This window comes from Xyrauchen texanus, chromosome 29 (genome assembly GCF_025860055.1).
Source record: "Xyrauchen texanus isolate HMW12.3.18 chromosome 29, RBS_HiC_50CHRs, whole genome shotgun sequence".
Lineage (NCBI taxonomy): Eukaryota > Metazoa > Chordata > Actinopteri > Cypriniformes > Catostomidae > Xyrauchen > Xyrauchen texanus.
Window position 1 is genome coordinate 20,615,314 of NC_068304.1, and position 144,179 is coordinate 20,759,492.

Sequence of the window (144,179 nt, forward strand, 5' to 3'; positions counted from 1 at the left end):
ACGGATGAGGTGCCTGAGCACCTGGTCCCTGTAAGCGCATAGTAACTCACGAGAGTGAGCCAGGATGAGCCAGTCATCAAAGTAATTGAGTATGCGGATGCCCACTTCCCGTAGCGGGGCAAGGGCTGCCTCTGCGACCTTGGTAAATATGCGAGGGGACAGGGACAGGCCGAAGGGTAGGACCTTGTACTGGTATGCCTGGCCATCGAACATGAACCGTAGGAAGGGTCGGTGTCAAGGCAAGATGGAGACATGGAAGTACTCGTCCTTCAGGTCTACCGCCGCAAACCAATCTAGCTGTCGAACGCAGGTTAGAATCTGTTTCTGTGTGAGCATTTTGAACGGGAGTTTGTGTAAGGCCCAGTTGAGAACTCGCAAGTCCAAGATTAGTCGCAACCTGCCACCTTTTTTGGGTATGATAATGCAATGTCTGTAGAAACCCTTCTTCATCTTGGCTGGAGGGATGGGCTCTATCGCGTCCTTGAGAAACAGAGATGTGATCTCTGCCCGTAAAACGCTGGCTTTCTCGCCGCGTACAGAGGTGGAGCGAATACCACTGAAAAGAGGCGGGAGCCGGGAGAACTGAATCGCGTAGCAGAGTCGGATGGTCCTGGCCAACCAGCACGACAGGTTGGAGAGCGATAGCCACGCGTTCAAACTCCGTGCGAGGGGCACTAGAGGGACGGTCACTTTTGATGTACCAGACGGGGCTTCACGGCGAGGGGGAACAGGTAATAGCGCATCGGGAGGCAGAAGAGCATCTTGAGGCTTGGGTGCTGAGCAAAGACTCAGTGCACTTACCTTTCTCCTTGTACCCACCAGGGGGCGGTTAAGAGACTGAGGGAGAGGTCCTGGAAAGGCGTCTTTGGAACTCGTCAGCGCTGGCCTGCCGGGGCTGAGCAGTCGCGGGTCCGGAGGTGGGTTAATTGTGTTCGGGGAGCCGGGACTGTAGAGTTTTGGACCTGGGGTGCCATGAGAACGGAGCGCACCAGCTAGATGACCCAGGGAGTGAGGAAATCGCTATTTTATTGAGAATGTGGGTACCGCAGCCCGAAGGCGGTGTGGCAAATGAAAATAATGTAAACAAGGATTCTCCTCTCGGCCCGCCACCGGAGGACGGAGTGGTCTTGGTACTGGAGCGAACGTCTGACTGCCTGGGTTGCCCGTCTCAGGAGCTTCGGAGCTTTCCTGGTCCTGGAAGGGGTCCTAGAGACGCGGGGCGTACGCCGCCTGTGAGGTGCTCGATGCTGGGGCTGAGAGCTGGTCCCGGGTTGAGACGGAGCTACCTGTTGTTTAGCTGCAGGGGGACACCCTCGGCGGGCAGGCGGGGTGCGCTGGTTTGGCAATGCCGTGACACGATGTGGGAGATTGCCACCGTCTGCTTCTTCACAGCCAAAAACTGCTGGGCGATGTCATCGACGGTGTCGCCAAAGAGGCCAAGCTGGGAGACAGGGGCATTGAGAAAGCGTGCCTTGTCAACATCATGCATCTCGACCATGTTCAGCCAAAGGTGGCACTCCTGGTCCACAAGGGTGGCCATCGCCCGCCCGAGTGCCTGCGCTGTGACCTTCGTGGTGGTCGGTGGCAGAGCGCAGTTCCTGCAGCACATCGGGTGCACCTACCCAGGTGCAAATCTTTGAGTGCCTTGGCTTGGTGGACCTGCAGGAGAGCCAAGGCATGCAGGGCAGAGGCGGCCTGTCCGGTGGCGCTGAAGGCTTTCGAAGTCAGTTATGACGTCATCCTACAGGCTCTGGAGGGGTGTACCGGGCGGTCCCGCCAGGTAGTGGCGTTCTGGGGACACAGGTGGATGTACCCGTGGGCCGCCCCGCCATCCAGGGTAGTGAGAGCGGACGAGCGGAGGGGTCGGTTCCGGGCAGTAAAAGGTGCACTCCACGACCGCATCAGCTCGCCATGCACTTCGGGGAAGAATGGTACCGGGGGGAGCATGGCTGTGACTGGGAGTGGGAGTGTTGCCCGGAGCCGAGGTACCAGTCGTCGAGCCTCGAAGGCTGTGGGGAGAACGGAGGGTTCCAGTCCAAGCCCACACTCACGGCAGCCCGGGCAAGTATATTGGCCATCCGTCGTCATCCCAAAATCGCCTTCATCGCCAGCCGGGTCGTCCTCAATCCCATGGGAAGAAGGAGCGACGGGAGGTGCGGCTGAAGTGGCATTCACCTTGAGGAAGGAGAGCTGCAACCGCAACGCTGTCATGGTCATGTTCTCGCAGTGAGTGCATGAACCATCCACAAACGCCACCTCAGTGTGATTGCTGTCCAGGCTCACGAGGCAGCGTCTGTGGCCGTCAGTCTTGGAGAGATATCAACCGCATCCAGGAACTACACAGAGGCAGAAGGGCATCTTGAAAAAGACACGTCCTTAAAAGGACGTTTAATGCTTGTCTGTGTATTGCTCTTTTATGAGTGAAAACTCAAACTCTTTTAGAGAAAAAAAACTAATTTAGGAGGGGAAAACACTCTTTTAGGCAGTGAAAGCGCTGTTGAAGTGCCCAGGGGCGTGGACTGCATAGCGTGCAGAGAGAGAGAACACCAGCTGGAAACACGCTGTAAGATCCAACAGCAGTGCTTCTTGCCAGTAGAGGTGAGAGGAACAGTGGTGAAGTCAGCATGCTGTTGCACAACCGCTCGGCTCTGAAGAAAAAATCTGAATGTCAGATGCACACCCGCTTCCCTTTATACCCGTATGTCCGGGGGCGGGACATGCAATTTCTGTCTGCCAATTTCTCATTGGCCTTTTCTTAAGTTCAGAGGTACGCGAGGCTCCCAAGGAAGACCCCTTGTGTTACTTCATTCAACACAACGTCGAATGAGTGACAGAAGGGGAACTATTCCTACTTCTCACATGAAAACATTAAAAAAACGTACTGTTATACGTCTGAAAAGTGCATTCTTCATCAAATAGTATATATTGTGACAGTAAGTGGTTTCGGATGCAGGGAATGTTGATTTTTGCTATTTTGTTTGGTAGTGCAGAAATTACACACTTCAGCTTTAGGAGAAGGAAGGGAATGTAAAACATTTTCTAAATACTCATTATTGACACCATAATAAAATATTATTGATGTAGAGACTTTGATTAAACCAACCACTACTAGCAAATGAAAAAAATATAATTAGTATGTTATAATTAATTGATAGACACCAAAACCCATTTCAATATGCAAGGGAAAGGAATTATGTAAAGCAATTTACATGACGTTGTTGTGTTTATTAAACCATAAAATAGTATTTGTCTTGTATTGCCATAGTGTTTGCTTGTTTATTACATTGCCTGAAGCTTTAGAAAGTAATCAAATGAAGGGAGCACTGCATTTGTGGCTCTTTTATCAAGTTATCAGCTTCTATGATACGTTTAATTGTGACTGACTAATTTACATTTCAATTAATTTTTATAAAGTAATGATTTTTTTGATGCACTGTTGCATCAATGATGCAATATATCTCTCCACAAGCCAGTGATTTAAAAAAAAAAAAGATTAGAAATTAAAGAGAGAGGGTAAAAGTGTAGAAATCGCTTAAGGGATTGTTTAGGAATAGCTTTTTGTTTGTTTATTTGTTTTATTTATTTTCTTCCCTTTTTTCCCCAATTTGGAATGCCCCATTCCCAATACGCTCTAAGTACTCGTGGTGGCATAGTGACTAGCTCCAATCCAGGTAGTGGAGGATGAATCTCAGTTGCCTACGCATCTGAGACCGTCAATCCACGCATCTTATCGTGTGGCTTGTTGAGCGCGTCACCGCGGAGACATAGCGTGTCTGGAGGCTTCACGCTATTCTCCACAGCATCCACACACGACTTACCACACGCCCCACCGAGAGCGAGAACCACATTATAGCGATCATGAGAAAGTTACCCTCATGTGACTCTACCCTCCCTTTCAACCGGAAGACCTGGCTGGAGTCACTCAGCACACCCTGGATTCGAACTTGCAACTCCAGGGGTGGTAGTCTGTGTCTATACTCGCTACCCAGGCCCCCTGTTAGTTTTTTTGTTTGTTTGCAATGGCATTACAATTTAGAATGAAAAGTAAAGAGGCAGGATATTGCTATTGCTGTTTCAGTTACGTTGGTCTTAAAGCTATATTGCAGAATAATGTTATTTTACTTGAAGATATTATGGTATTTTATTTACGATTACTAGAGATTACTTTATTGTGTTGTTTAGAGTAAAATCTAAACCTGTGATGACAGACTAGTTACCAATAATCAGTTAGTCAAAACAGAACAAAAGAGTCCTGAACACAATTACACAATTGTGTTGTTTTGGAAAAGCTGTTATTACAGCCCTCTAGCAACTATCAGCAATGAAGAATGCATTAGTCACTATGCGAGGAGACATCCTCTGCCAATGCCTCTCCAAAATAAGCATGTTTTAATGTTCATGAGAAATACTTAATTATCCGTAAATGTCAATTTACAAGCATCTTGCTGAAAGGCCCAGCCACTTCAGTGAGGAGACTGGTCCTAATTTAATGAATAAAAAATCATAACTGGGTGTGCAGTGGAATTATCTACAGTATTAACCCGATTTCATAATCCACTAGAAACTAGCATGGGGGGAGAAAGCAATTTTACAATGATTAGGGTAGTTGGGTAATTGTGTGTGTGCATGCGTGTGTGCCTGCATGCGTTCGAGTCTAATTGCATAACAGTGTTTGGTGTTTTTCAAAGGCTTAGTGATTGTACATGTCATTTACCCCGATAGCTCATGTCTTCTGTCTTTCCTGAAGCTAAATGAAAGGTCACGTACTCATTTACCATCAAGCATAAGCTGATGCACACATTTACATAATTCCTATCGGTTCAACTGCTTCTCTGGGGACGTTACAATGTGAGAGGGCCTGTTCTGGAGATGGATAGGCATGATCATTGACAATTAACATCTGAATAGTGGTGTTAGGTTTAAAAGGTCACCAGAGAGATACACTGACTGGGTCTGCCTCGTGAATTAAATGAGTTTCAGCACTAGAGCTTTAGCAACACTGTTTGAAAGTAGATCACAGCTAGCTATAGGGTATATTTCCTCCTACCAACGCATCCAGAATGTAATCAAAGGAAATATATGGCAAAGATGTATCTAGGGCTACAAGTAATGATTAGGATCAGTTAGTGTCTAAGAACTGTCTGACTACTACCACGACTGTATTAACTGGATGATTATAGTCGTATTATTATCATTTACCACAAAGGTCTTACTTATGTGGGCTAATATCTGTTAAATGTATAGAGGAGGAAGTACAGCATAGGTAACTGCTCACAGTTACAAACAAGAGATTGGACATGTTCAGAGCATGGAATTGTTGCAGGCCCGTAGAGAGTGATACAAAGTTTCACAGTGATCATTTTATCAATCCTTTTTTAACCTCAAAACATTTGTTGACAATATTACTTACCAATTGATTACACCTCACCTTATTTATCATTTCATTGCCAAAATATATTTTTTAATTGAGTTTATGTAAGTTAAATAAAATATGGTTTGCCAAACAGTATTTTTTTAGTAGTAACATGACATTTTATGTAGAAATTTAGAATTTGGGATTTTCCGATGTACAACCTCATTTAGAATGTATGTAACATAGGAAAATATTGCAATGTTTTAATGTACCGCTAGTTAAAGACATTTTGCTATTTTAAAACAGTACAGACCTTGACTAGTAGAGTAACAGAATGACTTCTTGAGTTAAAGTTTTTTTTATTCAGTTTTGTACCATTTTTAAAACTCTTAGTACTATCACAATAGTTCATCAAAATTATTTTTGTTTTCCAAACATTTCAGCATACCAAACAAAATCAATGTTTTCACAACACCAAACAAGTGTTTCATTTATTTTTAATTTCATTGAAAGTAACTGCCTTTCATAATGCTATAATGCTGTATAATGCAAGTTGCTTAGGGCCCCCAATTTGCCTACATATTGTCAAAGACATTATCTTATGAACATAAGTGTAGGTTATGAACATACTGATGGGGGCCCCAAACATATTTATGCTTAGGGCCCCCAAAAGGCAATGACGGCACTGATTTGGTCTATCTATAGATTTTCAACTGGTTTGACTATTTTACGTGTTTGTAAAATAGCAACGTCTACAATAAATTACATGTTCAGAATAGGATAACCAAACATAATGAATTTGTTACAATATTGCTAATATACAGTGTATCTTATGTAACCACTATCTTTTACAGTATGTACTGTACCATATGCATGTGTGTGTATGAGCATTTAGAATTTGTCAACAGAGCAAGATAGATAGAGGAAGAGGAACAAAATAATGAATTTGTTTTCTGGAGGCCAGTAAGAGAGGTTACAGTCGTGGGAATCAGAGGATGCCAATGACATATGTGCCTTCAATGTCCATTACGTAAACAAAAGCCTAACTACTGTAAAGCAAATTAAAGTACAGCATTAATTAATTGACACTTTACCTTTTCAGATTGGGGTGAGTAATAACATTTACAGCACGTTAAGTCATTTTGTAGATGCTTTTATGGTAACCAAACCGCATACCTGTCAACACACCCGTTTTTCCCGGGAGTCTCCCATATTTCACACCAATCTCCCGCCCCCCTCCCGTTTTGTTATTTCTCCCGGCCCAAACTGATGAAAATGAATAATCTCATCAATATATTGTTCCAAGGTTGTCCAGTTGCCAGATCTTGTATCAAACACATCCTACTCACACAATTGACACATCGTACAAACTTCAACCTATTTGTGACCTCAACCTGGCAACCTACAACCCAGTTGCACTGTTGATATTTGTGCAGGTAGTATAGACGCGTGAAGTTGAATCAAGCATCACTGGTAGATGGGAGAAGGTGCTGAATACTCGAAATAAACATGTAAATTTAACAACAGCTGGACGGAAGAATTTAATTGCATATCTCGCAGCCATATCGACAATACCCCCAACACACACACACACACACACACACACACACACACAATTCTTACAGTATCACGAATTGACAAGATATTCTGTACTGTCAGAATTGACAGAACGTCCGTCAAGAGTCATACTGTTTGTCTTCATTGATAAATGTACAACCCTGATGAAAGCATGTTAGCAGATTTTCAGAGAATTACTAGCTTTGTTACAAGTGTGATCAATTTGGTGTTTTGTACATAGTTTTTAAAATGTAACACTTGCATGCAAATATAGTACCAAAGTGATTAAAAAAAACTCTATTATAGCTCTCTGAATTACCACCATTTTGTGAAAGATTTTTGTTTTAACTGATTACAAGTGTAGCATTTCATCTGCTAGAAAAAGTCACTGCAAAGTAGCTAAACTATTCAGTGTTTTTAATACATTGCAAAAAAGTGAAAAAGGTATGGTTGATATTACTGTAATGCAAAATGTTAATTTAAGTAAAAAAATAAAAAATAAGACTAATTTCTCTTGGTAAGTCCTGTGTGCTTACAATCATTAATGATACTTCAGTGAAATCAAAGGGATGCAGAGCAACAAACAAACAATAAATACATATAAGTAGACAGAGATAGATAGATAGATAGATAGATAGACAGATAGATAGATAGATAGATAGATAGATAGATAGATAGATAGATAGATAGATAGATAGATAGATAGATAGATAGATAGATAGATAGATAGATAGATAGATAGATAGATAGATAGATAGATAGATAGATAGATAGATAGAGATCTATCTATCTCTCTGGATGGCAATAACACAACAACCTTTCATCTAACCAATCATAATAAAGCACATAATCTCTTTTAGGTTTCCATCAGAGTTATTAAGTTTCTCTTTTAGGTTTCCATCAGAGTTATTAAGTTTTATTGTGGTTACACAAAAGCTGTTTAATCCTTTGCCCCCTCCTATTCACACCATTGTGTAAAGTCCAGCTGATCCTCCCACTCCCACTCAAATCCGGCCAGCTTCACATGTACCTAGTGTAGAGTCCGGCACAATGCCATTGTTATCCACTGAACTGTCTGCGGTCATTACTCATTCGGCCATCCATTTTGCCTTTTGTCCACAGCTATTTCACTCTCACCATGGACCTGAGACCTACCTCTCTCACATCCTTGCCTGCTTTAGCCCATCTGCCCCATAGCTTTCTTTCTAGTGTTGTAATGGTTTAAACTGGAGATTATAAGACAGCTTGTAAAGACAGACAATTCGAAAAACTATTACATAGAAAAAAGAAATAAAAATAAAATAAAAAAGTTTTCTTAGTTACATTTTTATTTTTTTGCTCTAATCTAAAAATAAGTTGAAATGTCTAAACATCCTTAAAACAAGATACAATTACTTTACTTTTTTTCTTGTATTGACAAATTTATTTTTTCCTTTCAATTTTGTTAGGTTTATTCTTAAAACTAAAGACTACAACTTGCCAATGTAGTAGAAAAACATAAAACTCACTGGGAAACAAAACGAAAATACAGACTATATGATTTAGGGAAATGCCTGTGTGTACTGAAGAGCATTTTATTTGTTTTAGTAACATTACAATATAATAATTTGTCTTCATAATTCAGAGCTCATTGAAAATGAACCGTGCCAGAGCCCTGGGGGAAATTATAACATGGTGTCCATTGATGCTCAGATAAATATAGATAAAAGGAAAAGGTGACTATCAGTACTGGCCTCTGGGTAGAGTCATTTATATAATCACAACTCTTTCCTCGGGGAGGGGCATGGTATTCTGGGCATATAAATAACAGCACACAAACAGATCATAATACCAACACTGCAATCACCTTAACAATTTCCACAGGATGCATTCAAGGTGAAATTACATCACTTTTATTGGGGGGATCAAAGGGTTAGCCTAAGAGGGGTCCTCTATTTTAGGACCTTGCATTGTGGGTTGTAAAAAAGAGAACGTGTCGACACTTCACATGGGGCAAACAACAAGCCTCAGAAGACATGACTTTACAAATAAATCAAAGCAGTTTTGCTTTTGTTGATGAGCCAAAGTCTTTAGAAATATTTGGTTTTACTCAATAAATATTGAAACAGTTTTTAAGAAATTATGTTATTTGAAGTATACTGCTTACCACAGAAAATGATGTTTGGTGATTACACTCAAATAAGTCATATGTTTGTACCTGTTTTGGGCAGTTGCTGAGTCAGCATTATATGACCAAAATTTATATTTGATTTTTAGAATATTTTGATGAATGTATCCCAGAGGATAGCGTCTGATAGAGATTGATTTCCCTGGACCCCTTTACTCCCTCCAGCCGGCATGAATTGACGGTGCTCTCCTGAATGGACATGACGTGATTTGGGACATTCCCAGTGTATGCTTACAGAGGGCAAGCAGCAACAGGCCTTCTGCTGTCTCAGCAGATTATATATACAGTATATGCACACATAGTAATATGCAACATTTTTGGCACTTAAGATGTTTCACAAAACATTTGTCTTAAGATGGTTATTTATATCTTCAGCTTTAGTGTGTCAATAGGAAAAATACAAGAGATGGCATTGCCTCCACAAAACACCCCACTGAACATAGAGTCACGGGATTACATGAAGAGACAGAAGCAATCGAGACAGCCTAATTAGAAAGAAGAACTGCACTGATTTCTCCAAGAAGCTCAGAACATCCTATCTGCCAACAACCAAGAAAAACTGTTTCCAGGTGACCTAGGAGAATTGGTGCTGTTTTAAAGGCAAATGTGGCCACGCCAATATTGATTCAGCTTTTTTCTCTTTACTGGTCTTTGAATTATGTTTATTGATAAGTGAAAACTATTTATGGCATAATTTGCGAAAACTTTTGCACAGTACTGTAAAATAAGTTATAAGAATATCTCATTTTTACATGGGTTTTTGATATGAGCTTGTTCATTGCCCAAAACTCTAGTCTTCACCAGGGTGGTGGAGGAGGAGGGGCGGGTCCAGACAGCGCTGGGTCTCGCCGGGGCTGCAGTTGTGTGCTGTTCACTTTCAGCAGACATGCTGTGTTAATCTCATCAGCCGGCAATGTGATTCCAATGGGCATAAAACAAACTGTCAGTTCTTTTTGGCCATTGAACAGATCCATCAACCCTTCTTTAAAAACACAGGACTTATCCTTATACATCCATACCATCTGATCTGATCATACGAGGAAAATATCGGGAGCTGTTTTTTTATATTAAATATGTCTATATTGCCTTTCACGCCTCCTATTGTAAAGAGACTTTTGGGCTGGAAAAAAGGCGAGCAGAACGGACAGGAGGAGAAATGGTGTGAGAAGGCCGTGAAGAGTCTGGTGAAGAAGTTGAAGAAGACAGGACAGCTGGAGGAGTTGGAGAAGGCCATCACTACCCAGAATATCAACACCAAATGCATCACTATACCGAGGTACATATTGTGGGCTGTCTGAAAATAAAGTAAACCAGTACAGGCATTTTCTGAACGTTCAGAACACAAATATGATGTTAAATTATGGTGTCAGATAGACAGTTCACTAGTTTTTGACACACGTCCATAAATACAACAAATATCTGTGCGGCTAACGCTGCTAACTGGCAAAAAAAGCGACTATTCACTATTTGTCACGATTTTCTAACATTTATTTAGATAGATTGTTATTAAGTTGAGTGCAATTGTCAGCCGATTAAGTCGTTTTATTAGTCTGTCAATCACCTGAAATTATTAGGAGTAACTTGAAGGATATCCGAGATGGTAGTTTACTTTACGACTAGCTTGCTAAAGTCATTAATACGCACTATTGTCTTCAGAACTGTTGCCTTTTTAGTGTCATAGCTCGTTTTATGTCTCGTTTTAAAGAAAAAGAAAAATATATATTTAAAATATATCAGATTTAACAGCTGTAGCTTGCTAGCATTCATTGTAGCGCTTTTCAGCTAACCAGAATAGCTGGCTATGGTAAATAATAATAAAACAAATAGTCGTTAGTATTAAATTCTCCGTTTGTTTTGGACGTTTGTATGAATAGTCATAAACTAAACAACCAGTAATATTTCTAACAGACTTGACATTTTAAACTGCTACGATGTTGTGGCTCAAACAAGTGAATGTAAATGCTCAACACCTCTCTGTGTGTGTGTGTGTGTGTGAGCGTGTATTTATCACTTTGTGGGGACCAAATGTCCCCATAAGGATAGTAAAACCCGAATTTTTTTACCTTGTGGGGACATTTTGTCGGTCCCCATGAGGAAAACAGCTTATAAATCATACTAAATTATGTTTTTTGAAAATGTAAAAATGCAGAAAGTTTTCTGTGAGGGTTAGGTTTAGGGGTAGGGTTAGGTTTAGGGGATAGAATATAAAGTTTGTACAGTATAAAAACCATTATGTCTATGGAAAGTCCCCATAAAACATGGAAACACAACATGTGTGTGTGTGTGTGTGTGTGTGTGTGTGTGTGCGCGCGCACCAAGCTAAGCTGTTATAAAATAGTTTCTGATATCGAGGGCAGACTGGAGCAGTTTTGACAAATAACTATGAATGGGAGCTGGATTGGACATTGATGTAAAGTTTACTGAGCATAAATTATCATCATCATCATTTAAAAAAATTTTTTTTTGTAAATACACAATGGTTGAGTTGAAAACATATCAAGTCAAATTGCAACTTGTGGGTTTTTGAAAACTTGATTCAAATACCATAAATTTTCATTATATGGAGAGCACATAAAAATTGATCCACTTGCAGCAAGGTAATGGGGTAAAGTAATATTAAAACTAAATGAAAAATGATTCTCTTTTTGGTATTCTTTCGTGGTTTTGAAATTGCATTTTTGTGTCAAAAGGCTACTAAAGAGTTATGTAATCCCACCAGGCTCAGATGTTTTGCTATCTCTGAGAACAACTGATCTGATTTAACTTAAAGGCCGTAACTGTGCTCTCACTTTATCTGTGAACTTGTGATGCCTTAAAGAGACCGCTGATCTGTGTCTTTTTAAAACTGTCTCAGAAGATGATGTTAAATTTTATATGGTATGTCTCCTGTGGCTTACTGTAGAATTTTTTCTAAAAGCAATGCTGATACTGTAGACCTTCAAAATATAAGACGTCTGACTGTAATATACAGTATGAAGTGCCATAGCTAGTGGGGGAAAAGGTGGTAATGATTCTAGGGACCCAAAGGTCCAAGGGGGCCCACAACAAATTCTAAACTGTATTTTTTAATAGGAAAGGGGCCCAGAGCAAGATACATCCAGGGGCCCCAAATTACCTTGTTACGGCCCTGACAGTGTGTCTCTGCACTTAGTGATTAATGATATAGGTTTGAATAGTAAACATTGGGCTGCCCTTTCAGAGGTGTCACTGTCAACATAAACACGTTTGGTACCAGATATTCCTAGGCAATTTCTCTGGGACTAGTGGCACCAAATGGATTTGCTAAAATAATGACTGCTTTCAAACATGTTTCCCAAACAAACTAAATTCTAAGTACTTAAGTTGTTTATAGTTTGCTTTTCAAACTATCATCCAATTAACAGATCTGTGTCACCAAGCAGAATTTGAGCCTGGGGTTACACACTTGTGAGCATGTATGTGCCTACTTTACTATCTGTGTAGTTGAGATTGGAGAAATTCATCTGAAAAAAACTCTATTGATTCTTATGGATTTGCCTGATGCGTTTGTTACTGTCAGCAACAACCTGCTTATCTAAAGCCCAAAGAATGCTTCAGTCAGATGTGAACACTGAGCGTCCGGGTACAGGACCTGTGACAAAATTCTCGTCATCACAATGCTCCAGCACAGAACGAGCGCAGCCCAATTTTTCTGACTGCGCATCTTTGAACTTGTCATTGTTGTCACAAAGATGTAGCTGGTAAACAACAGGAGACAAAGGTAAAAACATCAACAGTGGATGTGCACGTCAAGAACGTGTGTGTGTGTGTGTGGGTGAGCAACAGATCAATATTTAAGTCCTTTTTTATTATAAATTCTCCTCCTTGCCCAGTATGTGGCAGTTTGCATGAAGAAGCGAATTGCCAAATGAAAGAAAAAAACGTGAAAGTGGAGACTGATAGTAAAAAATTACTTATATTGATCTGTTTCTTATGTACACCTACCAAATTGCTTCTGAAGATATGTATTTAACCACTGGGGTCATATGGATTACTTTTATGCTGCCTATATGTCAGGCTCAGATATAGAAATGTAACATAAGGCGGTCAATAACTGATAGGATTTGCACAAGTGTGTCTTCCGTGTGTGCCAATTTTTTGTATGCTGTTGTTGCGCAAGTTTTTCATAAGCAAACTTGCGTTTTAGGGTAATGGTTAGTGCTATGACGCGAAGTGCTGCTTTATGTGCTTTTGGAACTTGAAAGTTGTGGTCACTATTATACATCCAAATCACGTCTGCCACTGATTATGCGTAAGTGTGATATTAGAACACGCTTCCTGTCACGCCAAAGGAGAAGGTAAAATGCTTGACCTGATGCAAAAATGTCTCATGGGAGATGCAGCTTGTCAGTAACTCTACATAATGGGGTCAATGGAACATTTGGAAACAATTTTCTCACTTCATGTGTGATCATGTTGTTTTCCATAGGCCTATTTTTTAATTTTATTTCTGTGTGTTACCATCAGAGGCAACAGTAACAACAGGTTTTAGCGCCAGCTTTGTGCAAATGTGCAACTGAAGTAAATCTGGAGAATTTTACATACAGTATAATGCTGTCAGCGCATGTTTGCGACACGCACAAACCTAACCGAACTCAGGGCACAGCTGTTCTGTATATTTCATACATTATCAAAGCTTGAGATGGAATTAATTGATTGTGCATCGAGCACAGAACCTTTGAGAATGCTATAACACCGCATCATTATCCTCAAGTGTTTTCCGAGGATGTGTAATATTACAGATCATTGCGGCAAGTAGGTAATCCAGTGCATTCTCGAAAGTGAAATAGTGATTGTCCAGTGACAAACTTCTGAAGAGAGCGTGACTTGTCAGTTGAGGTGAAAATGGACTATGAAAGAGACTGTGATTGGTCTATCATTCGTAGACACGGCCTACAATGAAAATGAATGGCAATTTACAACTTTACCTGGCTGATAATTTCTGTTTGCTGGCTCACTAGTTTTGCAGATGATTATGCTTAATTAACCGTGAGAGACATAAATCGTGATTATAATGTCATTTATTATGCAGCTCTATTGGTGAATTCCAGAAGGCCTGCACCTCACGTTCATTGGTGCAGTAAACTTCCCATTATTATCAGAAGAGCAGACTCATCGCTCCTTGACCTTTAAGACTCGCCTCCTACAAGACTCACACAACCTAATATTATCACCACCTAAATTTTTTTACCTGCATAACTACATTTAGCTTCACTGAGCTTTTATTCAAAGTGGCTTATAAATGATGTGTATCACAAGTTATTTAATGCATATTTTATCTTACATGATCCAACAATATTTGCCGTATTGCAAATTTCAAAAGGAAGTTAGAGCAGAAGTAAAAATTTTGAAAAGTAGAGAGAGACAGAATGATACATTTTCTTTTAAAGAGGCAAAAAATGTTTTTTGCCAATGTGTGAACGGCTTGTAACACAACTTAAAAAATGAGTTCGAAGGGAGAAGGGAGCGGGTCACTTTTGCCGGGAAAACCCAAAGGATTTGACATTTATGCGCTCTCCCGAGAGCCTTGCCTCAGCACTTCAGCTATTCAACAGAATCAACAGACAGTCTGCAACACTAGGTAACGTTATCTTAGAGATGGAATCCAGCAAACGTCCAGCTCCCAGCTCAACACCGACTTCTACACCTCGGAGTAAGCAACAAAAAAAAAATTATCTACTGAATCCTGTCTGGCTAAGCGGGAACGTGATTGTGGTCGAGCGAAAACTAGGATGAACATCGGCAGGGCAATTGATTCCTGGAAGGACATTCATTTGGTTTTGGGGATCAAAACCAACCCTGAATTGGCTTTCTTCTTATTGGACAGGTAAGCTTACATAACTGCAAAGCATGTGAAATATAGTACCATAAGGATTGATCTGTGTAATTTTAGCTAACTTGATCTTGCCTGCTAATGCTGACTAATTGCAAGATACCTTACTTAGTAACGTCGATCTTCTCTTTATGCTAAAAGTCAGGATAATGTCAATGTTAATCTGTAATTATTCAGCAAGGTAAACTACAATAACACATGAAATGAATGCTAGACAATGTTCAAGATAATGCAAAAAGCTCCATTCATTAGTGTAACTTAACTTGGTTATACAGAAAATAGTTACATTCTATTATTATAAAACAATAGCGCATTGATATATTAACATGACAGTTGTGATGGAATCGCATCAATACTGAATTGTCTCATCATATTTATAATGTACAGTCTATTTTATTAACAGCTACTGTCATCATCCACCAACTTTAGCTAACAGCTATTAATTAAGCTGGCTAGCTTGCTAAAGCCGACATAGGCTATTGTATAAATGCAGTCAATGTATCATGCAAAGAAAAGTGATTATTTCAAACTACAGCCTCGCATAGACAGAACTATATCCACACTTTGTTTTAGTTCTGTCCCAGCAATGGATAATCAAATATAATATGCAGTCTCAAAAGTTTGTTGTAAAACAATCATAACTGTGTAATTTTATTTATGCTGCCTCATCTGTCAGCATGATGCTGATGAATCACGTTCAGTCAGTTTTGGTCGATGCTCGCTCGTGTCCCTATGGCATTTCCCTGCCATCACGAGCAACAGACAGCTGGCTGCAGTTCAATTAACGGCCACAAGTGTCATTAATAACAAGGGTTTCTGAATCTTACAGACTGCACCTTTAATGTTTATAGGTATTGCCGTTTGTTTGTGGCTGTGGACTAGTTGTGTGCTCACAGGAAAAGTGTCTTTAGCATACCTAACACACATTTCTTCCACTAACCTGCATTACACTCTTTGCTCAGCAACTCTTCTGTCATCATTTACTCACCTTCATGTTGTTACAAACTAGTGTGTCTTAATTGTCTGGAACACAAAATGAGAATGTTAATCTTCATCACCATTTACTTTCATTGCATAATTTTTCCATACTATGAAAATGAATGGTGACTGTGGCTGTCAGTCCCTAACATTCCCTTTTGTGTTACACAGAAGAAAGGAAGACATATGGGTTTGGAATAGGGCTGCACGATTTGGACAAAAAGTCATATTGCCATTATTTTGAAAAATATTGCGATTTGAACTGTGATTATGATGGTAATGTTTTCCTCATGTTCAACTGCAAAAAGGCTACTGGGGATTTCACACTTGAGCCCTCTTAAAAAGAACCAAACTGAGACTTTTTTTCAGTTCAACCACAAACAAATAAATATATAAACTGAGAAACAAAGTCTTCTTCATATCTAAATGTTACCATCCACAGTGTACCTGTTTTTGTCCATTTTGTGACAGGATCTCAGCTCACTAATCATCATCATTAGTTTTTGAAACACAGTCAACTTGAATATTAGGGATGCTCCAATCAGGATTTTAACTTCCGATACCGATCTCCAATTTTCTTTTCATCTCATCAATCGATGCTGATCATTTAACTTTTATCAGCAGCTCTGTCAAAACTGGTTATATGTAAGCTTTCTGCTCAATGTCACTGTTAACTACATTTCCCTGTTGGTAAAACCATAGTTGTTGCTGTCAAAAAATAATGTTGATTGATTGAATAATTCAGTTTGCACAAAATATAAATGTTACTTTTTATTCTAGGCCTTAAAAACTATGACAAATGACTGGAGGAAGAGTTGTTTCTGGACTCTACAGGTGTTGCTGTTAATGTTGTTTGCTCAGAATTCATTTAATAAAGATGTTTGAATTATACCCCATCTTGTATTCTGCATTATTGTGATACCTGTGCCTTGCGAAGACTGAGACAGCGCAAATAAACTTTGAAGGGAGCAGAATATTTATTTATTTAATTTAATTGCAGCCCTTTGCAATTTAATAATCACACAAGGTCATATCGTGGTTTCGATTTTATTTAGATTAATTGTGCAGCCCTAGTTTGGAACAACATGGGGGTGAGTAAATCATTACTTGTTTATTTTATTTAGCACTGCCATATTCACCATTGTTGTAGATTTCTTGTCAAATGTTCTTGGTGTTCTACAAGAGTCTACAACTCTTGACCCCTAGGACTAGTATTCATTACTATCTGCTGTGCTAATTGTCATTTATACACTACGAGCATCTTGAGTCACTTAGGTAGAGAGTGTAAGCGTACTGTGACTGACCTGGGTATCTGCATTATTCAATTCCCTCTTTCTACAGTTTGACCACATACATCCTGCCCCTTTTTAACAAGGCTTTCGCAAAGGAAATGTTTGTGTGCTTGCTCCTCTCTGCATCTATCATCTTCACTACGCCTTCTGTCAAGCAAACCTCCAAACCCCTGTGTTGTTCCCACCAAATATAATATAATACCCACCAAACAATATTCAAGCCATTCACCTGAGCATCTAAACTGAAATGGGTGTGGATTTCACGAATGAGTTCCACACTTTTTCTCACAGATTTATCTGTACGTTAAAAACAGCTGATAGTGTGTTTACTCAAGAAAGTATGTGTAATGGTTATTCAGAGATCAAGAATGCAGTGCAGGGCCTGGGGAGGGCGTAGGTTGTCTTTTGGTTGAGTGTGAGAGTTTGGAAGTAGTCACGTTTTAAAACACGTACAGTGGGTGTGCTGAGAGACATAGGGAAGAATGCACATGTGTGCAACAGAACTAGAACAGGAAATCATCTCTCTGGGTTTCTGAGGTCATGCTACTTCCTGAATGTTCATATTCTGAGAGCTTCTAACCAAAAGAGGACCAAACTCAAGTTAACAGCTTGTTGTTTAAAAGAGTCTTATATATGGAGTTTGCATCATGTAAAGTGTAAAGATTCAAAAGGATTGCAAAAAAGCTGCTTTTGACACCATACTACTAAATTCTGGGAACACTTTTGAATTACAGTGTCCATGTTTCATGTTAATGTAATAACATGAAGTTAGGATGTTTGCCAGTGCATTGCTGTGCAGTTGCTAAGCTGTTAGGAGGTTTCTAGGCTGTTCTAGGGTCAGTAAATATAAGGGACTTAGCCTAGACCTCTGTGGATGTGTACTGGATGAGGCCATCTGTGGCAGGGCGGAGGGTGGGGCCGGGTCGTGATTCCACGGATAAGGGACGACCGGAGACGGCAGTGCGACAGAGAGAGAATTACGGACAGCTGTCTGACACCTTTGTGTGTTTGTATTTTTGTTTGTTTCTTATTAAAATATTATTTTAATTCTCAACTCTTAATCCCTTTACACCATCCTTTGATGAAATATCAGAATTTGTTACGCGGCTCTCTGGAATATTCTATTCTGTTTTTTCAATGGCACCATCTAGCAGTCTAATATTGCTCAGTAACAACCTCACATCCACGTATCAGACTACTAATCTGGGTATTGTGAACCATCATTCCTGCTTCTCGTATCACTGTGCGATATCTACGTGTTGTATAATTAAATCATTTCAACTTCAATCAATGTTTCATGTGCATTTATTTATTTATTTGGCAAGTAGTCTTTTAATAAGATGCATAATGAGAAGTCAGACCTCAGTCATTAATTACAAAATAAACAACAACAGAACTCAAACTCAAACCGGAGGTTGATTGCAGCTGTTCAGCAATTTATTTATTCTCACATAACTACATCATTTCAATGCAAATCAATGTTTCATGTCCATTTATTTGGTGAGCCCACTTCACATTGGGGTCTTAATCACCCTGTCAGGGTTTATTTTGTGATAATAACCGACTGACTGTACATTATCCCTTGCATAATACTCTTTAGAGAAAAAGTTTTATTCTAAAGTATTCTAAGTATCTGTGAAGTGCCATTTATATAATTAATCCTTAAATATTAGTGAAACTAAAAGGTCCCACTAACTTTTGTCTCGGCCTCAAATTTAGTCTCATATCAGAAGTTGCATGGCTTTTTCATGTACTTTAAAACATAATTAAAAAATCATGTTCTTGTTTATCCCATTCGGCTTGTATAGACTTACATTGTGTAAAATTGACACTTTAGTAGCTTATTATTGATTTGTTGGCCATTTTTTGATCTTAGTTTAGAAGATAACAGGCTATAAATGGGCTAAAATATGTGCATATAAGAAAAAAAAATTGTTGCTAGATTTGCGCCAAAGTTTGTGAGTTTTGAAAAACGTCTGTTTCTTTACCCACTTTTTTTGTTTTTGTGTTTCAAAAGGGACTTTTTCTTTCCAATTCTTCCCATAAGGCCTGCACCCCTGAGTCTTCTTTTTACTGTTGTACATGAAACTGGTGTTGAGCGTGTAGAAAACATTTCCTGTCTTAGGTCAGTTAACTTTATAATACTTTTTTAAGAATGTGAATAGTCAGAATAATAACAGAGAGAATGATTTATTTCAGTGGGTCAGAAGTTTACATACACTTTGTTAGCATTTGGTTGCATTGCCTTTAAATTGTTTAACTTTGGTCAAATGTTTTGGGTAGCCTTCCACAAGCTTCTCACAATAAGTTACTGGAATTTTGGCCCATTCCTCCAGACAGAATTGGTGTAACTGAGTCAGGTTTGTAGGCCTCCTTGCTCACACATACTTTTTCAGAATCAATTTTATTGACAGTTATGCTTACACATACAAGGAATTTGGCTTTGTGGCAGGAGCTTCCAGTGCACAACAATACAATACAGCATCAAAATAAAAAATTATAAAAAAATCAATAAAAATAGAATAAAATAAAAATGTAATATAAATTAAAAAAAAAAACTACACACACACACACACACACACACACACACACACACACACACACACACAAACACACACAGTCAATCAATCAATACTTTATTGCCAAACAACATAGAGCTACGACCCTGAATAAATGCCACCTTATCCATATGTATAAGAGATGTCATAACTTTACATAATCGGTTAGGCAAAATGTTTGAATTTCTTTTTACATCTAGCTAAATCAGGGAAATTGGACGGTAGCTTGGATCTTTGTCCTTTTTAAGAATCAGACTGATCCGGGCTTGTGTCATGGTTGGCTGAAGCTTTCCATTCTTCAATTATTCCGTATAAACTTTTAACTAAAGTGGAGCCAGTTCTGTAGCATAAGATCTAAAAAATTCAGCTGCAAAGCCGTCTGGCTCCGGAGCCTTGCCTGTAGGTAAAGCCTTAATTACCTCATCAAGCTCCATTTTATTCCGGAATCAAGAGAATTTTTTTGCTCAGTCATCAGTTTAGGGAGATCTAATGGTTCCACAAAGTTCCTAATATCTTAATCAGTACATGAATATGTGGAACTATAAAGATCAAGACAGAATTCTTTAAAAGCATTATTAATATCAATGACCGAGGTAAATATTTCACAACTAGCCATTTTCGAGGGAATGGTAGAAAAAGACTCAAAAGTATGACTGCCTTGCCCTGAACAGCCAAAACTCCATCAGTTTGGCCATCAGACAACATTTGGTGCTTCGGCTCTGCTTTAGCATTTATAATATTCCCTTCTAACTCCAAGAATTCTCGTGTGATCCGGCCTCTAAGAACTGCCTTAAGTGCCTCCCAAGCCAAGCCCAACATGGATACTTAGGACCAGTTGGTCTCCATATAATCATGGATTTCAGCCTTTAACATTTGTTGGAATTCAGGATTTTGCAAAAGGGATTCATTAAAGCAACAACTATATGATTTCTTTTTCTTCATATATGGCAACACCTCTAAACTCATCAGGGTGTGATCTGAGACTAAGATGTTTTCAATTGAGCAATCCACAACAGATTAAATAAGGGACTTGGATATGTAAAAAAATCTATTTTAGAGTAAATCTTATGGACTGATGAAAAAAATGTCTAGTCCCTTCCAGATGGATTCAAAAGTCTCCAAATATCTGTAAGACCAAGATTTGTACACATCCTGTGAAGTGACAATGTTGCTCTAGGGGGCTTACACACTTTTGCTTCACTATGATCAAAGACTGAGTCCATCAAAAGTTTAAAGTCTCCTCCCAATATTATTATATGAGGGGTGCCAGCAGCTTGCAACATCCCTTCAATATCTATAAAAAAGCCCTGATCATCAGCGTTAGGTGCGTAAATAATTGCCAAAATCAACATTTGCCCCTGAATTTCTGCTAAAACAATAACGACTCATTTATTATTTATCTGTTTGAGACATTTGAATTGTAGATGTTTACTTACCAATGTAATGTCCAGAAATGATCAGGGACCATCTCCCTCAGAGGATCTCCGAACCAGGACCCTGTGAGCTTGCTCGATTTTCAGTGTATGGCTTGTTACGTCGAGCAGACTCTGAAAGAGCTCGTCCAGGAGTTTCACCATATCTCTGCCTTCCTTGTGCTCAGGAATTCCAACAATTCGGACATTGTGTCGTCGATTACGATTCTCTAAATCCTCAATTTTTCCCTAAACGTGTACCAAATCCACCTTGGTTGCTAGCGGTTTAGAAGCTAATTCCCTCTCTGATGACTCCAGCTAATCGATTCGATGTCCAACAATTTCGTAACCAACTCAGAGAATTTTGTCTACATGGAAGTGATTGACCTACGTATTACAGCAAGATCCTCCAAGTCCGCTATGAGCTTCGCCAGCATTGCCGACATACTTGCCAGTTGACACTGGATTTCTCCGCACCATCCAAACCGAGTCCCTGGTCTGCAGCCCTGTCTAGGGTAACAGCTTGAGCATGTAAGTGTCTTTTAATGTCTCCAGAGCACAAGGATTTTGAATTCTTTGACTTGATTGTTTTCATAGAACAGTTATGGATCAGGGTGTATAGAGTCTCACCGGTGTATGACCTAAAAAGTATTAAAAACTAGCAAAGTGCATAGAGCTTGCCGTTCACATGTCCAACCCTCACATGGAACCACGCGACTCCCAACTTTGTTGTCCTTAAGCCATTTTGCCACAACTTTGGAGGTACGCTTGGGGTCATTGTCTATTTGGAAGACCCATTTGTGACTGAGCTTTACCTTCAAGGTTGATGTCTTGAGATGTTGCTTCAATATGCCAACATAATTTTCCTTCATCATGATGCCTTCTATATTGTAAAGTGCACCAGTCCCTCTTGCAGCAATGCACCCCCATAACATGATGCTGCCACCCCCATGCTTCAAGGTTGTGATGGTGTTCTTTGGCTTGCAAGCCTCACCCTTTTTCCTCCAAAAATACTGTAACGATAGTCATATAGACGGTTAACTTTTTGTTTCATTAGATTAGACCAGAGGACATTTCTCCAAAAAGTAGTATCTTTGTCCCCATGTGCACGTGCAAACTGTAGTCTGGCTTTTTATGATGGTTTTGGAGCAGTGGATTTTCCTTGCTGAGCAGCCTTTCAGGTTATGTCAATTTAGGACTCATTTTACTGTGGATATAGATACTTGTCTACCTGTTTCCTCCAGCATGTTTACAAGGCCCTTTGCTTTTGTTCTGGGATTGATTTGCACTTTTCACACCAAACTATGTTCATCTCGATGAGACAGAATGCGTATGATGGCTGCGTGTTCCTATGGTGTTTATACTTGCGTATTATTGCTTGTACAGATAAATGTGCTACTTTCATGCTTTGGAAATTGCTCCAAAGGATGTACCAGACATGTGGAGGTCCACAATTGTTTTTCTGAAGTATTGGCTGATTTCTTTTTATTTTCCCATGATGTCAAGTAAAGAGGCTCTGAGTTTGATGGTAGGCCTTAAAATACATCCACAGTTACACCTCCAGTTCAGTACACCTCCTATCAGAAGTTAATTGTCTTAAGGCTTGCCATAATTTTCTGGAATTTTACAAGCTGCTTAAAGGCACATTTAACATGTGGGACAGAAATTCTGACCCACTGGAACTGTGATATAGTCAATTAAAAGTGAAACAATCTGTCTGTAAACAATTGTTGGAAAAATTACTTGTGTCATGTACAAAGTGGCTTGCCAAATCTATAGTTTGCTTTTTTAAATCTGTTGTGTGGTTACAGATTGTACATTCCTGGAATGTACATTTTTTGAGCATATCTGTATATTTTACTTTCTTTATTTCCAGGGTTATACATCAAAATTTACTGGTACTTATTGCACCTGGACATACCAATTCAACACAGTTACCAAAATCTCACTAAGACAATTTGACAGTTCTCCCAAAGCCAAGATTGCGAGTCACGATTACTCTTCTTGCATGCGCTCACATACGCATGAGTGCTGGAACAGAGCCACCAACAAGACCGCATGTGTGTACTGAATTGAGGTGGTATTTGGTATTATCCATACTGTAGAAAGGCCAGTATTATTACACATATATATATATATATATATATATATATATATATATATATATATATTATTTTATATTCAAATATATTTATAATTTAGTATCATCTTGATTAGAAGTGATACATTTGACATCACTACAAGAAGATCTCGTGGAACGCCTTAAGTGATGTGGCGACTCACGATTAGTCAGTTGCCTAGTTCATCCATTCTAATCTTGTTTATGTAGCACCATGATGGAAAAAAAAATTGTGACTGCACCAACGATCCAGAGAAGTACTGAATGGCACAGTACCACAATGAGAACCTTACGGCCAGATGGTAGAAACGTGCCTTGTGTTATTCTGGTCCCTATATATGGCTTGTATTCTTTATTACATTTCTGATTTATTCACGTTTCTTTTTCTGCTGTAAATCATGTCTGATAAGTCTGATCACTTAAAAGGGATACTTGCAATGCCATAGCACAATTACAATTATGAAATAATTTCCCTAAATGGAGCTTTTGATTAACAGCTTAATAAAATGTAATAACTAGTAATACAAATAGTGTGACATTGTGTGAGATATGTGGGAGAGTAGACAACAAATACTTCTGCTACTCTCTCCAGTTCCCTCTTTCTGTTTAATACACTGATTTTATTGAACATTTGGACCTGGTTTAAATCTTGCTGCCATACTTTACTCTTTACTAACTTTTAAGTTAGTGGTGTAGTGAGTATTGTGTGTGTGTTGGATGGGGGAGGGTGCTCTTTGCTTTGACTGAAGAGTGTATGGGTTCAACTGTGTGTGACTTTTAGGTCAGTCTGGAGGTCAGTTTAACTTGAACAGAAGGAATGGAAATTGCTTGTCTGTCTTGAGCAGAGCTCTGGCAGAGACTTGGGAGACTCCAGGATTTGCTTTGTCTCATTGGTGTGAGTCAGACAATGGATCCCCCCTGTGAGTTGAGCCTGACAAAGAGGTGCCAGTCAACAGCTCTTGTGACCTGTCTGATGGTGCATTCATTGCCAATGTATTAGGCTGAGTTATTTCTGTAAATGTGATTTTGGTGTAGATTAGATTAGATTAGATTAGATTCAACTTTATTGTCATTACACAAGTACGGGTACAAGGCAACGAAATGCAGTTTGGGTCTAACCAGAAGTGCAATAAATACTATTAGTACAAATTAAATTGGACAAAAACTATCCGAGTAAAAGTGCAGTGGAAAGTAATTGCATATTACAGTTAAAGTACGGTTTTGCAAATGTATATGTAAACAATTGGTACTGTAAATAAACAGTCGGCAGTGCAAATGATATTCCAGTCAGATAAGTAGTGCAAGATGCATATGTAAACAGTTGTTACTATAATATAGTCAGCAGTGCAAATGAACATTATAGCAGTGCAAATAACAAAGTGTATGAGGTATGAGGAGGGAGAGGAGAGTTTATCAGTATATGAGGGGAGTGGGATCAGTGAGGGTTAGAGTTCAGTAAAGAGACAGCTCTGGGGAAAAAGCTGTTCTTTAGTCTGCTGGTCCTGGTCTGGAGGCACCTGAAACGCCTGCCAGAGGGCAGGAGAGAAAACAGTCTGTGGGCTGGGTGAGAGGAGTCCTTAAGGATGCTGCGAGCTCGGTGCAGACAGCGTTTCCTCTGGATGTGCTCGATGGCAGGTAGTTGAGTCCCAGTGATGCGCTGGGCGGTTTTCACCACCCGCTGCAGTGCCTTGCGTTCTGCAACAGAACAGCTCCCATACCACACTGTAGCACAGTTGGTCAGGATGCTTTCTATTGCACAGCGATAGAAGTTCACCAGGATAGTCGAGGAAAGCTGATTCTTCCTCAGTGTCCTCAGGAAGAAGAGGCGCTGGTGAGCCTTCTTGACCAGGCAGGAGGTGTTGGTTGTCCAGGACATGTCCGCCGAGATGTGGGTTCCCAAGAACTTGAAACTAGAGACACGCTCAACAGCCATTCCATTGATGTGGATGGTGTCGTGTATGCCTCTTGGCTCTTTTCTGAAGTCCACGATGAGCTCCTTCGTTTTGGTGGTGTTGAGGAGCTGGTTATTTTCAGTGCACCATGTGGCCAGGTGCTTGATCTCCCTATAGGCAGTCTCATCGTTGTTGCTGATGAGACCAATCACCAGTAGTGTCGTCCGCAAACTTGATGATGGAATTAGATTCGTACACAGGTTTGCAGTCGGAGGTGAAGAGGGAGTAGAGAAACGGGCTTAGCACACAGCCCTGTGGTACACCAGTGTTGAGTGTGATGGACGTGGAGCAGGTGAAGCCAGATCGAACATTCTGGGGTCTGTTGGTCAAAAAGTCCAAAATCCAGTTGCACATGGAGGTGTTGATGCCCAGGTCTCCAAGTTTGGCTATTAGCTTAGTTGGGATGACAGTATTGAATGCTGAGCTGAAGTCAACAAACAGCATGCGTGCATAGGTGTTCTTTTTGTCCAGATGTGTGAGCACAGAGTGCAGTGCCATGGAAAATGCATCCTCTGTGCTCCTATTGCTACGGTAGGCAAACTGATGTGAGTCCAATGTGGATGGTAGAGAGTCTTTTAGGTGTGCCAGGACCAGCCGCTCAAAGCACTTCATTACGATGGGTGTGAGTGCTACAGGGCGGTAGTCGTTAAGGCACTTCGGGCTGGAGTGTTTTGGCACTGGCACAATGGAAGTGCATTTAAAGCATGTTGGTACAGCTGCTTGGGCAAGAGACAGGTTGAAAATGTCTGTAAAAACCCCAGCGAGCTGCTCCAGCACATGCTCTGAGTACGCGACCAGGGATGTTGTCTGGTCCTGCAGCCTTGTGCACGCTGATCCTGCTCAGTGCATTGCAGACATCTGTAGACGAGAGTGTGATTGGCGGGTGGTCTGCTGAGGATTTGAGCTTGGTGGCAGAATCTCTGTTGCCTCTTTCAAAGCGAGCATAAAAGTCATTTAGCTCGTTCAGGAAGTTGGCATCAGTGGCTGCGGGGTGGAGTGAGTTGGTTTGTAGTCACTGATGGCCTGAATGCCCTGCCACATACGTCGAGGGTCAGTGTTGGAAAAGTGTCCCTCTATCTTAAGCTTGTAGCAGTGCTTGGCCTCTTTGATGCCCCTTTTCAGATTTGCTCTGGAAGTGCTATAGGCTTGTGCATCTCCTGATCTGAAGGCAGTGTTGCGTGTCTTCAATAGGAGTCGCACTTCCCTGTTCATCCATAGCTTCTGATTTGGGTATATGGTGATCTGCTTCTGGGTTGTAACACTGTCAATGGTGGTATTAATATAATCCAGTACAGAGGAGGTGTAGCAATCAGTGTCCGTGTGAGAGTCACTGGTGGCTTGAGAAGCAAACACACTCCAGTCAGTGTGTAGAAACCTTTCCTGGAGTGTGAAATCTGCCCCCGCAGGCCACACCTTGATGGTCTTCACTGATGGCTTCACGCGATTGATGAGAGGTGCATATTTGAGAGTGAGGAACAAAGAAAGGTGATCTGACTGCCCCAGGTGGGGGAGGGGTTTCGCGACGTAAGCTCCAGCCATGTTTGTGTAAACATGGTCAAAAGTTTTGTTTCCTCTGGTGTGACAGGAAACATGCTGGTGAAATTTCGGTAGTACTGACTTTAAGTTTGAATGATTAAAATCACCAGCAACAATAAACGCAGCTTCCGGGTGGACGGTCTGTTGTTTACTGATGGCTGTGTGAAGTTCTTTCATAGCGAGCTTAGCATCAGCATCCGGGGGAATATAGGCTGCAGTTATAATGGTGGAAGTGAACTCCCTGGTAGATAAAGCGGTCTACATTTAACCATGAGAAACTCAAGGTTAGCTGAACAATGTCTCCCAACAATAGCAGAGTTTGTGCACCAAGCTCTGTTAATGTAAATGCACAATCCACCACCTCTGGTCTTACCGGAGCCATCTATTGTTCTATCCGCCCGGAATTTATGGCGTCCCGCTAGCTCAATAGCGTTGTCCGGTATCCCGCTGTTTAACCATAGATTTTAAAAGTGCAAATGGAACAGCTTTTTTTTTAGCTTGAAGTGACTTGCAGTGATTTTCAGCATTTGTTGATAACCATGCCTGCTTCGCCAATTGTTCAGAGTGCATATTTTCTGTTTTCAAATATAATTTTTGTTAATAAATTAATATTTTTTATATTTAAATATGTATTACATATTTAAATGTAAATAAATACATATACAAATATGTAAATAATGTATTGTACATTATGTATGAACTGTTAATAAATATATATATATATATATATATATATATATATATATATATATATATATATAGGTCATCAGGCACCATGTTCTTTAATTATCGACATCAGCTATTGCTAAACCTATATGAGTGTACCACTCGTTTTTAAAGACAATTGGGTGAAAGCTAAATATAAAAACATATTACTTAAAATGCAAATTTTGGGGGATAATATTTTTGTTTTGTCTGGCAAATACTGTGTATATGTCATTGTTCTTTGTGGAGGTTAATTGTGCAGAATACTGGCATTCATAGTGCTGGTGCATAGCTGAATGAATGGGTAAAAATTACACTGTTCCAGTGACTGCTGAAAAAGAGTACAGGCACTGCTCTCAGTCAGCTGTCTGCACTACTATGCCATCTTTCCCCTCATTCTGTTCCCGTGCCAGGTAACTCACATATTTTTCTTCTCCCAGACTCTTGAGCTTTTTAAATAATTGCAATGGAAATGCATTAATACGATGAAATTCATTAGCAATGGTTGTCATGGTGCATATAGGCTGCAGTAGCATCAGGATGATTCATATTTTGTGTTTTTTGTTTTTTTACATCCAGTGACCTCTGTCCTCAGCTGTCCCACACCCCCAACCCACCCAATATGGAAAGAAAAAGGCCTGACATCTAACTAAATGTAGCCTTTGCACCATTTTAATATTATGACTTCAATGAAAAAATGAATGATGGACCCAGTGCAGATCTTGCCAGGGCAAAATTCATTGGGCTTTCACTTTAATTAGATTTTGGATTGATGCAATCCAAGAAATAGTGCAAAGTCCAGCTCCAACATTTTAATATGGCATGTTATACTGCAACTGTTTTCTGCAGTTGAATAGGCCATTATGACATTTACTCATTGTTTTCTAATTGTCTATTATCAATTACAAAGCATTTTTATTAAAAGCTTTATTGTTAAGAAGGCATAATATTTGTTGTTCATGTATTGGATGAGTGGTTTTAAAAGGGAAACTATTTTGAAACTATAGCATCATGTCAAACTACTAATAAAAAGTAGCTAGTAATTTAACTACATTAAAGGAGGGATGGAGCTATTAAAGGGGGTAATATCTTTTTAAAAATATATAACTATCAGCTAGCGATGTGCCGATACGATACACATTTTTAACAAAACATATATAGTCCAATAAAGATAATGATACTGATATTTTGTCAATTACCTTATTTTGTCATCAGATCACTCTTTTACTTTGGAATTATGCTTTAAAAATGAACAAAGAGGTACAAAAGTTTTGTACTGTCCTAACAATAAATAATTTCCATTGAACTTGGATAAGATCTATTGAACACAAGCCGTCTAGGTTACGTATGTAACCTCCGTTCCCCGATGGAGGGAACGAGACGTTGTGTCAGAGAAGCGACACTAGGGGTCTCTCTTGAGCGCCGATATTCACCTCTGAACTATGAAAAAAGGCCAATGAGAGTTGGCAACCAGTATTTGCATGTCCCGCCCCTGGACATACGGGTATTTAAGCGGCGCAAATACGGGAGTTCTTTCAGGATTTTTCTGTGGAGACGGAAATGGTCTGGCCACAACAGGGGCTCGGCTCAGCGACGTGGCAGGAGTCAGAGAAGCGACACTAGGGGTCCACTTAAAAAGAGCCATGGGCTGAGCCGTGTACGTGATCTGCTGATACTGGAGCAAGCAGGTATTCCTACGTGCAGAACGACCAACTGTATCAGGCTGCATGTACCCTTCCCCAATGCCCCATTTAAGCCATCAGGATTCCTTATCGTTACCCTGGAGGGGGGAACAAGGTGATGGCCGCCAACATGGGAATGGGCCAGCCTGGCTGGGCCTCCTTTCTCTCTATGTTTCTTGCATAGAGCAACTACGGCCGGGGCCCTTATACGCATTGAGGGAAGGGGGTCTTAGCCCTTATTAGGGCGGAGAAGACCCTGCGGAGGCCACACCTACCCGGGAGGGGAGGCAAAATTTGAGTGGAAAATACATCGCATGGCCTATACTTAGGTCTTATGTGGAAAAGTAGTGCGGTGGTAGATCCAGCCTCGCAGAGGGGGGAAGCATACAGCACGGCAACCGAGGCAGCTGTAACTGCCTAAGGGAAACACGGAGTCAACTCGTGAGGGGACAGAACCGTGGTTTTACTCACAGGGGGAGTCCGAACAGGAGGCCTTACCTGTGGGGCACCTATACCAGTACAGGGTAGCTTGCGGTACCCGCAGTGGTTTGGGTCGGCGAGTTCCTCCGCAGAACTGCGACCCACGAGGGCTAGGGAGAAGTCAACCAGTGTCCCAAACCTGGGATCTCCTGGGAATGAAGGCGCACTGTTTCCCCTGGTTAGGGGGAAGGGCGCTGGGTGCAAGCGATTCACCCGGTCAGATCGTGGACGTGCCACCGAGTTCTACGGGCTCGGTACCTGAGAGAACACGGGACGATACTGACTCAACTCGGAGATTGTAGAATCTTGCAAAAGTGTTAGGTGTTGCCCAGCCCGCTGCTCTACAAATGTCTGCTAGGGCAGTGCCCCTAGCCAGTGCCCACGAGGACGCAACACTCCTGGTGGAGTGGGCTCGGACCCGCAAAGGGGGGGGACACGGCCTGGGTGTGATAAGCCAGGGAAATAGCGTCAACAACCCAGTGGGCGAGTCTCTGTTTGGAGACAGCATTCCCTTTCTGCTGTCCCCAAAGCAGACGAAGAGCTGCTCAGAGCGTCTGGTGCTCTGTGTGCAGTCCAGATAAATACGTAAGGCACATACTGGACACAGCAGTGAAAGGGCTGGGTCTGCCTCCTCCCGGGGCAGCGCTTGCAGGTTCACCACCTGATCCCTGAAGGGTGTGGTAGGAACCTTGGGCACGTAGCCCGGTCGCGGTCTTAGGATCACGAAAGTGTCCGCCGGACCGAACTCCAGGCAAGCGTCGCTAACAGAGAACGCATGCAGGTCCCCGACCCTCTTGATGGAAGCGAGCGCGATCAGCAGGGCGGTCTTGAGAGAGAGGGCCCTGAGTCCAACTGAGTCAAGCGGCTCGAAGGGGGTCTCCGGAGTCCCATAAGGACGACCGAGAGATCCCAGGAGGGAAACAGGTTAGGCCGGGAGGGAGTCATCCTCCGGGCACCTTTTAGGAACCTGACGATTAAGTCGTGCTTACCAAGAGACTTGCCGTCTACCGTGTCGTGGTGGGCCGCGATAGCGGCAACATACACCTTGAGGGTGGAGGGGGACAGCCTCCTCTCCAGCCTCTCCTGAAGAAACACGAGCACTGACCTAACGGCACATTTCTGCAGGTCTTCGGCTCGGGAAGAACACCAGTCCGCGAACAGACGCCACTTCAGGGCGTAAAGATGCCTGGTCGAAGGGGCTCTGGCTTGGTTAATAGTGTCTATGACGGCCGAAGGTAGGCCGGCTAGATCCTCCGCGTCCCGTCCAGGGACCAGACGTGGAGATTCCAGAGGTCTGGATGCGGATGCCAGAGCGTGCCCTGTCCCTGAGAAAGAAGGTCCTTCCTCAGGGGAATTCGCCAGGGAGGGGCTGTCATGAGGAGCGTGAGATCCGAAAACCACGTCCGGTTGGGCCAGTAGGGGGCCACCAGAGTGACTTGCTCCTTGTCCTCCCTGACCTTGCATAGCACCTGTGCAAGAAGGCTCACTGGGGGAAAAGCGTACTTGCGCAGCCCCGCGGGCCATCTGTGCGCCTGAGCATCTGTCCCAAGGGGAGCCTCTGTGAGGGCATACCAGAGCGGACAGTGGGAGGTTTCCTGGGAGGCAAACAGGTCTACCTGGGCCTTGCTGAACCTGTCCCAAATCAGCTGGACCGATTGGGGGTGGAGCCTCCACTCTCCGCCGGGCAAGTTTTGTCTTGACAGCGCGTCCGCTATCACATTGAGGTTGCCGGGGATTTGAGTGGAGCGCAGTGACTCCAGTCACTGCTGACTCCACAGGAGGAGACGACGGGCGAGCTGTGACATGTGGAGGGAGCGTACTCTGCCTTGGCGGTTTATGTAGGCCACCACCATGGTGCTGTCTGTCCTGACTAGGACATGCTTGCCACGAATCAACGGAAGAAATTTCTTCAGGGCAAGAAAAACGGCCAGCAGCTCTAGGCAGTTGATATGCCAGCGCAGCGGGCCTCGGTTCCACCGGCCTGCGGCTGCGCGCCCGTTGCACACGGCGCCCCAACCCAATTTGGAGGCGTCGGTTGTAACCAGATTGCGACAGGACACCTGCTGCAAGGGTACTCCTGCCCGTAGAAAGCAGAGGTCTGTCCAGGGTTTGAAGGTTTGGCGCCATGCTCGTCTCGGGACTCGAGTCTGGAACCAATGCTGAAGTGGTCTCATATGCATCAACCCCAGTGGCGTGGCCGCCGCGGAGGATGCCATATGCCCCAGGAGCCTTTGGAAACGTTTCAAAGGGACCACGGTGCCTGGTTCGAAAGAAGCGAGGCATTCCAGCACTGACTGAGCACGCTCGTTGGAGAGACGTGCTGTCATTGAGACTGAGTCTAACTCCAAACCGAGAAAAGAGATGCTCTGGACCGGGGTGAGCTTGCTCTTTTCCCAGTTGACCTGAAACCCTAAACGGCCGAGGTGCTCGAGCACCTGGTCTCTGTGTGCGCATAGTAATTCCTGCGAGGAGGCCAAAATGAGCCAATCGTCGAGGTAATTGAGTATGCGTATGCCCGCTCCTCGTAGCGGGGCAAGAGCCGCCTCTGCGACCTTCATGAAGACGCGAGGGGACAGAGACAGGCCGAAGGGGAGGACCTTGTACTGATATGCCTGACCGTCGAACGCGAACCGTAGAAAGGGTCGATGTCGAGGGCGAATTGAGACGTGGAAGTACGCGTCCTTCAGGTCTACCGCTGCGAACCAATCTAGATGCCGGACGCCAGATAGAATTTGTTTCTGGGTAAGCATTTTGAACGGGAGTTTGGACAAGGTCCGATTGAAAACTCGCAGGTCCAAGATCGGTCGTATGCCGCCGCCTTTCTTGGGTACAACGAAGTAAGGGCTGTAGAAACCCTTCTTCGTTTCGGTCGGAGGGACAGGCTCTATCGCGTCCTTGATTAGAAGGGAGGCGATTTCCTCGCGCAGGGAGTGGGCATGTTCGCCGTGCACTGCGGAGGAACGAACGCCCACGAAGGGGGGCGGAGACCTGGCAAACTGAATTGCGTAACCGAGTCGGATGGTCTGGTGCAGCCAGAGCTGGGCAGTGAAAGCCATGCCTCTAAGCTCCGTGCTAGGGGCACCAAGGGGACGAGTATTTTGGACATACCCGGCGGGGCTTCGCAGCGGTGCGTAACAGGTAACACGGCGTCGGGAGGCACTGTGGCGTCCCGAGGCTCTGGTGCTGAGAATAAACTTAAAGCACTTACCTTGTTCCGCGCACCCGGCAGGGGGCGGGTTCGTGACTGAGGAGGAGGTCTGATGCTGGCGTCCTCTGGACTCGTCTGAACCGGCCGGCCGGGGAACAGTCGTGGGGCTGAGGGCGGAAGCACCGCATCCTGGGCGCCGAGACTGTTGAGGCCTGAAAGCAAAGTGCCGTGAGAACGGCATTTGCGGGCCATGTGACCCAGAGGTAAAGGAAATAGCTCTTTTATTGAGAATTTGGGTACGGCAAATGAAAAAACAAAAGATTCTCCTCCCGGCCCTCCACCGGGGGACGGAGCGGTCTTACCACCTCCGGCGCTAACTTCTCGTCCTCTGGGTCCGCTGTCTCAGGGACGCTTGGGAGCCTTCCGGGTCCCCGAAGGGGTCCGTGAGGCAGGGGGCGTACGCTTCCTGCGGTTTGCTCGCCGCCGGGGCTGAGAGCTGGGCCCAGGTTGGGCGGAGCAGAAGGTCTTCTGGCCACGGGAGGACGCCCTCGGCGAGCAGGTGGGGCCTGGGCCGTGGCGGCAAGCTTGCGGCGCGGCATGATGTGCGAAATGGCCTCCGTCTGCTTCTTCACCAGGGAGAACTGCTGGGCAAAGTCCTCAACGGTGTCGCCGAAGAGGCCGAACTGGGAGACAGGGGCGTTGAGGAAGCGAGTCTTGTCAGCTTCACGCATCTCAACCAAGTCCAGCCATTGCTGACGTTCCTGGACCACCAGAGTGGCCATCGCCTGCCCGAGTGCCTGCGCTGTGACCTTCGTCGCTCTCAGGGCGAGGTCGGTCGCTGAGCGCAGTTCCTGCAGCGTGTCGGGATCAGGGCCACCCCCGTGCATGTTGCGAAGTGCCTAGGCTTGGTGGACCTGCAGGAGAGCCATGGCATGCAGGGCGGAAGCGGCGCGTCTGGTAGCGCTGTAGGTCTTCGCAGTGAGCGAGGATGTTGCTCTACAGGACCGGGAAGGGAGTACAGGGCGGCCCCGCCAGGTGGTAGTGCTTCCGGGACATAAGTGGAGCGCAACAGCTCTATCCACCTGGGGGATCTCCGTGTACCCGTGGCGCGCTCCGCTGGCGAGGGCGGCGAGGGCGGATGAGCAGGTGGCGGTGCGACGAGTGGAGAGGGGTGCTCTCCACGAAGACGTCAGCTCATCATGCACCTCCAGGAAGAAAGGAACCGGGGGGGGGGGCGAGGCTGTGAGCGGCGCCCCACGCCCAAGAACCAGTCGTCCAGCCGTGATGGCTGTGGGGAGGATGGAGGGTTCCAATCCAGGCCCACGCTGTTGGCTGCCCGGGAAAGCATATCGGACATCTGTGCGTCGGCCTCCTCCTGGGCGTGCAAGCCCGAAGGCGGCAGCCCAGAGGAGCCCTCAGCATCAGAGCCCACGCCCTCCGATGTCGCGGCGAACTCATCTGCTTCCATCGCAAGAGGGTAGGCAGACTGGCTGTGAGGCGAGTCGCCGCCACCTCGAGCGGGGACGGGAGTCAACGAGCGTGCCGGGGCGCGGGAAGTCCGAGGGGGCGTACCCGGCGGAGCTGCACCCGCTGCCATCCCTGAATCGCCTCCATCGCCAGCCGCATCGTCCTCAATCCTGTGGGAAGAAGGAGCGACGCGGGGGGCGGCTGGAGTGGCTTGCTTACGGTTGTAAGCAAGCCGCGACCACAACGTTGTCATGGTCATGTTCTCGCAATGAGAACATGAACCATCCACAAACGCAGCCTCAGTGTGATCACTGCCCAGACACACGAGACAACGCCTGTGGCCGTCGGAAGCGGAGAGTACTCTACCGCATCCAGGAACAACACAGGGGCGGAAAGGCATCTTTATAAAGACGCGTCCTTAAAAGGACGTTCAACGCCGCTGTGTTTTTTTGCTCTTTTAGAGGAAATTACTCTTTTAAATAAAATCACTCTTTTATGAATGAAAGAACTCGTGAGAGCTCTTTCTTATCTGCAGCTGTCGATGCGCTCAGGGGCAGAAAGTGCACAGTCGTGCAAACAGGAGGAAGCCGCTGTTGTGCGCTGTAGAATCCAACAGCATGCAGCAGAGGATAGCAGGAACTCGGTGTGTAAAACGCAGCAGTCTGCAAACACGACCATCGGCTCTGAAGAAATTTTCTGATTGAACTCCCGTATTTGCGCCGCTTAAATACCCGTATGTCTGGGGGCGGGACATGCAAATACTGGTTGCCAACTCTCATTGGCCTTTTTTCATAGTTCAGAGGTGAATATCGGCGCTCAAGAGAGACCCCTAGTGTCGCTTCTCTGACACAACGTGGAGAGAGCGACAGAAGGGGAACACATTTTTAAAGAGAGCAACAATGAAAGATAAATAGAAGATAAACAGATAAAAAAAAAGATTAAAAAAATATGAATATGATAACTTGATGGTTGATATGAAATTATTTTGCATTTCTGTTTTTGCAAAAAATAGTAATAATAAAAAAAAATAACCAAAGGAACAACCACCCCTTTTAAATTCTGTATTATAAGGGTAAAATGGATAATGCTGTCCAGACTGCTAGAGGTCACCGCTTGCTCACACTGCTCTGACTGAACCGCTGACTGAAGCGCTGAATGCAGACAGTACTTTAAAATGTAGTGTTTTAAGGTTTAAACATTTTGTAAGACGATGTTGCAATTTCAATCTTAACTAAATAAATCATTCAGCATTAACAGATATCATACTGATGTCTCAGAAGTCAAAGTCTGCTGGTTTCAAAGCATTTTCAGATGGTTTTTGTGGCTATTATTATTTCTAGATTGAGTTTATACAAAGTGTGTTACTAATTAATTATATATATATATATATATATATATATATATATATATATATATTAAAAAAAGATCAGTTTTTCATATCAGCATTTTCATGCTAATAACTGATGGTTTTAATTTGGTCAATAATTGGCCAATAAATATCACCGGCCAATATATTGGTGCATCCCTACTATCAGCTGATAAAATTTTTATCAGAGCATTATTTTTCTGACACAAAAACAATTATGATCTTAGGATTATGGTGACAGCATTAGACAGCATTTGAACAGATACATATACAGTAAATATCACCAATAATACTAGAAAAAAAAACATTTTCAAAAACATAGGATTAACAGTTGCATTTAACTACATTTTATATAATTTTGTAAAATAAATTATAATAACAAATGTTGTATATTGCTACATATTTAAAGGGAAAAAAATTGCATGAAGGCATCTGCATTAATCGGTCAATTCTTTCTTCAACCATTTCATTTTAATTAACCTCCTGAAGAAACAAAAACAGAGATTTAGAGATTTTGATGCTACACTGTTAAAAAGAAGCTCACTGGAAAAGGGACTCTGTTTTTAAAACAGCTGAGCTACTACCCCGTTACTGAAACATGTAATGTTAGTTGCTCCCCAACACTGCTCATTTCATTACCTCTTAAACTCTATCTACAGGTCTCTGGATGGCCGTCTGCAGGTATCTCACAGAAAAGGCCTCCCTCATGTAATCTACTGCCGACTATGGCGCTGGCCTGACCTGCAGTCCCACCATGAGTTGTGCGCAGTAGACTTGTGCGAGTTTGCTTTCCATATGAAGAAGGACGAGGTGTGTGTGAACCCCTATCACTACCAGCGTGTGGAGACACCAGGTGATCTCAGAAGGAGTTCTTAACTCTATTATTTAAAGGCTGTTCACTTCTATAATCAAATCTCAATCTGAAATAAATGTAAGTAATTTATTAGGACATTTTTCATTTTTGTGTTCAGTTTTGCCTCCTGTCCTGGTTCCCCGGCACACTGACGTCCCCACAGATTTCCCTCCACTGGATGATTACTCCATCCCTGAGAACACCATTTTCCCTGCCGACATTGAGCCTCCGAGTAACTATATACCGGGTAAAAACATGTTTTCTGTTTTCTCTCTGAAAATCACACACTAACTTTCACCCAGACATGCCCTCAGGACTACACAATAGACATTACTCACTCTAACACAAACATTGGCTCACAGACTCACAGCTCTTTGATTTTGCAATGTCTCAGGTCATATACACAGTTTTATCAAAATCAGTGTGCAGTCTGGCCAGTTATCAAGTTGGCCAAACCAAATAAAGGCAAGCACAGATCAAAGCGCTCAACTCATGACCGATAACATCATAGTGAGGCTTAAACTCGATTAATCAAGGCTGTTGGTGTTAAAGGTGTTTCACATGATTCAAACAGTAGAAAGAATTCCACTTTCTCACTATAGGACACATTTTAACAAATTGCTGTGTGGCATTTAATTTAAGTGCCATTTAAAGCCTAGCACACACACTATAAGGCTTGTCACCCTTTTATGTTTTAAGTCTGTGACTGAAAGCTTCAGATCATAATTAACTCGTAATGTGCATAAAATCACAAATGCTCTTCTGGTGTTCTAATTCTGTGCTTTATGTTATATTTAATAACAGTTAATATCTGATTTGTGTTTCAGAGACCCCTCCTCCAGGCTACCTGAGTGAGGATGGGGAAACCAGTGACCACCAAATGAACCACAGCATGGACACAGGTTAGAAATCTGAGTTCTCATACAAGAGATTGATACCAGAAAACAGGCCAGGTTCTGTTATTAATCTGCTTTGGTTTCTCAGGTTCTCCAAATCTTTCACCTAACCCTGTCTCTCCTACAAACAGCAACCTAGGTAAGAAAATACATGCATCTTTTTTTTCACACAAGTATGTACTATATTTCAGAACCAGATACTGTATTACTTAGTTGGTTTCACACCTGGCTCGTTTGGAGCATTTCTTTTGGAACCTGGTGTGTTTTCTCCCTTTGTTCGGTTCATTTAGGTGTATAAGAACATGGCAATAACACTTGTATCTGCACCTAAACTATTTCAAGCGTACTCTGGAGCTGTTTGTTTGTGGTGAGAATGCTATCTGGCCTAATGGATCAAGGAACAACCAATATCCCTTTGTTCTGCATGAGTTTTCCAAATGTGTAGATCAGCATGCTGCTGTAATTCATAAACAGAATGTGGTTATAGCCTTTTTGGCAACTATATTAGAAATACACTCACAAGAACTTTATTAGGAACACTATGGACCTAATAAAGTGCCCAACGTGATCTTCTGCTGTTGTAGCCCATCCACCTCAAGGTTTGACGTGTTGTGCATTCTGAGATGTTACTCTGCTCACTACAATTGTACAGAGGGGTTATCTGAATTACCACAGCCTTTTTTCAGCTCGAAACAATCTGGCCATTCTCTGTTGACTCTCTCATCAACAAGGCATTTCCGTCCACAGAACTGCCGCTCACTGGATGTTTTTGGCACCCCTCTGAGTAAGCTCTTGAGACTGTTGTGCATGAAACTCCCAGGAGATCAGCAGTTACATAAATACTCAAACCAGCCCATCTGGCACCAACAATCATGCCATGGTTGAAATCATTGAGATAATATTTTTTCCGCATTCTGATGGTTGATGTGAACATTAACTGAAGATCCTGACCCATAAATGTATGATTATATACATTGCACTGCTGCCACATGATTGGCTGTTTAGACAATCACATGAATAAGTAGGTGTACAGGTGTACATAAAACTATAAAATTTGTACAGGTTGACACATTTTTATAGGTATATAATTTTAACTGGTGTACTAACGTACAAACTAAATTCTGGTACAGCGCACACATATGTTGACCAACAATGGGACAAATTGCTCACATGTGACTTTTATTAACACATTATTTATAAATGTTTTAATGTTTTCTTGTGAGGTTTCCCACTGTGAGGTCTGGCTTTAATCTGTCTGGAATATCTCTGCCATATTATTTCCATAACGTGGCTTTGCCTGACCCTGCTTACTGAGGGTGGTAGTATGCTTCCCTGAGACCATGAGAAAACAGTGGGGCAAGTCACTGCCAGTAAAACAGATGAGTAATGCTACCAGCATTCTGTAGTCTCCTCGTCACTTGGGGATGAGGATGGGAAGACATTGTCTTAAAAGAGCAGACAAAGTTGTTTTTGTTTTTTTTCATCGGTTTCAACGGTTGTCTGAATCATATGACCATTTGAACTATGAGTTTATTTAATCATATAATCATAATAAACTATTGGGTTAATGTGCATGATGTTGGGATGTGCAAAACTGAATTTTTTCAAAAATCGACTCATAAGTAGGTTGTCTGGACAGCTAGTTGGTCTTGAGGAAGCTGTGTATATTTTGGCTGGTTTAGGATCAGGCTCAGTAGAGACAGATGAGATGTGTTTCTTAGGGATATATGAATTCTAAGCACAGCCCTTCAGTGGGTTAAATAACAGTTGTTAAAATAATAAACGCTGCTGACCATAAGCATGATTTAGTGTTAAAAAGTAATAACATATTTATATTTTCACCAAAAAAGCGATCGTGTCACTTTAGAAAACATTAATTTAACCACTGGAGGTGTATCAATGATGTTTATGCTGATTGTCTGTGACTTTAGGAGCTTCAAAAGTGAAATCTCCATTCACATGCATTTTAAGGACCTACTGTGCTAAGATATTTTTCAAAATTTCTTCAAATGTGTTCTGGTCAAGTCTTTTACACCTGGTATATCATGAGAGTGAGTAAATAATGAGAGAATTTTCAAGGTCATTCAGATAGTCATCAAGTTAAAAAGTCTTGAATGATTGCTGGTAATACGAGTATAAAAAGTCAACAAGCCTTGGATGGACAGCCAATAAGGAGGCACAAAACATAGGAATAAGTGATATCAACATTGCCCCTTCTGTCGCTATGTCAACAATAACTCCTTGGCTGTGTTGGAAAGTTTAACAGTACAACAATATATTGATCAAATATATTATAATGCAGTGCAAATTTATACAGATGGATCAAAGGATTCAGATTCTGGATTTACAGCTGCAGCAGCTGACATACCTCTTTTTAAAGTTAAAATTTCAAAGAGAATCTCCGATCATATTTCTGTATTTACTTAAGAATTAATAGCAATATTCCTAGCACTTCAGTGGCTAGAAGAAATACAACCTACAAGGTCAGTGATATGCACAGATTCATTTTCAGCTATCAATAGCATTTCAAGTGGAATATCGGCAGCAAGACAAGATTTGATATATGGAGTCTATTCTAGAAGAATCAGTAGAACATGTAATTATAAAATGTGATGCATATGAAAGAGCAAGATTCCATCTAACTCGAGCTTTAAGATCTCTGGGAGTAAATTATGCGTCACTTCAGGTTTTGTTAGGAAATGGCCCAAAGCAATCAAGAATTTATCAATAGTTATTTAATTTCTTAAAAGATACAAGATTGATCAATAGAATATAAGGGGTTGCACCATTTAAGTTGGATTGCCAACCGCCATAAAATAACAGAAGAAGAAGGAGGAAACAGGATGCACCTGAGCTCAATTTTTAGTGTCATGGCAAAGGCTGTGAATACTTATGTTCATGTGATTTTTTTTTTTCTTTCGTTTTTTGTTTTTAATACATTTGCAAAGATTTCAAACAAACTTCTTTCACGTCGTCATTATGGGGTATTGTTTGTAGAATTGAGGAAAATAATGAATTTAATAAATTTTGGAATAAGCGCTGTGAATACTTTCCGGATGCACTGTAGATAGGAACTCCTTCAATACTATTTAAAATGCATCCCAGGGTGATACCTTAAGAAGTTGGTTGAGAAAATTTCAAGAGCACATGTCTGCAAATTCTAGGCAAAGGGTGACTACTTTGAAGATGCTAAAATATAAAACAGTTTTGATTTATTTTGGATTTTGTTTAGTCACAACATAATTCCCATAGTTTTGATGACTTAAATATTATTCTAAAATGTGGGAAAGAAACAAAACAAAAAACAATTATAATAAAGAATGAGTAAGTGTTTCAAAACTTTTGACCAGTAGTGTGTATTTTGATTGTGTTCCGCACTAGAAAGAAAGTCATATGGGTTTGAGATGGCATAAAGGTGAGTAAATGATGAGAGAATTATAATTCTTTGGGTGAACTATTCCTTAAAGGGTATAAATAAAAAAAACAGCCCAGAGAAGTTTTCACAGTTGGTGCTGGTATACTGCTAAAAAGATGCTAAAACCCTCTCTGAGATGTTACCGTTTAATTCATCCCCTTTAAAGCACTGTCACTAAAATATTAAAGCTAGAAAATTCAGACAAACTTGAGATAAACTCACTAGTCAGTCTTACTGCCAAACACTGCCAAATATGCAGTTATTTGATGACTAGTTGACCACCCTGACCCATCCCAAAGTGTTGTAGGAGATTGAAGGTTAGTTCTGTCTTTAAACAATAAATGTGGTGTGTGTGTGTGTGTGTGTGTGTGTGTGTGTGTGTGTGTGTGTGTGTGTGTGTGTGTGTGTGTGTGTGTGTGTGTGTGTGTGTGTGTGAGTGTGTGTGTGTGTGTGTGTGTGTGTGTGTGTGTAATAGTTAGAAAAACCCAGTCCTCCCACAGGCCATAATCTGGAAGGCTTTGGGTTCAGAGTTGTGTCAGAGGAAACCTCACATACAAGGAGCCTTTGTTTAAGTCCTCTCTGTATTCTCAGCCAGTGTAATAATAATATCATGTTGCTGGGTTGTTCTATCTCTGCAGAGAGACACCAGGGAGTTGAAGTAGAAAAAAATAACCTATTTCAAATTGGCAGCCTGTATGAATGTGAATGTGATTTACTACACACAGATTTTACTCCAAAGTCCAATGTGCTTTACTTGTCCATTTCACCATTATTAGTATTTATTTTCTTAGTTCAATGTATTAATTTATGGACCACACTTCTCTTCTGTATCTCTGCTTCCTCTCTCTATGCTCATATTTGTGTGTGTGTGTCTCAGACCTGCAGCCGGTGACATACTGTGAGTCTGCGTTCTGGTGCTCCATCTCTTACTATGAATTGAACCAGCGTGTGGGTGAGACCTTTCATGCATCGCAGCCGTCAATGACCGTGGATGGCTTTACAGATCCCTCCAACGCGGAGCGCTTCTGTCTGGGTCTGTTGTCCAATGTCAACCGCAACGCAGCCGTGGAGCTCACACGCAGACACATTGGTACAGTCACCTTTTTCAGATTTTACAGACAATACTGAATTTAGTGATATTAAACATTTTTCATTTAGTTTTCACTGCAGTTTTAATAAAAAAACTAAATAGTTGTTTTCGAGTTAAGTTTTTTCATTGTTTTCTATTTTCAATTTAGTTTGTTTTTATTTATTTTTGTTAGAGTTATTAGAGTTAATGTAGTAATTGATATCTTGAAAATGTGTTTTGAAGATTACATTTCTCAGGACCTTCTAATATTAACACTATCTAGTGGGATTTTCATATTTAATGTAGGTGTTAATATTTCAAATTGTATAATATACAGGGTTTCTAAAACTTAAATATATTTTTAAAGTCATTTTATTTTAGTTATTTTGGAATTATGAAAATATATTTTAGTGTAGTTTCCGTTTTTGACACCCCTACCCCCACCCTTCCACCCTCTTTCTCCAGGCCGAGGTGTGCGCTTGTATTACATCGGTGGTGAGGTGTTTGCCGAGTGTCTGAGCGACAGCGCTATTTTCGTCCAGAGTCCAAACTGTAACCAGCGTTATGGCTGGCACCCTGCTACAGTGTGTAAGATTCCTCCAGGTGAGTCAGTCCATTGGTTCAGTTTGATTGGCTGTGTGTATGAACATCCTGTGAGTCACTCTGGCATGTTCTAGTGTCAGCCTTCCTCATTATGTTCTGCAGGTACATGATTGTGTTTCTGATTTACTCATAGGCTGTAATCTGAAAATCTTCAATAATCAGGAGTTTGCTGCTCTGTTGGCTCAATCAGTGAATCAGGGTTTTGAGGCTGTGTACCAGCTGACCCGTATGTGCACGATTCGCATGAGTTTTGTTAAAGGCTGGGGAGCAGAGTACAGGTAAACCAAGACACATGTAACTTGTATGCTCAGCTACAATAACATCATACATACAAACTATTTTTAAATGTTTTTTATGCATAAGTTGTCACACATAATGTAAACTATAGATAGTGGATTGTAAATGAGCTTTTTTAAAACAAACCTAATTACAAGGAAAGTAAAATAAAAATACAATAAAAAATATTTTTTTAAATATTACTTTTTTCAATCAGCTATGCACTTGCAGTGAGTGCATAATAATAATAATAATAATAATAATAATAAAAAGAGTGACCATCAAGGTTTTCCAAGAAATATTAAAAAAAATTCTAAATTGACCAAAACAAGTAAAAGTTTGTTTTTCATAAAATAGAATATTTTCTAAACTTTAAGTTTCTTTTGAATTATGGAGATAAGAGAATTGGCCCCCCCTTTTTCAGATGTCACAGGTCATGAAGCCACATAGAGGGCAGTGTGTGAGTCACAGAGGAGGTGGCCCCCCTTCATGAGAATGATGGCAAGGTTTTCTCTCTAAAACAGCAGCAAACTAGTGCTTCTTCTACCTCCAACACCCCCTGACATCTCAAAACATCACAACTCCCCTCATCTTATAAGCATTCATGTTATACGTCAGACATAAAGCACTTCTGTCAGCTTGTCTAACTCTCCTCATGTCCCCCTTTTCCACACACTGTATTAAGCTCTTACATTCTTGCCCCCTTCACTCATATTTACATTATGAATATTTGCTTCAAAACTCATAATGCCCCTCCACGATTTTATCTTGTATACTTTATTTTTATCTCTGTAAGGGATCTTAATGATGTGAGCTGCACTGGTTTGAATTGCTTTATGGCTCTGTATTCAGCCGTTATGAGGTTAACCTGTTATCAGATGAGTAATAATTTCCATCTGTGGTTCCTCCCTGAGATAAACGAAAGCAGGACTCCCACCCTGTTGTATATATAATTCTTCACCTTTGGCTGAAATATAAACAGCAGGAATTGTGACTCCACAGCAGTCTGATAGTTTTGCAATGCTGCTCTCCGCACAGCCTCATGTTAGAGTAGATGAGTTCCAATGTTCGACAGAAATACTGCGCCTGATGAAATTTGGTTGTTTAATGTGCTGGGCAGCAATACCACTTATTACCATTAAGGTAGCCAGTAGAAGGTTTATCTCAATGACAGTGGCCATTGCTTGAGGGGCTGCACTTTGTTTTAAACTAAGGTTTTCAGCTGAGAGACTTAAGACAGCAAGATGTAATTTTGTGCTGCAGGGAGGGGGGAACAGAAAAAGATAGGTAGGTTTTAAGCAGAAGAAGGGAGAGTTGAGTACTGTGGCAGGAAACATTGTGTTATAGGAGGAATGCAGTAGATAGATGGGAGTTCTTGGGAAGGCGTAGGTGTTCAGACAGCGAAAGAATGAGACCTTTATGATACAGGCCCAAGTGTTGCATACAGGTATGAATTTGATGATAAATGAAGCATATTTTTTGTTGCTTTTTCAATGGTAGAATCCCATTTCCTGCTTCGATATTCATTGTATTAAAGGAAAATACTGGGTTCAGATAGTTCACCCAAAAATTCAAATTCTCTCATTTACTCACCCTTATGTCATCCCAGATGTGTATGACTTTATCATCTGCTGAACTCAAATGAAGATTTTTTGGAGAATATTTCAGCCTTGTAGGTCCATACAATGCAAGTGAATGAGTGCCAACATTTTGAAACTCCAAAAATCACATAAGTCAGCATAAAATTAGTCTATAAGACTCCAGTGGCACTGTGAGGACCTACATAGCTGAAATATTCTTCTAAAAATCATAATTTGTGTTCTGCAGAAGAAAGAAAGTCTTACACATCTGGGATGGCATGAGGGTGAGTAAATGATTGGAGTGAACTATCCCTTTAAGTAAAGTTAGTAAAAAAAAAGGTTACAGTGAGGAACTTACAATGGAAATGAATAGGCCCAATTTTTGGAGGGTTTAAAGGCAGAAATGTAAAGCTTATCATTTTATAAAAGCATCTTTTTATGCTTGTGTATTATTTGAGATGTAAAGTTGTTTAAATTTACGTTTGTGCGGTAGTTTTAGATTTTACGGCATTTCTTTTTATAGCAACAAATATGTCAAATTGGATAACTTCACACAGAAAAGGTTTGTAAATGATTTTATCAAATTAAAATCATGTTTACACACATTGTTTGTCTTGTGGCTATACTTTTGAAAAAGTATTTTAATTTTTACATTGGCCCTCATTGCCTTCCATTGTAAGTGCCTCACTGGAACCCAGATTTTTGCTCTAATAAAGAAATAAATAAAACAGAAAAGTAGGGACAAGTCAACATGTATTTTTGTGGTAATCAACCACAAATGCTGTTGATTGAGCATAACTTCTATTAATGTTCTTTTAACGTTCTTTTGTCTTTTCTGAATCACTTAAAAAAAGATGAGTGCATGTCAATTCTGGGGATTAAAAATGAACACCTATGGTCACCTATCCCTTTTTTCCTTTGAGTGTAATGCACAAAAAAGCTAATGCTTGCCCTTGATTATGTAAAATGGCTATTTCTGGCCAGGCTGTAGTTTGCTGAAAATGCTTGGCAGGCATGGCTGCACATTACTGACCCAGATTCTCCCTCCTGCAGGCGGCAGACTGTGACCAGCACCCCCTGCTGGATAGAGCTGCATCTTAACGGCCCCCTGCAGTGGCTGGACAAGGTGCTTACTCAGATGGGCTCGCCAAATCTCCGATGTTCCAGTGTGTCATAGGAAAAACTCTCAACATATTTCATGTCACCAAAGAATGACCCCATTCACACCCATCTAATGACACCCAGAACCTGCCAGCTGTCACTGCTGAATGCCAATGCAGCATTTAAACAGAGTAAAACTAAGGATGGTAAAGACGGAAAACTGCTGGACTCCCTAGAGTGTCACTATCAATTACAGATCTTAAAAAGGATCAAATGATATAAGCACTTTCATCCAATGAATGACACTCATGAATAATATTTCCTCAGTGTGAACAGTTTAGAATGAGGCATTTCCCTGATGAATTCAGATTTTATTGTACAGTGTTATGTTTATGGAATTAGGAAATTGTCTATTTTTTTAATCAAGATAATTAAAAAGTATTTCACACATTCAATGAATTGATATGATTGATATGATTGCTTAAAATTATAGACATCCTTGTGGAAGGGTCTGGAAGTTGGACTTTATTACAGTCACATGTTACACCGGACAAACCGTCATAAAAAGAGTGCTCCATTTCCACCACCTTCAGTGAAGGGGTTTTTATGTTTGCCATCCTGAAGCTGGCAGTACGCTTGCTGCTTGCTCTGGGCTTCCTTGTCCAGTTGTTGTGTTGACCAGATTTGTACTTAAGGCAGGGACTGAGTGTAAAATGTCAAAATAAAAAGGTACATCATCTACGGTAGCACAGTCTTCACAATGAATAGCACTTGTTTTTACAACTCGATATTTGTCAGTGACAAATACAGCTGATAGTGCCATTTTATTTCTTTGACTTGGTGACTGTTTGGATTTTGATCAACAAAGGCAAGCCAAATATTTTGTAATACTGCAAGTATTTTTCTATAATAAACTGAATGGAGATTTCGGAAGTATATTTTTACTGCTATCCTATAGAGTATTGTACATAAGATTGAGTAGATAAGTGTAATGTTTATCATGCATCTACAGGTGATTGTCATAAGTGTTGCTGCACAAATTAAAACAAATGGATGGAGAGAAAAACAACAACATCCTATGTCATCTACAGTACATGTACTACACTATTATTCTGTCATTTTTGGGTGGGGGTAAAAATGCACAGTTTTTGGATTGAATGCACACTGTTCAAGGATTTAAGACAAGTACTGCTGGCAGCTCTTGGAATGCTTTTAGTTTTGTACAAAGATTGTTGTCACAAGAAGACACTCAATTTTTTATTTTTTTGCCAAACCTTCATATGGCCTTTTTATTTGATGTGTATTATTTGGACAACAGGTTTCTCGTGACTGGATTTGTTGATATTTTTAAGATTAACAATTAATTGCATGGTCTGGAGATGTGCTCTTAATAGCAGAGATCAGCAATCCACAAGCATGTTTCTAATTTTTGGGGGTTATGTCTGAACTTGGCACCTTATGTTTAGATAATTGAATTTGCTAAAGTAAATAGCAAAGCTTTCTGCTTGCTTCGAATATTAGTTTGTATTTTCTGAGAACTGATCAAATCTTTATTTCTTGGAGAAATTGTTCTTTGTGATGCTTGATTAATTAAAGAAATAGTTCACCCAAAAATGAAAATTCTCACCATTTACCCTCATACCATCCCAAGTGTGACATATTTTCTTCTGCAGAACACAAAGATTTTTTAGAAAAACATTTCAGCTCTGTATGTCCATACAATGCAAGTGAATGGTAAGAACTTCTAAGCTCTAAAAAGCACATAAATGCAGCATAAAAGTAATCCATACTATTCCAGTTGATAAATATATTCCTTCAAAAGCAAAGGGATTGGTCTGGGTGAGAAACAAGTGTATACATATATATTGTCCTGCCTTTATATCCTTTCTGGAGCTAAGTTCTGATCACAATTCACTTGCATTGTATGGACCTACAGAGCTGAAATATTCTTCAAAAATCTTAATTTATGCTCTGCAGAAGAAAGAACGTCATACACATCTAGGATGGCATGAGGGTGAGTAAATGATTGGAGAATTTTCATTTTTTGGGTGAACTATATCTTTTACCCCATCTGTCTTTTACCATGGACCTTGCTGGCTCCTCCACTTTAACTCAACAGGCCCAAAGCATAGAGTGAACCATTGAGATTTTTATTTACAGTAGATTTGTCCTTTTTGTTGGAATGTTGCTTTTGAAGTATCCCATTTCTTTTCTTGAACTCCCGTTTAGGAGAACTAAATGCTTTGCTTCTAAAACTTGCTTTGTCTAAGTTTCAGTACTTACTTTCTTAAACTGGCAGTGCTGATTTCTTGTTTGCCCTGAATTATTTTGCCTTTTGTTTTTATTTTCAGCTGACATTTACTTGTTTCTTTGCATTCATTGTGCTGACTTTTGTTTTAATAAAACATGTGCTTAAACTGGATTAAGAACGTATTGGCTCCAACCTTCTAGTGATGACTTTCAAGAAGACAAGTGGATTTCTCAACTGATTGATGTGCAAAACTTGTGAAGACAGATAAGCCTGTGAGACCTGAACTAGTCAAACATAAACAGAAAAAACAAAAGAACATCAAATGTATTCAGATTCAACAGATCATTATTTTAATTAAAGAAGACCTAATGTCATGCATAAGCATAGTCCTTAATTCTGATTTACATCTTGAAAAATAAAGGAAAAACACATTTAAAATACATCTACTTTCAACTCCTCTGTCCTCTTAGCATATGTTGCATCAAAAAGCTCTACTTGACAGACCCTTGTACGGGGCTGCAGTCCTGCTCGCTGCAACGCCACCTATCCTTCTCATTATAATGTTTAAAAGCCCATAATGACCCTGCGCACTGCCTAATTGACGTGTTGGATGTTGAGATTACAGTCACAGCAGTATAACAGAAACTTTTATTGCTGTTTTTTTCCACCACATCTTTTGCATGTTCTTGTAGTCGAATCTTGGTTTCTGGCAGGACAGGGCTGGGCACAATTGGAATGACTTGGGGTTCAGGGGTGGGCTGAGGATCAACTGTGGAAGCTGGTTAAGAGTTACTTTAGCCTTAACCCTCCTCTCCTGAAGACAAGCCGTTGATCTCATTCTGGTGCAACTTGATTGAGTGTGAATCATTTGTCAGCAGCTCAGAATAACAAATATGAAAGAGTGAAAGGTAGGTAGAAATGTAAGTTACCTTTTCAGCATGTACTTTCCTTTGTTCATGTGGTAAGGAAGAGGCCTTGTCTACAGCAAAGAGACAGCAATATAGCAAAGACTATTGTATGTAAAGAAACAGGTTATGTTTCTCAGTAATGTTGGCCTCAGTTACTACTCACTATTCACTTTCATTGTATGAAAAACTGTTACAATTGTAGTGAAAGGTGACTGACGCTAACATTCTGCTTAACATCTCCCTTTGTGTTCCACAGAAGGAAGAATGTCAAACAGGTTTGGAACAACTTTAGGGAGAGTAAACGATGACAGCATTTTTATTTCTTTTTTTTTATTTTTGGGGTGAACTATCCCTTTAATGTTTTTAGCAAAGAAATGAGGGAATACCAGTCTTCTTTACCTTTCATTTCTTTCAATTTTGTAAACAACCATTCAAAATTCTCCACATCAGCATCTACAGCTGTGAGATTGGCCAACACTTGGATGTTTATATCAATCATAATCATTAATTTAAATATATTACAAGTTCAAAAACAAAGCACTTACCAAATGATGTATCTACTGTATTATTCAGATTACGCTCTTCTCTTTGGCTGTCAGTGCCTTCATCTGAATTATTGGATGGGGAATTACAGGACTAATAACAGAAAAAAAAAAAAAAAAAAGAAAAGATGACCAGCTGACGCCAACGTTAGCTAAATAATGTTTATCTGTAGATGTCTGACCAGTGTCTCTTGACTTGGTTGTGGGTTGTTGTGACGAGAGGCTACCAGGCTGCTCATCAGACCAAATCCCTGACTGTGTTCTTTAGGGGAATAGATGACAAACGTTACAAAAAGGGCGAAATTATAAACATTATAAAGCTGCAAACAGTCACTATTCATCAACCAACATGATTTCTTGTAGACAGCTTTGTGCATTTTGGATTATGGCAATAAAATCTCACCATCTTTCATCTCGACACTGGACCACACGTTGGCGTTGAGAGCTTGCATGATACGTTTTACTCCGGTGGACTCTGTTGGGGCAAAAGGTACATAAACTAAATGAGAGACCATGTATGAACACAAACCATTTGTGCGCATAAACATGACTAAAATGTGTCTTCTCTCTCACTGTCCTCATCAGGAAGGTCTTGAGGGTTGAGCTCCACTAATTCAAATGCATGAGCCAGACACCATTGCTGGGCCTCGTGTCGTCCAACACCTAAAACGGCATATTCACACCAACTCAGCAATGAACTGCAATGCATTTGCATCCATAACTACTGTACATCTTATTAATCTACCATGTGCTTTTGACCAACCACATAAATAAATCAACAGCCACAGAGGAAGTTTATAGAATGTATGCCTAAAATGCTGGGCCTGCATTCTCAAAATAATAGTTCACACAAATGTATTTCTCTAAACATTTACTCACCCTCATGAAATCCCAGATGTGTATGACTTTCTTTAAGCTGCAGAACACAAATTAAGAGTTTTAGAAGAATATTTCAGCTCTGTAGGTCAATACAATGCAAGTGAATGGGTGCCATCATTTTGATATTACAAGAATCACATAAAGGCAGCATGAAAGTAAGCCATAAGACTCCAATGGTTAAATCCTTATCTTCTGAAGTGATATTATAAGTTTGGGTGAGAAAAAGATCAATATTGAAGTCAATTTTTGCTTGAAAATGTTCTTCCTGCCCAGTAGGGGGCGCATGCATGAAGAATATGAATCACCAAAAACACTTGTGTAACAAAAAAAACTATCTATCATATCGCTTCTGAAGATACTAATTTACCCACTGGAGTCTTATATATTATAAATTAACAGCTGTGTTTGCTGTGTTTTTTAATCCCATCTGTTTCCACTGGTAATTCATTAACAGCTGTGTTTACATTAATATCACCTAAAGAGGGGTATTTTGATTAAAAACAGTGCATAGTCTCATACAGGAGCGCTGCATTCATCACAGTGTTCAGACACAAGTGCATAGGCAGACACACGAATGTGAGTGATGGAAAGCAGCTGGCTGTAATCAAAAATCTTACGGGTAGCGAATTTAGTCAGATATGGGTAATGCCGGTGATGTGTTGAAGTCTGTTCCCCTATGTTTCCCCTTATGTTAGTGTTCCCTGTAGTGCCCTTAAGCATTAAACATAGGGGGAACAGACTTCAACACTAACCTAAGGGGAAGCATAGGGGGAACAGACTTTGACAGCGCCATTAAACATAGGGGGGACAGACTTCGACAAAGGGGAAACATTGGGGGAAACAGACTTCAACACCAACCTAAGGGGAAACATAGGGGGAACAGACTTCAACACTAACCTAAGGGGAAACATAGGGGGAACAGACTTCAACACTAACCTAAGGGGAAGCATAGGGGGAACAGACATCGACAGCGCCATTAAACATTAAACATAGGGGGAACAGACTTCAACACTAACCTAAGGGGAAGCATAGGGGGAACAGACTTCAACACCAACCTAAGGGGGGAAAAAAGGGGGAACAGACTTCGACAGCGCCGTTAAACATTAAACATAGGGGGAACAGACTTCAACACCAACCTAAGGGGAAGCATAGCGGGAACAGACTTCAACACCAACCTAAGGGGAAAAAAAAGGGGGAACAGACTTCGACAGCGCCGTTAAACATTAAACATAGGGGGAACAGACTTCATCACCAACCTAAGGGGAAACATAGGAGGAACTGACTACGACAGCACCGTTAAACATTAAACATATGGGAAACAGACTTCAACACTAACCTAAGTGGAAATATGGGGAAGCAGACTTCGACAAAGGGGAAACATAGGGGGAACAGACTTCCACACCAACCTAAAGGGAAAACATAGGGGGAACAGACTTAGTCACTAACCTAAGGGGAAACATAGGGGGAGCAGATTTCAACAGCACCGTTAAACATTAAACATAGGGGGGACAGACTTCGACACTAACCTAAGTGGAAACATAGGGGAAGCAGACTTCGACAAAGGGCAAACATAGGGGGAACAGATTTCCACACCAACCTAAGGGGAAACATAGAGGGAACAGACTTCAACACTAACCAACATATGTGACTGCACCCTGCAGTTTATAAAGCACTGTGCTAGGACAAATGTCTTTGGACATTACATTTTAGTTTATTTAGTGTCTCATGCATGAGCGCTAAAACACAACTTGAAGTGAATTTCACATTTAAATTTGACCGCCTTGCAAAGGCATGTCACTGGAGCATTAATATACATTGCAGAATCATTGTCATTTAGAAATGATATTGCGTGGGTGTCTGAATCAAGATTGCAATCTTTTAACGATTAATCTTACAACTCTAAAACAAGGTGATTAGTACTCTAATTCACCTGGAATAAACTTTATTATTTCATTTTATAGGTATCACAGATCAGGCTGCAAGTCAATTACCTCTGTCACACACACATGGTTACACACTAGGATCAACACTTCTGGGGCCAGTTCCTCCACTATTGATAACCAGGAATTCACATTACTAAGGTCGTCATTCTGAAATGCAAATACAGAATTGCATGGAGGCACACTGAATGGCACATTTTCAAATTCATCAATATGGTAATCACTCACAGTTTTGCTGTCAAAGTAAACAATGAATGCTTGCATAGACCTGGCAATCTCTGCATTCATGTTGAATGTACTTGGAACAACACATAGGTTGACATTTGCAGTGTAATACTTGTTGTTGATTGTCCATGGATACCAAGAAACTCCTTCCTCTTTTTTGGTAGCTTGTTGTAGTGATTCCATGCCCAAGATCTCTGAAAGGAAACAGATCAAATGCAAAGCCTGTTATTGTGTCAGAGTGAGTTTGATTAACCTTTGGCAGCAAAAACCTAGCCCCTAAAATAAGCTATCCTGGTCAATTTAATTGAAGCTCAACACTGCCGCCTGCTGGACACTGAGCGGTAATAACACAAACACACCCCTATCTTAGACTTTTATAGGTCACTACAAACTAAGTTTAGTTTAAATACAGTTCGGAAATCACTACGTTTTCCCATATTAAAACAAAAATGTTATAAAACAACTAAAGCCCTTTTAATTCACATACACAGATTCAGTGGCACAATGCATTGTCAATCATTTAAGAGGAAGTACTGCAATCAGACAACCGAACAATTGACGTTGTAGAAAACCACAGAAAATTGTGTAGAAACATCAACTGAACTTTTATGAAAAAGTCAGCAAAATGCCAGATACAGACTTTGGAGACTAAAATTGCAGGTAAACTACAGACACTGACATTTGCTATCGTACATAAACATAAATATACACTTCTCAAGCAGTCTTTAGGACACATTTCGAACTATAATGGGGAAACGTCGCGATAGAGGTTTCTTGTTGACAGCTAGCGTTAGCATAGCTGCATGTTAACGAGCCAGTGAGACATTTTATAACTTTAACATTTACATTTATTTATTTGGCAGACGCTTTTATCCAAAGCTTTTACTTACGTCTCCTCTACTTTAAAGCTAGAATCACAACTTGTGACACATATGCAGGGCAGGGTAGGTATTCCATCTCCTTGATCATCGGCCATTTTTTTAGCTTATAGACACTTAAAAACACCTAAAAATGTGAGTTAGTACGTTAGGTACAGCTATCAGCCTCCTCTATGAAACCTTCTTCTTCTTCTTCTTCTTCTTCTTGTTTTCCAGCGGTTGACATCCAGCTGATTGGTACATTACCGCCACCTTCTGTTCCAAGGTGTGGATCAAACAAATGTCTTACAAACTGAATTCCTTAAAAAACTAAAAAAATAACTTGACTTGACCGCACACACACACTTAACTACAGTTTATCCTTCATGCTTTCCACCCTAGCACCCTACTTATTCTACATATTCTATTACAAAATCCCTGTATACCTTAAATTTTGTAGTGTCTAACGTGGGTCTGTTTGGATCTGCCATGCCATGTAAAGACACTGACTACCACACCTGGAGTCGCAAGTTCAAATCCAGAGTGACTTCAGTCAGGCTTCCAAAGCAGCCAATTTGCCCGGTTGCTAGGGTGGGTAGATTCACATTGTGTTAACCTCCTTGTGGTCGCTATAATGTGGTTTCCGCTCTCTGTGGGGCATGTGGTGAATTGTGCATGGATGCCATGGAGAATAGCGTAGCCTCCACATGCGCTAGGTCTCTGCAGTTATACGTTCAACAAGCTTGGTGATAAGATGCGCTGATTGATGGTCTCAGACACGGAGGCAACTGAGATTCGTCCTCTGCCACCCAGATTGAGGTGAGTCACTAACAACTTACAACTTTTACACAGTGGAAAACCAAACAAAGTCGAGTCGAGTTGAGCTGAGTCGAGCAGGTACTGTGTAGTGGAAAAGCGCCATATGCCACCATGAGGACCTAGAGCACATTGAGAATTGTGCATTCCAAATTGGGGAGAAAAGGGAAGATGATTCCATGCTCATGAGAGCTCTGTGACTCTGGTCCTGATAATAAAATGAAGCGTGATTGGTTGAAGATAGAATGTGCTAAGATTGGTCTGAGTAATGTGGTCGTTATCTGATTGACTTGAGTAGACGATGGGTGGATTCACCTATTTGTAGATTTGTGTGCATGTCTTGACGCTAGATTTATTTCAATAGATCCACAAATGCACAGGAAGCGATTCACAAATGAATGCTGGACAGAGTTGTGTTTGTGAGTTAAAAAATTTACTTAATTTTTGTGAAACTCTGTACATTTATTTCTGGATCTGTTTCAATATATATGTGAACCAACTTTTTATTTGTGAATCTCTTTCCATTTATAATATACAACAATGTCTTTATTGATTCTGAATTTACAATGACATGTAGTCCAGCTATCACCCATGATGATTGGGTCCAAAAGCTGAAAGTTGTCAAAATTTAATTTTAAAATATTTTTTCCTAAAAAATGTATTGAGTTGTCTGCATAACAATTTAAGTTTAAAGTTGAATTGTCACTTTTCTTAGTATTTGGTACGTGCCTTGTTTGCTTTAATATGAAACAATTCCATCTCCATATGGATGCCTCCCTTTCCCATCTCTGTTACACCTTTCTTGCCTCATTTGGTTGATCCCCATTTAACACATGGAGCTATACGATAGAACCTCTGCTTTACAGATCTTAATTAAATTAGCATTTCCCCAGAAAACCTTTCACCTCTGACCTACTTCAGTGTCTGTGCGCGTACAATCTGTGCACTGGAAAAAGAACCCTTCTACCAATTTAGTCAACAGGTTTAGCAACAAAATGCATAAAACGACGGTTCCATAGACACTAAATGGGCGGTACACTGGCGAGGAGACAAGAGGTCGTTTTTGTTTGTTTGTTTTTTAATGGATGTTTATTGAGAATATGCTACAGTGTTTTTTTTAAATTTTATTTTATTATTATTTTTTTTTATTTATTTATTTATTTAAAATAAGTGAAGACGTTGACAGTTTTGCGACAGGTAGATGTCAGATTACGGCTCTTCCCATTCACTTGTATGGGATCCGCAAACGGCAAACCGTCGTAACACTGTAGTTGACCGTTGCGCTCTCTCCCATGGTAAAAACGCGGAGGTTGTAATTACAGGATATACGATCTCTGTTGGAGATCTAAAGTTTCAGATAAAGCAAAGCGAAGAGTCTTTCCAATAGCGCATTCAATGATACTCACAATTGCACGAGAAAATAGTTCTAAAATAAAAACAATACTGGCCAGATACTGTTTCCTCATAGAGAATGGAGCGTCATTAGCGTCGTGTTGTCATAGTTACAGACAGACCATTGTTAAGGAAAGTAGCTTAGACTTGTAACGAAGCGAGAATACAAGATTCAAATGTGACTTATTTTGTTGAGAAATGGCAGACGTCCTTAAAAATAAGGACGAGGTTGGGCATGTTTTAGTTCAGGTAATTTGTTTTTACTCAAGTGACAAAAGTTGACAGCAACTGCTAAAATGTGAAATAGGCCTTTTTTAAGTTAAGCTAATCAAGTATGCTGGCTACTTTAGGCTATATATTATATAATCGTGCATTTCTGTGTGTATGAATGTTAAGTTTTTCTTGTGTCATAGGTGCAAGATGATTTGAGACAACTAAAAAAAAGTCTTGTTCGAATGACTGTGCATGAGAATGGACAAATGGTTGACATTCAAGCTCTTGATGCAGCCATCAGCAGGACAGAAAATGGAATAAGGGTCCGTAAAATCCTGTTTAAAGACAACTTGGCTGCTGAATGTCCGCTTTTTCCCATACATAGCTTGATTCCTGAAATTAAACAATGTGCATGCACAAGTATGTGAAAATGTAAATTTGGACTATAAAAGAAGGATTCTTGTTAATATGCTAATTGTTTACTGGTTCGTAGAGGCATGCAGAAGAGTATCTGAAAACCGTTAATAATCAGGGTTTGACTCTACCCTGTATTGAAGAGCCTGGAAAGACTGCCACTGCCAAGCTTGTTAAATGGTAATTCAAAACTCCTACCATATGAACAAACAAATATTTTATAAGATTTAAAAAATAAAATTGTATATTTTTCTATATACATATTAACATTTCGTATAACATTTCTTGTAGGCAGCCACGATTTGAGACTATACCAAATATGAGGCAACAGAAAAGCCAGATTTCTGGAGCATCCCTGGGGGGAAAGGTTAGCATCATACTCACGCCATCCAGTTTCTCATTACTATAAACACCACAGATTTAGCTATATTTAACTTCAAAAGATATATAATCTGTAATATTCCCAACAGCACAAGTCAGCATTTACCATGCATCTGCTGAATAACCCATTTCACCCAACGAACATGGAGCTTGTGCACCAAAATTATGGGATTCAGCTTCCTCTCCTGCACAAGAGAACTGGGGCCACTGTGAGTTCCTAAAATAAAATATTAGTATTTTAAAGGGATAGTTCACCCAAAAAGGAAAATTCTCCAATCATTTACTCACCCTCATGCTGCCAGATTTGACTTTCTTTCTACTGCAATACACAAATGAAGATTTAGAAGAATATTTTAGCTTTGTAAATCCACACAAATGAATTGTGATCAAAACTTTGAAGCTCCAAAAAGCACATAAGGGCAGCATAAAAGTAGCATGATCCATACCACTCCAGTGGTTAAATCCATGTCTATAGAGTCTATGTGAGAAACAGATCAATATGTAACTTTTTTGCTATAAATCTCCACTTTCAATTTCATTTCCACGTTCTTCTTCTTTTGTTTATTGGTGATTCGCATTCTTTGTGCATATCACCAACTACTAGTCGAAGCTGGTCAAAGGTGGAGATTAATAGTAAAAGAGATTTATATTTTGATCTCTTTCTCACTCACGCCTATCATTTCACTTCTGAAGATGTGGATTAAACCACTGGAGTCGTATGGATTACTTTTATGCTGCCTTTTTGTTTTTTGGAGCTTAAAAAGTTCTGGCTACCATTCACATGCATTGTAAGGACCTACAGAGCTGAGATATTCTTCCAAAAAATCTTTGTTTGTATTCTGCAGAAGAAAAAAGTAATAGAAATCTGGGATGGCATGACTTGAGTAAATGATAAGATAATCTTCATTTTTGGGTGAACTATTCCTTTAAGTATGAAGATAATATGTATGATTTTTTGATTTTTTTTGATTTTGCAAAGTAAAACAGGTAAAAGCAGTCTCCCAATACTATCATGCAGTTTTTTATTTATCTTCTTTTTTTTCGCAATACTCAGATTTTACATTGGACATCAGGTGGTGACCAATACCAAAATAGTTAGATAGACGTTTTGTTAGATTGTTAGAAAGATATGCAGACACTAATTCACAACACAAAATACATTGTGTCTGTTTGCACAGACAATGTTTATCCACATTGCAAATGCACCAATATGCAATGTCGCATTTTCTTTTACCTTGTATAGCTCATGATTTTGAGGAGATGTCAGCAAGCTGGTGATATAGACATTTTTTCCCAAATATTGTAAATATTGGATGCATTGCCTTTTATCAACAACAAAAGATATGGAAAGCATTTTCTCCCCTTTTTTAAAAGTTAATAAGCCTTTTTATTTTGATATCCTAAATATGCATATAAAATATTTTCAAATAAATATTTTTTTGCATTTAGCATTGTATTTCCCCTTCTGGCCATGACCTTATCAAATACTCTTTTTGAGTTATGACCCACCAGTTTGAACCACTGCTGTAGACTCTCATTGCTATATTCTATATGAAAAATTGCATAAGAAATCAGCAGCTATTGCGATTAATGTTTATTGACAGTGTTTATTATATGGTGTCCAGCACTGAATGTTGTCTCCACCAGCTTCTGTCACTGGAGCCTCATGAAAAAAAAAATGATGGGATTGGCGTGTAAAAATAGATGACTCTAGTAACTTTGCTTTCAGACAGGAGATGCGGATTTGAAGGTCACCTGGTTTGGCAGTGACAGTTAAATCTGTTTGTTGGTAAACAAATTAATCTTTCTAAAGGTCACCATTTGTTTTGGTGCTCTGTTCTTACCCCCTTGTGCTTTCTCCCACAAATCTCCTGCATCCTCTACCTGTCACTCGTAAGGAGGCTGTCATGTTGTTGAGAGGAAGGTATGAGACTTGGCAACCGAAAGCAGACAGACGCAGATTGCAGCACATCAGCATTCTTCAGAGGATGGCCACTGCCTGATTGCAGTTGTATGGGCTGCTGCTTTACAGCTGTCTCAGGACAGGCACTGGTACCTGTTTCCGCATGCCAATAAGACAGCCGTGGTTTACCCAGCTGGCATTCACTGGCACTCTGCCTACTGCATCACTACCTCTGTGCTGTCAGCTAGTTCACCACTGAGTCTCTGAAGGAGTTCCTACTCTCTGTGGTTATAATTTTTTTAAATGCCCCCCTGTACCACTTAGACAGCTGTGAGCCCCCAAACCCCTCCAAAACACCTGGCCGGTGCTGGAGGCATGTCAGGGAGCTCATTGGTGTGACAACAGACTGACCAGAGAATGTCAGGGTGAGAGTTCGTAACAGTAGGATGAAGAGTGTACAGAAGGGCTCTGTCTGTCATGTGCCCACAGCTTGACAAACTCAGTGTGTTCTACATTATTTTCAGAGGACAGTAACTGACCTACAGCTTTGTTGTTGCTGTTTTCTGTGCTATGATTAATTTATAGCCTACTCACCATATAAGATCCTTGCTTTTCTGTAACAAACAAGTTCTTGGTTTTAATAGGCTGCAAATTTTCTGTAGATAACATGACATTATTGGGCTCTTTTCTTTATTTCTTATTTTTTTATTTTTTTATAAGTGCAGTTAGGTAATGTCTTTACACAATAATGGAGTGAAGAAAAGTGCAAGAAAACCTGTCAAGATAATTTCCTGGTCATATTTAACCCAACATTAAGATTTATTGATTATTGATTATTTTGATTTTATGCAGTGGCTCAAGAAGAATCCAATGTCTTTGAGTTTGCATGAATTCATCCTCTGTGAAGTCTGTATTATATCCCAAGACTGGATTATATCCCAAGGTTACCAGAGCCTGTCAGATCCATCTCCAACCGGGAAGGAAATAGAATAAAATAAGTGTTTAATTCGTTCATTTAAAGCAGGGTTAAAGAATTAGAGATGTGTTTTCGGTTCTGGCAGACCTAACTAAATCAGCATAGCCATGAATTGAGGGATAAATTAGGTGTATGTCTGGCTAAATGGAGAAGTCTTTAGTCTAGACTTAAACTGAGAGTGAATGTCTGATTTCCAACACTGCTAGGAAGACTGTTCCATAGTTTAGGAGCCAAATATGAAAATGATCTCCCTCTTTTTGTGGATATTGATATTCAAATTATTGTTAACAAGTTTTGCGAGCGTAATGAGCATGATGTATTATAGTGTGACAGAAGGTCACTTAAGTATTTGAGAGCTAGACCATTCAAAGCAGGGGCAGACTGGCCATAGGGAAGGTAAGTTTCCGGTGGGTCGGCCGCAAAACGTGGCCGAATGAGCTGCAAAATGGCGCTGCGATATGTACCCCCAACAACTTTTGTTAAACTAGCATGTGTCATAGCTTGCCAATATTTCTGAGGTGGAAGAATTCAGTTCTACAAATACTGCAATTTTATTGCAATAGTACTTCTGTTTTATTGGAATTGATTAGAAAGACATTTCTAGCCACCTACTCTACTACTGTACTACTGTATATGATGAACAAATACTACACACTTTAAGTAATATATCATTTCTATATAATATTTAAAGAAATAGTGGGGTAAAATGTGCATAACTGTCATGACAATAATGTTACAATGTAAAACGTGTAAATGTAATGTAATTTATTCCTAAAGTGAAAGAGGTGAAATAGGACCAGGACATTTTCTTGGACCAGATTTCATGAGAATCACCCACTTGTGGGTGATTATTGTTGTTCAAATTAATGATAAATTATATGAGTCACTTTAGGACTGCTGCAAAATCCTTATTATTGTGTTATCTCTGTTTGTATTAATGTGGAACAATGCTTTCATTTAATTTATTAACTATTATATGATAATGAGAAGGTACAAGCAATTTAGGCATTGCTTGGCTGGAATTTAATTCTGGAAGATTTCAAACAGCTGTTCACTTGAAAAAAAGGTATGAGACAAATAAACGGAGCTGTGCTCAAAATATCCAGAAAACATTGCCAGCATGTGATTGATTGCTCGAAGGAAGGGGGCTTATTGGCAAGTTTACAATGTCATTAACTGCCTGTATTTCAGCTCCAGCTTTATTATAATGAATGTGGAAAATCTGTTGGTTGTAATCACAAAATATCACCACGCTTTCTCACAAATGTCCACGCACTTGTGATTTGCTAGAGCTAACGGAACCTTATTTCTTGACATCTACAAGCTGCCACCAGCCTGATTAATAGATAGTCGTCTCAAAGCCTTTAACAAAAAAGATTTGTTTGGAGGGGAAATTCTGGTTAGTGACCCAAAGCTAATAGCATTGTCTATAAGCAGGTTATTCTCTCTCTTCTTCTTCTTCTAGTATAGGGTGAATGGTGGCTTTAGAGCCTGCAGGCAAATATTTTTGTCCCAGTGAGATAGGCCAGTAGGTTAACACCTTTTGTTCTGTCACTTCCGATACAACACCTCTGACCAGAGCTATTATTCAGGGCTCCCTAATTCCTCCAGGTATGGACAATGTTTTATTGCCTTTTGAAGATATGCCCATTAGTCTTTACAAGTTTTAAAATGCTACAATCCAGCTCCGGTGTGCCACGGGGGGTACTTAAATAAATATATATAATAAAAACATACTGTTTATCTTGCCTTTCTAGGTAGGGACTCAAAGAGTGGTCGCTGGCCCCACTGTGGGGAGTTTAGCTGTAGTACAAGGGGGCCTGCCTAAACACCTATACCCCAAACCACCATCAACTGAAGAGGATACAAATGCCGGTATACAGTAATCCTGACTAAATCTCTTACACTTCTCAAATTATGTTTTCACCCTTTGCATTAATTTATCTCTTTGTGAGCTCATCTTTTTGTGTGTTCAAGAGTAACAATTTGCAGTTATGTGTTCAGAAATATTTAGTGTGCATTCTCTCTACAAATTGTTATAAATCTTGCTTGGCTTATATATATATATCTGTAATTTCAGAAGTGAATTTTCATTTTTGGGTGAAATATCCCTTTAACATTTTTACATTTGCTAGGCAATTGATTATAAATGTAGTACTTATTATCTGATGATAGATGTGTCAGAAAAGTCATATAAATGGGAAATTGATCTGAGCAGAGAGGATGGAATGGCTATTGGATGGTCAACAACAGCGGGTCTAACATCCAGGAGTATATGCACTCCCCCTCCATCAGCTGCATCCATAAATTCTGACAACAGAGTCCTGGCTCACGGGTTAGCTCGACTTTCTCCACTTAAACCACAGGTATTAACTTTCATATTGAGGTAAATAACGTTCTTTAAAAGACACGTACAGAAGATAACTTATACAGTGCGTTCTGCTTGCTAGGTTAACAAACAGCTACATTATGTATTGTTAACATTTTATCTCAATGTGTCTTCTATTTCTAATATTTGTTATATATAGTTATCATATACTCTCAGAGGCTACATTATTAGGTAAACCTTTCTAGTACCAGGCAGGTTCTCCACATTTCCCTCAGAACTGAATTCTAGCATGGATTTGTTAAGGTGATGGAAATATTCCTTAGAGATTCTGGTCCATGTTGACTTGATAAGATCACGCAGATGCTGCAGTTTTGTCTGCTCTACGTTGATGGTGTGAATCTGCCATTCCACCAAACTGCACCGAGTGTATTTTTTACAGTTTGTTTTCCAAATGAGAAGTGAACTTTTACCATTGACGCAATATTGGATGTGTTAGAAATATCTTCAGAGGCACTGCAAGCCAGTAGTCTTTTATAATTAAGACTCAATTACAGTTGTTTCTGATTCTGTTATGGATATACAGTTTTCAGGACAAAAGGACAGTTTTCTGATCCAAGACACTTTTCCCAGTTAATTTCAGTAACCTTTGTAATGACTCAGCTTTCTTTCTTCTCAGAATGTTCCATTGCCAACTGCTGTCAGCAAATACCCTTTCAGCATAGTTGAGGGTCAGATTGACCCAGGTGCTCCAGACTATTGTAGGTTTAAAATGCAGTACTGTCTGTGCTGGGGTGCAATTGTGGAGGCTCTGGACCAGCTGCAGCAGATACTGTTGGACTTTGCGGTGCCAGTGGCACGGGTGTGTGGGGAGCGGCTGGCAGCTTGGGTACAGAGCGGTGAGCTTGACTGGAGAGGTGGCAGGGGCCGGTGCACTCATGTGGAGAAGCTGATCTCAATGCTGGAGAACAAGGATGAGGTATGGGAGCTGATGTGTCAACCTGGCCAGTGCTACAAAGGCAGCGGGGGACATCAGGCAGCGGCTGTGCGCATCCAGACCTGCTGGAGGCGTTACTCTGCCCGTGCTGCCTACCTGCTCAAACTCTGGCCCAAATGGGCGGCACAAACCGTTGCCATGTGGCTGCTGAAGCATGCCAAACTGAACCATTTGAGGAAGAGCCTGCAGGCCTCACGTCTCCGCCACCTGGAAAACTACCGCATCAGGGCAGAGGTGAACCACATACACATAATGTTTGGGCGAACTAGTCCTTTACCAAGAGCATATACTTACCCACAAACACACATGCAAAAACATACCTAACTGTCCAGTCTTGTAAATCTAAGTTCTTAAGATGTCTTAATTTTACAAAATATTTTTTTTGAATGCAGTGGTGCTTATACAAAGAATAATTGTGATTGCACGGCCCCATGTTTAGATTAAGTTTCCATTTGTTCAGAACAGATGTTTCATCTGTGCTGTCATTCCTGTAACATCTTTATGAATCTAGCGTGTCTCTCTTAATTAGTGCCCACATGTTCATTTATCCTCACCGTCACTCACTGCAAGAGACACAAGCTTGTATATGTTTCCACCCTTTAAACACTCACATCCTTTTAATTAAGCCTTAATCTTCCCCTGGCAGAAAGCTTCATGTAGCTAATTGAATTAATAGAGGGAAGATGTTTCTAAGTATGCACTTAGCTGATTTAATTAATGTGATTTATGCTTGGTTTGTCTCCATGAGACACAGGGAGAAAAGAAAGCATCATTTCCTCTATTTGCTGGCATCGGTGTGCTGACAATATGATAAATCAATGTGCTGCTACTGTAGGTGTTGTCTGTCACTCATCACTTTAAGTCTCTGATCTGCTGTCTGTGATTCACAGGGTCTGGCAGCAAACTGGAAACACATCACCTCTGCCAAAAGAACAATCATCCATGTCCCATCATTGGGTAATGTCTTTCGATTTATTTTGATGTCTAATAGTCAGATAATATTTTCGGCCATAAAATAAAACTATATAGAAGTTCATTTTTTTTTTGTTATTTTAGTTTAAACAGATATAGGGGATATACAAGGATTATATCTCAGGAACTACATAGTTTTGAGTCAAAGTCGGTTTTGTGAGTTGGCTATTTGAAAACCCTCTTAAATTAGAATATTTGTCTGTAAATTCTGCCCTCCAAATTAAAATGTCAGTATCATATTTTTGTAATCGCTGTTGGGTAAACAAGTAAACACATTAAAACCACACAAGCATACATTCAGGCAAGGGTAAACATATAATGAAGGTCGATTTACATTAATGTATAACAATATTTGCTGGCCAGAATATTATTTTTGTATGTAATCTTTCCAGTTTCAAAATGTTTTTGTTTTTCAAATATGTTGTACTGTCTAAATTTAGCCAAAAATCCTAGAACAGTCTAGTTTCATAGTGACCGCTTATCCCATATAGTGTGACAACATGCCCGCTATTGTTGGTGTTCATGAACCGTATCTTTACCTATACAATTAACTTGTTGCTTCTTACTGACACCTGCACTGGCTTTTGGAGATGTTGGAGTCAAAAATGTAAATTGTAATCACCAGAAGATGGAGTGGGCTTTTTGAACTGGGGTGGCTGAGGAGAGGCCTAATGACACTTTTCCACTGCACGTTACGGTTCGACTCGACTCTACTCACTTTACTTTTCTGATCTTGCTTTTCCGCTGTTGTTTAGTGCCGCCTCAACACGAGTGGGATTATTGGCTGATTGTCATAAAAGTGCGGCCCTCTACTGCCGTGACATCATCTTAAACAATAACACGACCGCTAGCTGTTAGCTACTAGCTCATTGTGCTGCATAAAGCAGTTGTTGCATGGTGATTTTACACAAGTGTAACAGTTAAATTGGCCTGGTTGTTTTAGAAGCAAGCTTCCAGTTGCTGGTCAACTAAATAAAGTGAAGTTTTCAAGCAGAGTATAGAGTTAAAGTACCATCCTCCATCGTGGATTCCAGCCGTGGCTGAGTTCAGGGCACTCTCCCTCCCATTGTTTGCTGGTCTAGATAGGGTCCATTTGGTCAAACCACTTCCACTTTTCCTTGATGGTTCTGTAGTCACTTTTAAGTTTTTGTTTTTACTTTTCCCTACCCTGTTGGTAGGTTCAGTGGTAGCCGTGTCTCAGCTGTGTGACCAACAGCTGAGACACTTCCTGAAATACTTTTTTGATTTGTTTGTTGCTAACGAGAGGAATGTCTGCACCTTGTTCATTGACCACTGCATGGTTTTTTGCACAGACATTTCTTTTTACAATTCTAAAGTTGTGTGAACAAATTATACTGCTTTCGTTGTTGCTAACTTTAAAACTAGCGGGTTAATGTCCCATGTCGAAAATCAAGTGATGGTGGTAGTGACGATTCTCTCTGACCAATCAGTGATGTGCAGGGTTTTGACGTTACGTTTAGTATCGGCTCGGCTCACTTGGAACCTCGACCAAGTTGGTACTAAAAAAAGTACCAGGTACCAGGTACTATCCACAGTGGAATCCCCAAAAAGCATGCAGAGTCGTGTCAAGTTGTACCGGGCAATGGAAAAGCCACATATGTGAGCTCAGATAAGTTGAACCCTATTGTTTTTATTACCTCGCTTTGTTAGTTTGCATGCATTTAATCATTAGATTATAGAGATTAGTGTCTAGCAAAGCATTATGTATAAGGATTTGAAGTGGCCTGACTTGTACTAGAGCCACTGTTCACGTATTCCTAAATTCCTAAAAATGTGTTTTAAAATGTAATTTTAAATAATTTAAAATCATTTGATATAGGCTATTCCCAGCACCAGCGTCTCCGTCTCAGAGGATTCGATATACTCCAGAATACTCAGATGTGCCGACTATGTGACATCAGAGGTAGGGGCTTTGAGCTATGTTATTTTATTCAAATTGTGGCTGATCAAAGCTAATTAGCAGCAGGTACATAAAAGCAAACACGGTACTGTTTGAGGAAAACAAAAACTGAACTTGTCTTTTCTTTTCTTTTTTTTTATGTGTATTATTTATATGAACTTAACTAATTTCTTTGCTAATTGAGTATTTAAGCATTTTCTTGTTTTATATACTGTACATAATTTTTTCTTTGTTTTTCCATATTTTAGCACTAGTAATAGCCTATTCTGTAATTTTTCTCTCAAAAAGCACAGTGGTATTACACTTCTGACATGTGTCCCAGTAAAACCATGGTATTTTCTGAAGTACCTTGGAGCACCATGACAGTATAATGAAATATGAATATAATCATTCTTTATAATGTTATTACCCTGGTAGCAGCACAGTGTCTTTTTTTGTTTTAGGGCTGTAATCTTTTTCTTGTCTCATCACTCATTTTCACTTTTCTGATCTCTGCTCCCTCACTTTATCATTTCATCTCTGCTGCTTCCACTCTTACCTCTTCACCCTCTTAATACATCTGACACGTATTATATTATTTTCTCTTCATTTCTTTTCTTATTAATATAGTGATATTTTATGGTATTCTGTTGTTAATACTTAGGACCTTACAGCAATAATGTTGCGGAACCATGGTACAATGATGGTGTCAAGATATACCATGGTTTTGAATGTTATCATGGAAATATACATGTCCAAAAAATTGCAGTAATGGTATTTGTCTGAAAGTGATTCGATTATTAGTTTAAACAAAAACCAAACTGGCTTTGGCTGAATCAGACAGCTCGTTCAGTTCATTACAGTGTTCTATAGAAGCTGTATTGATTTCCTATTATTGAAAGTGACACGACTGCTCCCATAATTATTAATAAAGCTGTCTACACTGCAGGTGTGCAATGACGGAAATGCGGCTGCAATTGAGTATTATTGTTTTGATGAACTTACAACACAATACACAATAGTAGAGTGGACTTTTTATCTGACCTGTTACTCATCTAAGGCCACACCATTTTGTGTTCCGGGGCAAATACCAAAAAAATGTTTTGCTCCCTTAAAGGGCACTGCTGTGTGAAGGGACACCACTTGAAAGCTTGTTTCAAACGAAAGTGAGAAAACAAATCTTTCCTCGAAGGGCCTTTCCACAAGACAAATTGTACATTAATATAGTAATGCTGTGTTCCCTTCAAAGTACCCACTTCAAGAGCTCTGCATATCGGAATGAGTATGGCATAGGCAGAAGCATTTCCACTAGGTGGCAACCAGTAATGCAAGCAGGGTCTGATTTGGGGTGGCAAGTGGGGTGGCAAAGCTCATTTTTAGGGTGGCAGCTGCCACCCCGTGCAACCCTTCTGGCCACACCCCTAGCTATAGGGAGGATCACTTGCGATTGAAATCTGCCCCCAATTTGCAGTAGTGTGCTGTTAAAGGTACCTCTGCTTAATTTTATTTAATAGGCCCACGATATACAAAGAAATCTCAATAATGACAAATTATTACTGTTATTGTTAGATTATTCATATTTTTTAATTGAATTAAATTTAATTATTAAAATGTGTCCCTTTTTTCTGGATGACCAGAAGGGCATCTTTAGATTTGTGAAAAAAAGCGGCAGGGGCTCGCACCCTTGCTGCCCCCCTTCTGTGCACGTCGCTGACTGTTTGTGTCATGTACAGATGAGAACGTGGAGGTGATCTATGTGTCTCCAGTGAGCCTGGGGGAGGATGTGCTCCAGTACTACACCAACCTGCTTGGCCTGCAAGCAGCCATTGAGCTGGGAGATGCTTCTGCTGCTCAGAACCAATGTGCCAAACGCTTCACCATCCTAATGCCAGAAGCACTGGAGTTTTTTTCAGTATGGTGTACCACATAATTGCATACAGCACACAAAACATACACACACACACACACACACACACTCATAAATAACATAACATTTCTGTTTCAATTATTGGTTTCCATAAAATGTTTACCAAAGCATTAATAAACATAATATATATATATATTTTTTTAAATAAGGTGGTAATAAAATGCATAATAACAATATACAATAGAATTTACTGTAAAATACAGTAAAATAAAATAGACTAAAATAAACAATTAATATTCTCTTGGTGTTTATGCATGATATTTCCTCAAAGTGCTTTTAGAAATATGGTGGTGAACCACCAAATCTCTGATGTCTTGCTTATCTCCAGCATAGCTGCAAATAGTGGCAATTTATTTCTCTCCTGTAGAGGGCGTCATAGGCGTCCTATTTGTTTACGCCTCTGTGATAAATGAATTGGCATTAGTGCAATGATCTCACACTGATGGCCTCAAAAGAACCTGATGGTAGAAAAGTTTGTATTTTCAGCTTTTTTATTTATTAGATTAATAGTGGACATTTCTCTATTTTTATCGATATTTATTTTGTAAATATGCAAACAAAATTATATTTAATATTTATTAAATAAACAACGGCAGTGATGAATTTCTCTTTGATATATTACATTTTTTTCCCTTGAACTGATATTGCAAATCATCGCTGTAAATTATCAAATTGGACTGTTTTAAGTAACAATGTAATAATGAGCACTATTCATAATTTATTCGTTGAATGTACTACAGTAACTGTATCACTTTGCGTGCAAGCAATGCTGCTGTGTTTATTTATTGCCGCGTAGTGTGCGAACAGCACGTGCTGCCTGCCTTTTCCCTGTCGATTCCTCCGTGTGTAAACTCTGCCAGACGTGTCAGCGAGATAAATCTCTGTTAGTCATTGCTGCCAGCGTGGCGTGCCAATGACAGACGGACAATTCTGCTCAGATCAAACATACAGATGTGGAGTAATTAGTGCCAGCCCCACAGAGCCCATCACTGAGAACAGTAAAGAAGAAAGCATGCAATGATGTACGGCCCTCCCCTGGCTCCCCTTTATCAATTTAACATGTTGGAGTACAGGAGAGGTCGTGACCCCTCTGGCTTCATGTAATGGGCCCTAGGTGAGTGTACATGCTCATAAATTACAGCCATAGATAAAAGGAGGCGGGTAAGACCTTAGAGCTGGAGTGGAAAGGACAGTTATTTATGTACACAAAGGCCTCTGAGATTTTACCTGTGGGAGGGAAATGTACATATTAAGCACATATGTCTGTTTTTCTCATTAGAGTACTTTAATATACAGTATGTAGAGTAATAATGCTGCATGCTAAACTCAGTCTAGTCTGTTCTGTGCACTTGTGATCATTAACCCAGAATGGTTCTCTTTTAGCGCCAAAACATGTGTCTCGCTTCACTACTGAAGTACAGCCCACGAACACTAAAGAGAATCAAGAATTTGATAAAGGGAAAGCTGGCCTACATGATCAGTGGTATTACCCATGTTGACGACCTGGCTGTGGCAGATGAACTGGAAGTTCCTCTTCTGGGCACAGAGCCTGCCGTGGCTCAGCTATATGGCACAAAATCTGGAGGAAAAAGGATTTTCAGTAGTGCAGGAGTAAACATGCCTCCGGGAAAGTGGGATGTCTACACCCTGAAGCAGGTCAGTGTGCCAGTCATGTGTGCTTTTTACGCATAGAGATCTTTCTACCTTCAATAAAGCATAGAGCTGTGGTTCTGATGGCCACCCAAAAATGGGTCACAGGTCTGTTCTGATAGAGTTGCAAAAAGCAGGGCAAAACAATGCTAAATGCAAAGAAGAAAATACAACTTGCAATTTAATAATGCAAAGTTAGGATATCAAAATAATTACCGGTAGAATAAAATAAATATCAAGAATACACATATTTGTTTTGTTGTTGACATCAAAGGCTGTGCATCCAATTAAACTAGTGCAAATTCATCTGGCACTTGGTAGAAGCCAGATAAATTAGGCAGACACCAACATGAACGTAAAAGAAAAATTTGTTTATTGACAAGAGACATTAAAAAACAAATAATAAACCAATTAATAAATAGCAATTTTTGCATTTTATGACTTCTGTAGGTCAAAGTTTTTTAGTTTTTTTTTACTTCAGTATGTTAAGTCATTTTGGTACTGTGTTAGGTCACCATCTTTATGTCCAATGTAAAATCATAGGTCTTGAAGGAAAATAATAGAGAACCACTGGAATGTTTAAACACACCATGCAAAACTTACATTTAATGATATAAAGAAAGAATGGAACAAATTTGTAATATAAAGTATTAGTAATTTCATGTGTCATCTGTCTCACTCCCAGCTTCATGAAGGTCTGGCCCAGTTGATGACAGAACACATGGAAGTACAGCGATGGCTCTTCAAGATAGATGGAGAAATAGGTGGACGGGGAACAGCCTACTGTGATGTCTGTCATCTAAGATGCCATCGCTGGGCACAGGAGGAGTTCAACCGCCACAGGCCCGGACTTTGGAGGATGTCATTGGCTCAAGTTAATGTAAGACTGTTTTAATTTTTTGTTGCATCATCTGTCTTAACTACACATATACAGTATGTCAGCTATCCTTTTGACTCTATTTTGTATAAAGAAACACATCCCCACAAATTATATAATTTGTCGATATTACGTTTATTGAATTATCTGGTTATGTATGATCAGAAAAAAAACGTGTTTACACATCAGCCTGGATCAAATACGCTTTGGTCCATTAAATTAATTACAACCATCTATTTTAAGAGCATCTTAAAGGGATAGTTCACCTTCTTTTAGAAGAATATCTCAGCTCTGTAGGTCCATACAATGCAAGTGAATGGTGATCAGACTTTTGTAGCTCCACAAATCACATAAAGGAAACATAAAAGTAACCCATATGACTCCAGTGTTTCAATTCATAACTTCATAAGCAATATGATAGGTGTGGGTGAGAAACGGAACAATATGTAAGTTTTTTTTTTTTTACTATAAACCTCCACTTTCACTTTCAGATGTGAAAGTGAAACCAAACAGGCACCACATGTGACTTTCAGATGTAAAAGTGAAAGTGGAGATATAGAGAAATAAAAAAAATGACTTTTTTATTCTGTTTCCTTGATGTGACCGTTAGAGCTGCAAAGGTTGCTGCATTCACTTTGAACTACAGAGCTGAAATGTTCTTCTAAAAATCTTTGTTTGTGTTCTGCTGAAGAAAGAAAGTCATATATATTTGGGATGGCATGAGAGTGAGTAAAAGATTAGAGAATTTTCATTTTGGGGGGAACTATCCCTTTATGATTCATCCCTTGAACCATTTAAGTTCTAAACTGCAATAATAAAGAAATTTTGCAGCAAGTTTAAATCCACCTAGATTCAGTGGTATATACAATGGCACACCCATAAACATTTAACAGCAAAGAGTTTTTAATCAGACATAGCAAATACCAGTGCATGCGCCTTTAAAATAAATTAAATAAATCTGTTGAGGAAATTTGTTCAGATTTTTCCTGAGTTGCACCGTTCAAATGCACAGTCTGCATAATACGTGTCTATTGTGCAACAGGAGCAATTCAGAAGTATCAAGAGGATTGTTTTTTAAATGCAAAATGAAATGTGCAGTTTATTTTATTTGGCAAATGCAGCTACACTTCATTCACAAGTTCTGTTCATGATTATATCTGTCTTGTCTGGTTTTTATATTTTATATTCATATTTTGTACAAAACTAACCCTCATCTCAATGACAAGCCTATCATTACTGACGAAGGCCACACTTTGATATCATGTTGTCTAGAGAGTGCTTAATCAGAATAATGGGAAATTCATTATGAGTAATTTTTATTTTTGCATATTTATGTATTCTAATTCAAATAACACTTATCAACATGATAATTGTTGTGTGCATTATAAACACATTGATTTTATCCGCCTGTAATCTTGCTCCTAGACCTCTTCTGTATCTGCATCACATACAATTTGGCATTACACTGTGAGCTTTGTGTAAGCTAATTACAGGGTTATCATCATATGGGTTGTGTGCAAAATTAGACCTACCTTTTTATTCCAGCCTCTTATTGTGTCCCTCTATCCTGGGGGCAAGATGAAACAGAGTGTCCTACCTCCAAGCTATTAGCTCAGTCCCTAATTCACACTGAAGCCGAGCAAGGAATCTGGGGCTGTATTGTGGTGGCACTGGCACTGTTAATTACAGAGGTAAACGGTTGAGGCCCAGCCAAGCTCTATTATGGTGACGGCACTGAAGGAGCTTTAAATGGGGGGCTCTTCACCAGCTGGGTCCCAGTGTGAGGAGAGCGAGCTTGGGCCTGATGAGCTGGCCTGCACCCTAAGGGCTTCTGGGCCATATGGAAGCCAGTACCGGCCTTTATTCTACCTTGTCAACCTTTTTAATCAATGGCAAGCTCTGCTAACAGAATGGAGAGCACAGAGGTTATTTCAGCTTGTCGTTCATTTTCCACAGATCTGTATTCACTCTTTAGTGGCAATTTTGCAGTTGTGAAGCGCCCCTCATGCCGGCAGTCTGAATTTTGCTAAATGCTTGCAGTTCTGTTTATGGTTGCATATTTGCATACTATTCCTTTGATTTATCTATTTTATTCTTTTTCGTTATGCTCATTGCATTTTATCTTTATTACTTTGAGCACTTAAATTCAGCAACAAATACTGAAATATTGTAGAGTAGATTTATCAGTCTGATGTTTTTAATTGCAGGGGTAATAAAGGGTAAATATTGCCTTTTGTTCTTTAAGTACAAAGATTAGTATGTATAATGCCTCCTGCATATTTGCAATTAAATTTTTAAAATGTGCATTTGGAGGGCCTCCATCCTTGTCTAAAGACACCAGGAAATTATCACAATGATTTTGTAATGATCAGTCTGCAATAATCAGTGCTGGGTGGCTTCATTTAAGTTTTGTGTTTGGCTTTAGCTGTAGTTATAAGTCATAGGATTTTAAATGCTGTTTGGCCTCTCTTGAGAGCTGGCTTTTTCAGTGTAATGCATCCTTTAATTTTCCCTGTCAGGCCTGGCCACAGAGGCCTCTGTAGCTCCCCCTCTATTTACCCTATTTACTGTGTGCATATTGTTTAATTATTGATTATGTAAGGAGCCTCTTCTAATGCAAGAGGGAAGAATACCAGAACCCATGTGGTCCTATTGAAGTACAGCCAAGCATAGTCAGCCACAGAGACAAGTGTGAAAACAGACCTAGAGGCAGTGTAAAGAAAGAGTTTGTGTTGCTTTAGAGTGTATGGGAGGCCCACACCCTGAGGGGTATTTCAGCCAAGGGTGAGCCTCAAGCTATTCACAGAAGATGGGTTAAAGACATGTGGATCTCACTCTATTCAACGGCTGGATGGGCCCATACATACACGCTACACTTTACACATTACAAACGTGCACATTCTGCCAGGACACGGGTCATTAGACACGAGGGAGCATTATACTAATAGCATCAACAGATAGACAGATTGTCTCCTACTTATTTTCATCAATGCATGTGGGATTACATGTTGTATCACGTTATTTTATTTGATTTGGAATATAACGACACTTTCTGTATTCCCCTTTGGCTAATGTTGCATTTTTGGATGTTATCCGCAAAGTAATGTTATCTATATATTATAAGCATCTTTGTTTTGGAACCCACTGAAATTTGAGATTAGTATTATTACATGAGATCAAGCCAACAATGCAACATTTGAAAAGTCAAATTGGGAACCAGCGTTTGTTACCTTAAGGAGCTGTTTCTAGCTGATCTAACCATTAAAATTTGTTTTGTTGGTGTAACCTATTTTTTTAAGGTTGATGTAGTTGACTTTAATAAAACAAGTTAATTTAGATGTTACCACACAAAGCAAATTTTTGGTTAGTGCTTTCAAGTTTCTCAGACAGCTTACTGAAGGAAACATTAGCTGTCTTGAAAAAAAGCCCTGTATCTTTCACAGGAGACGTGCTGTTGAATATACTCGGAATTGAAACGTGCCCCAAAATGTTTCTCTTCCTAGCGTAGAGATCAAACAGCAATCAAAGCGCACAGGAGACGTCTATTTTATTTTTCCGTTGTCAAATAGCTCATCTTTATGTGGAAGCCAAGCAAGGCTTGAATCCTCTCTCACAGTACAGCTCGCAGTTTAAGTCCAAATAAAGAATGGCAAAAATTATTCCCTCTCGCTTTCCTTCCCTCCCTGCTGTTCGTGGGAAGTGCATTGGCAAATTCTCAGACTGCGCCTGCTCTTTCGGGGGGAACGAGGGCCGTTTCCTTATACTTTTTGCCACACCATTGTGTGCTTTATGGCTTGTGTCGGGGTGAAATCACTGCACAGCGATTGACCCTGGTTCTTATGGTACTTGAATATGATGATAGCTGTTTCATGACTTGAATATCAGAAGCAGTGCCTCTCCCCATTGTGACACAACTTCTTCAGATGGTGTTCAGATGTTAGTGGAGACATTTGATTGAAGATTATAAATGTGAACTTGAATAGGACAATAATTTATGATGATCTAAAATTGTATTCTTCTTAACATCTTCTAAAACTCAATGTTGTATGACAGGACCTGTTGACTTGTTAGATGCTCTTAAATTAAAAAAGGGCCTTTTTGTAAATGGTTTCCAACTAGACCTATTTTACCTCTTTGTTATGCTTGAATTAGAAATTAGTTTTCTGTACATCTCATGGCAGTTATAAGCACATACAGGTAAGTACTTATGTGTCTATGGTGCAGTCTGTAAGTACTCTGTCCATTCATTCAGTTTTGAGTTCAAATTCTTTTTCATTTCAGCCCTCAGGTTTTAACCAAGAGGCACTCACAGAAAGTCAAACATTGCAATTAACAACATAATTAAGTGTCAAAGCCATTATGGTGTTTTCTAGTTACAGAAACAAGGGCTGTATTGATCAGAAACAGCATCTGATTGATCTGCTTGCATAGGTATTTATCTGCCAGCATATGTCCGTGCATATTGGCGACAGGTGCAGTTACTATTGCCTTCAGTTAAAGCTATTAGACAAGTGTGATGCCCTGGTAACGGACAGTCAATCACCCCCTCCCCATACACACAACCACAGTCTGTGCTTTTGTGCGGCATGTCAAATAAAGACACACTTCAGTAGTTATTGCTTTATCATGGATATTGACACTATGTAGTGCTATATGTAATGCTGTGTATGTTATACATCAGGCCTTATACATCATCACACTAAGGACAGAAATTGCTTTATGGCGTATGGGTCGATACATCTGCTTTTTATTAGGAAAATAAAATCCATGGTGCTCAGCTGAGTTTCTGTATGGCTGACTGTTCTATTATCTGTCATATGATGCAGGCGCCGGTGATGGTAAAGATCTTAGAGGAGGTTCCTTATCTTCTGGCCTCGTATGCTCGGCCGGTCAACATGTCCTGTTATCCCACCTGGGCCAGCTTCCTGGAGAATTTCCTCAGGGAAGGTAGTTTTAACTTGTTTTGCACTGAAGAAGCTGTAACCTAAAACTTCTTAAAGGCTATGTTCACACCCCAGCTTTGTCAGTACTGTATTAGAGTGCTAAATACAATCATGTTCATTCACAGTCATTTATGAACAAGAGTGACAGCCCCATTTTATTACCGAAGTGACCCTTTTACATTTTCAAGGCAAACAACCAAAATTTAAGAGCGAGTTCAGTCAAGAACTGGACTTGTTTAATTAATAATGCACTATCCATTGTGATAAAGATGTTTCTGTGTTATGGAAGTTGATATCTTTTCAATATTATATTTATACATTTACTTAAACGAATAGTCCACCCAAAAATGAAAATTCTCTCATAATTTACTCCCAAATGTATACGGGCGATTTCACAGTTTAGGCCTAACTGCAAGGACAACAGCCTGCAAAATCAATCTTCATGGAGAAAGCCATTGTCCTCAGGTTAACATCCTGAGAAAACCTGGGCTACAGCTGTGTGAAAGGCAGGATAAATCTGGCAATGGTAAACTAGTAAACTTTGATCAAAGGTGAGTTGATGTAAAATTTAACGTATGTAACATGGACGGAAAAACAGTGTAAGTTCAAGCAGAAATGTACTTAATCGAATTCAGTTTAATAAAATTCTGGTTGATTCCAAGTTCATGTTTTGCTTTGTTCCTAATTTGGTATAGTTATGAGTAATGCTTTGTGTATGGTTCACAAAACTGGTAATAGGACTTCCATGCAGGCAGGGTGGCATCTAATATTATCTGTTCTATAAACTTAAAGGTGCATTTTTGAGTCTGGTATGTTCATAAACTTAAAGCCAGCAAAATTACTAACAAATACCACAGGTATATTTTTCAAATTTATTTGCCAAATGTAGAAGACAAAGGAACTCCTAAGTGTGCAAAGTTATAACGTGTGTAACGTGGACGGAAAAAATGAAAAAATCCTGCAAGATTGCCTCTGTAACACAAAATAATAACATTTCATGAAAACTGGCAAAGAATAGAACAAGTTGATAACACATTAAAATAACCTGTCATCATAGGCTACTATCAAATTTAAAGATCATACATCGTGAATTAAATAACATTTGTAACGTGGACAGATAAAATGAGTAATTCTGCTGAATAGAGCACCAATAACTCTTTATGCAAAGTAACCCTGAATATTTGTTAACTAAAGCACAATTAATTTATTGCAGAAGTAAATGGAAGGCAGTTGAGGCAGATAAATGTAAGTTAAGCAGCGGTCAGGGTGAACCTGATATCTGCCTGGTGACAATCATGGCAGTCGGTATAACCTACTGTGACCGTGTCCTGCAGTCCTGGAATGCTAAAACAACTTCAAACAAGTCAGCAACTTTGAATGGGTTATGTCCCGTTATGGTAACAGGTCCATAAAAGATCCACATGGGATGAACACACTCAATGTCGTCTCTCCTTGGCCACGAGAATGAGTTGCATGCCGGGTCTTTGTGTAGAAACTTGAACTTCACATGAGGGACGTCAACACCTTCACAGAGACAGTGATCTGTTACTCTTCCTATGTAATAGGCACGGTCATAATACACAGCATAATAGTCGTTCTTTTTGAGGTCTGAACCTGCAGGCAAAAAGCAGGATATCAGAAAAAATATATTTTTGCAATTATATGCGCACCATATGACCACATGAACCATAAACATGATAAAAGAGGTAGTGATTTCACTGCTTACATCTGTACAGCTGCTTTTTATCTAGCTGCTGTCTCTCTGTCTTCTCTCCACTTGTGGGCCTGTTTTGCACTCTCATGACTGTAGGACTGGACTTCTGCAAAATGATATTAGGAAATAAACTTAAAAAGAGAGAGAATGTTCAGCTCACATTTTTCATAAAAAACTTTTAAGCTTTGTATGGAATTCCAGATGACGCTAAAATATGGACAATTACCTGAGACTCACTGTTCAACTGTGTTTGGGAGCAGCCAGCTACAACAACAGGGTCAGTCTCATGTACATTTGTTGCAGCACTTCGGTGCTGAAAGTGATGTGAAACATTTGTTTTGTTAAAAAATCTGTACAATATCAATAATGTGTAAGGTGATTGAATACTGTATACAATTTAATACATTTTTAGCAACTGAAAAACCACGTAAAAAATATATTTTTGAACACTTAGTATCTGTACTCACCTCAAGCTGGAAATTACCACTTTCTAAGTCTTCTATGAGATCATCCACTAGATCACCCATTTCTGCAAGATCACCTGCATCGGAGTCTGGGCTTGGAAACAGTGCTGAAATTGAAAGAAATGAGTGTTAATATCAAAGCTTAAAATACATTGAAAGCATATAAATGTATTATCTTTTAGTTTTGATGTGTGGTACACTTTTTGAAGAGAAGCTGACAGGGCTTTTACCTCACCTGATATACCAGAGATGTCCAGGGATGGATCTACATCTGTCTGTTTCTTCAGCTTGATTACCCTATCAACCCAGGGACCTGTGTATGACCTATCAGCACACTCTCCTCTGCCCTCTTCACATGCTTTGCAGAAGCAGGACAACCTGCGAGTCTGGACACTGTACGGCTCACAACCTCGAACAACATGAATTTGTCTTGTCCCTGGAACAGTCACAACATCAACCCGGTCTTGACGTTCACGAACAACTTGCTCTAGAGGTACAATGTAGAAACATCGCCTGGAATGACTGCATGTACCAGAATCTAGAAGAGCAGGCTTTGTCAGTTCTTTCTCACAAAATCTAAAGAAAGATTCTGGAGAGTTGATGATTTCATCACTAGCCTTGACGGTACGAGCTGCTGCAGATTTCACCACGCCTCCTTCCCCATCACATGGAGACTTACCATGATGAGACCCAAAAAAGTGTCTTTCTACAACCAAATCTAGATCCTGCTGACCGAATGAAATGTCAACAAAAGGAGTTTTAGACTTGTATTGTCCACTACATCCATCTGTGAACTGAATCATCCTGGACAATGCAAGTTGGCGAACTTCTTTCAGATGACCAGTGATAGTATTAACAAATACTGTGACAGCATGGGAATCATGCTTGGCATCATTTGACACAATTATCACTGAATCTCGTACTGGCTCTGGATCACCACAAGAACAACACTATTGGGCGAATTGTAACCTGGACTTTAGCCCAGTGGGCACTCTGTACCTCGTTCTGTAAAAGGCATGTATAATTCTCAGCGAAGTCCAAAATACAGACAACTGAATCTTTGGGGGGATTTTTCACTATTTCCCAGAACTTCTGCTGCTGCCATCTAGCTTGAAAAAGATGGTTGGGTAAGATCTTGAGCTCACTTTTCATCTCCTGGATCAATTCTTTATGCTGGCCAGACCTGGGTAGTAGGGCCTTCCTAAGATTTCCACGCACTGTAATATTTCCCCAGACCTGCCAGGAGACTTCATTTTCTGCTGCTACATCTAGTGGTTGCAGATATGCTTCTACAGCATCAACACCGCATTCTTGACATTTTCGGTCAATACACGGTAACTTGTGAAGCTTTCTGGCATCATCTGAAGGTGGACAGACGGTGATGTCACTTGCATGGTATCGATCTCTGTTTTTGCAGTCCAGATTTTTTGCTTGGACAACCTGGTTTATCACCTTTAACTTCAAGTCAATATTCTCACAATATTCACAGAGGCATTGGTTCAAATGGGCTTTTACATAGGGCAAAATGTGGCTTGGTCGGAGTGTGCAAAATTTACTGAAGCACAACTTCATGTTGGGATTCTCATTTTGCCAGACAGAGTATGTGGATTTCATGCTTTTCTGCAGGATTTGCTTCTGTAAGCCAGTTCGTTTGCTTACTGTTTTCTTTTGAGGCAGTGTGGTTGATACATCAGGTCTTCTCAAAAATTCTTGCACAGAAAGCCAAATTGCATCACTTACTGCATCACAAAGTTTTTTTCGTTGTTCTGGATCATGACCTGCTTTTCTCAGACGGTCATATTTCCTAATGATCTTCTGTGATATTCCTAACTTTCTGCTAGAGGCATCCCTGACTTGCTTACTGGCAGATCCAAGGATGGCTGCAAGATTGGCATTAAACATTCTTCTATTGGCTGTGGACATCTGTTTGCAAGTTTGCTTCACATATCCTAAAACAGAATCCACATCCTTGTCCTTACCGCCAAGCATCATGTCATGGAGAGCAGTTTTTTTTCGCGGGCTTGCAGATACAACTAAGCCAGCTACTATTGTGCCATACTTCTTTGGACTTTTTGGCATCAGCCTTTTTATCCTCCAGGTTGCCTTCCTTCTAGAAAAATCAGTTTTGTACCCAGAACTGGAAGACAAAACAGGTGTTGCATTTAGCTGACACTGTATTTGAACCGGATTAGAGTCTTTCTTCGCTTCTGCTAACACCCTTTTCCTGTTGCGATCCTTTTCTCTCTCTCGTCTTTTCTTTTGTGCAGACATCCTAGCTCTCTGTTCACGCTTCTTTTTCTTAAAGTATTCCCTTTTTGTGGCTATTTTTTCCAGTTCACTCCTAGTTTGAGGCTTTCTTGACATGACACCTTGTGTTTCCTCACCCCCTTGAAGATTCTCTTTCTGGCGTTCTCTATACCTTCTCATCCTTTCACGGGCTTGTGCTTTCTGAATTTCCTTCTTTCCATCTGATAGATTCTTCCTGTACTCCTTCAATCTCTGTTACTCTTCCAATCTATGCAGTACATACAATTTAGGGTTCTGCTTTAACTTAGCCCGGTACCTCCGCATTCCAGCAGCAGCTTTACTTGTTCTTGAAACCAAATCTGGACCATTCTTATTCCTTGGCAGGTTTCTCTCTCCTCCAGGATGCTCCATGGAGCGAAGCCTCAACTTGAGGAGACCTGCCATAATTTCTGAAAAAAAAAGTAAATAAAATAAAGAAAGTCCATATATATATATATATATACATATATATATATATATATATATATATATATATATATATATATATATATATATATATATATATATATATATATATATATATATATATATATATATATATATATATATGTGTGTGTAAGAATATATGTATGTTTGCAAAGGATATGTATAATTATTTTTTAACACTTGAAATTTTATAATTATGTTTAATTATATGCTCTGAACACCACAGTAAACTTAATTTACAGAATAGCTGTTTAATTTCTTGAATACACTTCTTAAATTAAGAATCTGAAATATGAATGATGACTGTTAGTCTCCATGTTCATGTCAATTACAAGATAAGGATATTATCTTCTCTACGATAGGCTGCAATTTACAGAATATGATGCTGCATGAATGGTGACCTACAAAGTATTTGGAAAAGTTTTTTGATTTCATATTAGGCCTGCCGGTGTGTTCCTTTTAAAATAATGAATATAAGCTACTTCAGACATTTATTAGGCATGGTGTGCTAAATGTGATTAGGAGAAATAATACACAAAATAATAGGCTCATTCTACAGAAACATCCACTTTTGGTATGGCAAGATGTCTTAAAATGTATTTATTTTTCTAACATTTAAACTTACATCACATTATTAGATTACCCTTTGCCTTTATCAATACGCATAAATGACAGCTTAATGATGTTTTATATTTTTTGTGCATTTATTTAAAGACAGCATGTACCATTTTTCTTTCACTGGTGTTACCCTACTTCTTTGGCAATATTAATTCTTTCAGCACATGTAGTCAGAGTTATTATAATAATAATAATCCAACAAATAAGGAGATTAAGTTTTATTTATTGTAATCAGGTTTGTTAAAAGTGTGCTTGAATGAGGTTAGTTCAATTAGCGCAATTAACATATTTGAAAACCAGTTAAAATCAAGTAATGATGCAATCCTTTAAATCTTAACTTTTGAGTGTAGCAGAATTAAATGGATGTAAAATTATTATTATGGGACATTGTATTGACACATTTTTACCACAAAGCTAATGTTTAATCTAGCTTTGTGTGCCATCAGTGCGGAAAATCTGCATGTGTTCCTTAACATGGCCAGTTTACTGTTGTTTAACAAGTCAAGTCAAGTCAAGTGGTTTTTATTGTCGTTTCAACCATATACAGTTAGTACAGTACACAGCAAAACGAGACAATGTTCCTCCAGGACCATGGTGCTACATAAAAACAACAAAGGACCAACACAGGACCACATGAGACAACACAACGAAATAAAATACCTATATAATAAACCTATATAAAGTGCACGTGCAAACATGTGCAAAAAGTACGGGACAGTACAACAAATTACTGACAATGAACAGGACAATAGACAGTGCAGCGCCGACCAGAACTCAGTAGTGCAAAAAGATGACAGTTTCTAAAAATGTAAACATAAACATAACATACTATGAGATAGTGTTCTATGCACATAGCAGTTATTGAGGTAGCAGACAGTTATAAAGTGACAGTAATTAAAGTGCAACTCAGGACACGTGTGTGTCAAACCAGTCTCTGAGTATTGAGGAGTCTGATGGCTTGGGGGAAGAAGCTGTTACACAGTCTGGCCGTGAGGGCCCGAATGCTTCGGTACCTCTTGCCAGACGGGAGGAGGGTAAAGAGTTTGTGTGAGGGGTGTGTGGGGTCAGTCCACAATGCTGGTTGCTTTATGGATACAGTGTTTTTTGTAAATGTCTTTGATGGAGGGAAGAGAGACCCCAATGATCTTCTCAGCTGTCCTCACTATCCTCTGCAGGGCTTTGTGGTCCGAAACGGTGCAAGTCCCAAACCAGGCAGTGATGCAGCTGCTCAGGATGCTCTCAATAGTCCCTCTATAGAATGTAGTGAGGATGGGGGTTGGGAGATGTGCTTTCCTCAGCCTTCGAAGAAAGTAGAGACGCTGCTGGGCTTTCTTGGTGATAGAGCTGGTGTTGAGGGACCAGGTGAGGTTCTCCGCCAAGTAAACACCAAGGAATTTGGTGCTTTTGACGATCTCCATAGAGGAGCCGTCGATGTTCAGCGGAGTGTGTTCACCTTGTGCTCTCCTAAAGTCAACAACCATCTCTTTTGTTTTGTCGACATTCAGGGACAGGTTGTTGGCTCTACACCAGTTCGTCAGCCGCTGCACCTCCTCTCTGTATGCTGACTCGTCGTTCTTGCTGATGAGACCCACCACGGTCGTGTCATCGGCGAACTTGATGATGTGATTTGAGCTGTGCATTGCTGCACAGTCGTGAGTCAGCAGAGTGAACAGCAGTGGACTGAGCACACAGCCCTGGGGGGCCCCAGTGCTCAGTGTGGTGGTGGTGGAGATGCTGTTCCCGATCCGGACTGACTGAGGTCTCCCAGTCAGGAAGTCCAGGATCCAGTTGCAGAGGGAGGTGTCCAGGCCCAGCAGGTTGAGCTTTCCAATCAGGTGCTGGGGAATGATTGTGTTGAATGCTGAGCTGAAATCTATGAACAGCATAGATTCGAAGAACGTATGAGTCCTTATTGTCTAGGTGGGTGAGGGCCAGATGGAGGGTTGTGGTGATGGCATCGTCCGTTGAACAGTTTGAACGATACGCAAACTGCAGTGGGTCTAGTGAGGGGGGCAGCTGGGTCTTAATCTGCCTCATGACGAGCCTCTCGAAGCACTTCATGATGATGGGTGTAAGTGCGACGGGACGTAGTCGTTGAGGCAGGACACTGAAGACTTCTTTGGCATGGGGATGATGGTGGTGGCCTTGAAGCACGTTGGAACGACGGCGCTGCTCAGAGAGATGTTGAAGATGTCGGTAAGAACATCTGCTAGCTGGTCTGCACATCCTCTGAGCACTCTGCCAGGAATGTTGTCTGGTCCAGCAGCCTTCCGTGGGTTGACTCTATGTAGAGTTTTCCTCACATCTGCCGTGGTAAGACAGAGCACCTGGTCGTTGGGAGGAGGGGTGGACTTCCTCGCCATCACGTCGTTCTGCACTTCAAACCGAGCGTAGAAGTCGTTCAGCGCATCTGGAAGGGAGGCATCTTTGTCACAGGCAACTGATGTTGTCCTGTAGTTGGTGATGGCCTGGATGCCCTGCCACATGCGCGCGTGTCACCGCTGTCCTGGAAGTGACTGTGGATTCTCTGGGCGTCAGGCGCTTTGCCTCTCTGATTGCCCGTGACAGTTTGGCCCTAGCTGTTCTTAGGGCTGCCTTATCGCCTCGCTCTGAAGGCGGAGTCTCGGACCTCAGCAGCGTGCGCACCTCCGCAGTCATCCACGGCTTCTGGTTGGAGCGTGTGGTGATGGTCTTGAGAAAGTGACATCATCAATGCACTTGCTGATGTAGCTGGTCACTGATGCTGTGTATTCCTCCAAGTTGGTAGAATCGCCATATGTTGCAGCCTCCCTGAACATGTGCCAGTCAGTACACTCAAAACAGTCCTGAAGAGCAGAGATGGCTCCTGCTGGCCAGGTTTTCCCCTGCTTCTGAAGCGGTTTTGTGCGTCTGACGAGCGGTCTGTATGCTGGAATTAACATAACAGAGATGTGGTCTGAGTTGCCGAGGTGTGGGCGGGGCTCCGCCCGGTACGCGCCTGGGATGTTTGTGTAAACAAGATCAAGCGCGTTCGCCCCTCTCGTTGCAAAGTCCACATACTGATGAAATTTAGGGAGCACTGTCTTGAGATTTGCATGGTTGACAATAAACAGTCCGTCGGGGTGAGCGTTCTGCAGTTCGCTCATAGCCCCATAAAGTTCACAGAGCGCTTCCTTAGCGATAGCGCCGGGGGGAATGTAAACACCTATGCGATTGACGCCGACAGTTTATTATAATGGCATAAGTGAGATTGTGTTAACCCACTATTAACGTGTTAACTTCGACAGCCTAAGCTATATTCTTACGAACATTGGACAGAAAAAACAAAACAGAAGAAAAAAAAAAAAAAAACAGAAAAAAATGTCATTGACGATGTTGACTTTCATGAACAGCTTATTGAGTCAAAATACGCCGAAAACAACGTTCGAAGTGGACAGGCTGAAAATTTCCGTCAAATTTACGAACAAGATGTACAGAATGTGTCAAAATGTATAAAACCACCATTCATGCATCATCTTTCACGATGAACACGACACCGCTTTCGGTCCGAAACCACTCGCAATCATCCGACTTGCACACTATTTTATCCTTTCTCACCACAATGATCCTATTTAATGTTTACTTAACCAAAGTTTACCACGTTCGTATCATTTTAATGTTCGTAAACTTTTGGACAGAATCCACAAACTTACCCACATTCGTCGAAATCCGTGAAATCCTGTTACTCTTCCTCCCACGCAGAGCGACCGTGACCTAGACAATCTTATTTCTGACATGAGAGAACCATTGACACACTGGGAGATGAAATTCAGCGTCAGAATAAAATGTACGAGCGTTATGATTTTTGGACAGAAAATCTCGGCCCGTTTTATCCCAATTTATTAACAATTTATCATGCAGCAACGTATATGAGAATGTAACCTACTCAAGATGTTTTTATCGTTTTGCTACTGATAGAATTACATGGAAAAATTATATCTCTGCTTCCTTTAGAATCATAGTTTAACGTGCGTAACTGCTTGGACAGAAAGTGTAACTAACGTTAGTAAATGTTTCCATTGCATCGTGGTAGATTAAGGGAATTATACTTTTCAGTGTTAGTAGTAGTATTTTGTAGAAGACACACCAAAATAAATGTTATGCGCCAAAATTCAGGATTTTATTAAAGCAAATTAAAGAAGTGACTTAGGAAAAATCCAGATGCACTGAATGTTCCACCCTGACATCTGCAATTTCTGGGGACGGAAATAAAATAAAGTCTCATTACACGATAATGCCAAGGCTTAGTGGGATAAAAGTAACTTTATTATTTCTTACATCTATCTTTAACAAAATAATAAACTAAAAATAAAAAAATGACAACAACTGGGTATTATTCAATCTATATTGTTCATTACACCCCTTGTGGACAGAAACTGTGGAATCGCCCATATGACTTTCTTTCTTCTGCAGAACACAAACGAAGATTTCAACTCTGTAGGTCCATACAATGCAAGTGAATGGTGACCAAAACTTTGAAGTTCCAAAAAACACAAAAGAAATCCATATTTTTGGACTCCAGTGGTTTAATCTATTTCGTCTGAAGCGATTCAATCAATTTTGGGTGAAAACAGGCTAAATATAACTCCTTTTTCACTATAACGCTTCACATCAGCAGCCTTGGTGATCATGAGTTCAAGCTTGATTACACTTGTGTCAAGCATTAGGTTGTGTAATCAAGCTTGAAATCATGATTGTGCAAAGAGACTGCAATGGCAAGTTGAATAGTGAAAAGGGAGTTACATTTGGTCTGTTCTCACCCAAATCTGACTGGATTTCACTTCAGAAATGGTGATTAAACCACGGGAGTCATATGAATTACTTTTATGATGCCTTTGTGTGCTTTTGGGAGCTTAAAAATATTCATCACATTCACTTGCATTGTATGGACCTACAGAGCTGAACTATTTTTCTAAATAATCTTTGTTTGTGTTCTGCAGTAGAAAGAAAGTCTTCTGGGATGGCATGAGGGTGTATTCACTGTCAGTAAGGTTACAGCCATTCACGGCTATTGCAAGAATACAAAAGGGCTTTAACTTGTATTATTCCTTCATATAGACAGTTTTCAATTTTCTCCTGTAAGCTGTTGTATGTAAGGCAATTCCAGAGTCACTTCTGTTAGTAAATACAGATATCAATCCCAAACACTGAATGTGTGAACTTTGCCTAACTCATTGCTGACAGTTTTCAGGACAAATCATTTGATATTCTCACAGCTTGATGTGTTCTCACTCTTTCTTTCTCTGTGCTTCCCTTCCTATGTTTCCATTTTGTTCCCCAGGAGGAGTAATAGAGGCATATCCTCCCTCAGACAGTGTGACATGTCTGACAGTGGATCTGTTGGTGGAGCCAGGAGGAGAAGTACGAATGCTGTCCTGTGGAGATCAGCTCCGTGGTCCCAGTAGCTTAGAAGTGGTGGGCTGCACCATGCCCCAGACCTCCATCTGTCCTGATGTCCTCCACTCAATCTGCACTCGTGTGGGCCAAGCCTGCCAGAAGCGCTCCATCATGGGCCACCTCTCTCTGGATCTAGTCACCTTCCTGGAGCCCAGCAACCTGCAGCAGCAGGTTAGAGAGCCAACATTGTCTTGATGACAATGCTCAGCAATATCATTTAATGTGGTGAAGATGTAATTGTACCTTTAGGTAGAACATGTTACAACACGATCTGGTCAAATCTCGCAAAACTTTTAATGACTCCTTGTAATTCTCTGAATTATTATTCATATGGCAAGAGTTTATAAAATCTTTAAGAAGTTATCGATGCAGTGAAACCAAACATTATTTGGACATTTTTAGAATTTCATTACATTGGATAGCACCATTTTTCTCCCCAATTTGGAATGCCCAATTCCCAATGTGCTCTGAATCCTCATGGTGGCGTACTCACATCAATCCGGGTGGCCGAGTATGAATCTCCATTCCCGCTGTGTCTGAGACGTCAAACTGCATATTTGATCATGTTACAGTGGAGACATAGCGTGTGTGGAGGCTTCACACTATTTTCCACGGCATCCACACACAACTCACCATGCTCCCCACCGAGAGCGAACCACATTATAGTGACCACGTGGAGGTTACCCCATGTGACTCTACCCTCCCTAGCAACCGGGCCAATTTAGTTGTTTAGGAGACCTGACTGGAGTCACTCAGCACATCCTGGATTCTCACTCACAACTCCAGGGGTGGTAGTCAGCGTCTTTACTCACTGAGCTACCCAGGCCCTGGATAACATCATATTAAACCAAGTAGGGTCTAAAAACAAATGATGATAGACATTTACTCTTTTGTATTTAATGCTTAAGGTGGTGTCGTAGTGGGCTAAAGCTCTGAGCTGGTAAGCAGAAGGTTGTCGGTTCGATCCCCACAGCCACCACCATTGTGTCCTTGAGCATGGCACTTAACTCCAGGTTGCTCCAGGGGGATTGTCCCTCTAATAAGAGCACTGTAAGTCGCTTTGGATAAAAGCGTCTGCCAAATGCATAAATGTAAATGTATTGACATTTTGATTTAAATGTACATTATTTAATGATCTGGTTGCATTATGTAGTGTAGAACATTTTCAGTTGTACATTTGGTAGATGTTTTTATCCTGAGCAACTTAAAGGGCATTCAAAGTAAACATTTTATCATTAGGTGTGTTCCCTGGGAATTGAGCCAATGCCTTAGCATTGTTACAGCAACACAACACTCTACCATTTGAGTTAGAGAAACAATGGCAACACTCACCTCTATCTGTCTTTTCATAAAACAAGCTCACTCAGAAACAAATTGACCCTTAAATGTCAATGGTGTGTTTTACCGCTTTATGAAAACAGATTCTGTCATGTTAAGACTTTGTTGAGATGGGATCTGACATGGGTTACTGTTCTATCAGAGTTTGTAACACTGCTTTTACCCTGCTAGTGTGATTATAGGATCCTATAGGATCCCCTTAGGAGCTGTACAGATGAGAGAATGACCGGGGGAGAGATGGGCTAATGTGCCAAAAGGCTATCTAATAAACTGTCAGGTCTTACTGTGTCAATAAACTAATTCCCCTTTTAAGGCCTTGCCCCCCTGACCTTACAACACCCCTACTATGTACTGGTGTCAGACATAAGGTCAGGTTATAGTGTCCTTTCCTCTAATGTTGGGGTTCTTGATCACTGTCAAAAGCGAGGGAGAGAAATTGAACGCTTTCTCTGCCAGCATCACTGTTAGAGGTTGATTGATAGTGGATTTTTCTGATACCGATAACTAAGGTGGTGGAAAAGGCTGATAACCGAATAATCGTCTGATAGTTTTTTTTTTTTTTTTTTTTTAAATCGATATATAGAGTAATATAAAAAATTATATTCTTTCCTTAAAAAAACAGTTTATTGTGCAACCAAAATGGTTATCCCAATAATAACCAGAGACATTAAGATTTGGTGCATAACGTGGGACTTACTTGAAACAAGCCCGAAATACAACGGGGACTCTTATTTTGAAATTACAGAGATTTGGCTCTGTTACAATGCTCTAAATGTAATTATTTATCAAATTAAGTGTTTTATAGCCTATAGATTCACCAGATGAAGAGTTTTATATGTAAATATTTCATCAGATGAGGTTTATTGATAAGTAATAAAAACAATTAGAAGAAAATATTTCAATAAAATATCGGCAGCAATCTGCATATATTTTTTCTGATAACTGATAATTCCAAAAAGCAACTATCCGTACCAATTAATCGTTAAAACCAATATATTGATCTACCTCTAATTACTGTTTACAGTATGTTCTCAAGTCAATAAAAATACCAACATTTTAGCTTTGTTACTTGTCAGATTTTGCAATTCCTTGTCTGCAAAAACTACTGTACAGTTGGAAGATACATTAAGTAGAAATTAATTGTGCAGAGGAACTGCACTAGTGGTCGACCAATGGGTTTTTCAATAACTGATATCTATATAGTAAGGTGCTGACATTATACAATGTACTGATATCAAATTAGATTAAAGGGATAATTCACCTAAAAGAGTTTGGTGAACTATCCCTCTAGCCCACAATATTTACTGAAAAAAAATAAACAAAATATTAATTTGCTGATAATCTTAAAATGGTCAAAAAGCCTCGCCAACAATCACTAATATGTACTGTAAAAAGTGAATATGTGCAGTTTTTACCCCTAAAAGGGATATTTACACCTGACCTGACCCTTTAAAAGGAGTTCCATTGGTGTAAATGTAGTCAGATTGTTTCAGTAATACCAGTTAATTTAGATATTTTAACATGAAGCACATTTTATTACTATTTTATAATAACATGAAATGCATGGAATGATAAAATATCAATATCATTCCATGCATTTCAGTGCACGCTATTTGCCTTGAATCTCTGCCAAAGTGCATGACAACTGAAAAATATCTGTGGGAGAAATGGGAGGGGGTATGTTGAAATAAATTTGAGTCTAATGGGGAACAAAAGTGGTATAGATTTGACCTTCACTGACCTTGCTGTTTTAAAGATTGATTTTGTCATTTTTTATAACTTGTCTCTAAATTTAGATTCAGTCACGGAATGAGAGTATCCCCTGTGGAAATGTTGTGCATTCTACAAATGATAAGTGAGCACAGAAATGAGTATATAACTAGGCAACATGATGCATAATTAATTAGGGTACTTTTTTTAGGTAAATTTTTATCAATGATCCCTGCTGGCAGGCAGGGGCGAGTTTAGGATTTCTTAGGCCCCAAGCAACCGACCAAACCTGGGCCCCATTTTGAAAATTTTTGCTCAAAAAAATTACATAAAATGTATTTTCAATTATAATTTAAAATTCTTCCTTTCAGCCATTGTAGCCAAATACATTCAACATTTTTAATAAAATACAAATCTAGTTAAAGATGAATAGTGCATGCTTTCCATTTTGTTCCACAATACAGTGATAAAAAAGCAATGTTTACCTACGTATATGTTTACAAAACCCTTTTTATGAACAGGGTGAGCAAAACCTACTACTTCACTCACTAACATTTTGCAATTCAGTTGTTCTTTAATATTATTATAACCTAATAATTTGTTATTGTTGTCCAGTTTGTCATAATATGATACAGTGTTTTATTATTGTTATTACTTTAAGGATTTGTTGTATACAATAGTAATATAATTCTGTCTTATTTACTTTCACCTGGAGCTCATATTCAATATATTTACCATGTTGCAAAAGGCAGTATTTCATGTAAGCATCATAGGCAACATTCATAAAAGGCATGGTGGGCCCTCACTCAGCACATAAGAGCAAAAGAAAAACACACTACTGCTGGCAGGCCTCATATGAAAATGTAACTTGTCTCATTGGTCTTTTGCTGGTCCAATACCAACTACCACTAGAGAGTGGCAGAACACACTTGCATTATATTAACTATATCTGGCACTATTGTTTTAAATAAAACAACAACAAAAAACAGCTTCTCTCAAGCAGTTGTTGTTGTTAAGTTTGTAAGGCTAAGACCACTTTTAAATTAAGCAGATGTTATTTAACACAAAGGCTGATGCCCACTGGAAATGCCACCTTCATGAGTCAGTGGTTGGTTTTTAAACTCTGTTACAAATCTTATAGCCTTGCATTGCCCTGAATTATCCACATTATGGTGAAGATATCAAAAAACAAATTCCTCTTACAACACATTTCAGACAAGACACTCTGACTCGGAAATTGTAGTTCCATATAGTATGTTATGCTATGGAATAGTAGGTGTGTAACATCCATCGATGTATATCGATCGCAGTCCCTGAATCGAATCAAATCGAAATCGTATCGAGGCAGACTTTGAAGGATCAGCAAATATCCTATCGCAGGCAAAGAGAATCGATATAAGATCATATCGTGATGAAATGTCTGATTTGCACCCCTATGGAATATATATATTTATATATATATATATATATATATATATATATAATTTTTTTAAATGATATATTCAAATGAATAAGTCACACTGATGTTTTAATCATCGACTCAGTTGGCATGCTGTGATTTTAAAATAGTTGATTGACTTTGGAAGGCAGAGAGCCAAGGCATTTTGAAATAAATTGTGTATTGAGGTGGATTCCACTCTTCCTCAAACTATTTTACACTTTAATCTAATATAGTCTACAGATAGAATAGCTTTAACTCCAGCAAATGAAAGTAATTCATACAGTCTTCTTAACTGAATAGCACAAGGATTCTTTATATTGTGAATTCACAGAGGCATGGGATGAATTTGATTCAGCGTGCCTTATTGAGAATAAACTGTGTGCACAATTAAAATCGACAAAAGGAATTCAGATGGATAAATCCAAACATTACTGTCCCATCACTCCTGACACAAAGGCAGACAGATCAGCCAGACTAGTGCTAACCTGTCTCTAAACATCATTTTACATTCAAACCTGTTGCTAAAAGTAGTCTATATTTTTGTATGTGAGGGGGAGAGCTGGGTCGCATGTGTTTGCCCTTGCAGGCTTGCCTCACATTGTGTGTACAGGGAGGCTCAGCTGCAAGATTGCAGTTTTTAATGAAAGTGAAGGGGCTATAGAAGACAGGTACAATCTGGGCGTATGGATGAAGCGCCTTTGTTATGGTTGACAATGAAGCAGGCTTGGCTGATTCTACAAACTGGCTAAATGGTTCCACCTATCCTACAAGCACAGGTATTAACTATGGACAGGAGGCCCTGCTGGATGAATTCAGCTCTATACTGAAATCTTCCTGTAAACTGGGACACTCCTGAATCATACATACACAGGTCATCTTGACTTGATCCCTCTAGATGGGCTTATTTCTGGCATGGGTTCATTTCTTTGTTGCTTAAAAGAAAAAGAAATGCTGTTAAAGATCACATCAGAGGGCATCATAAAATACTGTTTTCTCCTCTATCAAAATTACAACACTGACAGTAATAATTATTTCAATATGACACAGAGGCATATTGTAAAAATAATATTTGTTTACTTTTATAGACTTTTTTTATATATATATATATATACTAAAAGTAAACTAGTGCTTTCATTTGTATTAAAGTCAGTATAATTACACTGAAAAATAAAATAAAAATCCTGTTTTTACAAGAAAGAAAAAAATGGTAGCTGTGGTTGCCAGAATAGTTATATAAAAAAGACAGCATAAATGTAAACATCTTTACAGAACAACCTGTCAATTTTACAGTTTACATCTGTTTACATTTACATGACCATGCTCGTACTGTAAAAAGAAAATTATATTACATTTACAGTAAAAATGCATCATAAACTTTATTAACCTTATAAAACTGTAAAAGTCTTTATAAGGTATTGTTAATCTCCATAAAAATGACAGAAGAGCACATGATGACATGAAGTTCACCAATAGTGACTCTTCAATGGCAATGATCATTAAACATGTAGAGACAGTGCTCAGTGTTACTCACACAAACACTAAACACCATCAGGGTAACACGTGTGAAATTAAAATAATGCAATAAACATTAAATAAACTACATCAAATATAACACAGAGCACCCCAAATTACATAACTGATATTAGAAATAAGAAGAAACATAACTATTCCAATAAAATATAATGAAATATGATGGGTCATGCAGGGAATTCTGGGAATGCCCAATTATTGTTTTTTTACTGTTATTTTAACAATAATTTACTGTAAAAGGTACATGTACTCTCTTGTTAAACAATGTAAATTTTTACCATTAATTATACAGAAAAATCGTACTTTACTGTATATTTTACAGTTAATATTCATTAATCAATTAAAACAAAATTCTGTAGCATTTTTACAGTCTTGTACCGTTAAAATTACAGACATGTTTTACAGTGTAGATAAGCAATCCAGTTCATCGTATCTCACACGAGTGAACATTGGTTAGAGCATGATACTGTGATCAGAAAGTGATTTCAGCAGCTGGGCCGCCATTTGCATTTGCTGGCAGGAGCGTTTAGGTTGACAAATAGGGACGGCAGGAGAGTCAGCCAACTGCCACTTAGTTATTAACAACTCCTTCACTGGTGATTTATTTGCCACTTTTTGAAGAGAGGGCATAGCTATTAGATTATTATCAGGGAAAATTAGCCCTGTTTAAGCATAAGGCCACGACTTGGCCTGACCCCTTAATATCCTTATAATGATGCCATTAACCATACAGATGTGAAGAGAGTCTCCAGTTGAGCTTTAGACACAGTGTGATTCTCTCTCTCTCTCTCTCTCTCTCTCTCTCTCTCTCTCTCTCTCTCCCTCTTTCTTTCTTTTTCTGTATTTCCCTCTTTCGTGCACACACTCAAAGTCTGTTGAATCTGACTGGGAACTCTGGTTCTTACCTGCAAATACACCACATTTTTTAAATATCCATCTTACTAAAGGATAGTTTTTTTTTTCTTCTTTCCATTGATCATTTCATTGTAGGGCATTGCACAAAATGACTTAAAGGCACTGAATTAAATACTAGTAAGTAAGGGAAAGTGTACAGTCAGACAGTCATTTGCGTGACATAAACCCAACAGAGTCATCAGGACCTTTTCTTGTTTTACTCTCAAGGATTTATTTATTTATTTGCAATAATGACCGGTTCACTGTACATTTTCTTGCTTATTACACAGCTACTTACCTAATAAATTAATGGACATGAAATGTTAATTTGTGTTGAAATGATTTTATTATGTGAGAAGAAGAAGACCGCAGAGTAACACGACAGCCATTAAACTAGCACAGCTGTACAATTATCAAATATACAGTTTAGCAATTTTTAATACAAAAGTTTTTGTCTGCAGAATGTTGTGATTGACCAATCAAAATGAAGTGTTCTAGAGAGTTATGTAATATAACTAATGATAAACTAAGCTATTGTCGTAACATGTTCTAAAGAGTAATTGGTGCATCTTTCCTATTTCCAAATGACATCAATGGAAATAGCAATGACTGTTTTTGCTTGTTTAGCCTTTTCTGTAGGCTGAAAATAACTTGATTCATGTGTTGGATCTACTGTCTCTGTGTGCATTGGGTTCAATTTAGGTATGGGCTATTGATCTTGACCTGGGCTACAGTAACCAGCTGGCCATGACCGAGCTGATGCTCATGATGACAGGAGGAACACTGGACTGCCACACCAGTAAATTGGAGGTTCCTCCTCCAGTCAAAGAGGTGAAGCCTTCTGTGCGCCAGGCGAGGTTAAAGAGCAAAGCTGTAAGAATCACTGATTTTAACTTCGAGATCCACTCTCTGTTTTGCCATTAAGAAACATTATTCAAACACACTTTTTGAAATATATACAGTATACTTTATATTTCAATATACTGGAAATATGCTATTAAATATGGTACTGAATGTATTTTTTTACATATTCAAGTTTTTTTTTGTTTAGTGTCCAGTAGCCGCCTTAAAGGTTAATGCTCTTATGTGTTTGGGTTGCTATCAGGTCATTCATATCGGGTGGGGGATTCCATTCCAAAATTTTCAGGTAGAATTGGAGGGTAGCAGTTGAAAAGTAAGTGGGATTTGTGACAAATATTGATTTTATTTGGATTTATTTGCATTGATGAATTGTGCACAATTAGACCAGGAACGTGCACTGAAAAAGTAAATAGGGTCAATTTCGATTCCATGTTAACTTAAATCACAGGAATACCATGATCCAGAATGATCCCTGAGATGGGACCAGAGAGCAATAAGAAAGTCCTTTGCTGGATATTATCCCGATAAATCACAGCATCCATAAAGATTGATCTAGCTAAGCTTTGTTGTTTTATTTTTGTTAAATACAACAAAACACTGTAATTACGCTTCCGACCTGATTGGTGTTCAGATGCTGAATTCATTATCATTCTGATAGATGAGCCTAAATAATCAACCCATAAATAATGCATACCATATTCATTATGCATGTGTATGCATGCCTGAGCACCTCATCAACCTGATGCCATCCCCGAAACAAAAGACTTCCTTCATTAGCAGCAAACTGGAGTTTACGCTTGTTAATCTGCAACTTGTGTTATTTTATCAAACATTTATTTAGTTTGTTTGTGGTTATGTTGCCCAGCCTGTCTTAATGGCTCCAGCTTCAGCCATCATTTAGTCCACGAATATTAGAATTAAATCCCTGCAGGAAAGGCTTTCTATTGTTGTTTGAGGATAGTGTGTTTGACAGCTGAAAATAGAGTTCCATAGAAGAGAATTTCTCATCCCCTAAGACTGTGACAGGGCATTACCCTCTGTTTCATATGTCACTGAGAATATGCCTGATGCCCACTATGAGTCCTGTGAGCCCTGCCACTCTTAACTAATCAGCTCCTGTGGCATTCTTTTAGACACCTCTTTTATCTGCGGTGTCTGCGAGCATTGTTTTCAAGTAAACCTCTCTGTTTTCTTTAGTGCTGTAACCTAATAGCACAGGACTCAGTCTCCCCAGTGCCCAATATGGCTCTGAGACTAGTGCCCCTTTTCCGTGTGGGCTTTTAAACCTTTCTATTTGTTTTTAGCATGACTGCATCGCTATCCCCAAAAGGTTGCTTTATAATTTAGATACACTAGTAAAACTTTTAGCAACAGAATCACATGCAATTTGCTACTTAACTGTCTGTGTATTATTTGTGTCTTTCCTAAGCAAACTTCAGTGACCAGTCGCTTTGCAGTGATGGGCACCCGACTTACTCACACCAATCTTTCTTTGGTATATTATAGAACATTTTTTCTGATGTGCAAAGCACAGGGAATAGGCTATGATGTCAAGGTAAAACCTCTGCTTTCTCCTCATAAATACAATTCAAGTTATTTGATATCAGAGCAAGTATTTTTTTTATTCAGCTTTGACTAATGTTTCAGGCAAGGAAAGGCACTGTGTTTGCCCTCCATGACAGCAGAGATAGAAGAAGTCTTGGCATGCTGTGAGTTCCTACAAGAAGCAGACAGACACATTACCCTTTTCTTACTCAAGTTGTATTGTGTCTTTTTCTGTCCTCATTACCATTAGAAATATATCTAGACCTTGAGCACACTCCCAAGAGCAGATTAAACATTATGTAGTGAATACCTCAACTGAAATGTGTCAGCACATAAAATACTGTCAAGTAGAATTAAAGGCATTCATCACATAAATCCTATACCTATCCCATTGAGGCTCTGCATTCCGCCCTCATTTCTCCCTGAAGAATAGCACACTCTTTAAGGCTGAGAGTTCTCATTAAGCTCCTTACAACCCCAGCAGCCAAATAAGGTGATTGTTTTTTTGTTTTTCTCTGATGACGGTTCTGGGGGATCATTAGTAAGCTCATTTGTTTCTGTGTGTCATTAACAGAACAATCTCGGAGCATCTCCAGGGAGCTTTGCTGACCTTTGCTCGCAACCTGTCAGTTATTCATCAGGAAATATCAGGTCCAAATATGCAAGGAACAAATAATTTTAAGGTACTGTGATGTACTAACAAAAATGTCCTTTTTTTACTTAACCTACTCCTAAACTAGAGGTTATTCTAATGGATTCTCCCAACACCTACTAATGAACATGACCAAACTTTGATCAATTATCAGGTTTCATGTTCAATTCATCTAGCAAATTAGGAAATTAGTCATAATACACTGTTAAAAAATGTTAACCTGCAACCTTGTTAACCATGTTACCCTACAAATCTATTCACTATAAAAAAAATAATGGCAACATGATGCAGTAAGAGTGTTTGGTTCTCTTAATGACTGTTTTAATAATTGATCTCAGTATTATTGCTTTGTTTAGTCGATGTGAATTTGTTTGTTCACTAAATGCACAATTTGGGTGGCGGAGGATGAATCTCAGTTGCCTCCGCATCTGAGACCATCAATCCGCACATCTTATCACGTGGCTTGTTGAGTGCGTTACCGTGGAGACATAGCACTCGTGGAGGCTCACACTATTCTCTGCGGCATCCAGGCACAACTCACCACGTGCCCAACCGAGAGTGAGAACCACATTATAGCGACCACGAGGAGGTTAACCTACCCACCCTAGAAATCGGGCCAGTTTGTTTGCTTGGGAAGCCTGACTGAAGTCACTCAGCACACTAGATTAGAACATCTTTGCTTGCTGAGTTACCCAGGTCCTCCACAAAAAATTGTTTAACATAGACACAATAGACCTTAACCCTCAATAACGGTGACAATCAACAAACTTCGTTAAGTTGAAAGATGAACTCCTACTATTGCCACACAACAACTGACTAACAGCTGCAACAAAAAACAGCATAAATGTCAGTAACCAGCACAAAATAAGCCTATAACACCAACCACATAATTTATTCTATTTGCAATACATGCAGGGAAACGCATATCAGCTAAATTAATAGTCATTCAATATTAAATTAGGCTAGTTGGGACAACATGTTGGGGAATATTGTTGGTCTTACATGTGTTTTTATGTAGAAGCAAAGTAATTCATATTTCGTAGTGACTCAAAAAAACATTTTCATTTTTTATAGTGTTTCCACCTGATCTAACCATTAAAATGAGAGTTGTTGATGTAACCTAAACTAGTTTTCATAGTTGTTCAGTTTGATATTGAAAATGTAATTTAATCTATTTCAAGTCATTATTTAATTTAGTTGAAAATTGGTACAAACTGAAAGCTGGCACAAAACCATAGACAACATATACCTTTGGCAAATGATGTATGTACTGGGGCATACAGGCACGATGAAAATGACACATTGCACATGTCTTGTCTTAACATGCTTTAATAAGTACATTTTTACTAGTACTTGTAGTTTTACTAACATTTCTTATTACTCCCATACAAACGTTTCTCACAGCCTTTGGGAAAAAGAGTAGTGAACTTAAAGCTATTCTTCCTACTGCTATTTGTCAAGATAAGGTGTGGACATGTAAACATGTTATGTATGCATTGTATACATGTATACATTGAATGTCTTAACAACCTATACAGAATATTAGTTATTCATTGATGGCAAGTCAAGGCTTTGTCTGTGGCCAAATTATCTGCAGCTGAATCGTTCACATGTCTAACACTTTGGACATTGTCAGACACCTATTTCTGAATTGGGGATTCAGCCTGCCACTTCCTAAATTACTGCATTCAACCACTGTTACTTAATTTGATGGAGGAATACTCATTCGGTGTTTAAAGGCTAGAGGTTGGGATATCTTAAGTCAATACACTCTGCATAGACATATGCCAAAGGTCTGCTTTTATGTGCTTTTTTTTTGTTGTAAGGATCTGATCAAGGACATTGAGGAGGTCCTGGGCATGACCATACAAAACCAAACCAAATCTCAAGAAGAAGAAATAACTACAGCTGCAACAGAACAGTCTGATACACCTCACAAATTAACCCTGAATGAGTCAAAGTACTTGTAGACTATCACACAATAGCACTTACACATTCATTAATAATTGCTGTCCCTAAATATTTCTATAGAATTCAGTTTTAACTGTAATGTGCTTAACATGACATTAAAATGAGACACTTATATAAAAACCTGTTTTCTTTTCTCCTGAGCAGAATTGACCATGAACTTTAAGTGAAACAATATTGCAAAGAGGATAATTATTTCAGTTAAGTTACATCTGCATTTCATGATATTTGCTCTAGCTCTTTGGTAGAGACTGGAACAGGTGACTGTTACTTAACTCTTCATTTATTCTAAAAAAATCTAATACAAACAATCAAAGAGGTCAAATTAGTATATTTCACTCTCAGAGACCCATGCCTTGACATTGATGATGTATTTTCTTTTTTACTACTTGGAAGTGTTTTTAGGAAACCACAAATTAAAAAAAACATCTTGATTTTTAAGCATGTTTTGTGTGACTTCAGCAAGCTGTGAAATTCAATATGCATTTTTCCTCACCAAAACTGTTGTTGTAATATAGTTCAGACAGTCAGCTACTGTTATGAGTAGATTTTAATACAGTTTTTTTATTGCTTTAAACAAACATTGCAATTTTGCCACATTGGGTCTATGAGTGTTAAAACATATATATCACATGCATGTATACATATATTTAATGGATTCCATTTATGAATGAATGGATGTTAAATGTTAAAATGTGACAAATCAAGATCCTCTTTGAAGGGATATCAAAAATAAAAATGATCTCATCATTTACTCACCTTAATGCCATCCCAGATGTGTATGACTTTCTTCTCTCTGCTGAACACATATACAGATTATTAAAAGAAAATCTCAGCTCTGTTGTTCAATTCAATGCAAGTGAAGTTCCACAAAAAAAAAAAGCATATAAATGCAGCATAAATGTAATCCATATGACTACAGTGGTTAAATCCATGTCTTCTGAAACAATTTGATAGGTCTGGGTGAGAAACAGATAAATATTTAATATTGCTTTTTTATTATAAATCACAACTTTCACTTTTCCTTTTGTTTTTGGCTATTCACATTCTTCAAGCAGGTCGCTACATACTGGGCAAGGAGGAAAATTTATAGTAAAAAGGACTTAAATATTGTTTCTCACCCACACCTATCATATCGCTTCAGAAGACATGGATTTAACCACTGGTGTCGTATGGATTACATTTATGCTGCCTTTATGTGGGACATTCCAGAATTGGAGGACATTCTCTGTCCCAGCCATACATTTTTAAAGAATACATGCTCAGAATACTGAAACAAACAAAAAAAAATGAACTTGCTTTGAGTAATAAACCCATCTTAAAAATTACTAATATAAATAAAAAATAGATTTCAAAGAATTAATTAAAATTCAAGCATACCCCTAAAATAGCTATTTTTCCTTGTCCCATCTTGTTAATGACCAAATTGCATGTCAAATGTAATAGTTAAAATGAGTGTTATTTTTCTTTTCTTTTTTTGTATGATGTGTTTGATAAAATTGTCTTTTAATGGTTTAAAAATCATTGTAATTTTATTAATTTATTTTAAATATTATAAATATTGCATTTAAGTTGTGTCCCACATCTTTTGTTCAAACCTGTTACCGAAACCAATCTAGCCTGATAAAGGAAATGGAAAAACAATTGGTCACATGGCAAACAGGTAATTACAACAATAAATTTGTTAACGGCATGGCCATATAAGAAAAGTCATTTCATTCTTCCTTTTTCAATATTTGTATTATATTTAAAGCATTGGTTGCCTTTGTCAATCTATACAACTCAACACTGTTACTAACATTATCATTATAAAAGAGTACTTATTCCAATCCCTAAAGTACCCCGTTTTCAATATACAATAAATATTTGGATTTCTGATCATATTTTAAAAAAAATCCATCTTTCTTTCATGTTAATATTCAGCTGCTTAACATTGTGCTTAATGTCATCGGTCCTACTCGACCCGCCCCAAGATGGATTCGAACTGGCAATACTTGTCATGGGAGGCAGATACGTTAGCAAGGAGGCTATAAAAAACAATTCCTCTGGCCTCTGATGCTAGCGCATGTCTTAAGGCCAGGAGTGTGAGGTTTACACACTGCACAGCTATCACGTACCAGATGGCTACCGTTACACTGCCGTGGTGTAGACTCGATTTATACTGTGTGTGTATGTATATAAATATATATATATATATATATATATATATATATATATATATATATATATATATATATATATATATAATCTCATATACACCGATCAGCCTCAACCTTAAAACCACCTGCCTAATATTTTGTAGGTCACCCCTCGTGCCACCAAAACATCGCCAACCCGCATCTCAGAATAGCATTCTGAGATGCTATTCTTCTCAGCACAATTGTACTGAGTGGTTATCTGAGTTACCGTAGACTTTGTCAGTTTGAACCAGTCTAATCCCAGGAGATGAGCAGTTACAGAAATACTCAAACCAGCCTGTCGGACACAACAATCATCCATGCGATTATCTAATCAGCCAATCGTTTGGCAGCAGTGCAGTCCATAAAATTATGCATATATGGATGAGGAGCTTCAGATAATGTTCACATCAACCATCAGAATGTGGAAAAAAGGTGATTTCAGTGATTTGGACCGTGGCATGATTATTGGTGCCAGACTGGCTTGTTTGAGTATTTCTGTAACTGCTGATCTCCTGGGATCTTCACGCAAAACAGTCTCTAGAATTTACTCAGAATGGTGCCAAAAACAAAAAACTTCCAGTGAGCGGCAGTTCTGTGGATGGAAATGGCTTGTTGATGAGAGAGGTCAACAGAGAATGGATAAAGTCTACAGTAACTCAGATAACCGCTCTGTTCATTTGTGGTGAGAGGAATGCTATTCTGAGAAGCGGGTTGGTGCTGTTTTGGAAACATGAGGGGAGTCTACGCAATATTAGGCAGGTGGTTTTAATTTTGTGGCTGATCTGTGTATTATATGTATACTATTCAACCTTGGTAAGGCTAGCTTATTTTGAAAATTGCCATTTCCACATCATAGGATATTTGTTTCAGAATTGAATTCGTTAACCATGGACTGCAGATTATTCTGGCATTATCGTGATTATTAAGCATTATTGTGATGTGTTCATTAAAGTTCACAAGCAAAGCAATGCCTTGTTTTTCCACTTGTTTCCTCACTAATGCTAATGCAGAATTTTAAATACCTTCAGCTCATTTATTTAAAGTCAAATTAGAGCTCACTCCCTGCCTGGCGTTTTGTCAATAGGAAGCAAGAGGACAGGTCTGATAAAATGGTTTTTAATTACAATGTAGAAAGTGTGGCCTTCGTTCAGTGCCCACCCTACTCCCTCCCCATGTCATTCTCAGATGCTTTGATTTCTGATAATGTGCTTTGCTGACTTGGCGTAGCAAGGGCTCTCTTCTGCAGAATCCTTAGTCACATAACCTCTGAGATTGAGTTTGACAAACTACCATATTGATCCTCTACACTTCTAAGAGCTTTCTGCTGAGCACATTTATCAGAGGCCTTGATTGTCTGGCCTTCCAGAGTTCTCTTTTAGTTGCAAACAGACCTAAGTAATCATTTCATGTATTACATGCAAATCAATGGACCTTTTGGCACATTGTAATTCCAAGGGACAGAACAGATTTGATTGGGCCATTGTATTATGTGTAAATGTGCAGTCTGTGGCTATTTTGAGGCATCAGATTTATACTAAATACTACTCAAATCAATATTCCTTGTAAAGACATTTAATTAGTGTGAGAACAGAATGTGGACAATTTTTTTAATGACCTAATAATATCTTTTACAATTTCTTTGAAAGCTTTTCATACCCACCTATCTATTTCCACTATGTACAGGCATACAGGCAGCCCCTCTATTACGTCATCAGTGAGGGCTCTAATTGGCCTTAATAGAAATCATTTAGACACCCAGCAATATCTGATTGGCACTATTAGCTGGAATGGCTGGCTCTTACTTTTCATCTATGAGTTGGCATGTGTTAAAATGCTGCATACAGAATGCTCAGGGAACCATGTACTAATTCCTCATTGACTCTTTGACGTTTTCCTCATCACTGATACTGTAGCAGGCCTGGAAGATGTGTGGAGTATAACAGCACAGTGACAGGCCAGACCTTTGTCTTCTGCCATTGAAAGGGTGATGTGAGCTCTCAGAAACTCAAGCCGATGTCACCGTTTCACAGTGTACCTGTTTTTGAGCGAAGTGCAGTGCTAAGCCACAGGAGACAGCATTAGCCTGAGCAGGTACTTGTCGTTACAGCTCACCTCGGTCAAAAGTCTTACATAACGGAGCAACAAATTGGCTACCGTAACGGAAAATGTTAAGAGATCGGTGCTTTGTTTTTAAGGGCCATGCAATCAAGACTCATGTCTGTAATTGGAGGTCTAAATTACCCTCTCTGAATATAAGGTACTAATCAACAAAGGATTAAGCGCTTGTATTAACAAGTTCAATTACATGCAAATAAATGAGATCAAGTTGAAATCTTTAAATACAAACCCTATTTACATCTTGGGTAACTAATGGAAATTGTAAAAGCTGGATTTGATTGCGATATGATGAGCCACAATCAGGTGGTCTGTCTTTGTGGCATTTAATATATTATTTAGCAGGAAAACTCAAATTAATTTTTAGTTGACATAGAGATGTATGGATTTGGCAGAAACAATTATTGTATGTATAACCCCTGCAGCTAATTCTGTGAAGGTTATCATTGAGTTCTCAGAACAACCACATGCTCCACTGTCTCGCAGGATGCTCCATCAGCAGGGGGATGTCAGCTGCATTACAGTTTGTGTCATCTGTGCCAGGTACACTGTGATCTCTATGTCAACAGAGGTACTAAGACAAATAGGATTTGAATTGAACTTGTGTTGATATGAGTCATTTAATGATTGTGACAAACCAAGGTAGCAATTATGGCTCACTGAATCACGTTCACGAGGACATCTTCAAGAATGTCACAAATCTGGCAGTGTATTAATTGCATTTGTATCTCATGATATCAGTATTGGCTGCAGTCCATATTAAATTTTCTTTATAAAATCACTATGAAGAGAGTATTTTCATCTCTTAAAAAGGCAAGTGACATATATCTAGGAAAACACTGAATTTCTTGTAGATAACAAATCTAAAACTTGTACAATAGCAACTTCAAAATGTATGTGAAGTTAAAGAAATAAATTGCTTATAATAAATAAGCAAAAAATGCAATGGCATGGGGAGAGAAGCCTTCCAGCCTGTTTTTCATTGTGCTTTGCAACACTGTCCTTGAGACCTTCAGCAGCTCTATTTGTAAAGTGTAAACCAATAATTTTGGTTTTACTTTTGTAATGCACTAATACCATTTGCAGGGTGGACCCAGGCTTATATTGCCTGCAATGTATAGTATAGCCTACAATTGATCCTCAAAAAATATTTAGCCTATTTCTAAGATTTACACATTTCAATTTCATAACAAAAATTCAATCAAATTTAATTGTGTAATGTTTAACCAATTTAAAAAAATTCAATTCGATTTGATGGAATTTTATGTAAAAAAAAAAAATGTATACATCTTAAAATGATTATTATCATTATTATTTTTATTATTATTATTTTGAGTGTAGTAAGCATATGTTAATGTAGATTTCCCCTCATTGCATCATGTTGGCATAGTGTTTCTCATTAAAATAGATTTAGTGCGATTGTTAAAGCCTTAGTAATTTTTATGTAATATAAATAATTGCTGACCTCACACCACTGAGGCTGGATTTTTTTTATATTTATTTATTTATTTTTTCATATTTTATTGGGTGCTGAAAGTGGTTCTTATAGAGAGGGGAAAAGCCATTAAAAATCTATTAAAGTAGATCTTTATGCCCAGAGGGGAAAGCATTCTCATTACTAAGCAGATTGGAAGGGATGACAAGTGGCTCTATATTTCTATTTTATTTTCCTTTCTCCTTTTTTTCTCTCCTCATCATTTTTTCTGAAAGGGCAAGCCGAAAGACAGCATGCCCACTGTGCCAATCAGTATTGCTACAGGCTGCAGGTGGTTTCAGTGGCTGTCAGTCATGCAAGGCACTGACCCTTTCGAGCCTGAATTCACGCACGTGTTTAAGATTAGTGCGGAACATTTCCTCAAGGCCATCCTTAAATTGCCATCTCTCTTCATTAGTTTGTGCTTAAATACAACATTAATTAATGCAAAAGTTCATTAAAAAGTTGTTAATTTGAAGTGTGTAATGGTGAGACGCTTAGATAATGTTATTTATGAATGCATGTTAATGGCTCTAAGCTGTCTTATCTGTTGACTGACACATTCATGAAAATGTATCACCAGCGCATTTTGTCTGAATTTGTGTTTTCTGTTTTGATAGTTTTGAACATTTAGCTTAATGCTTTGATTTTGGTTTTCATTCGAGTTGATTACAAGTTTTTGCTTCTCCCTTGGAGCTTGTAAGATGTTTGTCTCGCTTATATTTACTGCTTACTGTGTTGACATTAAGAATTATGGATACTAATGGTCTCTCCATGAATTATTGTGAGTTAAATGAACTCTCCATTTTATTATATATTATGCAGTATTTAAAGTTTTGGGTCATTAAAAACCCGACGGCACCCTCTACCCCCACCCAGGTTGTCTTTTACCCCCTGCAAGTGTGCAGTGATGCCCTTGTTGCTGTAGGCTACATTTTTATTTGTTTTCAGGAAAAGCATTATAACAATTTTCTGAAATAATACTTTGTTTTTGTTTCTATCTGCTTTCCATTCTTTACTATATTACTGTTGTAATTCTTAAAGGAGCCTATGCTAGTCAAAGGCACATGAGGTGGTACGGCTTTGCTGCACAAATGGTTTGTGTTTGCATTGTCATCATATTGTAAATTCAAGTTTTGAAAATTAATCTAGAGGTTTTTTTTCTGGCATCTAAATTTTAATTTTTGGGTGAACTGTCCGTTTAACACTGATTTCGTTTTCAAAAGTGTTTATTGACAAGGGTCACCACAGCTCAAACAACTTCTGTTCTCAAGGCTGTGCTCTTTCCCTCTTGAGGTCAATGTCATCTGCCAAAGGTTATGACTCCAGGCAGAGGTCTTCAAAGAAATGTGTGTTTCTGTTTTATACATACTTATACATCCATTCATGTATTTAAACAGGAATCCTGCCTATCCAATGCAGATCTTATACTTGTATTCTGCAATGAAAAAGCCACCCGCTTTAAATACACCTTTTCAGAGTGCAAGCATTAAAGAGCATTCCATTGCAAAGTAAAATAAGTGGGAGGGAAAAAAGTGAAATAAATCATTCCTATTATCCACTTTGATACTCTCTCTTTCTCTCTTTTTTTCATATGTGATGTTAGACCTCCAATCTTTCTGCAAATGAGCCCTGGCTCGGTGTAATGGCTTTCTGCTCCTCATGGGAAGTGTGAGTCTTGTGCCCGACCCAAAAGCTGCTGATTGAAGAGGAAAATGTAATACAGGTGTAAAGCAGACTTGATAGGGGTCTTATGCAAGGGTTATGAATTGTAACCATTTTCATCTACACACTTATGTACATACATATGGAATTGGATCTGAATGTGCTGGCTGGACTGTTTGCTGCTCCACAGAGGCCAGGTTTCTGCTGGGCTGTCGCTAATTCCAGATGACAGGATTGCTATTATGCTAAATTAATAGGAATTAAGGAGGATTGAGTTGGTTAAGCAAGCACTTGATTAAGCCAGGCGGTGATAGAGGCTTTACACAGTCCACCAGCTTTATGAATGAAGGCAATGCAGGCTATGACTGAACAGGACAATAGAACTGTGGGCAAGTGTTCATTTTTCGTTTACAGCTGATATTAGTAACTACAACTGAAATAATAGTATTTTTGTCATCAAAATATTTTTATTTTATTTTTTCCATAGAACACAAAACAGTTTATCTAGCAGAATCTGTATTCTACTCTTTAACCATACAATGAAAGTAAATGGTGAATAAGGCTGTTCCTGATCCCCATTAAGTTTCATTGTATGGACAGTGTACCCTGAATTCTAAACGTCCCATTCTGTGTTCCATGGGATTTTCATTTCTTGTTAAACTAATTTGACAGATGCTTTTATCGAAAGTGACTCACAAAGGAATTAAATTATACGTTTTACAAGAACGCGCATTTCCTGTGAAAACCGTTGCTTTAGGTATTTTGTTTTAAAGTAACGAGTTTTAGCTTTTCCAATGGAGTTGTGAAAATCATTCCATTATCGAGGTACACAAAATGTGGAGGTTCGGGAGAATGATTTTGTGCCTATTTGTAGGCATATATGCAACAGCCCTGTTTAGTTATTGTCCAACAAAGGGGGAATTCACTTAACACAACCTGCATAGATTAGTGGGTAATTGTTGCCATAACTGATAAATCACCGGAGCATAAAATAAAGGTGTGATTGATGGAGGGTTTGCAGGAGTCTTTTCAGTTTTATGAAAACCATAGATTTCATAGCAATGCACATGGGTTCATAAGCCTGCATTTTGAGGCCTGATTTTTGTGTGTGAATGTATAAGGTGTGTGTACGTGTGCGCAAACAGTGGAGCTAGGTATGCTTTGACGAGCCTCATTGTTCCTGTGCAGCCTAGTGACAATGCTGGCGGGCATATAGGGATGAAACCTGAGCAGGGTGACAGTGATAAATAGCACTTTTAATAACAGCTGCCCCACTTGGCCAGCCACTCATGGCCTGTGTCCACTGTGTATTTATTTCTGTTTATTTATGCATCTATAGCAAGAAGGAAATCACAACCATTGGGCTCCAATATGTCTTTTTTGGGGTGAGCGTGTTAGAGAGTGTTGTTTCTTAACAGCCAAATCATTCATCTCTTCCCAGGTCTCAAATTACTTTGTTTCTGCATCAAGGACCTTTCAGATCCATGTTCTTGCATATTCAGCGTCAATATTACCTCTGCTGTTCTTTTTGATTCTACAGTCCGATAGGTAGATCAGTGATATTTTCATAATTTTACTTGAAAGTATACTGCTAGACAAGGGATGTGTTAAAAAAAAAAATCAATAATATTTTTTATTTCAACAGAAAGTGGCAATGGCATGAACAATTTTAAGTGTGAACGTCCAAAGAATACTGACACAGTCAGTGATATGCACAGACCTTATCAGGGACAAGGGTGGAAGGATGGAAAAAATATTTAACTTTATTTAAAACATTTTAATGAGTAGTAATTATATATACTTAACTAATTTGATTTGCTTTTTGAGCATTTTTCTTGTATTATTTATATATATATATATATATATATATATATATATATATATATATATATATATATATATATATATATATATATATATATATATATGAGAGAGAGACTGTACATCATTTTATTTTATTTTTTTCCCTTTATCTCAAGTAATAGCCTATTCTGTTATATTTCTCACAAAAAGCACCATGGTATTACACTTATTTCTTTATTTTCAGACATGGTCTGTATTAACCCTATTTTTATGACATGTGTCATAGTAAAACCATGGAAGTTTTAAAGTACCTTGGAGTACCATGATGGTATCATCAATGAATAATAATAATAATAATCATTCAGTACACATGGCACAGCGCCTTTTTTTGTTATAGGGCTCTTATGTTTTCTTGTCATCACTCTTTTCACTTTCACTTATCTCCGCTCCCTCACTTCATTTTCCCTTTATAGGCTATAATTGACACTTATTGTATTACTTAATCTTAATTTCTTTTAATTTTAATATAACGTAATTTTACTCTGAATTTACAACACGTGGAGTGGACTTTTAATCTGAACTGGTAACAGTAGTGTAGTCTAGGGCATACGCGGTAAACCCACCTATATTTTGCGTATGCCTACCTAAAATAAGTGATTATACATCTGGCCGCCAGTACAACGAGTAGGCTCTTGTCCCGGAACTTGTTCTAATAACGCGATGCCATAGCACCATTAAGTGAATAGTGCTTTTTTTAAATTATTTTTATTTAAAAAATAGTGTACAGAACTGCGGGAGCAGATCTGATAGCACAGGAACGACAGACAGTTCGACTAAGCTGATCCACCAATCAGAACGTTCATTTCAGACTCTATTTGATATTTGCTAACCAATCATTCTTTCTGTTTCAGTAAGGGGGAGGGGTGACATTTCCAGCGTCTAATACTGATGCACAAGCAACCCCTGAGTAACCAAAATTTGCGCTATAAATGTATTTCCCTGCTAAACTCATACATTTATACACACACACACACACACACACACATTTAAGTTGAACTTCTGCAATTAAACTTTGTGACCTTCATAAATTCCCAGTATTCCCACCTCTATGAGCCGTAACTGTTGTAGCGCACTCTAAAAGACACCTCAGCTTAATTTTCATTAATGCCTGCGATTTACAAACAAATCTCATAATAGCACATGGAGTGGTGGTGGCGTAGTGGGCTAATACACATAACTGGTAATCAGAAGGTTCGAGCCCCACAGCCACCACCATTGTGTCCTTGAGCAAGGCACTTAATTCCAGGTTGCTCCGGGGGGATTGTCGCTTTAGATAAAAGCTTCAGCCAAATGTGTAAATGTACCTTTGTTTTGGCTTGCGACTCTGCTACCCCCGTTCTGTGCACGTCACAGTTACAGTTAACCTGATTTCTATGGCCTTGAATGTGCATTCTCACAACAGACTCAAGCTGCGTTCACACTGCGAGTGTCAAAACGACCTCATCTCATTCGTTTTCAATGAGAGCTCGCGACTTCCGGCAACACGAGCGACGGTGACCATTGGCGACCGGATGTGGGCATGTCCAGCGAAGCAACAAAGTTTAGAAATGTTTAACTTTATGCAAATTAAGAGCGACTTTCGGGAGCGACAGCCAATACGAGATAAGACGGTAGAGCTCACATTGCTGTTTAGACTCTCCACACACACACACCACTAGCGACCTAACCGCCACCACTGGGGATATGCAGCATTAAAGTACCTGGCAGTGTGAACCCAGCTTCAATCTGCCTTCTTCCTGAATTCTGGGTTCCCACAATCACATTCAATTTTGAAATATTGAAAAATTGGGATTTACAAACCTAGAAAAGTTTATTTAATTTCTGCTATTTAAAAAAAATATATATTAATATAATTGAAATGTTTTATTATATTATAAAATATGTTTTTTTTTTTCAGCTTCAGTTTTCTAAATTTCAAAAACATTTTGTTAAAAAATGCAAAGACTTTTCAGCCATATTAAAAATGAGGGGTTTGAAAGTCAGTAAAAATACATAATACCAAACGGATAGATAAGCCATTATTTCAAGTGAAATGCCATGAGTAAATGTAATTTCATTCTGAAGAAAACTTGTTAAAATGTGCATTCAATTTAAATGTTTTGACTGTCCTCTTTTACACATTTACATTTATAGCTCTTCAGCTCCTTGTTACTGTGTGTGCATGGCTTGTAGAAGTTCTCTGTTGTGTTTAAAGACTTACTGCTTGCTTTTAGGTTGATTTTAACCAAGACATTAGACTACTAAGGGCAAGTCCTTTTGTCTGCTGAAATATGACCCGGGGCTTGAATGACTGAATAGTGAAAGTCGTGGCAGTATATCAGAGGTGTCAGAGCCCATTCCTTTAGGGCACTGTCTGCCCTGCTCTCATTCAAAGCAATTCTCCCACCTTAATTGGCTCAATTAGTTAAGTATCCATGTACATTATCATCTATGCATTTTTCATGATCTGTAGCAACAAAACAGTTACTTTTGGCTATGATTTACCATTTGGTAAAATGTCAATGTCAGAGCCTGTAACTTATTGGAATAATTAAGTAATTAAAAGCAGATGTTGGAACAAATGCCACAACAGGCTTTGCCCTGCAGAAACTTTTCTTTGCGCTGGTTTTGACACCCCTGTTGTGTGGGGATATCCCAAAGGTACCTGTAAAATAGTTACAGTTTCACCCTTGTGATTATTCGGTTGGAGTCTTTGATATTGAACAAAAATGGTCTTTTATTTTATTGTGTGGAGGGGAAATGGGCTGTAAAGAGAGTGCGATCGGAATAGCAAATCACAGCACCTAATAGCCATGGCCAGTGAACCACAGCTCTGGCCTGGAGTTAAAGCTGAAACACACAAACACACTTGCATTCATTCTCTGCAAATTTTACTTTAGGTTGATAAAGACTAGCAAAGAGTGTGGCTAAACCCATACAATCATATATACAGGATTTCTACAGTCACTGAATACCTGGAAATATCAAGGACTTTTAAAACCGTTCATTCCATGACTGGATAAGTTGTAAATATTTAAAATAAAAAAATGTCATGTGTTACCGATAAATCTTGTTTAGCTGAGGTCTAAAATATAACTTTGCCCACAAGTTTAAATCTTTTAATTCAGGTCAATAAAAAAAGAAATAGGAAAAACTGAGTACGGTCATAAAAACGCATTTGTGCATGGAACTACTTTATTACGTGACGGATCAGAATCTGCTGTTGTTGGTTCAAACAAAATGATGTGCCCAAGCCTTCGTTAGTAATTCCAAAATGTCACTTCAGAAATAGTATCATGGCTTTTGCTGTTTCAAACAGGTTATTGGAAAAACAAGGATGGATTGATGGATGGATGGATGGATGGGTGGGTGTGTGTGAGAGAGAGAGTGAGAGAGTGTGTGAGAGTGTGTGATCACCTGTTGCCACACCCAAGCAGAGAAACTGTCAGCTTTCTTAAGGTCAGCTTTCTCAGTGGGAAAATCCAAGCGGGGGTATTTCTCCTTATTTCACAGTAGCTGGTGCACAAGAGTCATTCACTAAGAAACTGCAATGTCCTCCATTTTAAACGGTGTGTCCACTCCAATGTGGAAAGTCCGATAAAAGGTAAGCGCCTTCAGTTCATGTAAGTAATCAGTCTGTTGTGTCTCTCAGCTGTGATGAGCCGTAATGCTGAAGTTGTTCGTTTAAAGCTATTTTCTAGCTTTAGTAATGTAGTAAGCGATCACGAAGAGCTGTTGTATGTAAACGGCTGAAGCAGCTTCACTTCACGTCACCTAACTGGCTTATATTACACATAAAAATGATCTTTTGCCACCACCTGCTGGCTAACATATGTAATGTAAAAAAAAAAAAAAAGACAAACCATAGCTCTTAACAGATCTGCACTGCTCTTACATTTTAGTTTAGAACCGCATGAACACAAGCAGAATGATACACACACAGTGAAGCGTCGGACTGCTGATGATGGCAGACCATCAGTGATCATGGAATATCTCTAGTTCAATCAGATTTGAGGACCAGAACTAACTGTAACTGTAATGACTGACTGGAAAGGTCATGGGTAAAGTCATTAAAATGAATTGGTCCAAAAGTGTGGGAACCCAATATATTGTACAGTACTGTCCGATTATAAACTATCAGACGAATGATAGTTGGAAAGTAATGTGATATGACATCACAATTGTGCACAGTGAATCTGTCAATAATTTTGACAGTATCATAATTGGAGTGTGGCTGGCAGGCACTGCAATGTATCAATCAATAAGCAGCAAATTTTCCATTTAAGAAAGATTAGGCAGACATTGCTGTAAAACAGCCAAGGGGTAGCTCCATCACTGATAGACTTAAATTGGTCAATGTTTTGAAAGTTGGGGTGACATGCTGTCTGTATTTCTAGATACAAGCACTGGCCAGATCAATCACTGCTTTAAATCACTATTAGACCTATATAGCTACATACTGTATATAGCTGTGTATGTCTGTGTGTGTCCAAACATATATTGCACATAAAGAAGTGTGTGCATGTTTACCATGGACCGCCTAGGGATAATCATAATGGGACAGTGTAGTTTCATCTGGCTAGTAGTCCAAAATTCTAGAGTGTTTATTATCATAAACACATCATTAAACATAGATCCACAGGCCACCAAGGAGCACAAATCTACAGTTAATTGGTAGAGAACTGTGAGGGATGATTAAGAAACAAAGAATGCTGGGTGCTGTGCACAGAAGAAAAGACACAAGCAAAAATCAACACTGGCTGCGGGACAATCAATCAAACCTGTCAGCGCCTTTACCACACTGTGTAATTTCTTGCGATTGTTCTTAGGAAATGGGTACACTCTGTAATGTGTAGCTAAGATCACTTTCTAACACCTCGCAGCTGTTGACATTGAAACCAATCTTGGGCTGTGTCCTTTGATCTGTGACTCTGCCCTTTGTTGTCGTTGCTGTTTTAAGCTGTTTCAGAATGAGTTTGTGAAGTATGGCCTGACAACTGTAGGCTTGTGGTAGAGCAGTAATTCCCCATCCATTGAGAATTATGCACAAATTAAGTACTAGCGAGAACTGACAAGGTGTCATGGGAATGTCAGTTATGATTGAGGTCAAATACATTATTGTTTTAGGGTGAAATTTTCAGTATTGTGAATCGAGGTCAAATGTACAACTGACAGCAGTTGATTAGACTTTTCGAATAAATTTCAGAATGCATCAGTCATGTTTAAACTGACAGCTGCTTCACTAGATTATTATCATGGCGTGTATTGCTTAAGCACAGGTCAGGTGTGTGTGTGTGTGTGTGTGTGTGTGTGTGTGTGTGTGTGTGTGTGTGTGTGTGTGTGCGTGTGTGCCTGAGAGAGAGCTGCTGCAGTGTTTAAATACGAGTCAGACCCGTGTGGTGGTGTATAAAACGGTTCGCTCTAATGCTTGCTCTGTCTCTGTCTCTCTCTCACACACTCGCACAGGCTCTAGCAGAGACCTCTAAATCATGTTTCCTAATTCCCTGAGCCACATCTCAATCATTTTCCCTGCTAATTTGAGAGTCACCCTCATTTCTTTTTAAACGATTCATTTTCAGCACATTTGTACAGTAAATGGCCCCGATGTGTTCTACAATTTAGTCAATTACTGTTTCACCCACTGGGGCTCCAGGGAGGCCGAGCACACATGGCCTGAAGGTACCATCTCAATAATTGTTTCAGGAAAGTTGGTAGTGGATCGGTAACACTGTGTTCTACTTATTGAAATGTCAATTGGAGCCAGGACTTCACACTTACGATTCTCTATTAATACCTTTTCATGTTCCATATTAAACATTTTATAGATCTCCTTTCCTCTTTATGTGTCTAATCTGAAGCAAGGAGAGTGCAACAGATGTTTTCTTGCATTGATAACACTGTTTGGTTAATGACAATGACCCTGTTTTGCATGACAACTCATATTAAATTGTGTGAGATGGCAAGATCATAAGATTTTGTACAACTTCGTTCCTATGAAATGTGCAGCTTTCAGTCCCAGAGACAAAAACTAATTTCAAATTGATACAAAACTGTCGCCTTCTATCCAGTACTTTATTCAAAGAAAGAAAATGTCTGTGGACATTTGGTTACACACTTCATGTTTATTGATGCATTACAAATGCAGTTCAATAGCTTGTAATAGGCTTGCATTGTCTTGTTCCAAACTCTGATGTTTGCTTTCTTTCATGGTATGCAGCAATTATTTTAATATTAAAAATATGGTTAGGTTTCAGGGTTTAGATAAGGTTATTATGGCAAGTTTTAGATTTGGGAATTTGGGGTTAAACATGTGCTTGTTTAAAACCCCAACGTTTTTCTTTTTCCTCCAGTGTGTAACAGTCATATTAAAATCATGGTAAGGTTTTGGGTTTGGGTAAGCAGTTACAATTTGTGGTTCGGTTCAGGTTTGAGGTTAGGCTTAGGCAAAATCATAATAACATTGCTCATTGGTTCGTTTATTTATATGGCAGGAAAAGTCTTACATTTTTGTACAAGACAACTTGTGCGATTTCTTAAGAGTTTGCTTCCTCATACTGTTATTACATATTTTTTCATTGTGAACTGACAATGCTTGTGTTTTTTGTTTTTTTTGTGGGTTGAGTTATCATAATTAAACCTACACAGATTACGTAGCACACTTGTTTTTTAGAGGCTTATTTCTCTTGTTGGATTTTTCAAGTCATCCATAGGAAATAGATATATTCTTTCGCTGGGGTTAGTCTCCACTCCCCTCAAAATATTATTTTCCTATTTTCCATCTGTGCACAATTTTACATTCTTCATCTAACTGCAGGGACTCTCAATTTCCCTAAGTGTAATTTTTCAAATGGCCGTAAAATTTGCAGAACTTCTCCTGAGGTCCTCTTTAATTACAAATTAATTAAGTCAGAATCAATTAAAAAATTAGATCCCCTTAAATTAGGTCTTAATGGGTGTTAATGAGGGGGAGAATGTGTAACTGGACCAAACAATGTGACCTGGAGACCCCAATTAACAAGCAAATGTTTTTGCCATTCATCTTCTGTTTGGACAAACATCATTAAATTTACATTTCATAATGGTAGCTCTGAAATATAGTTGCTCAATATTGCTTTGGAGGGCTCTTGGACGTAATGAGTTACTAACCTCAACTATTTGCACAGCAAGCCTTAAACCAAGGTTCCAGGATGCTGCCATTCAAACCAATATGCAATTGCAATATACAACATGCTCTGATCTTTCCTTCGCATTCTGTCCCCATATAAGCCATCAGTGAAGTTCCTACACAAAATTACCCTTTGGTTTACACCAATGGCCTATTGCACTGTAAAGGGGGTGCCCTTAATCTAAAATGCAACGTCTTTTGTTCATTCTCCCTTAATGCCGGCCTATTAAACATGTCTGTTTATTAGATGCTAAGGCTGGTGTGGCATTAAGCAGTCAGTCTATCAGTATGTATTGAGTTGTCACTGTGAGGTGATGGAGAAGGGACGCAGTGAGCCTGAGCCTGGCCAGTCTGCTGAGATGGGCCCCGGTCCTATTAACTCCTATTGACAGTGACACACATGTGGCCTCCTCAATGTGTGGTTCCTTATTGATTTTTCTCTCTAGCACTTTTCACTTCCCCTTTCATACTGCTGAGGGGGAGATCTTTATCTTGACTGATTGGCAATGTGAATTGTCTCACACATACACACCCGAACAGGCCACAGGAAGCATGTGTGTAAGGCGGACATGTACGACCCAAACTATTAAGGGGAGACTAGGGCTTGTTATCAAACAGGGAAGTGGTCACAATGGTCTTGATTACTAAGGTTTTGAGTCAAAAGTCCAATTACACAAATGTGTTTTGTTGAGCAGTGTTTTTGTATATTGGTTCTAAACTCTTTGAAATTACAATATTTTTTAGTCTTCCATACTAAAATTCCAATATTATGTTTTTGCAATAGTGAACAAGTGAACACAATAAAACCACACTGGTATACATTTAAACAAGGGTCAATTTGATAACTAAAGGTATATTTGTGCTGTCAGGACAACAGTATTTTTCAAAATGTCAGGTTAGAGCAAGTTGTCACATGCCCCGCTATTGAGGGAAGTTCTCACATAAAGGACAAGGTGTGATAAATGAACTGTTTTCCCCCCCTGGTCAATAAAATAATAATAATAAAAACGATATATATATAAACCAAGGTTTGCACCTATTCAGAAAAAAAAGAATACATGCCTTGAGAAATAGCCTATTCACTGGAATGAAAAAAGTGGGACTTGCCCTAGTCTCCCCTTTACTGAATGTAATGACAAAGCAAACATTTACACTGTAAATAATGTTTCTATTAGGCTGGAAGACAACAGCATATTTTCCATTTTATCATGTTGTTTTTGAACCCACTCATAAAGCATCAGATAGTGACTATTCTCTCTCTGTATCTCTCCAATGCATCGGTTTTAATGGGGGGGGTGGGGGGTGTTATGATTCACCCCTATCTGGGATCTGTCCTGCCTCTGTTCCCAAAATGAACTCTGACAGCAGATATCAACTTAATACCAGGCCAGGCCACTGGGAGAATAAATAATTATCCTCTGGTAAAATCAACTATCGATGGGAAAACAAATAGCTTTCCACTGCCTCACACCTGGAAGAGATTTATTGATATAGGCTATTTGATACATAGTTTCTCTATAGTATCTAGATGACATTGTGGTGTATTGTGTTTGTTACAGGCTGTCTATGGTCATGTAATATGTCATACTCTCTTATTTTTCACTTATCTGTGAAAGAGGGATTTGCTTTCCATTAGAGTCTGTTGTTCTATCTTAATATATGGTTGGATGAACTAAATGAAATTGCCTTTATCCAGAAGCAGATATAATGAAGTGGCCATTCATTCAGTTGTTTTAACACTATGACTTTTGATATGCCGATCAAATAAATGAAAGAATAGTTCTCCCAAAAATGAAACTTCTATCATAATTTTCTCACCCTCACGTGTTCCAAGTCCATATCAAATTCTTTATTCCATGGAGCACAAAAGTTATCATTCACTTCCATAGTATGGAAAAAAGATCCAATGAAATGACTGGTGACTTGGACTAACATTCTAATATATTTTGTGTTTCATAGAAGAAAAAAGTAATATGGGTTTGGGAAAACATGAAGGTGAGTAAATTATAACTATATATATATATATATATATATATATATATATATAACTAGCGTTTTCATACAGTTGTACACAAAATCCCATTGCCACAGCATACTCAGTGTTGCAAACAATCCAAAGCACACAAACCCAAAATACAACTTGTAAAATATGACTAGAATAACAAACACAGCAGTAACTGTTTTTGACTGCATGCATTGTTTTTTTCTGTATATTGTTTGTAGATGTTTTACATTTATCCATGAGAAGGTGGACACTGACTGAAATTAATATGTTTGTTTAGCATACATTTCTGATTTCCATGCATGAGAGCCTTTCTAGTATTGATTTTGAGCTTGAAGGATGAGAACATTTCCTGATGTGCACAGATTTAGTCTGGTCAGATCATCCTTTTCTATTATCAGAATGCTACACTGTCCCCTCCTTAATAACTTCATATCTCATGTCTAGCCACATCCTCTGAATCTCTCTCTTTAAATCAACTGAAACACTTTATTCCGATTTAAATTATTGATTACCTTCCTTACAATGAACCATATCAGAGCAATCTTAAAAATGAAGAATGGTCTTCTATGAATAAAAAAATTAACTTTGAGGGATTACCAGTATTTCAGCCTCTTAATGTTGTAGAGCTGTCACAGTACCTCACTATTGCACTGTGGTCTTTTTATGAGAGCATAATTGGAGATGAGCTGAAGCAACTGACTAGCCCATGTCCCAGCATTCAGAGAAAGTCAATACTGCAAGCCAAACAACTTCTCACTCAATTGAGCTCTACAGAAAATCCATACAGCACAGCCCTATCCCTTTATGGCAGTGAGGAATAACCCTGTCTCATTTAAAGCTGCAAAATCTGCTTTCCAAGCAGTGATTTGTCCTTTTTTTTTCATACTGTATATGAAAAAAAAAACCATGTTGCAATGGACCACCATATATTTTCACAGATATTATATGAAAATCATGGTAGTTAAAGGAATAGTTCACAAAAAAAGTAAAATTCTGTCATTATTTACTCATCCTCATGTCGTTTTAAACCCATATGACACATTCTTTTATGGAACACTAAAGGAACCATTTTAAAAAGCTTCAATTTTCTTTCACTATATAATGAAAGTGAATAGTGACTATGGGCTGTCAAACTCTATGAAGGACAAAATATCCTAAAACCAGAGTTAAAGTTGTCAATTTGACTCAAACTCTATTTTCCAAGTCTTCTAACACACATGCATGTGGACAGGTGATCTCATGCTATCAGGTGAAGTGTGGACAGGTGTGCTCAAAGTGATCGGGACATGTCGAGCCAAACAATCACTTTGTGTGATGAATAGACCGAAATTTAAGTCATTATTCAACTCTCAAATCAAATCTAATCATTGATCAGCTCCCGTAAACAGAGCCCAAATCAAACATGGTGACACGTCAATAACATCAAACCTTACTGGTTCTTGAGCCATGATGTCATGACATTTGGTCATGAGAACCGCAAGGACCAATGAGGTTTGATGTTATTGATTTGTCGCTTTATTTTTTTTTAAGCGCTGTTTACAGGAGTTGATAAATACTTTTAACGTTGTTTATGGTGTATTTAGTCCTTTATAGAGCTTGACACTATTCACTTTCAAAATGACGGATTTTTTATCTTTAGGTGAACTATTCCTTTAAACCTTTTGTAAATGCATTAATTAATTTAATTATTTAGTAGTTTTTATTTGTTTGTTTGCCTTTTAAGTACTTAGTAAGTCAGGAAGATCACAACCATTCTCAGTGTATTTGTGAGTTTGTTTTTTTATTCATATGTTCCTCCAGAGAGTGGAATACCTGAGTAGGTCAGACCTTGACATGGTGCCAGATGTACTGTATTTTCTGTGACGCTGGCTGAGCTCACCCCTGTTGCCATTTGTCTGGGTTATAATTTGTTTTTGTACCCCAGTGCTTGTGCTCAACACTGCCTGTGATGTAAAGCACAGAGCACTCTGAAGGCAGTGCTTGCATGCAGTTATTTGTTTGAGATAGGGCATCTGGGATATGGCCCTCTGTTGCCTTTTTAGAATATAATTTAACCCACTGGTCTATGGGGCTTTAAACTTGCATTTTTTCCAGGCTATGTCATTACAAGGCTATAACAATTGTGCAATTGTTTTCTTTTATTTTGAAACACACCTACAGTTTGCACACCACCTGCTCGAGACAAAGATATTTTGAAGCCTGACACTTGCATTGTTGTTGAAGTGGCTGTTCAGTCACGTTCTTACATTTTGTAATTACACCAAAGAGGAGCTGTGAGAAAGTAAAAGGAAAACATTTAAACAGTCTACATAATGGCCTTGCTGTAATTGAAACTGAGGATTTTCCTTTTCGCTTATTGTCTTTTGAGTGCTCCTCATAGTGAATAATTCATATCAGTGAAGTTCATCTCTACGTTCAGGGCCTTGCAATGACCTGAGCATGGTGGCCGATTTGATACCTGAGGACAAATAGCATCATAACCTGATGGTGAACTGATATCCCTATCTTTCTCTGAGCCGTCCAGAGTGCAGTAAGGGTCCTGTAGACTGGGCCATGAATAGTGCATGGCCAAGCTTTCATTACAGGCCATACTAGATTGTAAATAAGATACAAGGGGACCTGGATAGTGGAGAGCCATTACAGGGGTCAGACGAGCCTGGGTCAGAAGGATCTGTCAATCAAGAATGCATTGCTCATGTCCATTCATTCTCCGAGGTTACCAGGTGTGCAGAGCTGCATAGGTCATTTTCTTTTGATTTCATTAGAGGATGGCTCTATTTAGTGAGAAAAGTAGAATGAAAATGAAAATAAAATTGCATCTGTGTCCTTTTGGCTCCTAGTTATTACATTTCTTTGAATAACTCCTTGGGGACATATTGTAAAATCATTACACGTGCTATTTGACACAAAAATAAAGTCAATAAATACTATAGATGTGCAAATGGCGGGTAGTACACCATCAACACCACAAACATAACAGCAAAAGACTGTCAGTAGGCCATAGTGGAAATGCAAAAGCACTTAATGACATAGTTGCTCAAAGGCTGCATCAGTTTGGCTCAGAAAAACATCTTGCACTGACAGAAGTCTAATTAACTTTGTGCCAGTATACATGGAAGGGGGTAATCACTATAAACTGTCAGACACCATAAGGCTCCTTACGCTTCAAAATTAATATCTCTCGCCCATTTAATTAAGAAATGAAAGTGTTGCTTAACAGGTATTGATTGTGGCTTTCTACAGAACCCAACATTTGACATTTTTGAGGAATCGTTACACAGCTCTAACCATACACTGCAGTTGCTGTCAAACTCTAAAAAGAGAAGTCCGTATGACTTGTGCACTGTATTCCCAGTATTCTGAAGCCATAAGAAGCTCTATGTCAGGAATAGCCCAAAATTAAAGTCGTTATTCACTGAAAACTTCGGCCCCATTTAAACCTTACATTAACACGCGTTTCATATCTTTAGCTGGATTGCATTTACACCGTGTAGTCCACTGTGATCGGATAGAGATCCGATAAAAATTACCTGCAAAAAATGGAAAACACTTCTTGCATATTACATCAGAGGCCGTGGTCACTGAAAATTCTCTGTCTTAGATTAATTTAAAAAACACTGATGGATAATTTAAATGCTTTCCATCACTTTATATTTTAAAAAATGTTGTTGGCCACCAAAGCTAAATTTCAACACACCAAAGCAAATTTAATGATTTTCATCTTGCACTTTTCCACTTTGTATATGATTCTCATCGGAAATGAGGGAGTGAAGACTGGTTTCACATGTCAAGTGTCGCGGGTGATTAGAAAACCGGAGAGAGATGCAAGCAGATGGGGATTTTAGGAGAGAGACAGATGAGATATTCCAAGTGAATTGGAATGGAATAATTCATGGAATACTGTTCTTTGTTCTGATGACAATATTGCAAGACAACAGTGTCTGATTTGATCTTCACATTGCAATGGCTGTATTAATAGAAAAAGGCAAGAACCCACAACACAGCGCTTTAACAACGGATGACTGTAGCGTAACCTCTTCACATAATTAACTACTTAGGTAGTTGTATCCAGATAACGAAAACACATTTTGCATTTACACCTTCCTTGAATGTGGTCAAAATCAATTCCTGACTACCTCCGAATGTGGTTTCAGTGATCCGATCATGATCCAATCACAATGCGTCTTGGGTGCATTTACACCTGTCATTTAATGTAGTCAAGTGGATAGCTGTACGATCACTGAAAACGCATGTTATTCCAAGGTGTAAATGGGGCCTTCAAATCTGCCATAGCTGCATCTAGATTCAAAGTTGGCATAAAGATTCTTCCGAAAATTATCCTGTTGTGTTGTGCAGAAAAAATAGCAGCATACACTTGGAATGACATGAGGGTCATTAAAAAAATCGCCAAACTAATTTTTGCATGAACTATTCTATGAACCACAACTGTTTGGACAATCTGGAGAACCTATTACAGTCACTATCAGTAAATACAGGGTGATATAGGATTGTACTGATGTGTCACTAATAAATCAAATCTTTTAAAAGGAACACTTTCCAAGTTTCAGTGAAATAATGTCCTGACTTCCACTCCCCAACACATGTTAAATGTGAATTATCATCATGGATTCTGTAAGCGTCTGTGAATTCTTCCCCTTGTTATATATTCTCTATCAGACATCTGAGCTGATAGAGTCTGAATGAGCAGGCATTATAATTCAATCATCAGCACCTCGCTTTTAATCGGCGTGTAACCTGAAGCACTATGTAAGCTTGTGTAAGAGTACACTCAGTGAGCAAGGACCATGTGCTGACAAACTGATAGACCCATGCTGCCCTCTGAATAGACCAGCTTTCCCATAGACCGAGCTGGCCCTCCTAACACCCGATCAGCGCTTATCTGAACACCTCTGAACCATGATGCGTACTTACTTCTGGTGAGCCTTTATTTAATGCCTTATTTACTGCATCTCACCCCCATTCATTCCTTTAAGCTGTGTCTTACCTTCTCCTTATCACTTGTGTAATACCATGCCATATATAGTGGTCCCAAAAAGTATTTGGATGCTTAAGACATGTTTTAAATGTCTGAATGTCATTGCATTAAATTAAGTATCAAACCAAGTGGCATTTATTTTAAACAAAGTTAGCATACCTTTCAAGAAAAACATTTCACAAAAGAAGTTTTTTTTTTTTTTAAGTTTGTTTTTTTTAATCCCCTTTTCTGCCCAGTTTTGGAATGCCAATTCCCACTACTTACTAGGTCCTCATGGTGGCACGGTTACTCACCTCAGTCTGGGTGGTGGAGGACAAATCTCAGTTGCCTCCGCTTCTGAGACAGTGAATCCATGCATCTTATCACATGGCTCACTGTGCATGACACTACAGAGATGCACAGCATGTGGAGAATCATGCTACTCTCCGCATTGAACTACACCTGTGGTCTTTTTGTGGCCACTGTATTTTATTTTTTTAAATAGGTTAATAACCATGAGGACAGATTTTCAGTGAATTGTAACAGCAATATAGCCTTGACTAAGTATTCTTCTTAGTAAATTTTGTTTGTGAGAAACTGCTATTACACTATGATGCAGAAAGCATCAGCTGTATGAGAAAGTTCTGTATAGGAGCAGTCAGCTCTGTGGGGTTGTAGTGTCTGGTGGTGGTCATCGTGCCCCCTGTGACTCATAGTCCACTGGGGGAGAGAGCGATACAGAGGAGAGTGAGTGATGAATGGCTGTGTCCTCTAATCTAATGTCCTAGGTGAGCCAAAAGGGGCATTTTGTAATTGAACTATTTAACTGTTAGTAATATTAAGCTATGTGAGAGCTATTTTTTCCCTACAATGACCTTTTTACCTTTCTGCCTTTCTCTTCGACTGTACCCATGTTCTCATTCATTTGCCTTGTGTAGTGCTGTCCATGGCCCTTGTTCTGATTAAAGGGTTAGTTCACCCAAAAATTCTGTCATCATTTACTCACAGGTTTGGAACAACATTAAGGTAAGTGAATTGTGACAGAATGTAAATTTTCAGGTGAAGTATCACTTTAATAGCATAAGCTTTATCATTATATCCATTTTGCATTAATACTCTATACTGAATGCTTGAAAAGTCAAACAAGATCCCAACAAAAATCCTCTGCATATTTGTGCCATGGGCTGTGCACTTGTATCTTGTAAGGTTGGCTCTCACCTGTTTTGTCCTATCTAAATAATTAAGCAGCTTTGGTGCTTTTACAGTACCCATCTCAGTTTGTGTGGGAGACCAACCAACAGGTAGACAGAATGGCCTCTCGTACAGAGTGTACACAAAAGAGAGGCATTTTGTAATCGAAAGAGAAACATTTATATTCATATTCACAATCAAAGCGGCACATATTGAAGGCTGAAAATAGAGCATCTTTAAATAGAGCAAGTTATTTATAACAGGGGTCAGCAGCCTTTTAAACATGAGTGCCATTTTTTTATTTTCTTGGTCAATGGCTGTGCCAACACATAAACAACAAAAAAATGTGGGTTTATTTTTTCTCTTTTAATCGTTTAATGTAATTTTTGAGTATGACTATGGTTTAAAGAGGGTGTACCTGTATGCTGGGTTGGAAATTATTGAAGATTAATAGTGTTGTTTATATATGAAGATTAATAGTGTTGTTTTCCTTATTAAATGGTGTGTTGTTCTGAAAGCAAAAATAAACAAATGAAACACAGAATGTAGGCTGTCATCCACACAGCCTGACCGAAGCAAAGCGGGCACGTTTCACTCACATTCCAAGTTTGATCAATCTATCTAGGGATGAATGCATGAAATATAATGTTAAAGTGTTTCACAGGATCAACCTACATCATAATTTAAATATAGTGTGGCCCAGTAAAATTAAATATATATATATATATATATATATATATTTTGATAAATATAAGATTGTCACCCATTCACTTGCATTGTATGGACCTACAGAGCTAAGATATTTCTAAAGAAATCTTCATTTGTGTTCTGCAGAAGAAAGAAAGTCATACACATCTGGGCTGCCAGGTGGGTGAGTAAATCATGAGAGAATTTTCATTTTTGGGTGAACTATCCCTTTATCTTCAAATAATATTTAATTTATATTGTATATTGTGGCATTGTCAGGTAAACATATCGGTTATATATACAGCTATGGAACAAATTAAGAGACTACTGCAAAATTATTATTTTTCACTGTAAATCTCTTGATTTACTATTTATATGTATGTGTTTGAGTAAATTGAACATTTTTGTTTCATTCTATAAAGTACTGACAATATTGCTCCCAAATTACAAACAGAAATATTGTAATTTAGAGCATTTATTTGCAGAAAATGACAACTGGTAAAAATAACAAAAAAGATGTAGTGTTTTTAGACCTCGAATGATGCAAAGAAAACAAGTTCATATTCATTTTTAAACACCTCCACCTGGTTATCTAATGGTTAGATGGAGACTTGGAGAGGCCTACAAGCCACAGTGTCTCGCACCCACTGTGAAATTAGGTGGAGGATTGGTGATGATTTGGGGATCCTTTGGCAAGGCAGGAATAAGGCAGATTCGTCTTTGTGAAGGATGCATGAATCAAGCCACGCACAAGGTTATCCTGGAAGAAAACTTTCTTCCTTCTGCTCTGACAATGTCACCCAACTCTGAGGATTGGTTTTTCCTGCAGGACAATGCCTCATGCCACACAGCCAGTTCAATCAAGGTGTGGATGGAGGACCACAGGATCAAGACCCTGTCATGGTCAGCCCAATCTCCAGACCTGAACCCCATTGAAAACCTATGGATCATGAGGAAGATGGATGGCCAAAAGCCATCAAACAAAGTCGAGCTTTATTTGAGAATATTTGCTCCAGGAGTGGTATGAAGTCACCCAACAGCAATGTGAAAAACTGGTAGAGAGCATGCCAAGATGCATGAAAGCTGTGATTGAAAATCAGGGTTTTTCCACCAAATATTGATTTCTGAACACTAAGTTAAAACATTAGTTTTGTGTTGTTTAAAAATTAATATGAACTTTGTTTCTTTGCATTATTCAATGTCTGAAAACACTGCATCTTTTTTGTTATTTTGACCAGTTGTCATTTTCTGCAAACAAATGCTCTAGCAAATGGAGTCTCCTTTAGCACAAGGATTTGGTCAGTAAAACTAAGGTCTGGCTGTTTCACAAATCCACAGACATCCATCCATTCACACCTCTTGGCTTGAACAAGTCCCCATAAAGAGCTGTTAGATGTTCTGTTGGTCAGTTTCTGTGTGTTAAAAGCTACACGGGCACATGCTTTTTATGAGTGGGGAACCAGGGGAACGGCAGTAGTTAACATCGAGAAATGCTGGGATCATTTAATCCCCTGTGGCTCCTGACAGTGACTTAATAGTTGCACATATTTGAGTGCAACCAAATTGCCTTTTTGCTTGCCTAATGCATGGGCTCTCCACTCTCCATCTATAAAGACTGGTTAGAACCACTGACACCTCTGTTCTGTTCCATTGAATATGATATTTGTGTTAACTCAAACTGAGTAAACGCAAAGTATTTATTGTAGTAGTAAAAGCTATTGAGTCTCAAAGGTGTGTGCTGCTTGTGAGTCGATGTCTACCATTATAAAATGGATAGAATAGAAATTATGATTATTTAAACTGCATTCAAAGCTGTTGTAAAATGACTGCAAACACACCAGTGACTGCACTTTGTATATTAATGCACCTAGTTGCTAAGCTGTAGTGTTGGGCGAGCAACTCAAATAACGTAGCAAGCTAAGCTACAAACTATTCAACAGAAGAATGAGTTAAGATAAGCTAAAAGCTACACTTCAGAGAAAGAAGCAAGTTACACTTCAAGCTACATGGCAAAATAGCTTGCTACATTTAGGCTCATATTTGTTTTCAACCGAAGATGCACAGAGCATACTGTCATAGACAAAGCACCTAAAAGATGTATTCACATGATGTTTATCAAAGCCTTTGTACAGTATATTACAGTTTAGTGCAATACAAGTATACAGTATGGTGCAATATGTACCGGTATGTGCAAAAAAACAAAAACAATCATGTAAATTAATATTTAGAAATGCTACTTATACAAACCATGTGTTCAACATTTAAAGTCACTATTTTTACATGTTATTTTTCAGATTTAGAGTACTACCTCTACAAACCCATTTAAACATCATTTTATTGGCACTTTCCTGCATAAAAACTCTGTGTACATACAGTATACTATTCATCTATATATTCATCTATACAATACAGAAATACAGCAGCTAGACAGAGAATTACAGGATATATCATCAGAGGCCAAATTTCTTTGTGCGTGTGCATGTTTGTGTGTGTTTATGTTCACATCTGGCAATAACAATATGATTTCTGAAGGTATCAGATAGTAGTACCATGGTACTTTGATATACAATTACCACATTCATATACCATTGTATTAACATGGTGCTCCCAGGAAATGGTACATGTCCAAAAAACATGGTAATGTCATTGTAATTTTTTAAGTATTTTTTAAGCTGTTCAACTTAATAAAGACTTTCTTCATTATTAACAAACGATGGACGCATTTGCATGTTTCGTTTCCATTGATTGTAAATCCACTGCAACCAGCGTTTTCATTATTTTCTGTTTTATAAAATACTCTGTGAGCTTATTGGCAAGTGAGAGCGAGCGCAAATAATTCAGCGACGCAAGCTTTCTGAGGAATTCTGATTGAATCGCGAACCGATTCAGACCGATTGCCTATCACGTGTGACCAATTCATTTTAAAGAACCGACTCAGATGAGCGATTAATTTGTGATCATACATCTTTAGTTCTGATTCAAAACTGGCGATAGTAAACACCGGGTACAAGACATGATGTTGCGGTGTAGCTTTTCTCAACGCTACGCCGCTCCCTTGTCAAAAATATAGCTTCGCTTTTGAAAAGCTACTTGATTTAAAAACTAGCAAAGCAGAAATGTAGTTAAAATAGCAAAGCTACTGCCCATCACTGCTAAGCTGCTAGGCAACTATTTTGGCCTACCATTAGGATAGTGAACTATATTACTTGACGAAAGAATCGTTTATTCCGATAATAAAGTAAAAGTAAAAATTCCTTTTATTTTTTCCAAAGGTGAATAATTTTTTAATGGTTATATTATAAACCTTTTAAGACAGACCTACCATGAGTTCAGAGGGTGTCATTTTATGGTATATGCTTTTGTTAAAGCTATCATTCCATGTTGTTTCAACTTCATCATGTTTAATAGTGAAATTCTTGAAAAACAACACTACCCATGATCCTAAAATAAATGCTCCACCCATTAGAGAATTTTGGAAAACAAAGAACACCAAACAACATTTGAATGACATACTGTGAATGACTCAATCCATTCATCCTACACTCTGAAACTTCTTGCATATTTGTACATTTCTGAATATTTTGCAATTTAATTAAAATATAGTGTTTCTATATTTATAATCAACATCTATAAATCAATAGTTTTAATTTTTTCCATAGTTTTTAATTCAAATAGTTTTTTCACAATGCTTCAAGGGATTGGTATTCATGCTATCTATTAAAAGATATTAAGGACATGGTCTTGTAGCTTCAAATACTTTTTTGCATCAAGTTAAAGTTTCTAAAGTTAAGATTCACCTCAGATCTGGTTGTTTTGGTTCATGGCTTTAGAACTGTTTTATGAAGGATTTTGTAAAATTCCAATTAATTATGGAAGAAATAAATAGGAAAAATACTTCCGAAACCCAGACTGCTGAAAAAGTGGGAGGGAATCATTGTGCTGTATAATCAGAAAATAAAATATATTGGTGGTGTCTTTTGTCACAATACTTTTGTCACTTTTTTTTTTATAAAAGCAATAACCTACTTGAGTCTGTGTATTACAGTAACTAAACCATGTTGTGTATACCATGGGTGAGTAAATCTCTTAGCCATGGTAAAATCACTGTAATGCATGGCCTTTTCTTGTGGCTTATTTCTTTAATAGACCAGTGTTGTTGTTTTGTTTTTTTTTTCATTCTGAACTGCTGTGCTGTCACAATGTGCTTCATAGGAATATATAACCACATACAGTACAAGGGAAGCATAGTTTTGGATATTGTTTGGTTTGGGATATGCAATGCCAAATTATTTAGAGCAGGACTCCATTGCTTTCCATTCCAGCTCACAGGGAGTCCTTCCTTTCTATTCATTTCTCTGCCCTCTGTGGTCCCATCAGTCCTGCAGTCATTTAGACTCCACACTGCATCACCCTACTTTCCCTCATGGCCACCCACCCATTGTCTCTCTTCACTAAACTGCCCATGTTGTAATTACCATTAGCACAAACAGGAGTGGAGCTTCATTGATATGCTGTTGGTGGTTGGGCAAGTGCAGGGCTGGCACACAATAGCTTGGGTGTTCAGAGGGCTGTTTGCACCAGGGACATGAGGCAGAGCTGCCTTCTTTCCGAATGCATAAGGGCAGCCCAAGCCACGCGTCATTCACTACATGCACCAACTTTAATTAATTTTCATCCTTCTCTCTCCTGCGTGCACTGGTTGTGCTGACCCCCACATCTCTGTTTGAATGGAGCCATCTACCCATCTCTGGCTGTCAGTGGCTCCATGGGTCTGGTTCTGGTTCTCCGTTTCAACAAACCAGGCCCTTGAGAGTGCTTATTGTCCATTCTGTACATAAGTGCATGTGCATTTCTATAGCTCATTTAAAAAAATAATGCTGCCTCCATAGATACCTCCTTTTAGCTGAATTCTAAGGATGAATTCCATTCCTGCTATCACGCTAGGCTTTAAGCGTGCAAAATTATTTTGGAAAAATGCAATAATACACCCTATAATCACTTTCCTACAACAACAAAAACATACAGCTTTGAAATATAAATTATTTGTATTGAGCCAAGAGGTCAGTGTGTGATGTTTCACTCTTCTATTCTGGGCAGCTGTGGCTCAGGTGGTAGAGTGGTTCGGCCACTAATCGCAGGGTCGGCGTTCGATCCCCAGCCCACACTAGTCCACATGCCGAAGTGTCCTTGGGCAAGACACTGAACCCCATGTTCCTCCCAATGGCAGCTTAGCGCCTTGCATTGCATCTCTGCCGTCATTGGTGTGTGTGGGTGAATGGGACACATTGTAAAACGCTTTGGTAACCTCTAAGATTAATAAAAGGCGCTATATAAGTTCTATAAGCTTATAAGCTATAAATTCGGCTAATTAATTTTCAGGTCAGAGTTAGACAAATTGTAACTTTCGTGTGCTGCAGCATGCAAAATTTCTTTGCATGCACTTGCGCTTCCAATCTCCCACGCTCCGATGAGTATGAATGGACGTGAATTGAGCTAAACGTTTAGACCGTGGCTTAATTCATTCAAATTCACTCTCATTACTATTTTTTTTAACGGTTTTCTTGATATTTCTGTATACTATGTAATTTAATGCTTGTTAGAGCATCGCACAGATTCTGAAAAGTGTCCCACTTTGTTCCTGACAGGCTGATTGTTAATGTCAAATTCTATTCAAAATAATTTTAAGTAAATTCTCCAGTGTGGAGGTTTATTTCTGTTGTGAGTGGATTTGTTGCCTAAGTAGAACATTCCAAATCAGCCACTTGTGAGGTTTCATAATAGGAATGTGCCTTCGAAAGTAGCTGTCTATATAGGTGGCAGACAGTGAGGCAGCCAACTTGGTTTTGGAACATAGTTTATGTGTGAATGTAGGTATGTGATAATCACTAGTGACTAGTGAAGAAGCTAGTGACAGGCCACATTTTGAAATAACGGTCTAATTTCACACTTCAATATGGCAGCTGTGTTCAACTGATTAAGACTATTGATTCTACATCTGTTAAAGTACAGACTTCCTGTGGCTACCGCAAATGGTTTTGCATCCCCCCCTCTGTGATTTATTGATAGTTTGGAACATAATCTTGATTGTATTGGTAATTTATGAAACCATTTGAGAAAAATTCCACTGAAACATTACAGGGCTTGATTTTGTGACCACTTACTCTACTGATTAGACTGTATAGCTGTTGGTCACATTTGTGCTACTTTGATTCCTTGTGATGTAGACATCTGTGGATGAGCTTGATCATGAGATTTATAAAATTGAACACTGCCGACTCGGATTAAGCCCCTGGAAGTGGCGGCTCCTCTTGGTGAGTAAGTCTTTTGTCCATCATGCTCTGTTTGGGTGTTTGATGGACTAAAATGGCCTGCTGGGTCTTTGTTGAATAAAACAGGACTTGAACTGTATGTTATCTCTGAAGTGGTTTGTGCTCCTCATAGCTTTAATAAATCTATTGCTTGACTGATGATCATTGTGGTTTCTTGGTCACTTTGTTGAGTCACACTGCAGGAGGGCGTGAGGAGTTTATTAACTAATGGTGGTGGTGCTTTAAGAAGATGAATCTGGTGGCGAGTGCATAGGTTTCTTCAAAGCCTGTGCTTATCCCGGCTGGAATTAGGGTATTAAACCAGCTGCCCAGCCTGAGCCAAACTGCTAGCAGCAGCTAGTTTGGTGCCCAATAGAGAACTGTCCATACCTCCCCATTCTTCCCCAGACCAGAATTTATGCAGCCCCACAGTATATACCGGTCCGTTGTAATATTGCTTAACAGTGCAATCTAAAAATTCTGTCATCATATACTCACTCTTATGCCGTTCACAGTCCATATTACTTTCATTCACCCATGGAACACAAAAGGAGAAATTTTCAAAATTGCATTGGTAATTTTCTCCCATGGGGATTGGGGCATTCAAGCTTAAAGGAATATTTCACCCAAAAAATTTAAATTCTCTCTTACACTTACCCTGATGCCATCCCAGATTTGTATGATTGTCTTTCTTTAGCAGAACACAAATAAAGATTTTTAGAAGAAGATAGCTCTGTCAGGTCCTTATAATGTAAGTAAATGGATGCCAGCACTTTGATGGTCCAAAATTCACATTTAGGCAGCATTGAAGTAATCCATGTGACTCCAGTCTATCAATGAATGTCTTCTGAAGTGTTTCGATAGGTTTATGTAAGAAACAAGTCAATAATTAAAATGTTTTTAGCTTTAAATCTGTGCTTCCGTCCAGGGCTCTGATGCTATTTGAAATGGCAGAACTCTCGCATGATGTTCGCTCAATTTGAATGATTTAAAGGAGTTGTTCATACCAGTTTTGTGAACTAAATCAACCGACTGAAAAGATCAAACTCAAAAGACCGATGCCTTCATGAATCGAGCATTGCTACTTTTCTCCAGAACTCTTATGAATGCTTCAAAGATTCATGAGAGGGGATTAACAAGTCAATATTTTCAGTGAATAACTTTTGGTCTGTTCCTCACACAAAGCTATTGCATGACTTCAGAAAAGTTGTCTGGACCATTTTTTGATACCTTTATAGTGTCATTTTTGATGCCTGAAAGCTCAAGGCTCATTTATTGCAATTGCATGGAAATGACTAAGTGACCAGTGCATTTTTCAAAATTTCTAATTTTGTGTTCCTTTGAAGAAAGAGAAAGAAAGTCATACAGATTTTGAACAACATGGGAGTGAGTAATTAAGTACAAATTTTTGGTCGGACTATACCTTTAAGAATGCAAATATAACAGTACCAGAGAAATATGTTTTCTGTATCCTTTAATGTAAAGATTCCTTTTTTTATCTTTTAAAGGAAGACGAAAGATCAGTGTCACACAGTTGCCGCAGAATACCTCCTACCCTGAATGTATATGTGCTAGTTGTTTACTTGCTCACATTAACATCTTCTCCCCTGCGGCCCATAGCCTGTGGAAGAGTGAAAGCAGTGTGCCAGCCTCATGGAAAACAGATGAAGTGGCTTCACACACTGTCACTCATAGTCATAGTGGCTGCACTAAGGTCTGTGTGACTGGCTATTCCCAGTTGTGCTGTGTGTGTGTGTGTGTGTGTGTGTGTGTGTGTGTGTGTGTGTGTGTGTGTGTGTGTGTGTGTGTGTGTGTGTGTGTGTGTGTACATGTGTCCTCTGCCCACGGCATGTCTCGTTTCAGAGTGCTGTCACTCCTTGCTTCCTAGCCTCTATTAACACTGCCATTATCATGCTAATCTACATTGTATGATTACATAAAGTAATTTATGCACACTTTTATTGCAAGGCTACACACAGAGAAGCTTTGCTACTACACAAACATGTAGTAAGAGCCTCATCTTTTTATCACCCAATTCACTCACTGCACATAGTTAAGTTGCAGATGAAGTTAACTTAGATGTATAACTCTTTTATTGGGCTAAGAAACAAATGGGAAGATTATGCTCTGAAATCTATTTATTATGATATACCATACATTTTTGGAATTATCATTTCAGCATTAAAGAGATAGTTCACCCAAAAGTGAAAATGTTCTCATCATTAATCCATAAGACTCCAGAAGAATCATTATCTTCTGAAGCTATATGACAGGTTTGGGTGTAAGACAGATCAATATTTAAGTCTTTAAATATTTTTTTTTTTACTATAAATTCTCCTCCCTGCCCAGTAGGGGGCAATATGCATTAAGAATGCAATTCACCAAAAACACTTAAATACTGAACTGTTTCTCATCCACACCTATCATATCACTTCAGAAGACATGGATTTAACCACTGGATTATTATGGATTACTTTTATGCTGTGTTTATGTGCATTTTGGAGCTTCACATTTTTGGCTCCTGTTCTCTTGCATTGTGAGGCTCTACAGAGCTGAAATATTCTTCTAAAAAGCTTTGTGTTCAGCAGAAGATAGAAAGTCATACACATCTGGCATGAGAGTGAGTAAATAATGAGAGAATTTTCATTTTTGGCTGAACTATAACTTTAAGTTCACTGGCTAACAGTTGACATGGCCTGCTGGGTGGCATGCTAAACTAGCATTGTGCTAATTCTTTTATAATTATTATGCATGCAGTTTTTATTAACTCATATTAAATGTGAGACCATATGGAATTTTTGTACTTTAAAAAAAATGTTGTCATTCCACGTGCCTATTTAAAATGAGCTAGTGAAGGCAAAAATGCTAGACCTAAGATTTACTCTTTCCCTTAAAAAATAAACCTAAAATGTTGTTGGGCATTTTATTCATCAACTACCCATTATGATTATGGTCATAATTCACATGTAAAAACCAAACATTTAATGATATGACAAATGTTTATGTGCAGATCAATGTAAACAACAAACAGAAGCATAAGCTGTAGTCTGAGTGTAAAAAGCCTTACAAATTCTCTCTATTTCTCATTTAGTCACAGATACTGATCTAATTATAAATGCACAGGGCTGTTAAATTATCGCACTTATTAATATTTTAACAAGCAACCCCACCTTCCTCTGGTGCCAAACAAGGACACTCTCACCACCAACATGTGGCAGCCATGCCCCTGAGATGACAAACCAAGTGTCCGTCTAACAGCGCAGTTGGTTAGACATTGAAAATTCTTTCAGTGTTGTACTTTACAGTGTTTACACAGTTTATGCAGGTACTCTCCCCAATGCAAATGGCCTCCTCTATCCAGGAGTGTAAAGTGAAGCTTTTTCCCCATTTCCTTGGCTCTACAGAAACACTAGTTGTTAATGGAATCCTATTTGTGCTCCTATTGGATGGGCTAATGGTCTCCCTTTGAGGGGAATGTTCCAAATTAAATAGCACAGATTCACATCTGTCAGACAAAACCAGGAGGCTCTTTGTAATCAATGACCCAGACCGGGAGAGGCTCCATGGGGGACCTTTCCTCCATGATGGTATCAAACACGAGGACACACCAGGGACAATGAAATCTCCCCCAGCATGGTCTGCCTTCGTTCTGGACTATCTACTGGAGGGAGAGGGGGCAAATGGGGTTAATGTAGATTTATAAAACAGGGGCGTAAAATACTTAAGCCAGGGTCTGATTTATAATACCACAATATGACCAAACTGTAAGAAGAAATCTCTCTTTTTTTCATTCTGTGCAAATATTGCCGCCGGTGTTGTGTTAAAGTGTTGAACCCCATTAATTTTATCACCCCCCTCCTCTCTCTCTCTCTCTCTCTCTACTCTCTCTCTCTTTACATCTTTGAATTTTGTTTGGAGGAGAGGTAGAGCAGAAAGCAAAAGTGTGCGAGAGGGTATGAAGGCCTCCCGCTGCTGTGGAGATTTTCTCCTCGTTGTTAATTTTTCTCGCTCCATATGGCGCCACAGACTCCTCACCTGCAGGCTGTAGCAGGCTGGCAGAGGGAAGCGGTTGGAGAGGACCATAGAAGAGGCAACGAGAAGAGAGGCAGGCTGGTGCAAGAAGCACCAACAGACATCCTCAGGCCCAGCCTGTCATTTAAGCAGCCCTGTGCATCTGTGTGGGTACCAACCGGCATCCCGTGTGCAGAAACACATTCACACACGTACTCAGTTGCCTACACCTGAGTACAGCAAATTCCGTACCATGACAAAACCAAAACATGTTTTTGGAGAGGAGTCAGAAGTCAGGAGAGGGGGGACCATTTGACCTGTGTGGTTACTGCTAAGGGTTACCAGTCCAACTCAGATTGGCAGATGAGACTACTGTTGCCAGAACAGGCTCAGAGGGTGTGTGTGTGTGCCCTGTGGCAGAGGGATGGATACATAAGGAAGATGTGGGAAGCATTTCTTTGTTACTGGAGAGCAGAGGAATGGATGGGAGGGTTTCATCCTGGCTTGTCATTGATTAGAGAAGGCTCTTTAATTCCTTTTCACCCCATGGTGTGATTCATTTGCATGCTCTGGCAGGAGGTAATAGAGTTTTGTTTTACGATTCGCTCTGAAAATCCTTGAAGACATGAGACATGATCTGATGCATATGCAGCCGCCAGCGAATTGCCGTCTGATTGATTGTTTCTTCTCTCTCTTTCATTGTCTTTCCTCTTTCCACGCACTTTTTTCATTGTGTTTGGAAGTATTTGTCACAGTATCATCAAACTTCGAGAATCTTGTGCTTATGCTATCTGCGTATACCAATATTGTTTTGATGTTGTGTAAAATGTGCAAATATGAAGATCTGTTTTGAAAGAGTGACACCTTTGCATAAGTTGCGTATAAATCATCTGAAGAAGCTGAGAAGAGGAAGTTCAGGTGCAAGCAGTTGAAGCTGCTCTCTGGAATACTTGATTCTGATTGGTCAATCACAGCATAATGATTGATAATCTGTATAATTGACTGTTGACCCAGGCAAGAAACTGACCCAGTTTGTAGTCTCTGCAATCTCTTTCTACTCGCATAATAAAATGATTTAAACTCCAATAAATTTGTCATGTCCATTAATTTATATATTTGGTAAGTAGCCAGGCTACTTGGTCATTATCCCCTCTGCTTCGTGTTGTGGTCCTGATTGCCCTGTTTGAGTCTGTTGCAGTAATGACTGGCTAACTGTTTATCATCCCTAAAATATTACATTTTATTCTTTCCTGTTAAAAACTGGTTCGAGTTAGTTATGAAGCCCCTTTTCTCTGCAAAGTGTTATTCAGCAAAGCATAAAGTCTGCATATTTTAATCAAAAATGTGTAAAGAGAGAATGCATTCAGTTCAGCAAGACCTCTCTAAAGTGATTAACAGGTACAGATGCAGTGTACTTGCTCTCAGGGACACTTGAGTAATCAACCATTCTCATGTGATGAGTAAATGCATTGTGTAAAGACCTCAGTGATTGATTGAAATGTTCATTTGAACTCAAATAATTATGAAGCATGGTGAGGGACAGTAAGATTTTTATTGCATATTTCATGGCTCAACAGCAGCTTTTTTAGCAGCTCGGTTATAATAACAGCAGAAAGCAGTTGCTCATGCCGGCTGGATTAAACATCTAATTAACATTAAACAGCTGGATTGGACATTAAACTATTTGAATATACATTTAATATATGTGCATTATGTGTGTATATATATATATATATATATATATATATATATATATATATATATATACACACACACACACACACACACACACACTGGAGGCCAAAAGTTGGAATAATGTACAGATTTTGACCTTATGGAAAGAAATTGGTACTTTTATTCACCAAAGTGGCATTCTGCTGATCACAATATATAGTCAGGACATTAAACAATAAAAATATTACTATTATAATTTGAAAAAAATAAATCAGAACTTCTTAAACTACTTCAAACCATGTTTATGTTCTCATCAAAAGATCCTCCATGTGCAGCAATGACAGCTTTGCAGATTCTTGGCATTCTAGCTGTCAGTTTGTCCAGATCCTCAGGTGACATTTCACCCCACACTTCCTGTAGCACTTGCCATAGATGCGGCTGTCTTGTCGGGCACTTCTCACGCACCTTACAGTCTAGATGATCCCACAAAAGCTCAATGGGGTTAAGATCCATAACACTATTTTCCAGTTATCTGTTGACCAATATCTGTGTTTCTTTGCCCACTCTAACCTTTTCTTTTTGTTTTTCTGTTTAAAAAGTGGCTTTTTCTTTCGAATTTCCAATTGCACCCCTGAGTGTTCTCTTTACTGTTGCACATGAAACTGGTGTTCAGCAGGTAGAATTCAATGAAGCTGTCAGCTAAGGGCATGTGAGGCATCTATTTCTCAAACTAGAGACTCTGATGTACTTATCCTATTGTTTAGTTGTACATCTGTCCTTCCACATCTCTTTCTGTCCTTGTTAGGGCCAGTTGTCCTTTGTCTTTGAAGAGTGTAATGTACACCTTTGTGTGAAATCTTCAGTTTTCAAGCATTGTATAGCCTTCATTCCTCAAAACAATGATTGACTGTTGAGTTTATAGAAAGCTGTTTCTTTTTTTGCCATTTTTAACCTAATATTTATCTTAAGACATGCCAGTCTATTGCATACTGTGGCAACTCAAAAACAAACACAAAGACAATGTTAAGCTTCATTTAATGAACCAAATAGCTTTCAACTGTGTTTGTTGTAATGGCAAGTGATTTTCTAGTAATAAATTAGCAATTTAGCATGATTACTCAAGGATAAGGTGTTGGAGTGATGTCTGCTGGAAATGGGGCCTGTCTAGATTTGACCAAAAATAAAAAAAAATCAAATAGCGATGGTGCTTTTTTACATCAGTAATGTCTTGACTGTACTTTGTGATTAGCCGAATGCCACTTTGATGAATTAAAGAACCAATTTCCTTCCAAAACAGTAAAATCTGTATTACAAACTTTTGGCCACCAGTGTGTACTGTATAAATATATATACACCGAAAAGCCACAACATTAAAACCACCTGCCTTATATTATGTAGGTCCCCCTCATGCCGCCAAAACAGTGCCAACCTGCATCTCAATTGTACAGAGTGGTTATCTGAGTTACTGTAGAATTTGTCAGTTTGAACCAGTCTGGTCATTCTCTGTTGTCCTCTCTCATCAACAAAGGCATTTCCATCTGCAGAACTGCCGCTCACTGGATGTTTTTTGATTTTTGATTAAATTCTAGATCTGTTGTGTGTGAAAATCCCAAGAGATCAGCAGTTACACAAATAAAAAAAAAAAAAAAAAGAAAAGTGAAGTCATCAAAACTATGCCAAAACATAAATGTAACTATGGGAATTATGTTGTGACTAAACAAAATCCAAAATAAATCAAAACTGTGTTATATTTTAGCATCTTCAAAGTAGTCACCCTTTGCCTAGAATATGAAGACATGTACTCTTGACATTTTCTCAACCATCTTCTTGAGGTATCACCATGGGATGCATTTTAAACAGTATTGAAGGAGTTCCCATCTATGTTGGGCACTTATTGGCTGCTTTTCTTTATTATTTGGTCTAAGTCATCAATTTCAAAAACTTTTATTTATAATTACATTTTAGTTTTATAATTAGATAAATTACTATGGTGGCACAATTATATTTTTGTCTAACAGTTCAGTCAAGTGTTTCAAAACTTTTGACCGGTTGATGTGTGTGTGTGTGTGTGTGTGTGTGTGTGTATATATATATATATATATATATATATATATATATATATATATATATATATATATATATATATATATATATATATATATATATATATATATATATATATATATATATATATATATATATATATACACACACACACAAATACATATACTGCATAAACTGTGTGTGTGCATGCATGCGTGCCTGTGTTTCTTGGCACACACATAGAGTGTGTGTGCCAGAGGCTGGGTTTCGGATAGGGTCTTTGAAAGCAGTCATGATAAAAAATGTGTCCGCTACTGGGAGAGGCTGTGTCTGAGGTCACGGCTAAACCCACGTGCCGCGGGCATCGGCCAGCCCATAATTCCCTCACATATGAACAGAATGCTAACCTCTGTCCTGACGGAGCTAATTCGCCCGGATTTCATTTCAACCACAGTACAGTCATTTTGATAACAATGGGGAAGAGTGGAGAGAGACACAGAGGCCTCCCTCTCCCCTTCTCTCATCTTACGTCCACCTTTACTTCTATCTCCATGGAGACCAAAGCTAAATGCCCTTGCTCAGCACCCAACGTCCTCCCTCTACCCTCCACTCATTCTCTTCTGAAGTGAATTAAGGGCTCAAAAGCAGCTGTTGTCACAGGTAGTCAACCTTTTCAGAAACTCCAAGGTCTGTCAATTAGAGTTGTGCTTACATGGGCCTTGAAGTTGATTTGACTATTTTGGGTGGCTGCTAATGAATAATTTGAATGAGAACTATGGGTCTTATTGTTTTCCAACTTTGGTCTGATTTACATTGTAGACTTGGTAAACTTCATTTTTTTATAACTTTTTACATGCAGCACACAAAATCATTTATTAGAATCAAAGTGTTGTAATGGGACAATATGGCTGATGAGAAATGATGCGATGAGAAGGAAATATTCGCTTTTATGATTACTTTCAAACTCTACTCTGGAACCTTACCCATAAAGATAATAAATATGCAAATTAAACTTTACCATTTATTCTAGAAATATCCCATTTGAATTTTATTATGGAAAAAGCGTTGTAATGTGATAAGTAATCAGTCTGCAAAATGTGCTAAATGCAAGTTTGAATTCCCTGTGAGATAAATAAGCACTCAAAATGTGAGTTTTAATGACAGGTCTTATTGACTTGGAAAAATGGATAATACACCTAGCAAATGCGCATTAATATTATTTTCCAATTGCTCCAGCATGTGGTTGGCAATTAGAGTTATTTTAGCAATGCAGGCCAAATTTCATTTCCCAGCAGCAGAATGAATATTGTGTCAGATAGGGGGTCTCTCTGTATTAACACAGAAAAATTCCTGTTCCCAATCTTTATTACTTGCCTAAGAGGATGTAATGAAGTGGATTTCGGTGTTCTTTTAATCAGGTGGGTTCTCAATCACACATTTTAAAACCTCTTTGGTTACTACAAAGTACTCAAGGATTTGGTTGTTGGTGTTGTGAATTCCAAGACAGCACAGCCTTCCATTTGCCCTCTGTAAGTTGCTCCGGCAAGTTATTTTTTATTGATCTTTGTCTACATATCAAGGACTCTTTAATGGTATCTGTATTGAATTTATCATCTAATGCCTCCCATTGAAGGGATTGTTTATTCAAAAGCACGTTGGTCCAAACTCGTATGCCTTTTTTCTTCTCTGGGAGACAAAAAAAAAGTTATTTATGGAAGAATGGGAAGATCTTTACTGAATAACGACTTACATTTCAGTCTGTTCCTCAGACAAAACTACCATATAGCTTCAGAACACTTATATTGTATAGGAAAGTGTATAGGGTGTTTGGACTACTTTTATGATGATTTGGTGGTGCTTTTTTTGTCCTTTTTAAAGCTTGACAGCCCCTAATCCCTTTTCATTGCCTGGATGAAAGCAGCTTGGATATTCTGCTAGACTTCTTTGGTGTTTCACAGAAGAAAGAGGGTTTTGGACAACATCAGGTGAATGATGGCACAATAGAAATTTTTGGGTGAACTATTCCTTTAATTGTTTCATGTAGAAATGTGTCTTCTCTGACTCCAGTCTGACAAAGAAAGTGTGCAGTCCTTTTTTATGATTACAGCTGATATGTAGTTTAAATATTTTTCTCTTGACCTAACTACAAGTTTACTGAATGTCTGGAAGTTTTTGACATCATTCTTTCTTTGAATTACAAATGACACATTTTGTCACGGTCAAGTCCCTCACTTCTCAGACGTCTTCAGATGTTGACTTCTTAAAGGTACACAACATTTATTTTTTTTTAAATTTCCGCATTTGAATTTCATGAAATAATTCCATCAAATTAAAACGATATATATATATATATATATATATATATATATATATATATATATATATATATATATATATATTAGGTTTTATTCATTTTACTTTGCTAAAATTTACAATTCAATTTGAAGGAATCTTAGAAAGGATAAATATTTTTTTTAAATATCTATTCACTGAGAAAAAGCTCATTGATATAATAGTCTCACTTTCTCTCTCTCTTTCAACCCTGAGGATATACTCCTTTATGTTAGTGCCTCTACATTCATTCCTCTGTCTGTCTCACATTTCCTTGATACTCCATTTGATCAGGATCATAGGACATGCAAATTATTGTTTGTTGTGAATTTAAAGAGTTGCTAAATCCCCCAAAAAAGACTTGTTCTGTGTTGAGAAAAAAGGCTACATTCTCGTCAATCATTGCCATACCGAAGTGAATGGATGGAGCTAAAATCCATTTTTAAAGTAAAATATACAGCATACACTCAGGGAAGCACTCAAATATGCTAATTCCCATTTATGGTTTCATGTCAACTTCAAATTAAATGGGTTTTTAATTGAAAATGAGAATTTATGTGTGGGGAATATATGGAAAAGAGTGGCATGGGAACGGCATGGTTTATTTTTTCAGACTTTGAAGAACATTGTTATATTTCTAAGAGAGAAATCAGTGAAACAACATTTGCGAATGGATCGAGCCTATATATGTGTTTCTTCAACCCTGCAATTCTCCAACAACCTAAGGGCTAGTGAAAGTGCACTGTGAAATTAACGTTCTTTTCTGTATTCCCCCTCCAAATCAAGGCGCAGGCTATTAACATTTGTGTATTTTCATTATGGAAATGGTGTTAACACATGCCCACAGATTGCCACTAGCGATGCAATAATTTCCTCCCTGTGATCATAATGTGTCCGAATGAGTCGTTTTGATTATGACATGCTAATTACATATTGCCTCTCATCTTTTCTCTGTTTTTGTCTGCTTTTCAAATGCACTCCATCCAGGGATCTTTAATAGTGAGCTTTTATGAGTTTGAAGGAAAGGAGGGAGAGAGCGGGGGGAGAGGGAAAAAAAATATATCATCATGCCCCATGTTCCTGTTGGCAGTGTGAGGCCCATGCTTCAGTGGCTCCCTTTAAACTTCCCAAATTGCGTTTCACAATGAAGAAAAACCCAAGCCCTTAACTGCTTGTATTAGATTAGACACCATTAGACGTAATAGAACATTTCTACCCCTGTGATATTTTCATAAGAGTTTGATGCGTTTGATTAATCTGGGCACATTTTATTGCATTAATGATTTTTCCTCGCTGCTCCAATGTAAAGACATCATATGTAGGCTAATGCTGTTTTCTGCCCCTCCTCTTCCCCCCTCTTTCCCTCTCACTCCCTCTCCCTGTCTCTGCAGCCTGTTCAAGCCTGTGCGTTTATTGCAATGCATTGCTGATGAGGTGAGTCGCCGTCTTATGTGCTTTCACTCCTAAAGTCATTGGTAATGGAGTGGAAAGCTTATATTTTGTTTCCTAATGAAGCACAGTGGAGTTGCAGGCAGAGCGACTCCATCTCTTTCAGTAACACCAGACTCAACTGTCCCCAGCCATCCTGCTCCAAGCCTGAACAGGGTAGGCCAGGCAGAACTGCACACAGCCGGCCTAAGGAGAGGGGAGCTTGGGGTGCAGTACCCAACATGTTACTGGAGGGTCCTGGTGAGTCACTTTCAGGCAAGACACAATGTGAGGACAAACAGCAGTGTTGACGTTTTCCTGTAGAGGACTCTTTAAAGGGAAAGTTCACCCAAGAATAAATGTTGTATGACTATTATTTCTTCCGTGAAACAAAAAAGGAGGCAAAATGTTCAGTCCCCATTCACTTTAATTGCATTTTTGCCCAGATGAGAGTGAATGGTGACTGAGACTGAACATTTGGCCTTACGTCTTATTTTGTGTGACTAAATGATGCCAGAATTTTCATTTTTGGGTGAGCTATTCCTTTAAGTTACCAATGTAATAAGGAATTCGCAGTCACAAGCCAAAGCATATATACTCTGCCACATTTAATGCAATCAAACACTAACAGGAAAGGACAGTGTGTGGCCTGCCCTGAGATGATAATATTTGTCTGATACACATAATGTTGCTTAGTTTAGAGAGAGACAGATACAGCATTTGAACATTATTACTCTCATATGCCCTGGGTGTCTAAGAGAAGAGTTATTCTAAGTTATTCTGGGCCCAGCTTCCAGAGCAAGGTCATTTTTAAAACACAATGTTTCTGACATTAACTAGGTCACCATTCACTCACTTTTTTCTCTCTCTCTATGACTTTCTCCTAAACTAACTTCATGCCACAGCTGATAATTAAACACATTCAATTATCCCAAATTTAATGGGATTTCAGCACCAGTGTTGTATTTAAAAGGTAATGAATAATATTTTAATTGCATACAGTAACTGTGAGCCAAGTGTGGTTTTCTGTCACCATGTGTAATTATTAAGTTAAATCTATCTGATCTTATGCAGTTCTAATCGAACACCTACATGGTGTTAAGCTAAACTGTTTGAATGTGCTATATCTCTGTACTCAAGTCAGAGAACAAGAGAGAAAATGTTTGTGCTCACTTCTGCATGCATTCTTGTGCGCGTGTGTGTGCGCACACAACATACCAAAGTTGTCCTTTGCTTTATAGAAGTGTGTAATTAATAATTAAGTAGCTGCATTTGTAATGGGTTGACCTCCCTGACCTGTTCATTACTCAGACGGCAAAGGCATCATTCAAAATCAGTCTCTGCTCTGCCACCTCTCTCTTTCCCCCTTTGGCTAGAGAACACCTATTTCAGCATCTACATTCAGCTGACCAGCAGCCTAATATGGGTCTGGACTGAATTAAATTTCTCAGTTCCACTGAGGATGAAAAGCTTCTAAATCCCACTCAACAGCTTCCTGCATAGTAATCCTGTTCAGTTTTTTTACACTCTGGCACCAAGTCTGGGAAGAGACAAAAGATATTGCATTTTGCATGAATTCCTATTTTACTCAATGTCATTGTAATCCTTATATGTCATTTAAGTAATTATATGGCATTATACTGTATGTCATTACAGGTCAAACATTTCAGAAAATGAAAATTCTGTCATCATTTATTCACCCTCCTGTCTTTCCAAACCATATGACTTTCTGTCTTCTGTCTAACACAAAATTGAGTTGTTAGGCAGAATGTTTGTCTCAGTCACCATTCACTTTCTTTTGATAATTTTTTCTATACAATGGCAGTGAATGGTGACTGTGATTGAAAATTTTGCCTAACAACTCAATTTTGTGTTCCAAAGAAGAATGGAAGTCATTTGGGTTTGAAGAAGGTTCAAAAAGCACATAAAGACAGCGTAAAAGTAATCCATATAACTCCAGTGGTTAAATCCATGTCTTCAGAAGCAATATGATAAGTATTTTCTTTACTATAAATCTCCACCTTTGACCAGCCCCAAAGAGTAGGTGGCTTAATATGAAAGTCAATGTCACTTTCACACTAGAATGTCATAGTTTCTCACCCACACCTATCATATAGAGTCTGAAGACATGAATGTAACTACTGGAGTCATATGGATTACATTTATGCTGCCTTTATGTCCTTTTTGGACCTTCAAAATTCTGGCCACCATTCACTTCTATTGTAAGGACCTACAGAGCTGAGATATTCTTCTAAAAATCTTTGTTTTTGTCAGCAGATGAAAGAAAATCGTACACATCTGGGATGGCAATAGGGTGAGTAAATGATGAGAGAATTTTCCTTTTTGGGTGAACTATTTCTTTAACATTTGGCCTATTCTTTGTACAGTATTAATTTGTTTAACAATGTGCCTGCCCTTGAAGGAGGACTTCCCGAGTTTGAGTCCTCGATCCTCCCAAGGTAGGCATTATTCTTTGAAAAGCTGCTTTGGAATAGTATGTATTGTGAAAAATACTTTACAAATTAATGAAATTGAATTGAAGTTCAAAAAAAGACATGCCCAATTCAGAGGTGTGGGGAGAGCAATACAGAAAGACTGAGTGAGATGAGAACTTTCTTGCAATGAAGTCTTCCAGCGTCCCCCTGTTTCTCTATTCCTTGTTCTATTTGTGATGACATGAACAAAAATTATCAAGACACATTACAAGTACCTTACACTTAATTGTCTTTACAGTAATTACCACTCTGCCTCTTTTCTCTAAATCCAATTGAACCGCTGTAGTAATATGTATTTACTAGTCACATTCTGTGGGTGGGATGAGCTGTTATGTGTGTAACATTAGTTAGTAACGATGAGCATTAGTGTCCTCCAAAATAGCTTTCATCTCTCTGCTGCACGAAAGGCTGCTGCCATTATGAATACATGCATGTCTGCTGGCCAGATTGCCTGGCTCAGTAGATGGAGCTCACGCAAGGCTGCCTAGCCTGCGGTGCTGCAGTTAGGAGGCGATGCAGGACTCTGGATAATGATACATTGCTCCTCTGAACAGCCACAGCTTTCCCACCCCCTCTCATCTAAAAACAGGTTAATTTAAATGGCTGCATGCACTATGGCAGGTTACTGGGGCTGAGGCAAAGCAGCCAAGAGGTGTTTCTTTGAGCTTCAATTAGATTGTGTGAGGGTTCATAGCTTGCACTTATTGCCCCTGTGTTTTGCTTTTGTTTTTGTGATTGTTGCTATGTTCACAGCATCTCCTGGACTGTTTTGGTATGTAACATGAATGAGACTGATGTCACGGGTGAGCTCTTGCCTCATTCGCTTCATAACTTACCAAAGTGAACACTCCTCTCTGTCCTGGTTGTAATTTACTTTGAATTGAAAGTACTGGTGTTGCTCACTCTTGGGTTAGCGTGGTGATCTCAGATCAGATTGTTTCTTTTAATTACTAAGTTCAAGGTATTACTGTTCAAGGTATTACTGTTCAAGGCAATCTGTGT

General features: G+C 39.1%; 3 protein-coding genes across 4 annotated transcripts; 2 read left to right on the forward strand and 1 right to left on the reverse strand.

The window, feature by feature from the left end:
* The first annotated feature begins 9,930 nt into the window (after positions 1-9,930).
* On the forward strand, positions 9,931-47,844 carry LOC127623237 (mothers against decapentaplegic homolog 3-like). Its single transcript, XM_052097584.1, has 9 exons — positions 9,931-10,353; positions 36,283-36,476; positions 36,595-36,723; positions 37,304-37,378; positions 37,461-37,511; positions 41,665-41,877; positions 42,322-42,459; positions 42,593-42,737; positions 45,369-47,844. The coding sequence occupies exons 1-9, from the start codon at positions 10,151-10,153 to the stop codon at positions 45,490-45,492; spliced, it is 1,272 nt and encodes a 423-aa protein (XP_051953544.1). The 5' UTR covers positions 9,931-10,150; the 3' UTR covers positions 45,493-47,844.
* A 141-nt stretch (positions 47,845-47,985) lies between these two features.
* LOC127623240 (alpha- and gamma-adaptin-binding protein p34-like) lies at positions 47,986-53,247 on the reverse strand. Of its 2 annotated transcripts, none has more exons than XM_052097588.1 (10): positions 53,052-53,247; positions 52,205-52,355; positions 51,988-52,086; positions 49,997-50,033; positions 49,691-49,780; positions 49,521-49,592; positions 49,300-49,379; positions 49,121-49,211; positions 48,597-48,646; positions 47,986-48,515 (listed from the first exon to the last, which is right to left on the reverse strand). In XM_052097588.1, the coding sequence occupies exons 1-10, from the start codon at positions 53,135-53,137 to the stop codon at positions 48,468-48,470; spliced, it is 804 nt and encodes a 267-aa protein (XP_051953548.1). In that variant the 5' UTR covers positions 53,138-53,247; the 3' UTR covers positions 47,986-48,467. The 2 variants fall into 2 exon arrangements, with proteins under 2 accessions (XP_051953548.1, XP_051953549.1); XM_052097589.1 differs by having other exon boundaries at positions 48,006-48,515; positions 52,165-52,355; positions 53,052-53,200.
* A 2,107-nt stretch (positions 53,248-55,354) lies between these two features.
* LOC127623233 (IQ motif-containing protein H-like) lies at positions 55,355-98,280 on the forward strand. The gene is made up of 20 exons (XM_052097577.1): positions 55,355-55,475; positions 55,640-55,762; positions 55,933-56,033; positions 56,145-56,220; positions 56,324-56,443; positions 60,871-60,988; positions 61,289-61,479; positions 62,119-62,670; positions 63,327-63,393; positions 65,249-65,332; positions 67,042-67,220; positions 68,619-68,891; positions 69,571-69,765; positions 74,589-74,709; positions 85,534-85,820; positions 93,265-93,435; positions 94,853-94,978; positions 95,071-95,132; positions 95,543-95,651; positions 97,447-98,280. The coding sequence occupies exons 1-20, from the start codon at positions 55,425-55,427 to the stop codon at positions 97,588-97,590; spliced, it is 3,150 nt and encodes a 1,049-aa protein (XP_051953537.1). The 5' UTR covers positions 55,355-55,424; the 3' UTR covers positions 97,591-98,280.
* The last annotated feature ends 45,899 nt before the right edge of the window (positions 98,281-144,179 follow it).

Bases quoted from the DNA above. Each gene is read 5' to 3' on its own strand.
- LOC127623240 (XM_052097588.1), bottom strand. From the start codon at position 53,137: ATGGCCGATGATCAAGGAGATGGAATACCTACCCTGCCCTGCATATGT. The intron at 52,356-53,051 runs GTAAGTAAAAGC...GTTTCCTTTCAG, and splicing joins AGCTTTAAAGTAGAGGAGAC to AGATCTTGGGCATGGAATCA. The intron at 49,593-49,690 runs GTGAGAGAGAAG...TTGCCCCAACAG, and splicing joins AGACCTTCCTGATGAGGACA to AGTCCACCGGAGTAAAACGT.
- LOC127623237 (XM_052097584.1), top strand. From the start codon at position 10,151: ATGTCTATATTGCCTTTCACGCCTCCTATTGTAAAGAGACTTTTGGGC. The intron at 36,477-36,594 runs GTGATCTCAGAA...TTTTGTGTTCAG, and splicing joins CCAGCGTGTGGAGACACCAG to TTTTGCCTCCTGTCCTGGTT. The intron at 37,512-41,664 runs GTAAGAAAATAC...TGTGTGTCTCAG, and splicing joins TCCTACAAACAGCAACCTAG to ACCTGCAGCCGGTGACATAC.
- LOC127623233 (XM_052097577.1), top strand. From the start codon at position 55,425: ATGGCAGACGTCCTTAAAAATAAGGACGAGGTTGGGCATGTTTTAGTT. The intron at 55,763-55,932 runs GTCCGTAAAATC...ACTGGTTCGTAG, and splicing joins GGACAGAAAATGGAATAAGG to AGGCATGCAGAAGAGTATCT. The intron at 95,652-97,446 runs GTACTGTGATGT...TTTTGTTGTAAG, and splicing joins AAGGAACAAATAATTTTAAG to GATCTGATCAAGGACATTGA.